This window comes from Monodon monoceros, unplaced genomic scaffold, assembly GCF_005190385.1.
Source record: "Monodon monoceros isolate NGI ecotype Baffin Bay Population unplaced genomic scaffold, NGI_Narwhal_1 Super_Scaffold_6, whole genome shotgun sequence".
Classification (NCBI taxonomy): Eukaryota; Metazoa; Chordata; class Mammalia; order Artiodactyla; family Monodontidae; genus Monodon; species Monodon monoceros.
Window position 1 is genome coordinate 28,536,918 of NW_021703783.1, and position 112,224 is coordinate 28,649,141.

A 112,224-nucleotide genomic window follows, 5' to 3' on the forward strand; every position below is an offset into this window, starting at 1 on the left:
TGGTCATTGGGATTGATAATAATGAGGGTATAAGATCTACGAATTCCTGGGCCTATTCTACCTGACATGAGGGGTGTTGACACCTACCCAGAGAAGTAGAAAGAGGAAGGATATACACTTGTGGGATCTCAGAAAGAAAGAAAACATGCAGCTAGGTGATCCAATTAGACAGTTAATGTGATATCTAATTTCTACTGAATCAGCAAATTATGGGGAACTTTTATAATCAGCATCCTGTTGGGAAGACTGAGACCAGTGTATTACTTCTTAACTTATTCTAGAGAAAAGGAAAGAAGGTGGATGAAGCAAATATATGAAATCCCAATATGCTCAAGTTTTTTCAGCAGAAAAGAAAAAAAATACACATTATAGTTTTACCTAGCAGTATGGGTTTAGTTTATGAGGATATGAAGGAGAGAATGCACTTCTTTTTATATCTCTTCCTCAGTGATTTCACTCATTCTCATTAATATTCTTTCATTCATTCATTTTTGTTCTTTTGCACTATTTTTATTCATTTGTTTACTCATCCATTTATGCACCTATTGAACAAATACTTTTTAAATGTCCTCCAACTGCTATGTATTGTTCTAGGTGCTATAAATATTGCCATAAATAATACAAGCAAATTCCTGGTCCACAGAGTTCACAGTCTACGGAGGGCCAAGGTAGCAGACAGAGAGAAACAACTAAGAAATTCATGAATAAGATAAATAAGTTTCATAAATAAAACTGATGTGATAGAGAGGAACTTGTTGGGGGGTTATTTTAGATTATGTGACAAATGAATAAAATTGAATAAAAGGTAGCATGGGATAAATGTGATGACAGGATTTTAAATAAAGTGCTCTGTAAGCATTAAAAAAGAAAGAGTTTTGTATAACTGGAAAGAATTTAAGACATCCTTAAAGCTAGATAGAGTTTTGGTAGATGAAGTTCGTGGAATAAAGACATTCCTGATTTGAGAAAGAAAATGAATAAGGGAGGAAATAAAAGGGAACACCTGCCATGTACAGCCAAAGGAATGAGGTGCAGAAGGATGGATGAGGGGTAAGGGGAGACAGCTTTTGGAAGCAAAAGAAACAGACTGCAGTCCTAAACATCATGAAACAAGTTTTAATTAAAAAATTCTTCAGGCAAAGGACTTGAATAGACATTTCTCCAAAGAGGATATACAAATGACCAAGAAGCATGTGAAAAAATGCTCAACATTACTAATAATCAGAGAGATGCAAATCAAAACCACAACGACACATAACCTCACATCTGTTAGAATGACTATCATCAAATAGACAAGTGATAACCAACAAGTGTTGGTTAGGATGTGGAGAAAGGGAATGCCTGTGTATTGTTGGAGGGAATGTAAATGGGTACAGCCACCATGGAAAATAGAATGGAGGTTTCTCAAAAATTAAAAACAGAACTACCATATGAACCAACAATTTCATTCCTGGGTATATATCCGAAATAATTGAAAGCAGGGTCTTGAAATATTTGCACACCCATGTTCATAGCAGCACTATACACAATATCCAAGAGGAATAAGCAACCTATTCTTTCAACAGATGAAAACATAAACGAAAGGTGGTAATACATACAATAGAATATTATTCAGCCTTCAAAAGGAAGGAAATCTTTTCACAAGCCACAATATGGATTAAACTTGAGGACGTTATGCTAAATGAAATGAGCCAGTTGAAAAAAGACAAATTCTGTATGATTCTACTTAGATGATGTATCTAACATTGGCAAATTCATGAAAGTAGAATGATGGTTACCACAGGCTGGGAGGAGGGGGAAAGAGGAGTTATTGATAAAGTTTCAGATTTATAAGGTAAAAAAATCCTAGAAATCTGTTTCACAACAATGTGAATGTAGTTAACTCTACTGAAAAATACACTTGAAAATGGTTAAGATGGTAAAGTTTATGTTTTTTATCACAATAAAAAAATTATTCAGTTTCTTTAGTTCTCAAGATCATTATGCTGCTTTTGTATTAAACTATTAAACTTCTAAGGTGTGTGTGTGTGTGTGTGTGTGTGTGTTAGGTTGCAGGAAAATATATGTATCTGTTTGGATCTACAATAACCTCATTTATCTAAACCCCACTTACATGGATCTTGGAAACTTTTCCCATATTGAGCAACAAGCTGTCCTAAACAAGGGGACTTTGATTATTGTTTCAACCGTTTTTATTACTCTTGAATTATCAATATCTGTGTTGCAAAAGTTCCCATTACATTAGTTTCCCAATAAAATGTCATCTGATTATAGGACATCTTTTGCCTCACCCTTTGTGAGTTCTGACACGTTTCTAGCGTAAACTTGTCTAACTTTATACATCTGCATAATGTCTAGACCCAATACTTTTTAAGTATTAAGTTTAACATATTCAATATGTAAAAATTAAATAATATATTTGATATATAAAGTTGTCTCCTCTTTTATACAGATCAAGCTGTAATTAAACGATAGAGCCAAAAGAATATCATTCAGTGTTTAATATTTCATTGCCTCTTTGATGCCTTATCTATTTTATAGGCACTAAATTACATAAAAATACATAAGGTGAATACTTAATCACCATATCACCTACATTAGAACACAAGTACAGAGATAAAGCATATAGTTTTAAATATGCTTAACTCTGGAACCCTTGTCTATTTACTTTTATAATTATTGGGGATTTTTGGGTTGTTTTTGTTTTGCTTTGTGTTTTGCTTTTTAGAACTTTTCTGCTATAGTTATCTTCATTTTGTGTTAACACGAAAGAGATGCTTTTCATTGTACAAAACTGGCTCACTTTACATGATCTGAACTTGAGAAGCTCATATTTCTCAGGTTTCAAGACAACATGCTAAATGTATGGGAGCACCTACTGGTGAAGGATGATATAGTCCTACAGACTGGTTTTATTGGACCTTGTAATTTAGAACAAGTTGGAGGTCATGAGGCTTATGAAGCCCTTAAGTGTATAATCAAGGGAATTCTGCTGCCAAAAAATGCTTATTGCTTAAATATTGCAAGAGAGTGGTCTTAGGCAGGAAATATAAGAACTGAGAAGACACTATAAAACAAATATACCATTTAGATGGGACCACAATATCTAACAGGAATAAAATTGTTTAGTATTGAGGTACTAAAATGTTTCATGAGGGCTGAGAAAAGGTTTGTCTCCTTCACTTCTGAATGCCTAGCATGGTAACTGGTACCTTGAATGTGTCAATAAATATTTACTGAATTAATAAATGTTAACCGATTTGGAATTTCTTCCTCAAAATATCTGAAAATTTGCCTTCTGTTCTCCTTCTCCCATAGGACCATATCCATTGTTTATAATAAAAACAAGGAAAAATATAATTTATGTGACAAATTTCCTTTTTAGATGAAAAAAAGCTTCTTTTTGGTTAACCAGAAACCCTGAGACAGTTAAAAAATATACTACAACTTTAGAGTTAAAAACTGTAATAATGAAAAATGACCTAAACGAATTAAAAGGAAGGTGATGGGGAGTTGCAAAGGCTTTGTAATCAAATATTTCTAGGTTCAAATTTCAGCTCTATAGCTTAGTAGCTACATTAGGTTGGATGAATTGCTTAATTTCTCTGTTCTCACTTTCCTTTTTTATTAGAGTTTTGTGAAGATTTAATGAGTCAATGTATATGCAATGCTTTGTGCCTACTTGGTAAATAATAAATAGCAGCTATTGAATTTTTCTCCGAATGAAGGTACTCATTTTCCTAATTTTCAGGGGACCGTAAGCTTCTTGGGAGAGGGACCATATTTTATTCATTTCTAGAACATAGCACAGTGTCTGGCATAAGTTGGTACTTAATAAATAAATGTGTTGAATTAATAAAGAAAATAAATATTTAAACAACTATTTGGTGACTACTGTGCACAGTACTTGACAAAATTGTGCATCACACAACTTGTAACTGAGGTGTATGTAGACACCCAACAGAATCATTTAAAATATAGAAATAGGATATTTTCTATCACTGGAATAATCTGCAATTGCTTTAATTAATAAGTTTTTTTCATGATGATTTAGGAATTCACAAGTAATGCTGAGTTCAAATAACTGCATACTGGATGGAGACTATATTATAATGTATTCACACCATAACCACATTGTAGCTTAGCCACATAGTGATTTTTACCATTAAGGGCATTTTTCTCATTTGCTTTCATTAATACAACTACTACTCAACCCCTGCTTATAAGTATAGATAATTGGTTTTGAAAATTTCACAATAAAAACTGTAAAGCCGTTTTGTACTTGGTAATCAGGAAAGGCACCAGCAATGAAGAAGGGATGCTTTTAATAAAAATATTTTATACATCCACCTGAAAGTTCTCATGTGGCAAACATTACAACTCTTAATCATACCTAAATGTAAATCATCAGACCTGTAAATACTCTGGGTTATGTGAAAGTACTTTACACTTCTAAATGAAAATAATTTTGCCCATAAAGTAGTTATATCAAAGACATCTCTTTTAATCGATGGTTTAATAACCATTACCATTTTATGCCTATCTCAGAAGTGTGTAACATTCTCTGGATCGGTGTTCCAATGTGTAACAAATTTTTCTAGGCTTATGGAATCAAAAAACTATTGCAAACAGGTTTTAATAAGCTAAAACTACTGCCAAATATGAAATTATATTTGGAAGCAAAGTCTCAAAAAAAACTAACATGTTCATTTATACCTTTACTGGAAGAACAAAATTTGACACAAAAACTAAATTACTATCAAGGGAAAACCATTCCCATTGGAAACAAATGTAAACTCGGGTTGAATTTCAAGATATATCATTCTCCTTGAGATTAATGGAGAAAGATTTTTACACATTATCTTGTCGACGAGAATGCACAGTATTTTAGACTCATGCTTGGCATAACATTACATGAAATGTAACACAACATTTTCATAGAATGCAACTTATTTTCCAAGTTTATAAGTTAACCAAAAAAAGCACATTTAAAAATCAAGCTCTATAAACTTACAGCTCTTTTTGACCAAAACAAAACAAAACAAATGGAAGTCAAAATAATTGGGGAAAATAGATAACATGGTAAAACTTGTTTGAAAATTGAAATATTCTCTCTTTTTCTTTTCCTCATCTATATTCAAAGATGGCTACTTCATTTCTCAATCTTGTCACATTTTTCACAAAATATAACTATAAGGATAGTAAAATATGGTATACTCATTGGACCATTTTGTAAACAGTTAAATGAAACATAAATACAAGTTCAAATTAAAGATTTTTTTCCCCTACAAGTTAGAGGACATTGGTCATGGAAGAAAATTCAGAAAAAAAAAAAAACAGGCACAAAAAAGCGCATGCAAAACACGTTTCTCTCGGGCTTCCCTGGTGGCGCAGTGGTTGAGTCTGCTTGCCGATGCAGGGGACATGGGTTCGTGCCCTGGTCTGGGAAGATCCCACATGCCGCGGAGCGGCTGGGCCCGTGAGCCATGGCCGCTGAGCCTGCGCGTCCGGAGCCTGTGCTCCGCAATTGGAGAGGCCGCAATAGTGAGAGGCCCGCGTACCGCAAAAAAAAAAAACCAAAAAAAAGAAACATGTTTCTCTTAGAACTTTAACATTTAAACTGCAGTGTGTATAGCTTTTAATACAGAATTTTAAACATCCTTGAATCCTGTACATTATAAATAATGAGTTCTTTACTTCAGCCAGTTGGTAGGGTATATTAAATAAGGGCTAATTAAAAATCTAATATTTGTTTTGGCATTCTTTTCAAAGTTTCAAAACACAATATATTGGTTCCTAAAAGCTTTATTTTTCAAATTAAGAAAATTAAGGCATAAAAATTATGTACATGTTTCAAATGAGGACTTTTCATTTTCTTCTTATACCTTTAAAAATTAACTTAAGCTATTTGCCCCAGAATTTTCCCTATAGCCGTATAAACTGAATAACTGCTAATACAGAACTTAGATTAATGAATAATTTTTATCAAGTTTAAGTTTTCGTTCCATGCTTTTTTTTTAAACCTTTGATGTCTGCCTCACTTTTCTAATAGGAAGTAGTAGTAACTGACAAATGAATAAATGAACAGCTAATGATACTAACAGAAAAACTTAGATGTACTGGTTTTGATTTTATATTACATTCCTTCACATAAGGTGGTTACATTTATTGATAATAAAAATGTCTTAGCATGGAAGAATTGAAAATATGAAAATGTCATGATTCTATTACATGTTCTATTACAAGCATCATGAATGACATACAGGTACTCTACCAGCTGAAAAAGTCTGAGAATCACTGACTTAGCATCTATTATGGCTGTGTCTAAATATGCAAATAAAATCCTAAACCACTAATAACAGCATTTCCATTTTTATAAACATGGTGGCATACACAGTAGGAGATTAAAATGGTAGTCCTGGCTCTCATACTTCCAACTCCAAGGCAATCGAATACATAAGATTTATTTCATATGACTATTCCAGATTCTTTCTCATTATGTTCAATAAATATTAAATTGATTTATAACACAATTCCCCTTCTGAGTGGTGACTGTAGGGATACATTAATATTGCGTATGAGTGCATAGGTGCTGAAAGATTTGCTAACTTTCCTGCCCTATTTTATTATTATTATTATTTTGCGGTACACGGGCCTCTCACTGTTGTGGCCTCTCCTGTTTTGGAGCACAGTCTCCGGACGCGCAGGCCCAGCGGCCATGGCTCACGGACCTAGCCGCTCTGCGGCATGTGGGATCCTCCCGGACCGGGGCACGAACCCGTGTCCCCTGCATCGGCAGGAGGACTCCCAACCACTGCGCCACCAGGGAAGCCCTCCTGACCTATTTTAAACCACAGATCAATAACCTTTCCATTTTGTACTTAAATTTCCATACCTTGTAAACAATAATCAAATAACAATAACACTAAAATTACTAAATTTATTCTCTTTTCAACATCTCATCTAACTTTTATTGCTATTATAGCCCAGTTGAATTTCAAGGATAATACTGAAAATAGCACTGAACCAGGGAAACAGGGGAAATTCATTTGACCCCTGGATCTGCCCCTAAATAAACTGCATGATTAGGGCAAATCTGAGTGTCAATTTTCTCAAAAGCAAACTAGGAAGAAAAATATTTGCCTCAAAAGTTTGCCACAGGATTAAAATTAATTGATGTAAGTGAGGATTGTAAATTATAAAGTACTATTCCAATGCATGTTATTACTACTATGATTTTGAAAATCCCTCTATTCTATTATAGCACTGCTATTTTCAAAAAGGGTGGACTCCTCCTTTGGGGACAAAAACAAGCTAAGTATTTCTGGACAGAATTTGCAATATATAATCCTTCCAAGTAAAGTAACAGGCTGAGACAAACATTGTTTGGATACTCCTTTTCTGTATTGGCAATTCTCTTTTTAAAATGAAAGTTTATTAACAAATATGTAAGATTCTCATTAAAATGAATTTATGTGCCCATGAGATGCTCAAAATCTAAAATTAAAAATAGGATATTTTATACATATAAAAGAAGTATAGCCATGCTTCTTTCTTTCAACCACTGCCATTAAAAGAATTTCTTTCGTATTGAAATTATTTATCAAACTGTTAGAGGTTTTGTACACAGGTTTAGTTGACCACTAGCAATAAAGGAACATGAATTCTAGCTGTTAAATCTAAAAACCATAAATGGATAGAAATGTTACTCAAACTTCTAACTTTATCACCTTGTTTCAACCCAAACACTGCTCTTAAGTTATCCATTCTCAAGATATGTCCCATGTTTGTTAAGAATTTCAGACACAACACATACACATTAGCAAATCTAGTATTCATTATGAAGTTACCTAGAAAATCCTGTTTTACATGTGAATTAGGCTTTCACTAGGAATTAGTATAAGCCATAATGACTAATCTTACATAATGCATTCATTTATTTTCTTCTGAAAAGTCAGATCTTATATTTCCTTGATGCTAAAATCTTATAAAACATTTCTTGCTGTCTTTTTTTCCTCTGTGCTTAGCTTAACACAATGCATGCCCTATAAGTGTCTCTGAGCCTTTAACTAAAAATTAACTTTTAAAATATGTCAAAATAAATTAGGATGTCTCATCTTCATTTTTTATTGTTTTCAGCACCGAGTCTTCTCCCAAAATTTTACATAGTTCATTGAGTCTCTGCTGCATTTTGGGAATTCCAGCTAGCTGAGATTCTAGCTTTTGTTTTTCTTCACTTAGTGTTAAACGAATAGCAGTGTCCAATTGTTCAAAGCGCCAACCTCCTTCACCATCAAACTGTAATAAATGAGTGTGGTATTTCCTGCATAATCAAAATGAAATAATATTATTAGCAATAATTACAAAAAGCCATTTTAGTTATAGATTTATCATTCTAATTGATATCCAAAGGCAAATTTTAAGTAAGGTGCCTATTTTACATTTGATTTTCAAGAATCCCTCAAAAGGTAAAATATTGTGAATTTTTTTACTCCAAAAGTCATTAGTCTAGCCTCTAGGAAGTTCTATTGCTTGTATTAAATTTATTTTATATTGTGAATATACATGAATTGCAAAGGAAGACATACTGTTGCATTTATTTATATTCATAGCCCAGTATGAATAAATATCAAAGCATACTTAGAATGGGAATAAGGAAAGGAAGCAGAGGGAAGAAAGTAAAAATTTAAAAGGCTATTAAAAAAAATAACTAAGAAAAATAAAGGAAATACAATACCAATTCATTAGTACACTATCCTTTGGGAATGAGTTAGTCAACATAAGTAAAAATTTCTCAAAAATTAAAGTTTTAAAACATTTAAAAAAATGAACTGATAGAAATCTTCAGCTATCAATACTTCCATGCTTTCATATAATTTAATCTCTTTTCTCATGGCTTAAGTTCATAATTAGGAACTTCAGAGAGGTATAGAGATGACTTTATTGATGAGACAGAAGGCAGTTCACCTTCTCCTAAATGAAGGCTGAGGTCACCAATTTCTGGGAATTGTGGGGTGTGTGTAAAAAGGGTAATCTGGCAGAGCTGTCCTTGCATGGCTGAGCCACTGCATTTTGTCACTGTGCTGAAGAGGCACATGTTCTTATGTGTCCTCAGTTTTTTCTCTTACAGTTTTTCTCACTTCTTGCCCTCTTTTAAGCTCTCATCAGTCATTATTTACTACGATCAGTGGGGGTATATCAAATAGCTTTTACCTCCATTTTTAAACTGAGATATGATTCATATACCATAAATTCATCCTTTTAAAATGTAAAATTCAATGATTTTTGGTATATTTACAAGCTCATGCAACCATCAGCACTATCCAATTCCAGAATATTTTCTTCACCCCAAAAAGAAACCTCATACACATTAGCAGTCCCTCCCAATCTCTCCTTCTGCTCATCCCCTGCCAACCACCAATCTCCTTTATGTCTCTATGGATTTTTCTGTTCTGGACATTTCATATATATGGACTCATACAAAATGTGGCTTTTTGTGACTGACTTCTTCCACCCAACAAAATGATTTCAAAGTTCATCTAGTTGTAGTGTTAGTACTTCATTCATTTTTATGGCTGAATAATATTCCATTGTATACACATTTTATCCATTCACCAATTGATAGAAATTTGGGTTTCATTCCATTTTGTTTGGGTGGTTTCAACATGCTGTAAGATGGGGAAGCTAAACTAAGTTAAACTATGTCTAAAAGAGTAAATATCACTCTCAAGCTGAAGGCTGAAGTTCATATGTTTGATAACATATGACAGAGATTAATCTTTTCCATATGCTTTTGAGTAACTATCTTTAGGGTTTTAAGTTTTCCAAAAATTTGACCTCACAATGGGTGGGACCTGACAAAAATTAAATTGAAAACAATGTATTCCTAAATCAAGGGAAAAAATTTAAATGTGACAAAAGTGCTATTAAAATATGAGAGCTAAAACAAAAGTAATGGAAAAACAAAAGAAGGATGGTGATATAAGAGAAATAATAGTAAAAAAATATTTTGTTTATTACATTCTCAACTTCTCTTGGGCTTTCCTAACCTTTGATCTACAACGAGGAGCAATTTTAGAACACAGTAGTTCAGATCTTGAGCAACTTCCATCTTCAATTTATATTGGAGGTTTGGCTCATCACTCTGGTCCTACAACATTATTTGGTTTTTACATGGGGGAAGAAACTGTATAGGTGTTTCATGACCTGATATTCAAAGGTGTGTTCTATATTATGGGCTAAAATAATATTTCAGAGTTTATCTTAGTCAGAGGAATTTAAAAGAAACTACTATTTTAACAGAGCCTCATTGGAAATAATCTGCAGACATTCTACACAAATAAGATAAACCACTGGATAGTGATAATTATAAAATTGTAATTCTATTCAAGAATCAGATAATTTAATAAGCTTCTATAATTTTTGACCTCTTCTGATACTGGTATTGATTTTCATCTTTACAATCAACAATTACCCATTTGTTGTTATGGAAGAAAATATAATATATATTTTTCCTCTTCTGAAATCTTTTCAGGTAAAATAAGAATTTCATGTAGGAAGAAAGGATAATCAGAAATAATAGATTTCTACAACCTAAAATGACTAAACTAGTTCAAAAAGCAGAACTAATGCACTTTTCAGTTTACAGCGAAATATACTATGGGTAGCTGCAATTAAAAACATGTTTTTCTTGTTAGAAAGTATAAAATTAGATTTTATTATTTGTTTAAAAAATTGTCCACTACCTACCTATTTGAATGGACAAAATCCAGAATACTGACAACACCAAATGTAAAGCTGTGGACCAATAGGAACTCTCTTTCATTGCTGGTGGTAATGAAAAATGATAGAGCTACTTTGGAAGAGAGTTTTGCAGTTTCTTACAAAACTAAACATACTCTTAACAGTATGATCCAGTAACTGAACGCCTTGATATTTACCCAAAGGACTTGAGAGAACTCATGTCCACACAAAAACCTGCATATGAATGTTTATAACAGCTTTATTCATAATTGCTAAAACTTGGAGGCAACCAAATGTCCTTCAGTAGGTGAATGGATAAACAAACTGTGACATCAAAACAGTGGAATATCATTCAGCACTAAAAAGAAATGAGCTAGCAAGCCATGAAAAGACATGGAGGAAAATTAAATGACTATCATCACCAAGTTAAAGAAACCAATTTGAAAAGGCCACATACTGTATGGTTCCAGGTATATGACATTCTGGAAAAGGAAAAACTGTGGAAACATTAAAGATGAGTGGTTTCTAGGTGTTGCGGAGGGAGGGGTAAATAAGCAGAGCACAGAGGATTTTTAGAGCAGTGAAAATATTCTATATAATACTATAATGATAGATACATGTAATTATAAATTTGTCCAAACCCACAGACTGCACAACACTAAGTGAACCCTAATGTAAATTATGGACTTTGGATGATAATGATGTGTCAGTATAGGTTCATCAATTGTAACAATTATACCACTCTGGTGGGGGATGTTGATAATGGGGGAGGCTATGCATGTTTGGGCAGAGAGTATAAGGCATATTTCTGTTCCTTTCAATTTTTTTGTGAACCTAAAACTAAAAAAAAGTCTTAAAAACAACAATACCACCACCAACAACAAAAACCTCTTTGTTCTTAAATTAAGAAAAAAATGGCTGAATATGCTTCCAATGCCTCTTTAGGCTACTTGAATAGGAACTAAATGACAGGAAGGCATAATAAACCCATTGATAAAAGTCAGAAAAACACCAAGACTAAGAGCCAGAAAGGACTCAAGAGTTCATCTGGCCTGGTTCCACAGGCATATGTCATGACTGTCTTAAACCAGTTCCTGTTGGTTTTATCCAAGGGGAAATCAGAGCAATCACACTCATTGACATGGACTCTACCTCATCCTGGACTAGATCCAGACTGCCTCTGGGGAGGCTGGCAAATCAGGGTCCTATCACTCCAGATGCTAATTAATTCTTTAACAACAGAGAGACAAACTACAAAATTCCGTAGAAAGGGTCACTTCATGAAATCCTCTATTTTCAGGTAAACTATCTGAGGAAAGAAAAATATGAAAAATATGAATGTTTAAATAAAGTGTGAAATAGATTATTATCTTCTCTATAGAAGTAGAATTCAGTCAAAGAAGTCTGAACAATTAAAGCCTGATCTGCATGGAATGCTCAGCTTACTCACAATTTTAAAGTAAACATTTCTATAAGGTAAAGGGTCTGGAAAGGCTTCAAAGACCCAAAGGCTTTAACTCAAATAAAGCTTGCTACTTAGTCTAGGTTTGAAGTCGTGTATATAATGACAGATTTGGCATAAATGTGATCAGCCACATGCCAAAGAATGCTCTAGTCAGAGAGAGAGGAAGAATCCTTCCTGTCCCTTGGGAAATAGGAGGCCAAAGCATATAGAGTCCATTATATAGTTACTAACTTGTCAAAGGAAAAGATTTTGATTTATGAAATAGAAATGCAAATGTAGAGAGTAGAACTCAGTGTGAATGAAAAAGTGTTTTTATGATTTATGCATGAGATACATTTTGAGTTCCTTAAATACGTAGAGCAATATAGTAGAGTATAGGGAGTATGATCATAGTAAATTACTTTTCTCATTTTTCTAGCTTTCAGTTTCTTCATCTGTATAATGGGAATAATTAGACTACCTGTACTCTATAGTGTTGTTATTAGGCTTAAATAAAATGAGCCTGGAATAGAATAGGTGCTGAATCGGCATTAGCAACTATTATTATGATGATGAATCAATAAAAAAGTAGGGGAATGATAAAAATGGTATCATAATTTTTTAAAAAGGAAAAATACCATTAGGTTTTTTTTTTCTCCTGCCCATTTTTGGATTGGGTTGTTTGTTTTTTTAATATTGAGCTGCATGAGCTGTTTATATATTTGGAGATTAATCCTTTGTCCATTGATTCGTTTGCAAATTTTTTCTCCCATTCTCAGGGTTGTCTTTTTGTCTTGTTTGTAGTTTCCTTTGGTTTACAAAAACTTTTAAGTTTCATTAGGTCCCATTTGTTAATTTTTCTTTTTATTTCCATTACTCTAAGAGGTGGATCAAAAAAGATCTTGCTGTGATTTATGTCAAACAGTGTTCTTCCTATGTTTTCCTCTAAGAGTTTTACAGTGTCCGGTCTTACATTTAGGTCTCTAATCCATTTTGAGTTTATTTTTGTGTATGGTGTTAGGGAGTGTTCTAATTTCATTCTTTTACATGTAGCTGTCCAGGTTTCCCAGCACCACTTATTAAAGAGACAGTCTTTTCTCTATTGTATATCCTTGCCTCCTTTGCCATAGATTAGTTGACCATAGGTGGGTGGGTTTATCTCTGGGCTTTCTATCCTGTTCTATTGATCTATATTTCTGTTTTTCTGCCAGTACCATATTGTCTTGATTACTGTAGCTTTGAGGTATAACCTGAAGTCAGTGAGTCTGATTCCTACAGCTCTGTTTTTGACCCTCAAGACCGTTTTGGCTATTCCAGGTCTTTTGTGTCTCCATACAAATTTTAAGGTTTTTTTGTTCTAGTTCTGTTAAAAATGCCATTGTTAATTTGATAGGGATTGCATTGAATCTGTAGATTGCTATGGGTAGTAGAGTCATTTTCACAATATTGATTCTTCCACTCCAAGAACATGGTATATCTCTCCATCTGTTTGTAACATCTTTAATTTCTTTACTCAGTGTCTTATAGTTTTCTGCATACAGGTCTTTTGTTTCCCTAGGTAGGTTTATTCTTAGGTCTTTTATTCTTTTTGTTACAATGGTAAATGGGAGTGTTTCCTTAATTTCTCTTTCAGATTTTTCATCATTAGTGTATAGGAATGCAAGAGATTTCTGTGCATTAATTTTGTATCCTGCTACTTCACCAAATTCATTGATTAGCTCTAGTAATTTTCTGGTGGCATCTTTAGGATTCTCTATGTATAGTATCATGTCATCTGCAAACAGTGACAGTTTTACTTCTTCTTTTCCAATTTGTATTCCTTTTATTTCTTTTTCTTCTCTGATTGCTGTGGCTAGGACTTCCAAAACTATTTTGAAAAGTACTGGTGAGAGTGGACATCCTTGTCTTGTTCCTGATCTTACAGGAAATGTTTTCAACTTTTCACCATTGAGAATGATGTTTGCTGTGGGTTTGTCATATATGGCCTTTATTATGTTGAGGTAGGTTCCCTCTATGCCCACTTTCTGGAGAGTTTTTATCATAAATGGGTGTTGAATTTTGTCAAAAGCTTTTTCTGCATCTATTGAGATAATTATATTGTTTTTCTTCTTCAATTTGTTAATATGGTGTATCACATTGATTGATTTGCGTATATTGAAGAATCCTTGCATCCCTGGGATAAATCCCACTTGCTCATGGTGTATGATCCTTTTAATGTGTTGTTGGATTCTGTTTGCTAGTATTTTGTTGAGGATTTTTGCATCTACATTCATCAGTGATATTGGTCTGTAATTTTCTTTTTTTGTAGTATCTTTATCTGGATTTACTATCAGGGTGATGGTGGCCTCATAGAATGAGTTTGGGAGTGTTCCTTCCTCTGCAATTTTTTGGAAGAGTTTGAGAAGGATGGGTGTTAGCTCTTCTCTAAATGTTTGATAGAATTCACCTGTGACACCACCTGGTACTGGGCTTTTGTTTTTTGGAAGATTTTTAATCACAGTCTTAATTTCAGTGCTTGTGATCGGTCTGTTCATATTTTCTATTTCTTCCTTGTTCAGTCTTGGAAGGTTATACCTTTCTAAGGATTTGTCCAGTTCTTCCAGGTTGCCCATTTTATTGGCATAGAGTTGCTTGTAGTAGTCTCTTGGGATGCTTTGTATTTCTGCAGTGTCAGTTGTAACTTCTCCTTTTTCATTTCTAATTTTATTGATTTGAGTCCTCTCCCTCTTTTTCTTGATGAGTCTGGCTAATGGTTTATCAATTTTGTTTATCTTCTCAAAGAACTAGTTTTTAGTTTTATTGATTTTTGCTACTGTCTTCTTTGTTTCTATTTCATTTATTTCTGCTGTGATATTTATGATTTCTTTCCTTCTACTAACTTTGGGGTTTTTTTGTTCTTCTTTCTCTAGTTGCTTTAGATGTAAGGTTAGGTTGTTTATTTGAGATGTTTGTTGTTTCCTGAGGTAGGATTGTATTGCTATAAACTTCCGTCTTAGAACTGCTTTTGCTGCATCCCATAGGTTTTGGATCGTCATGTTTTCATTGTCATTTCGCTCTAGGTATTTTATGATTTCCTCTTTGATTTCTTCAGTGATCTCTTGGTTATTTAGTAACATATTGTTTAGCCTCCATGTGTTTGTGTTTTTTATGGTTTTTTCCCTGTAATTGATTTCTAATCTCATACAATTGTGGTCAGAAAAGATGCGTGATATGATTTCAATTTTCTTAAATTTACTGAGGCTTGATTTGTGACCCAAGATGTGATCTAGTCTGGAGAATGTGCCATGTGCATTTGAGAAGAAAGTGTAATCTGCTGTTTTTGGATGGAATGTCCTATAAATATCAATTAAATCTATCTGGTGTATTGTGTCATATAAAGCTTCTGTTTCCTTATTTATTTTCATTTTGGATGATCTATTCATTAGTGTAAGTGAGGTGTTAAAGTCCCTCACTATTATTGTGTTACTGTCCATTTCCTCTTTTAGAGCTCTTAGCATTTGCCTTATGTATTGAGGTGCTCCTATGTTGGGTGCATATATATTTATAATTGTTATATCTTCTTTGAATTGATCCCTTGATAATTATGTAGTGTCCTTCCTTGTGTCTTGTAACATTCTTTATTTTAAAGTCTATTTTATCTGATATGAGTATAGCTAGTCCAGCTTTCTTTTGATTTCCATTTGCATGGAATATCTTTTTCCATCCCCTCACTTTCAGTCTGTACATGTCCCTTAGTCTGAAGTGGGTCTCTTGTAGACAGCATATATATGGGTCTTGTTTTTGTATCCATTCAGCGAGCCTGTGTCTTTTGGTTGGAGCATTTAATCCATTCATGTTTAAGGTAATTATTGATATATAAGTTCCTATTACCATTTTCTTAATTGTTTTTGGTTGTTTTTGTAGGTCCTTTTCTTCTCTTGTGTTTCCCACTTAGAGAATTTCCTTTAGCATTTGTTGTAGAGCTGGTTTGGTGGTGTTGAATTCTCTTAGCTTTTGCTTGTCTGTAAAGCTTTTGATTTCTCCATCAAATCTGAATAAGATCCTTGCTGGGTAGAGTAATCTTGGTTGTAGGTTATTCCCTTTCATCACTTTAAATATGTCATGCCACTCCCTTCTGGCTTGTAGAGTTTCTGTTGAGAAATCAGCTGTTAAACTTATGGGAGTTCCCCTGTATGTTATTTGTCGTTTTTCCCTTGCTGCTTTCAATACGTTTTCTTTGTCTTTAATTTTTGCCAATTTGATTACTATGTGTCTTGGAGTGTTTCTCATTGGGTTTATCCTGTATGGAACTCTCTCCACTTCCTGGACTTGGGTGGCTATTTCCTTTCCCATGTTATAGAAGTTTTCGACTATAATCTCTTCAAATATTTTCTTGGGTCCTTTCACTCTCTCTTCTCCTACTGGGACCCCTATAATGCGAATATTTTTGCATTTAATGTTGTCCCAGAGGTCTCTTAGGCTGTCTTCATTTCTTTTCATTCTTTTTTCTTTATTCTGTTCTGCAGCAGTGAATTCCACCATTCTGTCTTCCAGGTCACTTATCTGTTCTTCTGCCTCAGTTATTCTGCTATTGATTCCTTCTAGTGTTTTTTTCATTTCAGTTATTGTACTATTCATCTCTGTTTGTTTGTTCTTTAGTTCTTCTAGGTGTTTGTTCTTTAAATCTTCTAGGTCTTTGTTAAACATTTCTTGCATCTTCTCGATCTTTGCCTCCATTCTTTTTCCGAGGTCCTGGATCATCTTCACTATCATTATTCTGAATTCTTTTTCTGTAAGGTTGCCTATCTCCACTTCATTTAGTTGTTTTTCTGGGGTTTTATCTTGTTCCTTCATCTGGTACATAGCCCTCTGCCTTTTCATCTTGTCTATCTGTCCGTGAACATGGTTTTTGTTCCACAGGCTGCAGGACTGTAGTTCTTCTTGCTTCTGCTGTCTGCCCTCTGGTGGATGAGGCTATGTAAGAGGATTGTGCAAGTTTCCTGATGGGAGGGCCCATTAGGTTTTATGAAATATTATTTATAAAACATTTTTGTTCATTTTTCCTTAAAACAAAGCAAGAACAACCATGCTTTATTTTCCTGTGCTTTCTCCAACTTAATCATTTGGAGGGATATCAAGTTGTGGTATTTCTTTTTCCTGGATATTTAAAAAAGAACTAAAAAGATGATGTAAATTATATAATATATTCTTTCCCAGTGTATGCTATGGAATAATGACTGTTTCAGTTTTAAAAAAATCAGTGGATTTTTCTACTTCCTTTCAGAATTATTGGAATGTGATGATAATTTTCAAAAAATTCATTGTTATAATGTTAGGTTTGGGGTACCTTTTGTTCTTCCATTACTTTTATTTTAGCTCTCATATTTTAATAGCAGTATTTTCACATTTCAATTTTTCCCTTGACATAGAAGTACATTGTTTTCAATTTAATTTTGGTAAGGTCCCACCCATTGGGCAGTCAAATTTTTGGAAATCTTAAAAGCCTAAAGATAGTTACTCAGAAGCATACAGAAAAGATCACTAATCTCTGTCATATGTTATCAAATACATGAACTTCATCCTTTAGCTTGAGATTGATTTTACTCTTTTAGACATAGTTTAACGTTAAGAGAAATACAGGCAGAAAATAACTGAAATGTCTTATGCTCTATAGTAAAAACTTTGGCAAAGTTATTCTTTCAGAAATATAAAGAAAAATCATCTATCATAAATGAGCATTGGAAACACTTACCAAAGAGAAGGCCTGTGTGTTATAGAAAGTAAGGAAATTCCAGCCCCTTTCGCAGCCTGAAATATCTTTCCTTCAACATCAATGCTGACAGCGCTGGTGCATTCATCCAGCAATGCATATTTTGGTCTTAAAAATAAGCACAAATACATTAAAATTTTTCATTTTGAATTATAAATCTTTCTTTGGGCAATATGAGCTGCAAGGTTAACAATTTTAAAGGAGCAAAAGAGAAAAATGACAATATTAATGGTGATAAATAATAAAGCAAAAAAGAAGTCATTACCCCTCTTCAGACTAGAATTTCATATTTTCTTAGATTTCACTTTTTTAATTAATTTTTATTGGAGTATAGTTCCTTTACAATGTTGTGTTAGTTTCTACTGTACAGCAAAGTCAATCAGCCATATGTATACATATATCCCCTCTTTTTCGGCACTCCTTCCCATTTAGGTCACTACAGAGCAATGAGCAGTTTCTTGAGCTATACAGTAGGTTCTCATTAGTTATCTATTTTATTATCAATAATGGATATATGTCAATCCCAATCTCCCAATTTATCCCATCCCCCTTTTCCCCCTTGGTGTCCATATATTTGTTCTCTACATCTCTTCTTAGATTTTAAAATAGATTTTTTGATACCTGCTTATAATACAATATGCTTTATTGCAGATGGGTGAATCATGAATATGAGGCAGAGGAAAAATGAGACAGCTTACTGAATGCACTTTCCTGCAGCACGCAGGTTCATTCCTGGTGACAAGGTTCTGACTAATTAACACAGAAAATACATTACACATAGTAGCTAACTATCAAACAGGTCACAATCCTGTTGGCAAACATTTATTGAGAAGATAATTTTATCAACAATGTGAGTACCTAATCACAATTAATGGAATTTCATTGATCGAAGACCCTACAAAAGTAAGTATGCTTAATCTGACAAATTTAGAGTAGGCATTTAACCTAGTAACTTTGAGACCATTTTCTTAAGGAAAAAAATCAGTAAATATTTTTCTGATTATACTCAACAATTTTTTTCCTAGCTCAATTTTTACTCTGGAAATGACTGTTTACTACTATCAGAGGCACCTATCATTTGCCACCATTTCCTCCTGATAACTCTCTCCCTTTCATTTTCACCCCTCAGCTCTTTATCTTTTTTTCCCTTTCTCTGTTTCCTTTCAAGCCTGTCTGGGCTTATTTGGTACTCAGTAGCATGACTTAGTTTTGTTAATGGGACCAAAGGTCAACTCATGCCTGTCATTTATTGTTTATTTCAGGGTTGAAAATCAGTACCAAGTATTTACCAGGACAACTTCATCTGAAGAAATTCCGATATTTTAGAATAAATGCCAATGAAAGTCCAGGACCAGATGGCTTCACAGGAGAATTCTACCAAACATACAAAGAAGAACTTACACTGATCCATCCCAAACTCTTCCAAAAAGTTGAAGAGGAGAGGACACTCCCAAAGACATTCTAACGAAGCCACCATCACTGTGATACCAAAAGCAGACAAAGACACCACCAAAAAAGCAAATTACAGGCCAACAACTTTGGTGAATGTAGACACAAAAATTAGCAAACCAAATCCAACAACACATTAAAAAGTTCATACACCACAACCACGTGGGATTCATCCCAATTCACAAGGATGGTTCAACATAAGCAAATCGATCAATGAAATACACCACATCAGCAAAAGAAAAGATAAAACCACATGATCATCTTGAAAAATGCAGAAAAAGCATTTGACAAAATTCAACATCCATTCATGATAAAATCACCACCAGTATTATTCAACATAGTTTTGGAAGTCCCGGCCACAGCAATCAGAGAAGAGAAAGAAATAAAAGGAACACAAATTGGAAAAGAAGAAGTAAAACTGTCACTGTTTGCAGATGACATGATACTATACATAGAGAATCCTAAAGATGATACCAGAAAACTAGAAGGAGTAATCAGTGAATTTGGTAAAATAGCAGGATACAAATGAATGCACAGAAATCTCTTGCATTCCTATACACTAATGATGAAAAATCTGAAAGAGAAATTAAGGAAACACTCCCATTTACCACTGCAACAAAAAGAATAAAATACCTAGGAATAAACCTACCTAAGGAGACAAAAGACCTGTATGCAGAAAACTATGAGACACTATCTTGATGAAAGGAATTAAAGATGATACAAACAGATGGAGAGATATACCATGTTCTTGGATTGGAAGAATAAACATTGTGAAAATGACTATACTACCTAAAGCAATCTACAGATTCAAGGCAATCCCTATCGAACTACCAATGGCATTTTTCACAGAACTAGAACAAAAAATTTCACAATTTGTATGGAAACACAAAAGACACCAAATAGCCAAAGCAATCTTGAGAAAGAAAAACGAAGCTGGAGGAATCAGGCTCCCTGACTTCAGACTATACTACAAAACTACAGTAATCAAAACAGTATGGTACTGGCACAAAACTAGAACTATAGATCAATGGAACAGGATAGAAAGGCCAGAGATAAACCCATGGTCAGCTTATCTTTGATAAAGGAGGCAAGAATATAAAATGGAGAAAAGACAGCCTCTTCAATAAGTGGTGCTGGGAAAACTGGAAAGCCAAATGTAAAAGAATGAAATTAGAACACTCCCTAACACCATACACAAAAATAAAATCAAAATGGATTAAAGACCTAAATGTAAGGCCAGACACTATAAAACTCTGAGAGGAAAACATAGGCAGAACACTCTATGCCATAAATCACAGCAAGATCCTTTTTGACTCACCACCTAGAGAAATGGAAATAAATACAAAAATAAACAAATGGGACCTAATTAAACTTAAAAGCTGTTGCATAGCAAAGGAAACCATAAACATGACAAAAAGACAGCCCTCAGAATGGGAGAAAATATTTGCAAATGAAGCAACTGACAAAGAATTAATCTCCAAAATATACAAGCAGCTAATATAGCTCAATATTGAAAAAAAAAAACAACCCCATCCACAAATGGGCAGAAGACCTAAATAGACATTTCTCCAAAGAAGATATAAAGATTGCCAACAAACATATGAAAGAATGCTCACCATCACTAATCATTAGGGAAATGCAAAATCAAAATTACAATGATGTATCACCTTACACCAGTCAGAATGGTCATCATCAAAAAATCTACAAACAGTAAGTGCTGCAGAGGGTGTGTAGAAAAGGGAACCCTCTTGCACTGTTGGTGGGAATATAAATTGATACAGCCACTATGGAGAACAGTATGGAGTTCCTTAAAAAACTAAAAATAGAACTACCATACTACCCAGCAATCCCACTACTGGGCATACACCCTGAGAAATCCATAATTCAAAAAGAGTCATGTACCACAATGTTCATTGCAGCACTATTTAGAATAGCCACGACATGGAAGCAATGTCCATTGACAGATGAATGGTTAAAGAAGATGGGCACATATATACAATGGAATATTAGCCATAAAAAGAAATGAAATTGAGTTATATGTAGCAAGGTGGATGGACCTAGAGTCTGTCATACAGAGTGAAGTAGGTCAGAAAGAGAAAAACGAGTACCGTATGCTAACACATATATATGGAATCTGAAAAAAAAAACGGTTCTGAGAAACCTAAGGGCAGGACAGGAATAAAGATGCCGATGTAGAGAATGGACTTGAGGACACAGGGACAGGGAAGGGTAGGCTGGGATGAAGTGCAAGAGTGGTATGGACATATATACACTACCAGCTGTAAAATAGATAGGTAGTGGGAAGCAGCCGCATAGCACAGGGAAATCAGCTCAGTGCTTTGTGTCCACCTAGAGGGGTGGGATAGGGAAGGTGGAAGGAGACGCAAGAGGGAGGGGATATCGGGATATATGTATACATATAACTGATTCACTTTGTTATACAGCAGAAACTAGCACAACATTGTAAAGAATTATACTCCAATAAAGTTGTTAAAAAAAAGGAAAAAGTACCCCCCCAAAATAAAAATAGTAATCCTTTAAAAAAAATTAAAATCCTCTCAAAAAGAGTATACAACTTTGATACTTAATACTCCTTGCGAAAGTTCTCCATTTTAGTTAGCAAGTGTTCCACATTACAACTCAAATCTTGTTATTAACCCTTTGAGAATGAGGGGAGGCACTTTCTCATTATATTTTTCCTTCACTCGATTTTTTAAAAATTTTACTTAAAAAAATTTATTTATTTTATTTATCTATTTTGGGGTGCATTGGGTCTTTGTTGCTATGTGTGGGCTTTCTCATTGCGGTGGCTTCTCTTGTTGTGGAGCACGGGCTCTAGGCGTGCAGGATTCAGTAGTTGTGGCAGGTGGGCTCAGTAGTTGTGGCTTGCAGGCTCTAGAGGGCAGGCTCAGTAGTTGTAGTGCATGGGCTCAGTTGCTCCACGGCATGTGGGATCTTCCCACACCAGGGCTCAAACCCGTGTCCCCTGCATTGGCAGGTGGATTCTTAACCACTGTGCCACCAGGGAAGCCCTATTTTTACTTTTTATTGAAGTATAGTTGATTTACTATGTTGTGTTGATCATTGCTGTACAGCAAAGTGATTCAGAGACACACACACACTTTTTTTTTTCCCCCTCAGCCACGCTGCGTGGCATGTGGGATCTTAGTTCCTTGACCAAGGATCGAACCCGCACCCCCTGCATTGGAAGCATGGAGGCTTAACCACTGGACTGCCAGGGAAGTCCCTATACATTCTTTTTTTTTTTTTTTTTTTTGTGGTACGCGGGCCTCTCCCTGTTGTGGCCTCTCCCGTTGCAGAGCACAGGATCCAGACGTGCAGGCCCAGCAGCCATGGTTCACAGGCCCAGCCACTCCATGGCATGTGGGATCTTCCCGGACAAGGGCACGAACCCACGTCCCCTGCATTGGCAGGCGGATTCTTAACCACTGCACCACCAGGGAATCCCCTATACATTCTTTTTTGATATTCTTTTTCATTATGGTTTATCACAGGATATTGAATATAGTTCTCTGTGCTATATAGTAGGACCTTGTTGTTTATCCATTCTATATATAAAGCTTACATCTGCTAATCCCAACTTCTTACTCCATCCCTCCCCCAGCCCCTCCCCCTTGGCAACTACCAGTCTGTTCTTTCTGTCTGTGAGTCTGTTTCCATTTCATAGAGGAGTTCATTTGTGTGATATTTTAGATTTCACATATAAATGACATCATATGGTATTTGTCTTTCTCTTTCTGACTTACTTCCCTTAGTATGATAATCTCTAGTTGCATCCATGTTGCTGCAAATGGCATTATTTCATTCTTTTTTATGCCTGAGTAGTATTCCACTGTATATATGTACCACATCTTCTTTATCCATTCATCTGTTGATGGACATTTAGGTTGTTTCCATGTCTTGGCTATTGTGAATAGCGCTGCTATCAACACAGGGGTTCATGTATCTTTTTGAATTATAGTTTTGTCCAGATATATGCCCAGGAGTGGGATTGCTGAATCATATGGTAATTCTATTTTTAGTTTTCTGAGGAACCTCCATACTGTTTTCCACAGTGGCTGCACCAACTTACATTCTCACCAACAGTGCAGGTCCTTCACTGGATTTAGCATTTCTATTTCATTTTATTTTTTTCTCAATAAATTCTGCTTTTCAACTTACTCATCTCCCCTCATCTTTCTGTGGAGCACTAAATTCTTTCCACTGTTATAACTTTATTTTTATTCAGTATCACATTATATCCAAAATATTTTAGATACAAAAGTTTCAAGTACTTATTTTTAGTTATAGGTACTTAAAATCTATTTAGATTAGCATCTTTTATTAATGCCTGTTGTTTTTTCTTACAGAGCTTATCTTATTAACACACTGACACAGTGAGAAATTTATGGTCATACCTTACATTCCATCATATTACATTTCACCAATTATGCTGGGGATCATATTAGTGAGTATTTATGGATGAGGCTCAAACAGATTCAGGGTAATAGCTAGTCATAAACGTCACACTGTAAAGTTTACTCTTGAATCTCACCAAATCATCTCAAAATGGTCATTCCAAAATGTACTTCACTAAAAATTCTGAGTTCACAAATTTTGGTTCATCCTTCTTTAGCTTGCCATATTCTTGAACTAACTGTGTCATTATTACAAATACCATGTTATTACACAATATTTTTTCATTAATAAAATCCAGGTATAACACAAAAATAATGCATATTTGTATGATTTAATTTATATGAAATTGTAGAACAGGAGAAGTAATTTATGAGGATAGAAATCAGAACAGAAATTGTCTACGGAGAGATTTGACTGGAAAGGGGCATGAGAGACTTTCTATGGTGATGGAAACATTCTTTATGTTAATTGGGATATTGGTTACATAATGCATATACATTTGTCAAAAGTCATAGAATTGTATACCTAAATACATTTATGTATTTGGTACATAACTGTTATAATAATAATAACACTAATGATAATACTAATAAATAAACCCTGGCTAGCTATTACATAATAGTACACATAATAACATACAAAATAAAAAGAGAGATATAGGGAATTCCCTGGCAGTCCAGTGGTTAGGACTCTGTGCTTTCATTGCCACGGGCCTGGGTTTGATCCTTGGTCAGGGAACTAAGGTCCTTCAAGCCGTGTGGTGTGGCCAAAAAAAAAGAAGAGGGATACAAACTGCAATATACTGTATGAAAGTCGTTACATTAAAAAATAGCAACCAACTTTTGTATACCAAAATAGAGAAAAAACTATACCAAAATATTATGTGTTACAGGTAGTGAGACAACAGATTTTTTCTTATTTTTACTTATCATATTTTCTACTTTTATAAAATAAACATATAATTATATTTAATAAAGTTGTTTAAATTATTTTTTTAATGATAAATATTTTATGTTATATTCTTACCAAAAAGGCTGAACCTAAATATAATCAAGATTTTAGCTCTAATTTCCAGTTTACAAGACAAATAGGAGATTGAGGAAAGAGGTAAAGGGATCTCATGAGGAAGGAATCAGATCAATCTAGAAAGAACAACATTCTTACAGGACAACTGACCCAGTTTCTTTAACAAGTCAATGGCATAAAAGATGGGGGAAGGGGACAGAGGCAGGGAGAAGAAGAAACTCTTTAAATTAAAAAATAATTAAAAGATATATAACAACAAAATTCAGTATATAAAATTTGCTTGGATCTTGGTTTGAACAAACCAAGTATAAAAAGATATTTTTGAGACAATCAGGGAAAATGAATATGAACCAGGTATTAAATGATTTTAAATGATTATTATCAAATTTTTAGTTATGATTATGATATATTATGTAAGAAAATATCCTAATATTTCAGAGATTGATGCCAAAGTATTTAATGAAAAAATTCCATGATTTTGGATTTGCTTTAAAATGCTTCATAAATAAAAAATAGATAAATCAAGTGCTGTATTAAATCAGTGTGATGAGAATATGGGGTTCATCTTATAATTTTCTCTTCTTTGATGAAGTTGTAATGGTTTTTCAATAATAAAAGATTTTTAAAAAATTGGTAGCCAACTTGTTGCTAAGTGTTTAATGAGGCTTACTTGATAATTTTTTTGTGTGTGGTTTTTATCAGCTTTTAAATGTTCCCTATGAAGATACTATTGTTTCCACTGCAGCTTCTTCAAGAGTATGGCATATGCCCCAGCTTATGGTCTATTCAGGCATTCATGTACATAACTCTTGGGCTTTTTTGCCCAAGATATAAGTATTAAAAGTGAGTAACAACTCAGGTTTTCATTGCCAGAGGCCTAATGTAAAAAAAAAAAAAGGGGGAATTTATTTTTCACAGAAGAATAGGACAAAAAAGAGGAATAAATCAGAATAGCTTTAATACTTCTTTTCAATGTCTTATGTTTGGTACCTTGAATTCAAAAGGCTATGAAGCTGGTTGCAAATAGAAAAGTTTTATCAAGAGAAATTTTTTCCTGCATCTCTTTATTTCTGAGTCCATGAAGACTTTGGCTGGTTCCTTTTTCCATTGGATATGCCTCTGATTTTCAAGGAGGAGAGCACTACTAAGTTTTATAGGCTACTGAGTGGTTAGAAAGTTAATTTAGTTTGAATTTAATAGAGAAGTATTACTGAATGTCTACCTCCTGTGTTCACAACAGTATAACAGTGGTTATGTATTCTTCACATTTTAAAATTAGTAATGATCCTACTTTCAAACTTAGGACATATAAAAATTTAATTTTGTCATCTAACATTACTCAACAAAATTTTTTTTAAATACTTGGAGATTTCTGTCACATTAAAAAAATAACAAAGGAAATTAAAAAACTGTAAATTCTAAGCACTAGTTTTTCAGAAAAATATTTTCAGACTAAAGATGAGGGCACGGAATCCTATCCAAACATTTTTTGGTTACAAAAATGGAATAGTCATTACTTGAATATAATATACTTACCTATGATAAAACATGCGAGCCATGCCCATTCTTTGCTTTTCCCCTCCTGACAGGACATCTTTCCAGTCCATAACAGCATCCCATCCTTTAAAATATATATAAGTATATATTTTATAAAGCATCTTTTAACTAAAGAGAGCATCTTTTACAGTTTTCATCTAGACAAGTGATTCCTAGCAAGTTTAAGTTATTAACACAAAGAACCTGATATTTCTCAGAAATGCTTGGATAAGCTAGAGAGCCTTATTTTTAAGCATTTTAATTTAGATTTGATATTTTTTACCAGTAAAAATTACTTACATTGACAAAACGTCTTCTAAGAATTCCAAATACTGACACTTTGAAAATGTGTTTGTTTCTGAATATCTCCAAAGAGTTGATAGACTTATTTTGGAGGGTGGTGGGAGAAAAGATCAACAGATTTGCATAGGCTTACTGCAAAGTCTACAAAGGGTATGACAGGAGCTAACTTAAATGGTTTCCATCTGACTGGCACTGTATATGAGTTTTCTCATTATATATTTCACAACCTTATTAGGTAGCTATTATTAGTTTTATTTTATAGGTCGATAAGCTGAAATTCATGGAGAAGTTGATATATCAAATTTTACACAGCTATATATTAGAGCTAGGATTTATATGCAGGTCTATTTATATGCAGGAGTTTCTGTTGGCTATTTATTCAAAAAGCAAGCCTTCTATTTTTTAAAAAAATAGTTTAGATCAATACATACTGATATAGAAATGTACCTAGAATATTTTTTATATGGAAAACCAAATTGCAGAATTGTGTATGTGTTTGTATACAGTTGACCCTTGAACAACACAGATTGAACTGTGAAATACTTATACAGGTATTTTTTTCAATAGTAAATACTACAGTACTATACAATTTGCAGTTGGTTTAATCCACAAATGCAGAATGGCAGATATGGAGGAAACTTGGTTAGAGACAGCCTACTATAAGTTATATGCAGATTTTTCGATTGCCTGCTAAAACTTTTGAGTTTAGTGGAACAAAGGACATGATTTATATAAATATGTAAAATTAAAGTTTCCTTTGACTCAAATACTTTTCTCTTTTGCCTTCTCAGTTGGCAGGGGGAAAATTTTTTAAGCCCAGAACACTTATCTACTGTATAGCAATCTGAATCTATTTTTCAAATCCTCACTTATGTTTCATAAATGCTATACAATTAAGTCATAGAGAAAATTTTCTTTCTATGATTTTCACTAGAAGAACACATATACATATATAAATTATGATTGCATTTCTGTAAATAAATACACATACACAACCTCTCTGGGAATAGAATTATGAGACTTTTACTTTCTAAGCTATACATTTTTATAATATTTGAAAATTTTATTATTTTAAAATTATTTTTATGGTCTTTCTTAATTTTGTAATAAGAAAAAAATGTTACTTAGAAACAAAACCATGGGGCCTATTAGGAAGACAGCCATAGCAAGTATTTTTCTGAAGTGGGAATATCATAAAATGGAGCAGACTAGGCAAAGCCTGATTTTCAAAGAGGAAAATGTCAAAACTTCACACACACACACACACACACACACACACACACACACACACACGACATTTCCAAATCCCAGAGTATTCAAGGCTTAATTTTTCCATTTGGAAAAAATCCAGGCTCTTTGCTTTCTTTATTCTTCCTCAGCTGAATTTTCATCTTTAATAAAATTTCTAAATAAACTTGGTCAAAGGGAAAGGAAATAAGAAGTAGAGTTTCATTGTTTCTTGTGCCCTGGATTGAAAATAAGACTTTCCCTGTTTCCCAATGATACTCCCCAGTAGGGAACCAGTGTTCATTCTTGGGCAAACTTCCAGGAATTTTCCATCTATTTAAAACCATAATTTTATATTAGGAAAAAAAATCTCTCTAAATGCCATGTGGTTCAAAGTTCTTGCTTCTAGTGAAAACTGTTGAAATAAAATTTTCTCTATGACTTAACTTTATAGCATTTATGAAACATAAGTGAGGATTTGACAAATAGGTTCAGATTGCTACACAGTGGAGAAAAATTCTGGGCTTAAAAAAGTTTCCCCCCTCAACTGAGAATGCACAAGGCAAAAGTATTTGGGTCAAAGGAAGCTTTAATTTTATGTATTTTAAATAAATCATGTCCTTTGTTCCACTAAACCCAAAAGTTTTAGTAGGCAATATTTCATGATCAGAGAACATATAAATCAAAACTCTAAGTCATAATATCATCTTTGATGTTGAAATGGTGAGAATAAGTCAGCTAAGAAGTGAACAGTATTCCTGCTTCCTAAAGATGAACAAACTGCTTTAGTTCACGTCTATTCGTTAACACTTCTACTCCTTTCTATTTTGTAATATCTTTGATGGAAAAAAACATAGTTTTAAAATCCATCTTTTACTAAAGCAAAGAATATCTCTAAGCAAAGTGTTAGCTAATCTTACTAGAACTTCAGCAGGCTTCTTCCAGAGTAAGTGATGTCCTTGCAAATTTAAACGCTTTCCTGCTTTACTTTAAAACACGTTTCATCTTTTAAGAGCTAGGCAAGTAAAGTGGGTTTCCTTAGCATTTGTTTTTTTATGTGTAAGGATATAGCAAGTCTTTTTAGCATCTAAGAACCTAAGATAGCATAGCGCAGTGGCATAGCCTAATATAGAATATTGACTTTCACGTCTCATCGGTGTTTGAATCCCTGTCCCACCACTTGATGAGGGCCCTGGGGAAACTACTAAACTTCTGAATTTCATCTGTAAAAGGGAGTTGGTAAAACCCACATCATGAGACAGTCACAAATATTAAACAAGATGACACTGTAAATTGCTTAATATGTTATATTCTGCAGAGTAAGTACTCAATAAACCATAACAATTACTATTACATTATTAAGGTTGGAAAATTCTTAAAAACAGTTCCAGAATTTCTTTTGACTTCTAAAAGGATAGAATATCTCATGTTTACTATAAATTTCTATTCAGATTGTTCGATTTCAAACTTACCCAAAATAACTTACCCAAAATTAACAGGCAGTTGTTATTCAGCCACAGTGTTTTAAAACTGGGGAAAAGTTGACCATATGAAACAAAAAGACAACCTGCTTTCCATATTTACAGCACTTATGAATTATGATATTATAAACACAATAAAATAAATAGAATAATGCCTCTTTTGCCTAACTTATTTGCTTATTGTAAGGATCAATAAAATAATACATGTGAGCTTTCTATATAAAATATCAAGTACCATCACACAAAGACAAAATATCATGGTATCAATATCAACTAGTTCTATTACCTTTAGCAACTGATTCTTGCACATTTACTATGTGCCACTGTTCTAAATACTTTACATACAGTCTAACTTAATCTTCACAGAATCTTTATAAGGTAGATATTTATCCCCACTTTACAGGTGAGGATACAGAGAACAGAGCTATTTAAGATTTTTTTTCAAAATCTTTATTAGAGTATAATTGCTTTACAATGTGTTAGTTTCTGCTGTATAAGAAAGTGAATCAGCTATACGTATACATACATCTCCATATCTCCTCCCTCTTGCGTCTCCCTCCCAGCCTCCCAATCCCACCCTTCTAGGTGGACAAAAAGCTGCGAGCTGATCTCACTGGGCTATGTGGCTACTTCCCACTAGCTATCTATTTTACATTTGGTAGTGTATATATGTCCCTGCTACTCTCTAACTTCATTCCCAGCTTACTCTTCCCCCTCCCTGTGGCCTCAAGTCCATTCTCTACGTCTGTGTCTTTATTCCTGTCTGGCCCCTATGTTCTTCAGAACCAATTTTTTTTTTTTTGGATTCCATATATATGTGTTAGCATTCGGTATTTGTTTTTCTCTTTCTGACTTACTTCACTATGTATGACAGTTTCTAGGTCTATCCACCTCACTACAAATAACTCAGTTTCGTTTCTTTTTATGGCTGAGTAATATTCCATTGTATATATGTGCCACATCTTCTTAATCCATTCATCTGTCGATGGACACTTAGGTTGCTTCCCTGTCCTGGCTATTGTAAATAGTGATGCAATGAACATTGTGGTACATGATTCTTTTTGAATTATGGCTTTCTCAGGGTATATGCCCAGTAGTGGGATTGCTGGGTCATATGGTAGTTCTATTTGTAGATTTTAAAGGAACTTGCATACTGTTCTCCATAGTGGCTGTAACAAGTTACATTCCCACCAACAGTGCAAGAGGGTTCCCTTTTCTCCACACCCTCTCCAGCATTTACTGTTTATAGATATTTTGATGATGGCCATTCTGACCAGTGTGAGGTGACACCTCATTGGAGTTTTGATTTGCATTTCTCTAATGATTAGTGATGTTGAGCATCTATTCATGTGTTTGTTGGTAAACTGTATGTCTTCTTTGGAGAAATGTCTATTTGGGTATTCTGTCCATTTTTGGATTGGGTTATTTTTGATATTTACTGCATGAGCTGCTTATATATTTTGGAGATTAATCCTTTGTCACTTGCTTCATTTGCAAATATTTTCCCCCATTCTGAGGGTTGTCTTATCGTCATGTTCATGGTTTCCTTTGCTGTGCAAAAGCTTTTATGTTTCATTAGGTTGCATTTGTTTATTTTTGTTTTTATTTCCATTTCTCTAGGAGGTAGGTCAAAAAAACCTTGCTGTGATTTATGTCATAGAGTGTTCTGCCTATGTTTTCCTCTCAGAGTTTCATAGTGTCTGGCCTTACATTTAGGTCTTTAATCCATTTTGATTGTATTTTTGTGTATGGTGTTAGAAGAGTTCTAAATTCATTCTTTTACATGTAACTGTCCAGCATTCCCAGCACCACTTATTGAAGAGGCTGTCTTTTCTCCATTAGATATTCTTGCCTCCTTTATCAAAGATAAGGTGACCATATGAGTGTGGGTTTATCTCTGGGCTTTCTATCCTGTTCCATTAATCTATATTTCTATTTTTCTGCCAGCACCATACTGTATTGATTACTGTAGCTTTGTAGTATAGTCTGAAATCAGGGAGCCTGATTCCTCCAGCTCCATTTTTCTTTCTCAAGATTGCTTTGGCTATTAGGGATCTTTTATGTTTCCATAAAATTGTGAATTTTTTTATTCTAGTTCTGTAAAAAATGCCGTTGGTAATTTGATACGGATTGCAATGAATCTGTAGATTGCTTTGGGTAGTATAGTCATTTTCACAATGTTGACTCTTCCAAACCAAGAACATGGTGTATCTCTCCGCCTGTTTGTATCATCTTTAACTTCTTTCCTTAGTGTCTTATAATTTTCTGCATACAGGTCTTTTGTCTCCTTAGGTAGGTTTATTCCTAGGTATTTTATTCTTTTTGTTGCAATGGTAAATGGGAGTGTTTCCTTAATTTCTCTTTCAGATTTTTCATCATTAGTGTATAGGAATGCAAGAGATTTCTGTGCATTAATTTTGTATCCTGGTACTTTACCAAATTCATTGATTAGCTCTAGTAGTTTTCTGGTAGCATCTTTAGGATTCTCTCTATATAGTATCATGTCATCTGCAAACAGTGACAGCTTTACTTCTTCTTTTCTGATTTGGATTCCTTTTATTTCTTTTTCTTCTCTGATTGCTGTGGCTAAAACTTCCAAAACTATGTTGAATAAGAGTGGTGAGAGGGGGCAACCTTGTCTTGTTCCTGATCTTAGTGCAAATGGTTTCAGTTTTTCACCATTGAGAACAATGTTGGCTGTGGGTCTGTCATATATGGCCTTTATTATGTTGAGGTAAGTTCCCTCTATGTCTACTTTCTGAGGGTTTTTATCATAAAGGGGTGTTGAATTTTGTCAAAAGATTTTTCTGCATCTATTGAGATGACCATATGGTTTTTCTCCTTCAATTTGTTAATATGGTGTATCACATTGATTAACTACATATATTGAAGAATCCTTGCCTTCCTGGGATAAACCCCACTTGATCATGGTGTATGATCCTTTTAATGTGCTGTAGGATTCTGTTTGCTAGTATTTTGCTGAGAATTTTGCATCTATGTTCATCAGTGATATCGGCCTGTAGTTTTCTTTCTTTGTGACATCTTTGTCTGGTTTTGGTATCAGGGTGATGGTGCCCTCCTAGAATGAGTTTCGGAGTGTTCCTCCCTCTGCTATATTCTGGAAAAGTTTGAGAAGGATGGGTGTTAGCTCTTTCATAAATGTTTGATAGAATTCACCTGTAAAGCCATCTGGTCCTGGCCTTTTGTTTGTTGGAAGATTTTTTTAAATTTTATTTTATTTATTTTTTTATACAGCAGGTTCTTATCATTTTTCTATTTTATACATATTAATGTATATATGTCAATCCCAATCTCTCAATTCATCACATCATCCCTACCCACCACTTTCTCCCCGTGGTGTCCATATATGTTGGAAGATATTTAATCACAATTTCAATTTCAGTGCTTGTGATTGGTCTGTTTATATTTTCTATTTCTTTCTAGTTCAGTCTTGAAAGGTTGTGCTTTTCTAAGAATTTGTCCATTACTTTCAGGTTGTCCATTTTATTGGCATATAGTTGCTTGTAGTAATCTCTCCTGATCCTTTGTATTTCTGCAGTGTCAGTTGTTACTTCTCTTTTTTCATTTCCAATTCTGTTGACCTGAGTTTTATCCCTCTTTTTTTTGACGAGTCTGGCTAATGGTTTATCAGTTTTGTTTATCTTCTCCAAGAAACAGCTCTTAGTTCTATTGATCTTTGCTACTGTTCCCTTCATTTCCTTTTCATTTATTTCTGATCTGATGTGTATGATTTCTTTCCTTCTGCTAACTTGGGGTTTTTTTGTTCTTCTTTCTCTAATTTCTTTAGGTGTAAGGTTAGGTTGTTTATTTGAGATGTTTCTTGGTTCTTGAGGTAGGATTGCATTGCTATAAACTTCCCTCTTAGAACTGCTTTTGCTGCAGCCCATAGCTTTCGGGCCATCGTGTTTTCATTGTCATTTGTTTCTCAGTCTTTTTTGATTTCCTCTTTGATTTCTTCAGTGATCTCTTGGTTATTTAGTAGTGCATTGTTTCGCCTCCATATGTTTGTATTTTTGACAGTTTTTTTTCCTGTAACTGATATCTAGTCTCATAGCATTGTGGTCCGAAAAAATATTTGCTATGATTTCAATTTTCTTAAATTTACAAAGGCTTGATTTGTGACCCAAGATATGATCTATCCTGGAGAATGTTCCATAGCACTTGAGAAGAAAGTGTATTCTGTTGTTTGGGATGGAATCCTATAAATATCAATTAAGTCCATCTTCTTTAATGTGTCCTTTAAAGCTTATGTTTCCTTACTTATTTTCATTTTGGATGATCTGTCCAAAGGTGAAAGTGGGGTGTCAAAGTCCCCTACTAGTATTGTGTTACTGTCAATTTCCCCTTTTATCGCTGTTAGCATTTGCCTATATATTGAGGTGCTCCTATGTTGGGTACATTAATATTTACAATCGTTGTATTCTTCCTGGATTGATCCCTTGATCATTATGTAGTGTCCTTCTTTGTCTCGTGTTTATTTTAAAGTCTTTTTTGTCCGTTACGAGAGTTGCTACTCCAGCTTTCTTTCGATTTCCATTTGCATGGAATGTCTCTTTCCATCCCTTCAGTGTCAGTCTGTATGTGTCCCTAGGTCTCAAGTGGGTCTGTTGTACATAGCATATATATGGGTTTTGTTTCTGTTTCCATTCAACCTATCTATGTCTTTTGATTGGAGGATTTAATCCATTTACATTAAGGTAGTTATCGATATGTATGTTCCTATTACCATTTTCTTAATTGTTTTGGGTTGGTTTTTGTAGGTCTTTTCCTTCTTTTGTGTTTCCTGCCTAGAAAATTTCCTTTAGCATTTGTTGCATAGCTGGTTTGGTGGTGCTGAATTCTCTTAGCTTTTGCTTGTCTGTAAAGCTTTTAATTCCTCTGTTGAATCTGAATGAGATCCATGCTGGGTAAAGTAATCTTGGTTGTAGGTTTTTCCCTTTCATCACTTTAAATATGTCCTGCCACTGCCTTCTGGCTTGCAGATTTTCTGCTGAAAGATCAGCTGTTAACCTTATGGGGATTCCCTTGTAATCTGTTGCTTTTCCCTTGCTGCTTTTAATATTTTTTATTTGTATTTAATTTTTGATAGTTTGATTAATATGTATCTTGGCATGTTTCTCATTGGATTTATCCTGTATGGGACTCTCTGCACTTCCTGGACTTGATTGACAATTTCCTTTCCCATATTAGGGAAGTTTTCAACTATAATCTCTTCAAATATTTTCTGTCTCTTTTTCTCTTCTTCTTCTGGGACCCCTATAATTAGAATGTTGGTGTGTTTAACATTGTCCCAGAGGTCTCTTATACTGTCCTCAATTCTTTTCATTCTTTTTCTTTATCCTGGTCAGCAGTCGTTAGTTGCACTATTTTATATTCCAGGTCACTTATCCGTTATTCTGCCTCAATTATTCTGCTATTGATCACTTCTAGAGAATTTTTTATTTCATTTATTGTGTTGTTTGTCATTGTTTGTTCGCTCTTTAGTTCTTCTAGGTCCTTGTTAAACGTTTCTTGTATTTTCTCCATTCTATTTCCAAGATTTTGGATCATCTTTACTGTCATTACTCTGAATTCTTTTTTAGGTACACTCCATATTTCCTCTTCATTTGTTTGTTCTGGTGGGTTTTTTACCTTGCTCCTTCATCTGCTGCATATTTCTCTGTCTTCTCATTTTGCTTAACTTACTGTGTTTGGGGTCTCCTTTCCACAGGCTGCTGGTTCATAGTTCCCATTGCTTTTTATTGTCTGCCCCCAGTGGCTAAGGTTGGTTCAGTGGGTTGTGTAGGCTTCCTGGTGGAGGGGACTGGTGCCTGTGTTCTGGTGGATGAGGCTGCATCTTGTCTTTCTGGTGGGCAGGCCTGCGTCTAGTGGTGTGCTTTGGGGTGCCTGTGAACTTATGATTTTAGGCAGCCTCTCGGCTAATGGGTGGGATTATGTTCCTGTCTTGCTAGTTATTTGGCATGTGGTGTCCAGCACTGGAGCTTGCTGGTCCTTGAGTAGAGTTGGGTCTTAGTGTTTATATGGAGATCTCTGGGAGCGCTTTCACTGACTGATATTACATGGGGCCGGGAGGTCTCTGGTGGTCCAATGTCCTGAACTCGGCTCTCCCACCTCAGAGGCTCAGGCCTGACACCCAAGCGGCACACTGAGACCCTGTCAGCCACACAGCTAGGTACGTGGGGAGTTTCTTGCCTTTTTGGAAGTCTGAGGTCTTCTGCCAGCGTTCAGTAGGTGTTCTGTAGGAGTTGTTCCACATGTAGATGTATTTTTGATGTATTTGTGGGGGAGAAGGTGACCTCCATGTCTTACTCCTCTGCCATCTTGAAGGTCCCCCAGCTATTTAAGACTTGATTCTAGAACTCTGACTTTGAAGCTTACATTCTTAATTACTGTAGTATGCTGCTTCTTTTGATAATGTAAATGGGCTAAAAAATAAAACATAAAACCCATACAAAATTTAACCTAGAATTCTAGCTTGCTACTTCATTAGTTTTTCTAGGCTATCAAATTATATTTTTATCAAGTTATTTGCAAGTAATTCTGTGTTTTTGAAAGTAATTCTTTTTTGAGCTAATATGTATAACTGTTATTCCTACTCTTTCAAAAGTATGTTTTATGTTGAAATACTACAGTAGAGAAGTTTCTATATTTTATCTAATTCTCTGTGTGTTGCTTTAGAGAAAAAAAATGTATTGGTAAGACTGTGGTTCTGAAAATAAATAAGTTTGTGATACCTACTTCTCAAATTATTACATTTAATATAAGCTGAGAGCTTGACAGGAGAATATTTCTGTCATGAACTTTACATACATTTAGATTGACTATGGCCTCAGGGACACATGTACATTAAAATATGACCAAAAAAAAAACTGTTTTCAAATGCTAGCAGCAGACTTAGTAAAAAGCTTAGTGTGCTGCATGAAATATAACATAAGCAGAAAAGAGCATGTCAAGAATGGAAAAGCAACAAAAGCTCTAAACTCCATCTTTACTTGTGTGCTTATGTTCCAACAACAGCATACATTCAAATTAAACCCAAGTTTTCTTTTTAAAAATTAATTTAAATACATGAAAAAAACACAAATTATAGACTTTACCTCCTTCTCTTTGAACTATATGATAGAGGTGAACATTATGTAGAATACAATCTAGATCGTGGTCTGTATAGCCTTTATCATGCATGTCATCCACTGAATCTGGATAAATGACTTGATCCCGAAGACTTCCAAGAGACATGTACGGCCTGTAAAACACCAAGAACACAAGAATCTTAGTAGAAAATCAGTTTAGTTTACTCAATGTGACATCCTGGTGGTCTGAAAACTCCAGAGCAGACTTTAAATACCATATTTCTAGGATTATATTTATTACTTGGTGATGAGTATTTCTCTCTCAGGCGTGGCAGGATAAAACACTGTTATATTCATGTAAAAACATATAGAGACATAGCCACACGAAAAGTTTCTACAAGAAATACTTGGATGTTTTCAGCATAGAAATACATACTTGTTCTGTTGTATTTTATAAATGTTGCTTCTGTATTTCATCTAAAACTATTTGCGTTAAACATAAAATTTGAGGTTTTGACCCAGCAATGTGGACAAACAAAACTGAAAAAGTATCATTCAAAATAAGAGAAATGCAAATTAAAACTATACTGAGTTTCTTACTTATCACATTGGCAGAAGTTCAAAAGTTTGACAACTCACTCAATTGGCAAGTCTATGGAGACACAAGGTATTTTCATACAATGTGAAAATGCAAAATGGTACAACCCTTTGGAGAGGATTCTACAAACCAATATATCATGTGGTCTTTGACCCACTTCTAGGACTTTATTTTAAAGATATACTTCCAAAAATACACCACCATCAACAAAAAAATGTGTAAAGTTATCCATTACAGCATTCTTTGTTATTGCAAAATATTGAGAACAACCTAAATGTGCATACAAAGGAGACTGACTGAATAAACTATAGAACCTGCACTATGCAGCTATAAAATAGGATGTGGAAGATCTCTATGAATTGATATAGGGTGATTTACATAATATATTGTTAAGTTGAAAAGCAAAGTGCAAAGTAGATATATAGTTGGGTTTCTCAACAGTGGTATTATGGAGTTATTAAATCAGATAATTCTTTGTCACTGAGGTATATCCTGTGTATTATAGGATGTTTAGTGGAACACTTGATCTCTACGCACCAGATGCTACTAGCATCCACTGCAGCAGTGGCAAAAAAAAAAAGTCTCCAAATATTATTTTGTCCCTTTAGGGGACAAAACCATCCCCATTTGATAGAACCACTAATATGTAGTATACCACTTCTATGTAAAATGAAAGCAAAATAAGAAAATATACATCTGTCTGCTTATATTTACAAAAGGAAACAGTAAACCAGAAACTAATGAAATCAGTTACCTATAGGAGATGGGAGGAACAAGGCAGAATAGATAAGGGAGGGAAAAGACCTCATTAAGAATACTTTCTATATAGTTTTTACTCTTAGAATCATGTTAAAGTGTTATTTTTTTTTAAATTTAACCAGTAAAATGAAGGAAGAAACCCTAAAATTGAATACAAACAGAAACAAATGAACTGAAAAGTATATCAAATGAATAACATAACCACATAAAACGGGGAGGAGGGACTGATCCAAGTAACTTTCAAATTTGGTTACATAATTTCAGTTGAAAATCAAAAGAACCACAAAGAAACCTTAAAACTAATTGTTCATGTTTCTTGTTGCTATAGGCTAGCAATTCTGAAACTATGTTGTAGGATTGATCAAATAAGTAAACATTTTAATAACGTTAGGAGGTAAGGTTCTCGCTGTGGAAGAAGGAAGATACAAATATGAAATGTGGGAAGGTGAGAAAAATATTCTTTAACATTTAATTTGAATTAGAATATCGGCATGAATTCATAATTTTTTGAACAAAAATCTATTTCCTCGTTCTGTGTACATTTGCTGCATCCTGATACTACCCTTTGAGAAGATCACAACAGCATTTAGGAAGTATACAGGGTTGAATTGTGGACCTCAAAGATATGTCCAAGTCCTAACCCCTATTATTTGTGAATGTGACCTTATTTAGGAAAAGAAAAGGTGTTTGCAGATGTAATTAAGTTAAGGATCTTGAGATAAGATTATCCTGGATTAACCAGATGGGTCTTAAATCCAATAAATACCTTTAAAGAAGAGGAAAAACACAGGGAGGAAAGTCTTGTGAAGACAGAGGCAGAGATTGGAGTTATGCTGTCACAAGCCTGGCACCACTGGAAGCTGGAAGAGGTAAGAAAAAATTCTCCCCTTGAGCTTCCAGAAGGAGGGTGGCCCTGCCAACACCTTGATTTTGGACTCCTGGCCTCTAGATCTGTGAGAAAATAAATTTCTGTTGCTTCAGACCAGCAAGTTTTTGGTTTCAGTAGATCTTGAAAACTAATGCAGGTAGTATTATTGCAAAAAAATGTGTAAACTGTATTGTTTCATTAGGAAGCTATCAGATAAACCCAAATTGTGGGACTTTATGAATATACAACAACATCAACAGTCCTGCACCCATTACAAATATCAATGTCATAAAAAAACAAAGAAAGGCTAAGGAATTCTTTCACATTAAAAGAAACTAGAGCAACATGGCAACTAAAATACAATGTATGATGATGGACTGAGAAAAACAAGTTATTATAAAGAACAGTATTATGACAATTGGCAAAATTTGAACGTGGAAAGTTGTTGGAGGAGGTAATCAAGAGGACTTCACTGCCAGTTGACCTGTGAGCTGGACCCAGGCAATCTGACGCTCCAACCCTCTTCCCTGAACTTGGAATGTATGCTCAACCCACAGTTCCCACAGCTGCCAACTATTTTCAAGGACACAGACTTGAGGGAGCAATGTGGTGTTGAGACCCTATGGATGGTATACATGACCGAACCCCATGAAGGTCTCTATATAAACTTTTAAGATTCTGGTGGATAGAAGTGGAGAGGCTCATCTTGAGGCTGCCCATGACAAGCCTCAAATGTAAATTCCCTTGCTTATTAAACCTGCCATCCACCAATCTGGAGTGGTCTGCCTCTTTTTTCTGTCTCTTCTTGCCCACTGTGTACAAGGGCCGGTTTGAGAACCAACAAAAGTATGTTCAGATAATATTATATCAGTGTTAATTTTCATAAATTTGATCATCATACTATGTCTATATTAGAGACTATTCTTGCTCTCTGAAAATACTGTTCCTCATTGAGCAACATGGGTTTGAACTGCATGGGTCCACTTATACATGGTTTTTTTTAAATAGGAAATATTACAGTACTTTACAATCTGTGGTTGGTTGAATCTGCAGATGTGGAACAGTAGATATAAAGGGCCGACTATAAATTATACATAAAGGGCCGACTATAAATTATACATGGATTTTCAACTGTGCTGGGGTCAGCGCCTCTAACCTCTGCATTGCTCAAGCGTCAACTCTACACCCTAAAGAAGTTAGGGGTGAAGATTTATTTATAGCAACTTAAAAAAAAATGTGTGTGTGTGTGTGTGTGTGTGTGCAGAGAGAGAGAATTAAAGGTTTTAAATACAAACTGTGTTTGTAGATCAATTCTCTACCTATTTTCCCATAACATGTAAATGATTTAGTTGAAGGATAGATAGTACAAAAATTTATTTTATAACAGGTTTAACTAATATTTGAAAATCAAAATATTTATATTTCAATTATACATATATGCATTCATGTAATAAGATTTTCAATGGAGTCTTTGCAAATATAAGGAATCTCTAGTCATATTTTTTAAATTGAGGTATAATTCACATTATAAAATTCACCCTTTTAAAGTGTAAAATTCAATGATTTTCAGTATATTTACAAGCTCATGTAAATATCACCAGTATCTAATTCCAGAACATTTTCTTCACCCCCAAAAGAAACTCCATACCTAAGAGCAGGCACTCCTAGTTCTTCCCTCCTCCCAACAGCTGGCAATCACTAATCTACTTTCTGTATCTGTGGATTTGCCTATTCTGGAAATTTCACATATTTTCATATGTATGGAATCACACAATATGTGGTCTTCTTTCTGTCAGCATAATATCTTCAGGTTCACCCATGTTGTAGCATGTAGCAGTATTTCATTCCTTTTAATATCTGAATTAAATTCCATTGTATGGATACATCATATTTTGTTAATCTGGATATTTCAGTTGTTTCCACTATTTGGCTATTATGAATAGTGGGCATACACCTAGTAGCGGGGCGTATGGTAACTCTGTTTAACTTTTTGAGGAACTGACCAATTGTTTTCCCAAGTGGCTGCACCATTTCTAGTCACTTTTCTTCTACCATATTCCGTATGTCTTCTCCTGCTCTCTGATTTTTTTCCCTCTCCAGTCTAACCATATATTTTTTAAAAACAGAATTAGGACAAAAAGTTATTTGTTTATTTCCATCACTTTAAGCATTTATATAATGTGATATTATCTTAAATTAATATCTGGTAATAATAACAGTAGCATAAAATAGATACTGACCATCAGGGCCAGTGAACAATTTTTTAGTTGGTATCCTGAGACTACTAAGAAGAAATACAAGGAAATATTAGGAGTCAGTACTTTAGCTAACTTACAAAGTGATGCCAGTTCCAACTTAATGTAAATAAGAAGTATAGACACCCTTAGCATAAACCCCAAATATAATTCAATCCACAGAACAGCCATGACACAATACATAACTAAGACTGCAATGATTAAAATACATCTGAACATTCATTTCAATGGTGTTTCTACAGGATTCTACCATAAGACTTGATTAACTGGAAATATTTGATAAAATTATATTTTATATCTACATTTCGGGGAAGACAGTATAGAGTCATGGTTGTGATAATAGGCTTTGGGGAGATGGTTCTGGACTGGAATCCCAATCTCACCATTTACTAGCAATGTGACCCAAATTCTGAGCTATAGTTACGTCATTTGTAAAGTAACTCACTTTATTGCATTTGTTATGAGGGTTAAATGAAGCAGTAGTAGAAGTTTTTATAAAGCAATGTAGAGCACTTAGTACAGTACTACAGGCACATAGTATGCATTCAATAAACCATTATGGAGACAAAAAAGTTCATTTCAACTTAGTTATCTACCTATGTGAAAGGGCAATATCTTAAAAAAGAGCATAAGTTTGTTTTCTATGTCTGTGTCTCTTTGTATTTTGTAAATAAGTTCATTTGAAAACAAACTTATGGTTACCAAAGGGGGAAGGGGAAAGTGAGGGATAAATTAGGAGTTTGGGATTAGCAGATACAAGCTACTATATATAGATAAACAGTAAGGTCCTACCATACAGTACAGGGAGCTGTATTCAACATCTTGTAATAATCTATACTGGAAAAGAATATGCCACGCACCTACAGTCAATTTATCTTTGATGAAGGAGGCAAGAATATACAATGGGAAAAGGACAGTCTTTCAGCAAGTCGTATTGGGAAAGTTGGACAGCCACATGTAAATTAATGAAGTTAGGACACACCCTCTCACTGTACAAAAAAATAAAATCAAAATGGTTTAAAATCAAAATGGTTTAAAGACAATAAAACTCCTAAAAAGGAACATAGGCAAAACATTCTCTGACATAAATTGTACCAATGTTTTCTTAGGTCAGTCTCCCAAGGCAATAAAAATAAAAACAAGAATAAACAAATGGGACCTAATCAAACTTACAAGCTTTTGCATAGCAAAGAAAACAATAAACAAAATGAAAAGACAACCAACAGAATGGCAGAAAATATTTGCAAATGATGTGACTGACAAGGGCTTAATTTCCAAAATATACAAACAGCTCATTGAACTCAAATACAAAACCAAACAAACCCTATCCAAAAATGGCCAGAAGACCTAAATAGACATTTCTCCAAAGAAGACATACAGATGGCCAATAGGCACATGAAAAGATGCTCAAAGTCACTAATTATTAGAGAAATGCAAATCAAAACTACAATGGGGTACCCCCTCACACCAATCAGAATAGCCATCATTGAAATGTCTACAAATAACAAGTGCTGAAGAGGATGTGGAGAAAAGGGAACCCTCCTACGCTGTTGGTGAGAATGTAATTTGGTGCAGCCACTGTGGAAAACAGTATGGATGTTCCTTAAAAAACTAAAAATAGAATTACCATATGACCCAGCAATCCCACTACTGGGCATATACCCAGAGAAAACCATAATTCAAAAAGACACATGCACCCCAATATTCATTGCAGCACTATTTACAATAGCCAGGTCATGGAAGCAACGTAAATGCCCATCGACAGATGAATGGATAAAGAAGATGTGGTACATATATACAATGGAATATTACTCAGCCATAAAAAGGAACAAAATTGGGTCAATAGAGACGTGGATGGATCTAGAGACTGTCATATAGAGTGAAGTAAATTAGAAAGAGAGGAACAAATATCGTATATTAACACATATATGTGGAACCTAGAAAAATGCTACAGATGAACCGGTTTGCAGGGCAGAAATAGAGACACAGATTTAGAGAACAAACGTATGGACACCAATGGGGGAAAGTGGCATGGGGGGGCGTGGTGGTGGTGGTGGTGGTGGTGTGATGAATTGGGAGATTGAGATTGACATATATAGAGGCTTACGGGAAGATGGTGGAAGGGTAAGACGCGGAGATCACCTTCCTCCCCACAGATACACCAGAAATACATCTACACGTGGAACAACTCCTACAGAACACCTACTGAATGCTGGCAGAAGACCTCAGACCTCCCAAAAGGCAAGAAACCCCCCACGTACCTGGGTAGGGCAAAAGAAAAAAGAATAAACAGAGACAAAAGGATAGGGACGGGACCTGCACCAGTGGGAGGCAGCTGTGAAGGAGGAAATGTTTCCACACACTAGGAAGCCCCTTCGCGGGCGGAGACTGCAGGTGGCAGAGGGGGGAAGCTTCGGAGCCGCGGAGGACAGCACAGCAACGGGGTGCGGAGGGCAAAGCGGAGACATGCCCGCAGAGAGGATCGGTGCCGACCGACACTCACCAGCCCGAGAGGCTTGTCTGCACACCCGCCGCGGCGGGCGGGGCTGGGAGTTGAGGCTCAGGCTTCAGTCGGAGCGCCGGGAGAGGACTGGGATTGGCGGCGTGAACACAGCCTGCAGGGGGTTAGTGCACCACGGCTAGCTGGGAGGAAGTCCGGGGAAAAGTCTGGACCTGCCGAAGAGGCAAGAGACTTTTTCTTCCCTCTTTGTTTCCTGGTGCGCGAGGAGAGGGGATTAAGAGTGCTGCTTAAAGGAGCTCCAGAGACGGGCGTGAGCCTCGGCTAAAAGCGCAGACCCCAGAGCCGGGCATGAGATGCTAAGGCTGCTGCTGCCGCCACCAAGAAGCCTGTGTGCAAGCACAGGTTACTATCCACACCCCCCTTCCGGGGAGCCTGTCCAACCTGCCACTGCCAGGGTCCCAGGTTCCAGGAACAACTTCCCCAGGAGAACGCACGGCGCGCCTCAGGCTGGTGCAACGTCACACCGGCCTCTGCCGCCGCAGGCTCGCCCCGCACCCCGTGCCCCCCCCCCCCCCCCCGGCCTGAGTGAGCCAGAGCCCCCGAATCAGCGGCTCCCTTAACCCCGTCCTGTCTGAGCGAAGAACAGACGCCCTCCGGCGACCTACACGCAGAGGCGGGGCCAAATCCAAAGCTGAGCCCCTGGGAGCTGTGAGAACAAAGAACAGAAAGGGAAATCTCTCCCAGCATCCTCAGAAGCAGCGGAGTCAAGCTCCACAATCAACTTGATGTCTGTGCAATACATGAATAGACAGCGAATCATCCCAAATTGAGGAGGTGGACTTTGAGAGCAAGATTTATGCTGTATAGCTTTGCTTCCACCATTTGTCCTAGGGTTCTATCCGTCCGTTTTTGTTTTTTAAAAAAATTTTTTTTCTTAATAATTATTTTTTTATTTTAATAACTTTATTATATTTTATTTTATTTTACTTTATCTTTTTTCCTTCTTTCCCTCCTTCCTTCCTTCCTTCCTCCCTCCCTCCTTTCTTTCTTTCTACTTATACTAATTCTTTCTTTCTACTTTTTCTCCCTTTTATTCTGAGCCGTGTCGATGAAAGCTCTTAGTGCTGCAGCCAGGAGTCAGTGCTGTGCCTCTGAGGTGGGATAGCCAACTTAAGGACACTGGTCCACAAGAGACCTCCCAGCTCCACATAATATCAAATGGCGAAAATCTCCCAGAGATCTCCATCTCAACACCAGCACCCAGCTTCACTCAACGACCAGCAAGCTATAGTGCTGGACATCCTATGCCAAACAACTAGCAAGACAGGAACACAACCCCACCCATTAGCAGAGAGGCTGCCTAAAATCATAATAAGTCCACAGACACCCCAAAACACATCACCAGACGTGGACCTGCCCACCAGAAAGACAAGATCCAGCCTCATCCACCAGAACACAGGCACTAGTCCCCTCCACCAGGAAGCCTACACAACCCACTGAACCAACCTTAGCCACTGGGGACAGACACCAAAAACAATGGGAACTATGAGCCTGCAGCCTGCAAAAAGGAGACCCCAAACACAGTAAGATAAGCAAAATGAGAAGACAGAAAAACACACAGCAGATGAAGGAGCAAGATAAAAACGCACCAGACCTAACAAATGAAGAGGAAATAGGCAGTCTACCTGAAAAAGAATTCAGAATGATAGTAAAGATGATCCAAAATCTTGGAAATAGAATGGACAAAATGCAAGAAACATTTAACAAGGACCTAAAAGGACTAAAGATGAAACAAACAATGATGAACAACACAATAAATGAAATTAAAAATACTCTAGATGGGATCAATAGCAGAATAACTAGGCAGAAGAACAGATAAGTAAGTGACCTGGAAGATGAAATAGTGGAGATTGACATATATAAATTAATATGAATAAAATGGATAACTAATAAGAAACTGCCATATAAAAAAATAAAATAAAATTCAAAAATTCAAAAAAAAAGAAAAAGATACATGAACCCCTATGTTCATAGCAACACTATTCACAATACCCAAGACTTGGAAACACCCTAAATGTCCATTGAAAGATGAATGGATAAAGATGTGGTGTATTTATTCCATGGAATACTACTCAGCCATAAAAAAATAATGAAATAATGCCATTTGCAGCAACATGGATGCAACTAGAGATTATCATACTAAGTGAAGTAAGTCAGAAAGAGAAAGACAAATACCATATGATGTCATTTATATGTGGAATCTAAAATATGACACAAATGAACCCCTGTATGAAATGGAAACAGACTCACAGACATAAAGAACAGGCTGGTGGTTGCCAAGGGGGAGGGGTTTGGGGGAGGGATGGAGTGGGAGGTTGGGATTAGCAGATGTAAGCTTTTACATATAGAATGGATAAACAACAAGGTCCTACTGTATAGCACACAGAACTATATTCAATATCTTATGAAAAACCATAATGGGAAAGAATATAAGAAGAATGCATAGATATGTATGAATGTGTGTGTGTGTATATATATATATATATATATATACGTATATATATATCTGAATCACTTCGATGTACAGCAGTAATTAACATTGTAAATCAACTATAGGTCAATTTAAAAAAGAATATGAAAAAGAATATATATGTAACTGAATCACTTTGCTATACACCAGAAACTAACATAACATTGTAAATCAACTATACTTCAATTTAAAAAAACAAAGAAGATACAAAAGAATTTCTATTTAGCCAGCTAAAAGACATGTGGTTTTATTCCCATAGTAAATTTGGATTATTCTCAGCATGATTAATAAATAATAAATACATAATTACCTAGATTTTAGAGAGTATATTCTGTTAAACGCTTTATCTCATTTACCTAGAAATATTTCTTTTAGTAACTGGAGCACCACTTAGTTCACTGCAGCAATTTCTGGGACGTCAAAGGAACTTAGTTCACTGCAGCAATTTATGGGACCTCAAAGGTATCAATATGCATAAGGCTGCCAAATGTTTTCTTTGTAAAAGGAATTTGAAGAAGCAAAACTTTGTAACTTCTAATTGGGAGATTGGGATTGACACATATACACTATTGATACTATGTATAAAATATACAACTAATGAGAACATACTGTATAGCACAGGGAATTCTATTTAATCCACTGTGGTGACCTAAATGGGAAGGAGATCCAAAAAAGAGGGGATATGTGCATATGTATAGCTGATTCATTTTGCTGTACAGTAGAAACTAACACAACATTGTAAAGCAACTATACTCCAATAAAAATTAATTTTAAAAACTTTGTAACTTCGGGACTTCCCTGGTGGTGCAGTGGTTAAGAATCCGCCTGCCAATGAAGGGGACATGGGTTCCAGCCCTGGTCCGGGAAGATCCCACATGCCGCGGAGCAACTAAGCCCGTGTGCCACAACTACTGAGCCTGCGCTCTACAGACCGCGTGACACAACTACTGAAGCCCGCGCACCTAGAGCTGGTGCTCCGCAACAAGAGAAGCTACCGCACTGAGAAGCCTGCGCACCGCAACGAAGAGTAGCCCCGCTTGCCCCAACTAGAGAAACCCACACACAGTAGCGAAGACCCAACGCAGCCAAAAATAAATAAATAACTAAGTAAATAAACAAATAAAATTTATTTTTAAAACTTTGTAACTTCTTTAAAAGATTCATTTAATATTATTTATGACTTCTGAAATCTGTCAATTCTCTTTGATGAACAGATATGAAAATTTATCTCATAAAAACTCTTAATTATAATTGAGTTTTGCTTTGCAATGCTTAATTTCTTACTGTGTTTATAAGCCTAATAATATGTTGAATATGCATTCTCAAAATCTAAAAAAGTAAAAACAGAACTAAAAAGAAGACACTCTTAGCTACTAAGTTTTAAAAAATTCAATCAGGATGAGATTTAAATTAAATGTCTACATAATTTGTTATTTGATTTACTGTTACTCAAAATGATTTAATAGAATATGAAAATTGCTATTTTGAAAATTTATGTGAACGGAATATTGGTGAAATTATACAAAAATATTTCATAAAAGTATATATTCATTAAGGACCCAAAAAATATTGCTTTATTAAAGTTCCATTTTTTCTCAATTGTTTTATGATCATGTGAAATGGTAAAAATAACACATTCTATATGTGTTTATTGAGGTACATAGCAACTAAGGATACTCTAATAATAGATTTTACTAATATAATTATTTAAAAATGCTACTATAAAGTTACAACTGAATTCTCTGGAAAGGCTACATCAAGGAAATTTGGGTTGATGTTGAATCTATTTGAAAGCACAAAAAAATGAAGGACCCTATATCCCATGTTTATACGATTAGTTTGCATGTGATCCTTTTTCCTGCTCATAGGCCTGGAATTTAACATTTTAAGTTAGCTCAAGTTTCTCTAGTGCTACCACAGTTATACATAATTGATAAGGACTCAAAGTACTCTTTACTAAACTTTCCTTTCTAGATATATAGACCTATTCAGATTATCTTCTAAATATTTCAGGTAGATCAATTACCACGACACTTGCTCTGGCCCATCAGAAAGTATAAACGTAGTCCAAACAAAAGAAATAGATTGCTTACAATTAGTAGATATCAAAAAGAAACATTATCTAGTTTCAATTTACTTTCTCTAAGTAAAATCCAGAATTATCTCTATTTGTTGTGGAAAAGATATTGGTACAGGTATCATACTATAATTTAGATTATCATTATTTGAGCAATTATCAAAATTTCCTTTGTAATCTGAAATTACTTTGAATGCATCTATAGTTAAAACTGTTAATTATAATAGTAAAATTAAAGTAAAATTATTAGAGATCAAATCCACTCTCAGGGATTATGGCTTTTTACAGTTATATTACAATGTCTCAGGGTACTTCTATAATTTGTATTATACTGCCTACTTTTCTATATTAAATATCTGACAATATATGATTCTTGGCAAAATGTATTGACATTTATTAGGGTTTATACTATTTTCTCTTTTTCTCTTTAATGGGACAAAGTAGGAAGAAGACAGCACTGAGAAATGTTAGCTCTGTACTTGAAGTCTTTGGAATGATCACCAAAAATGCTAAATATTTCATAGTCATCTAGAATTTAATTGTGAACAATATTGATAAAAATTTTACAGCAATACTCATGTATTTAAGGCATGAGATGTGTTAAGTTTAAGAATAAGGTACAGCTAAGTACTGCTGTGTTACCATAGTAATAAGTTAGCAATTTGAAAGCCATAAAATCTAGCTATTAATAATTCATATAAATGTACATTCTGGAAGCAATCATGTCATCAGAATTTTTTCATGAACAGCAACAACTAGATTTGAGTCCTCAATGTGTAAGTCACTCATAATAGTCTTAAAATAAATATGTAGCAAAAAAGAAGAAATTCCCAACTGAAAAGATATACTTACCATTACTGAAATTACATTTCTAAGATAAGATATTTCTAGGTACCAAAGGAGATATGTGCACAGCCTTTTAAGAGCAGGGACTGTGTTTATTTCCAAGTAGTAATAAAAATACTGTTAGTGTAATAATCAAAGTACTCCCAAACTGGGAAGAATGCAAACTTTTTAAAAGTCAACTTTGTTGTATTTATCATTATATTAGATTACTGTATGAAATTCCTGATATTTGACCTTTTGACCTACAAAAATTGCAATTCCATTTGGTTTAACCTAATAATTGACTCATAAAATAATGAAAACTTTTATATGCAAAGGAAGATTTTTCCATTATCATTTTTATAAATTAGCCTATAAAAGAGTTAAATATTAAAAAAAATGTATCCTTAACATTTTTCCAAGTGATAAATAGAAATTAAAGCAAAAAAAAAAGCTACGGGAAATCATTTTTATATTTATAGATCTCTAAAAGAGATTTTTAAAAACTGAACTGTACCAATTATTACACAGGAGGTACTAAAATGTATAGTTTATCATTCTGAGCCAAGTGTCCAAAGATATTTATGCAAAGTTTACTTGATTTGAATTTAATAGTCAGAAAGCAAAGGAATAGAAGTGAATTAGCTATAGCAATACTACTGAGCCTTATTCATGGCTAAAATAATTTCTTTTAAAAAAGATATGTTGGGCTTCCCTAGTGGCGCAGTGGTTGAGAGTCCGCCTGCCGATGCAGGCGACGCGGGTTCATGCTCCGGTCCAGGAAGATCCCACATGCCGCAGAGCGGCTGGGCCCGTGAGCCATGGCCGCTGAGCCTGTGCGTCTGGAGCCTGTGCTCCAAAACGGGAGAGACCACAACAGTGAGAGGCCCGCGTACCACACACACACACACAAAAAAATATATGTTAAGTGACAAATATTTATTGCCATCACAAAGAAAATTCTGTGACATATCTAGTGCAAGCAAGAAAATAAATAGTTTGCTTCCTAATTAGTATAAGAAGTCAGACCAATTTGGCAGTAGAAACCAAATCAGTGGAGATGTTCATTCACTCATTTATTAAATCATTCATCGTTCATTGCACAGTTACAGTATGCCAATAGGTATACTACAGACTTAGTAGAATACCCCCAGTGCTGTACAGAGTGCTGTACAGAGACATGCCCTTTCTAGCTTATATTCTATAAAGATTTATTCAACAGTGACTCAAAAAGGGCAAAATCTGTTCCAGTGACAACTCCCTCTCCTCAAGTCCAGATATGTCTAATTTGGGGGCAACAAGATCAGTGTATGTATAACCTTTTAGATATGGGGCTCCATGAGTATGCCTGGATTAAGCCATATTACATTTTTACTTTACTACAGTGCCCTTTCAGACCAACATTCCACTCAGGCTAGCCTGCATCTTACTTAAGTTAATACACTCCTTGTCCTTCAGAGGCTCTCCCTATCTCGTTTTGGCACCTAGAGATTCATCAAAAAGAATCAAAAAGTCTGAAAGCTAGAGACTCAATAGAAAACAGTCATCAAGATATCTAAAGTAGCACGACCCCATATTCTTATGTACGTCCTTTTCCAGATCACACCCTCATTTTTTAATCTGAGATCTTAGGCAAAAAGAAGAAAAGTAAGGATCACACCAAAAATTCTTTACTATGAGGGCACCCTCTCTTCCATGGAGAAAGGAGGCAAATTAGGTCTTCTAACCTCCTTTCTGGTCTCATGTGCTTTCTGGTTCCTTAATAGTCATTATCTAGTTTTAAATGTGTGGATTAAACAATGATGTTGTATAACATAGTTCTCTTATCCCTCCAAAGAGGAAATCCTGGATTTGGAAGGCATTCATAAAGAAACAATTCAAAAGAAAGTTCATATTTTAAAATACCTACAGAACTTATTTGACACAGGCACATCTTAGCATGCAGTACAGTTGTGGCAATGCTGCTGTTACTAGTGTTATTTAAGTATTCTGTCCATTCTGCTGAACTTCCTAACACAAAACACAGTCTTTGTTGCAAAAGATAATCTCTTCTTTTGACAACTTAAAGGGTAAATAATAATTTTTTATGCCATAATGCATCATGTAAATTAAGATTTGCTTATTTTACATTTCTGCAAGAAGTCTGATTTAAAACTATGGGTATATTTTTGAGAGATTATTTTATATTTTATAGAGAAATAGATTTTAGAAGAATAGGAAAGAACAGAGAACATATTCTAATTTGAAAGTGATTTTAACATAGTTTAATTTAAACGAATTTCACTTTTACACAAGAATATAGCTTCTTTCACATTAACATAAATGAATGACAGCCAAGTATCTGTGCTAAACTTTATGCTAAAATTGGCTTGGATTGCCCTATACCCCAAGAATTATAAGGACATCTGCTTCCAAACAATAGCTTGATATTAGTACAGATTCAGCATACCAAGCAAACAACCTTAACTGGTGATACTCACTTTCAAGGGCAGGCAGGAGAGTAGTAATTTTTCAGAAACATGTACCCTGCTGCTAGCAATAAGCAAGACAAAGTGACTTTAGAGTCAGACACACCAAAGTTCAAATGCTGGCTCCAAAATTTATCAGTGGAATGACTTCAACCTCTCCAAGTTTTCTCATCTATAAAATAGGGATACTAACACCAACCTTATGAGTTGTCATACAGAAAAATCAGAAACATGTAATATATGTAAGCAGTGACTAATATATAGTAATTGCTTGTGTTAGTAGTAATAGACCAGAGATGCTCAGCCCTTGCTCAAGATGCCCTAGGATCCACCAATTATCTCAAGAGGTCATAAGATTGTCAAAATAAAAATCAATATTAATTCACTTTATTTAAAAAATACATAACCTATATTATTAAAGGAATGTGTGGAAATGCCATCAAAGAAAACAATGGATTACATGTTGGCACTTCTAAAAGATGAGATTTCATGTCATAAACTCTTCTAAGAGAAACAGTTGAAGAATATAGAAATTTTTGGAAGTGAATGCAAACTATAAAAGAATGATAGTTCGTTATTCCCCATATATTTGGGACAGTGTTAGAGAATCTTTTAATTTTATTAATTAAGACTGTCTGAGAAAATATTTTAAGGTCAAACAGTAGGGCTTTTTTTTTTTCTACCTGAGGTAGATGTTTTTAATAAGATTATTTTATTAACCTGCAATAAGAGGCAGTGAATACAGAGGATTTGTATCCAAAGATTTGGTGAACTCTGACCCTGGCTTTAAACTGGTGTGCAACTCTAAGTACTAAAGTTTATAATCCCTTTGAACTCAAATTTAATCACTTAAAATAATCTATTTAGCATGACATGCAGAGAGTGATCAATAGGTACTGTTCATATGTTAAAAGATAGAAGTAATGTTATCTATATTTAATTCTCTGTACAATCTAATTAGTCATGCTATTATTCCTGTGTACAACCAAATTTAGGATTTTAATGTTGTATTTAATTTAAAACTCTGATTCATAACTACTTTATCTATTAAGCAGCATTTACATTTAGTCTAGAAGATTAAGTAACATGATACTTGAATATAATACCTTGTGAATGAAGTAGTTAGTAAATAAATACTGAGCTGATAATATGTTATTTATAATTTCAGAATATCTTCTGACCAAAAAAAAAAAACATGAGTGTTGTAGAAACAAGTTACTGTCATCTTTTGCTATGTTTTTCAAGAAGCACTAGTAGACTAAAATTTAACCTGTTAAGACTATGTCATTTATTCAAAAAGAGGAGACGAGCTTCTTAGGTGGATACTAGGGAAAGGGCAGACCCACAAAGCACTAGAGAACTTTAAAAAGTATTTCAAAGAAATTCAGCTGAAAGAACATCTTAGGAATGATTAAGGACCTAGGGGATGGATGCTATTATCTTCAGTATGTACCAATGACATAATATTAATAATAAATAATTGCTTTCCTCAGCTTGGTGTATTAGAAGGAGGGTGAATAGAACAGCCCTGCTTAGAAGGAAGTATCCAAAAAACAAAACCAGAAGACTCATGCTTACTTGAATCTGTGGCATTTCTGCTCTACTTAGACATTTGAGAAACATCCAATTTATGACAATTGTTAAAATTCTAACTTTCAAAACCCAGGTCAAGTGACACGCTGTTCTACAATATTTGTTCTCATTTTGAATATTTCTATAGCATTTCTTGTCTTTCTTGAGGCATTTGTTCTGGGTTTTATAGGACATAGTTGCATGTTTTTGTTTATAACCAAATTAGACACAAACACACATTGAGAGTGACTGTGTCTTTACTCACTATCCTCTAAAGCATCTTCTAGCAGGGCATTAATAAACATTGATTTAAAAAAAAAGAGTAGAACATTGACAAAGAATAAAGTACAGTAATTTTCCCAAGATATGAAATAAAATATCCCTACTATTCCACCCCCATTTTTTCTTTTCTTTTGTTTTTCTCTTTCTTTTAAAAAATGTTTAGTCAAATTTAATTCAATCTTTATAATCCTTTCACTTTCTTAACCTTTTACTTCTCATATTTCAAAGTCAAGTATGGGCAGAAATGTGTACAAATTATCTTTTCATGCAAATTTGTGGGAAGTCTGATTCTATTTTAGATCTGTTGGCCTTAGTGTAAGTATTTGGGCATAAAGTTTACAGTAGTAAGGAGATCATGGTTAAAATTTCTGTCCCTAGATATTTCTACCAAGAAAGGATAGTGACAGCAGGAGCTTTGGGAACAGAATTACATGGTGGGTTGTTGCCAAACTGGAGACTGTTGCTGGGGAGAAATATGTGATGTATACAACTGATACCCTGGAGAGTTTTTTTAAAAAGTAGTACAAAGGAACCCAAGATTTTGCTGCCTTTTGTCAGTAAACACCTGTTATCTTCTGTCTTGCTTCCTGCCCTCCCTTCCATCCTCCATCCCTTTCTTCTTTCCTTCCTTCTTCCCTCCTTCCCTTCCTCTCCTTCACGCTCTGTTTCCCCAACCCCCACCAAATGTTTCAATTTCCCATTTTGGTAAGTGTTAGCATACAATAGTATTTTGTTAGCAAGTGAACTAAACAAATTAAAGATTGGGCTTCAGGGATTCCCTGGTGGTCCAGTGGTTAAGAATCCATCTTGCAATGTGGGGGACGCCAGTTTGATCCCTGGTCGGGGAATTAAGATCCCACAAGCCGCGGGACAACTAAGCCCGCAAGCTGCAACTACTGAGCTCACGCACTCTGTAGCCCGCGCACAGCAACAAAGAGCCTGTGTGCCACAACTAAGACCAGACGCAGACCAAAAAAAGGAAAAAAAAAAGAAAAAAAGACTGGGCTTCAGAGTCTTTAATGGCTGAAGACAGAGATGTACTAGGGAATTACTAAATGACTAATGAGCCATAAATTTGTGGATTAGTGAGAGCTAGAGCAGATCATAAATCAACCTTTAAGTGGTTAAGACAAAGTGCACCAAGAACTGACAAAAGAAATTCAGGATCTGTATTCAAGTGTAAGAATTTTCCTGAGGGTCAGATGGCTAATACAGTAGGGAACAATAAGTTTCAACTATCAGTTTAAAGAGTATAGTCACATTGCTCAGGAAATTCAGTCTCAAACAGCCTAAGATTGCCAAAATAGTTTAAGAACTATCTGAGCAAAACTAAGAATTTTACCATCTACCATACCAAATAACTTTTTATTTGTATTCTTGAACCAAGGCCAAGATTTTTTTTTATCTGGTTCTCATTATTAACATTGCTGAAGTATCAGAAGATATTAACTGGGAAAATATTGAGGTGATTTCACAATTTCTCAGGAATTCAGGTTTCCCAACTTGAAACTGAGCCATAGCAACTCTTCAAATTCTCTGCAAATTTCATTAAAAAAATAAGCAGTCCCAATATACTTAATCAGAACATTTTTTCCCTCAGTTTACTTTTTCTTCTCTACACTACATGACATTATTAGAAATCCACTTTAACAAAACCCACTCCTTTTTCCCCATAAAAATAACAACTAATTTACATTTGATCATTGCATAAAGAGACTGATACTCTACCAAGAAGTCTTTCAATCATGAAAAGTGAAAACAGGGGGATTATTATAAAGGTCTGTTTGTGACTTATGAAGTTTATTCTGTAGGTACATAAGACTCAATTCTATATTTAATTTACAGTTTTTTTTCTGCCAAACTAGTACTTAACCTATATTCTATTGCTATAAATTAATGCAATAAGATACTAGATAATATTCATTAATAAGAATATCCTAAAAAGAAAGGTTTACGATTACCTACTGACAAATATTTTGAAATAGGTTGTAGCAGCTTTCTTTCTTTTTTTAAAAAACTTTTTATTTTATATTGGAGTATAGCCAATCAACAATGTTGTGATAGTTTCAGGTGCACAGCAAAGCGACTCAGCCATACATATACATGTATCCATTCTCCCCCAAACTCCCCTCCCGTCTATGTAGCAGCTTTCTTTTAAATCATAAAGACACATAAGATTATTTTCAAACTTTTTTGAGAAAATCAATAGCTTTTAGAATACTAGGTGTAAATACTATATCTAGGCTCTCCTAGTTTACATATACATTTAAATAAATTTTATGCTCTTTTGCAAGATATTGGTCCTATAGGATTTTAAACAAATACAAATTTTCATGTTTCTAGAAGCTTTATAATCAAGATAAAATGACTTTTAACATTATTAAAAAAAATTAAGCCTTAAAAATAGACTTTCATTCTCATTTTTCTTAACTAAGTTGTAGTTGACCTTTTGCCTAGGCAACAGTAAATTTTATAATTAAGAAAAAGTTTCCTAGTGATTTATGTTTGTTGCAAAATAACATAGGTCTCCTGAGGGCAAAGACTAGAATTTTTCCACTTTTTTTTCCACTTTTAAAAACTGTGGTAAAATACATGTAAAATAAAATTTACCATATTAACCATTTTTAAGTGTACAGCTCAGTGATATTTTTTCCAGGTTTACTGAGATAAAATTGACATATAACATGGTGTAAGTTCAAGTTATAAACATGTTGATTTGATATACTTACATACAGCAAAATAATTATCACCATATTGTTACCTGACACTTCTATTACTCACATAATTACCACTTTTTTTGTGTGGTGAGAACATTGGTCTACTCTCTTAACAACTACCAGTATATAATGTGTTATTAACTCTGATCACAATGGTGTGTATTAAATTCCCTGAGTTTATTCAACTTCTTACTGTAAGTTTGTACTCTGGACCAACATCTCCCCATTCCCCCCACTCTCCAGCTCCTGGTCACCACCATTCTACTCTGTTTCTACAAGTTCAGCTTTTTTAGATTCCACATATAGGTGATATCAATACAGTATTTATCTTTCTCTGTCAGACTTATTTCACTTATGTTGTCACAAATGTCAGGATTTCCTTTTTCATGGCTTAAGAATATTCCATTGTATATACATACATACCACATCTCTTTCTATTCATCTGTTGACAGACATTTAGGTTGTTTTCATATTTTGGCTATTGTGAATCATGCCTCAATGAACATGGGAGTTTAGATTGTACAGTAGTTCTATTTTTAATTTTTTGAGGAAACTCCATACTGCTTTCCATAGTGGCTCCATCAACTTACATTCTCACTAGGAGTTCATAGGCGTTCCCTTTTCTCTACATCCTTGCCAATACCTGTTATTTCTTATCTTTTGAGATTAGCCACTCAGACAGGTGATATCTCATTGTGGTCTAACTTGCATTTCCCTGATGATTAGTGACGTTGAGCACCTCTTCATGTACCTGTTGGACAATCTGTATATCTTCTTTGGAAAAATGTCTATTAAGATCCTCTGCCCATTTTTAAACTGTACTGTTTTTTTTTTCCTATTGAGTTGTATGAGCTCCTTATATATTGTGGATATTGACCTCTTATCAGATATAAGACTTGCAAATATTTCCTCCCATTCCATTGGTTGGCTTTTCATTTTGTTGATGGTTTCCTTCACTGTGTAGAAGATTTTTAGTTTGATGTAGTTCCACCTGCTGATTTTTGCTTTTATTGTTTGTGCTTTTGGTGTCATATCCAAAAAATCATTGCCCAGACCAATGTCAAGGAGTTTTTCCTATGTCTTAAGAGTTTTATGGTTTCTGGTCTTACATTTAAGTCTTTAATCCATTTCAAGTTCAGTTTTGCGAGTGGTGTAAGACAGAGGAAGTCCAATTTCATTTTTCTGCATGTGGTTATCCAATTTTGCCAATACCATTTATTGAAGAGATTATCCTTGAGTAGTCTTGACTCTCTTGGCAAATATTAATTGACCATATGCAGGCATTTGTTTGTGGGCCCTCTATTCTCTTCCATTGGTTTATGTCTATTTTTATACTAGTACCATACTGTTTTGATGACTATAGCTTTGTAACAGAGTTTGAAAACAAGAAGTGTGATGCCTCCAACCATGTTCTTCTTTTTCATGATTGCTTTGACTATTCAGGGTCTTTTGTACTTCCACAAAAATTTTAGGATTTTTTTTCTATTTCTGTGGAAAATGCCATTGAATTTTGATAAATATTGCATTGAATCTATAGATGGCTTAGTGCAGTATGGATATTTTAATAATATTAATTATTTCAATCCATGAATATGGGATATCTTTCCAATTGTTTGTGTCTTCTTTAGTTTCTTTCCTCAAAGTCTTTCTTTCCTCAAAGTCTTATAGTTTTCAGTGTATAGGTCTTTCACTTCCTTGGTTAAATTTATTCCTAAGTACTTTATTGTTTTTGATGCTATTGTAAATGGAATAGTTTTTCTTTATTTCTTTTCAGATAGTTTGTTGTTAGTGTATAGAAACACAATTGATTTCTGTATGTTGATTTTGTATCCTTCAACTTGACTGAATTCATTGATTTTTTCTAAATGTTTTTGGTTAAGTCTTTAGGATTTTCTACATGAAAGATCATATTATCTGCAAAGACAATTTTACTTCTTCCCTTCTGGTTTGAATACCTTTATTTCTTTGTCTTGTCTGATTGCTCTATCTAAGATTTCCAGTACTTTGTTGAATGAGAATAGTCAGAGTGGGCACCCTTGTCTTGTTCCTGATCTTAGAGGGAGAGCTTTCATTCTTTCACCATTGAATGCGATATTAACTCTGAGTTTGTCAAATGTGGCCATTATTATGTTGAAGTATGTTCCTTCTAGATCCAGTTTGTTGAGAGTTAATATTATGAAAGGATATTGCATTTTGTCAAATGCTTTTTCTGCATCTATTGAGATGATCATATGATATTTGTTTTTCATTCTATTAATGTGGTGTATCATATTTATTGATTGCAATGTTAAACCATCTTTGCATCCCAGGGATAGGCTAAAGGCTCATCAATATTATCTTTACAAATAATCAGTTCTTAGTTTTATCAATCTTTTCTATTGGTCTTCTGGTTTCTATTTCATTTATTTCTGCTTTTCTCTTTATTATTTCCTTCCTTCTGCAAACTTTGGACTTTATTTGTTCTTCTTTTTCTAGTTCCTTTGAGATGTAAAGTTAGTTACTTGAGCTCTCTTTTTTTCTTAACTTATTGCTATAAATATCCCTTTTAGAACTGCTGTTGCCGCATCAGATAAGTTTTCATATACTGTATTTCCATTTTCATTTCTTTCAAAATATTTTAATTTCTTTTTTGATTTCTTCTTTGATCCACTGGTTGCTCAAGAGCGTGTTGTTTAATTTCCACTATTTGTAAAATTTTCAGCTTTCCTCCTGTTATTGATTGCAAGTTTCATGTTGTTATAATGGGAAAAATACTTGGTATGATTTCAATCTTCTTAAATTTGCTAAGACTTATTTTGTGTCCTATCATATAATATTCCTAGAGAATGTTCCGGGCATGATTGAGAAGAAGTGTATTCTGCTGCCATAGGATGGAATGTCTGTATATGTCTACTAAATCCATTTGGTCTAAATATCGGTTCAAGTCCAATATTTCCCTGTTGATTTTCTGTCTGGATGATCTACCCACTGTTGAAAGTGGGGCACTGAAGTCCCTAACTATTAATTTATTGCTGTCTATCTCCCTTCAGATCTGTTAGTATTTGCTTAATATATTAAGGTGCTCTGATGTTGAGTGTACATATATTACAACTGTTATATCTTCTTGATGAATTGACCCCATTTTTATTATATAATGACCTTCTTTGTCTCTTTTTAGCAATTTTGGCTTAAAATCTAATTTTTCTGATATAAGTATAATTATCCCTGCTCTCTTTTGGTTTCCATTTAGATGGAATAACTTTTTCCATCCCTTCACTTTCAGTCTATGTGTGTCTTTAAAGCTGAAGTGAGTGTCTTATAATGTCTTATAATGCAAATAAGTTGGGTCTTTTTTTCATCCATCCAGCCATTCTATGTCTTTTGATTGGAGAAGTCAATATATTTACATTTAGACTAGTTATTGACAGGTAAGGATTTACTAATGCCATCTTATTGTTTTCTGGTTGTTTTGTCTCTTGTTCCTTTCTTCCTCTCATGTAGCCTTCCTTTGTGAATTGGTGATTTTCTGTAGTGGTATGCTCTGATTTCCTTCTCTTTATCTATTGTGAATCTACTGTAGGTTTTTGCTTTCTGGTTCCTATGAGGCGTATATACAACATCTTGCAAGTTTTACTCTCTCCCTTTTATGTTTTAAATGTCATAATTTTCCTCTTTTTATATTGTGTATTCATTAATAAATTGTACTAGTTATAGTTATTTTAATACTCTTGTCCTTTAACCTTTATACTAAGAGTTAGATGGTTAACACACCACCATAATACAGTATTAGAGTATTATGAATTTGACTATATATTTACATTTACCAGGGTTGTATATTTTCATATGTTTTCCTGTTACTAATTAGCAGCCTTTCATTTCAATTTGAAGAACTCCTTTCAGCATTTCTTGTAAGGCATGTCTAATGAACATGAATTCCCTCAGCTTTTATTTGTCTGGGAAAATATTTCTCCTTCATTTCTGAAGGCTAACTTTGCTGATAATGCCCTTTCTTAAGTCTGAGAAATGTCTTTTATTGCTCAGGGTATAGCTATACTTAAGAACTGTATCTATATTATAAATGAAATCTAAAATAGTGAAAAATATAAAATTTATGTATACAATTTTATCTGCATTAAAAGAGTAGATTCTATGATGTAATAGAATATTTTCCTCATGACTCTATGCTTTAAAACCTAAATAAGAAATTAAAATCGGTCTACTAAATGCATTAATGTCTGAAACTTAAACTTTGGCAGTATTATTTAGTTTTCAGATCCAGAACATTTCCCAAAAGTATTCTAAAGCACAGACAGAAAGAGACAATGATTCTGCTGTCTGTTATCTATTTTGTGTTAAATATAAGTATTCATAGCACTGCTCACATCCAATATTTTTTTACTGCCAATACAGTTCTTCATCCTTCTACACTTCAGATAGCTTCCTACTACTCTGATAGGTCTTACTTTAAAGAAAAAAACCTCACAAAGCCTCATCTGCATAATTACAACATATGATCTAAAAATTAGTCCATTGGGCAGGACTGTACAAACACTTTCTAACAAAGGAAGAAGAGGAAGAGAGATGTGATAGCATCATACTTGATGTAACTTTTATATTTGCTCTTGTAATATAATTTCAGCATAGGTGCTCTACTACGTTCCACAGAATAGTCCTCTAACACAGTAGGAGTACTTTTGTGATGTCGACCTAACCCAGGGTGATGACAGATGGAAAAATTACTGGGTCAGATGAATTTAATTTTATTTAAATTTAATTTTCTCTCACCCACAATGAATATTCCAAATTTTCAAGTATAACTTTCTGTTTAGACATCTGTAAATTGTTATGAAGGAAGATAGTTTAAAACTTCAGAAGAAAAATGTTCCTTTTAAATATTTCTATGCTTACTTTTACACTCATTATTAGAGTAAAATATTTTTAATTAAGGTAGTTTCAAATCATTAATTAACTATATAACAGAATTGTGATAAAGATTATTTCACAGAGGCTCTTAAAACATAATTGAACAATTTTAGAACATATGAACATATGCAGCTTGATGGAAAGACTAGTATACTATCCAAGAACTATTAATTTTTTTGTGAGAAGAGATAATCTGACATCTAAGGCAATATATTTACTCTTTGGACTAGCCTGCTACTCCTTTAGACTAACATCTATAGTCTTTGAGTGTTTATTACAATGATGTGAAAATGAAAAGAATTGTTATTATCCTGGAAACTATTATAATCAAAGCAGTAATAAAACTTTTAGGATAATTTTTATTTCCTTAATTGCATCTCTCAATAAAAACATGCTTAAAGATTACCTACAGAAGAGCTTAAGGAATCAAGATAATTCAAAAGCAAAAGGAAATTTTTCATTGTGATATAAGAAACTTTACCTACCTTTGTGGAATATAGAACATATGTTGTGGAGGTGGTTTATATAGGATTCCTTCATACACAGGCCAGAGCCCACTTAAAATTCTGAAGAGAGAACTTTTCCCACAACCATTGGGACCAGTTATCAAAAGATGCATTCCTTCTTCTACCTAACGTAAGAAATAAAATTAGAAATTACAATATGTAAAAATGGTTTCATTTGGCAGCATTTAAAAGGGATTTGTTTTTAAACTTTCAAACACATGATAACCTAGGATGGGCAAGGAATCAAAGAAAAATATATCGGGACTGAGACCATCAAATCTGGCTTTTGACTATGCTCTGACGCTAAAAGCATCATAAAATAATCCAATTCCAAAGAAATGGATCTTCTTCAAAGGAGCACTGACTTCCCAAAATTTTCATTGAGGTCTTGCCATCACATACTACACAAATACATAGGAACATAACCACGTGGAAATAAGAAATTGGAAAAATTTAATTTAAAATAGATTGAATTTATTTATATTAATATTTGATTAAATTTACTTCAATTAAGATACAACTTTGTTGTATTTGTAAGTTGGAGTTCTACAAGTCAGCTGGGTTGTTTAATTCAGTAGTCTGAAATGTTACAGAAATTACAAAAGCCCATAATGAGAGACATAAAATGATTCTAATTTTGGTTTATTCACAGATGGAGAAAATACGTTTATGAAATTAAGACAGAGACAAGCAAGAAGACTGTAATTTAGTCTTATGTCTAGGGATGAATTAAGCTATTTATTGATTGTTGATTGGATGATTCTCTTAGAATCTTTCAGCTTATTTATCATTTAAACAGTTAAATTTCATGACTTCTTATTTCATCCAATAGGATCAGGAAGTTGTCAATGTACTATCTTAAAGGTATTGTAAGGGTCAAGAAAAAGGAACATTATTTAAAACTCTGATTTACTTCTAAGAACAAATGATATTTTATAATCAGTGACTAAATAATGAATATAGTATGAAAGTACGAAAGGCAGAAATTTACAGTATGCCTGTATATGTAGCTTTGTACCGTATAGATACATGTATCTAAGGTCCATGGTGTAGAATACATTATGTTGAAAACTCAAAGGTGAAAGAGCATTATATTACTTGTATTATGTCAGTATAAGGAACCATATCCATGTATATCCATTACTCATTTGCCGTGTATAACATAAGCTAAAATCTTTTTGCTGAAAGAAGGTGGTAGGGAGAGGAAGGGGGTAAGGGAGGAAGGGAAGGAAAAAAAGGTTGATATGAAGGTTAGATAAAAGAACTAAGAATGTATGTAATAAATATATGTAAAGCAAAAATGGTTCAGATTTATATTCTAAGTAATTAGTCATTTCCTCGGCAAACATTGATTGAATATCTAAATGTGCTTGACATTCTTCTAGGCACAGAAGATACAGTGCTGCTCAAGACAAAGTCCCTGTTCTTATGGAGCTTACATTTCAATGGCAAAGATGGCAATAAACACATGAACAAAAAATTAACTAGTCGTAAATGCTGTTATGATAGCAAAAAAGGAAGATGTGTTAGGGAAAGATGGTGGCATTGTGAGGTTGGCAGGGGAAGGGGGCTTCTTTTGATTAGGTGGTCAGGAAAGTCCTCTTTGAGGAGATATCATTTTGCCTTAGCCTGGTGACAAGAAGCAACAAGTATCATCTGGTGGAAGAGCATTCCAGGCAATAAAGATAGCTACCACAAGGACATAAGACAGGAGCAAGCTTGAGTCTATAAAATCTGACCACAGATATTTTTTCTCCCTAATTGTAGGCAAACTGAAATGCCATTTTAATAGAATAAAGTTAAAAAAAATCCTGGGAAGAACCCAGAAAGGGTTTTGTGATTTGCTCTGCTCTTTCAGTAGAGAGAGGATTAAGAAAGTTTAATTTTATAGAAGCATAAACACTTTTCAAATGATTTTTTAAAGGTATGTGCCATGGAAAAGGTATATAAATAAAATATTTAATAGGGTCATTCTCTACTAGGAATTCTCAGAAATTTAACACATTTTGAGTCATAATAGAAGACTTTTCTACATTCATATTATTTTTTAGCATAAGTTCTCTGATGTTTAGTAAACAGTGAGTGTGAGGCAAAAGAATTCCCACATTTACTGAAATTTTCTTCTCCAAATGGTTTTTTAATTCCAAAAGGCTAACATAAGAATGAGAATGTTTTCCTCTAGAAACCTGTTTATTTATCAATCCATGCAGAGGAAACAAAATTTTGTATTACACTTTGGGGACCTGAGACTTTAAATAAAACTCCCTGTCTGACTCAGAAATAAATAATTATCATAAAAGTACACTATATTAACATATACCTTTGTAGAACCTCAAAATTTATGACACTTTCACTAGATTAAGTATTTTAAAATTCATTTTACATAAAAATATACTGAGCTCTGAATTTTTTCACAGAAAGAGTGTTATGTGTCCACAATAATGTATTTAGTTAGTAGGTGGCAGAATTCAAGACTCTTCCTCTATTTAATAAATGGAGCAACAAGAATTGATATTATGAAACCTAACCTGATGAAAAACCTCTATACAAAATCATACATTAAAAATTGCTAAAGTATTAGCAAATAGTTAAATATCCCATGTAGGCCTCTTCAAAGGCTTTATTTTAAATCTACTTAAGATTATGCTGCATCATTAGCACCTTATTGCTACTCTATAGGTCCATTAATGGAAAAATAGAGCCCAACCAAATTGTAGTTAAAACACAATTTCTCTTACGTTTATTAACACAGAATTTCTCCCTGTTCAGTACTTCTCATCCTCTTCCAGCAGGCTTATGCATTTTCAAATGTATCTTTAATAATTAAACCTAGACTAAGGTCCATATTAAAATCATTAAATGCACATATAGGGTCATGTTTCTAATTCTGTTATCAAGTCCAATCATGTCATTGTTTGAACTAAGCACAGATAACTCCATTATACTTATCAGCAAATTATTTTGTACTTGAATTCCAAAATGTGTGTTTGAATTTTACAATACTTTAAATCAGGGTCTCAGATTTATTAGCTATTTTTGCACCTTAGTTTTTGTAATCAAAACAGAGTATTAAATAACAAATAACTATTATTCTCAACAGAATTAAAAGCTAAATTCCAATTCATGAATCTTCTGATCATTTTTTCCTAATAGAAGATGTGATTACTGAAAATATAAATTAAATTTAGAGAATATAAACTTGCTGATGACTTCTCTCATATTTTAGTAAATATATAACAATATAGGCTTGTATTTTTTGAGTAACTCCTATAAGGAAAAAAAATAAAATGTATTTCCAGATATTAATTTCTGAAGAAATTTCCTATTGTTCCCAAAAGTTACTTTGTACAGGCTCTCCGTGTACTCTAATTTTGATTTTCAACCAGGCCATAAAGCGGTAGAAATCAAATTTTTCTTTCTCTCTGCTTTCTGAGGAAGTAACTGCTTCTGTAATTGAGCCTCTATGCATACCTTTCTCGATTTCCCCTCCTTTCCATATGCTCCTCCAAGTATTTAATATAAAGTACATGAATTCTGAGTTGTTTTGCATTATTGTGTTGGCAACAATCAGAAGATTCTTGAATATCATCTTACTTTGAACTTTAGCTTGGAAGCCACCACTTCTCCCGTTGGTGTAATTATGGGAACATTTTCACAAATAATTCCATGATCCACATCAATAACTTTTCCTATAAGTTAAGGAAGAGTTTAAGTTTCAAAAGCTATCATGTGTTATTGCTAATTAAATAACTTAAAGTATAATATAGCATAACAGATAAATTCACTATAAAGATAATTCACATTAATGAATCATAGAAATAAATGTAAATATAGATAGCTATATCTAAAGAAAGTCTAATGTAAATTTGCACATTTTGACATATCTAATTGGGAAATCTTTCTCAGAAATATTATTTTACTGTAATATGATGTTAATATCATAATGAGAGCAAAGCTAAACTCTATCTTGTATAACCCAGCCACACTGTTTATAACTACTTATTTCTCTCAATTAAACTTTCCTATAGAAAAAAACACAGTTGCAAAAAGGAAATTAAGACATAGAAAACTATAATTTTTAAAACTATAATAACCAAACTAAATGACAGAATGATGGAGAACAGTATGACATTAGCTCTAATTCTGTTATTTGAATTTTAAATGCAAACAATTCATTTTGCCATGTGTGCAGTTTCTAAAAATAATTCTAGACATTTTGTCCTAAATAAAAGTAGCATAATATTTTTTATGGTAACATTAGTCACTACTTCTCAAAATGCAGCACTAACTTTAGGAATAACTGTTTAAATAACTAAATGTTGGTTCCTTACATCTGTTCAAAGCTATCTTCTAAAAAACTTTGGTTCTGTTGATAAACATTTAAATATAGAAAAAATATAAAACCATTTGAGTTTAATACCTTTGATTTCCAATGTCTCACTGAGGGGTAATTCTACGTTAACGCCACTCTTGCTATGGTTTTCAGACTCTTGCAAGACAGCAGTTCTCTTATAAATGCCTCTTTTTACTTCATCAAAGACCCAAAACATGTTGTATACTCGAGCAGTATAGCCTGCTAATTCAGTTATCTAAAACCAACATAGGGAGATAAAACAGTATACTCAAGGCAGACTTTTAAACAAATATGCAATCATATAAGCTTCTTGATTTAATGTTAAAGATCCTATTTTATTATACTTGAAAAGTAGATAGTACATCTGATAACTAAAACCAGTAACACTAAAATACTTACCAAGAAAGCAGCATAGCAAGTTGACAGCTTAAGTTTGATTGGAATTAAAAAACACATAAAAATTATTCATTCAAGTCAGGGTTCAAAGTGAAATGTAAAGACTTCAGAATATTAGTGAGATTTAAAAATCTTTCAATCAATTTTCTGATTTGGCCCCTGTTTGCAAGAAAATTTGATTTCCAGAAATTAGAAGTTTTGTGAAAAGCTTAAATCCATTCAGTGAAATAATGATTTTTTATTTTGATATCTTTTTTCAATTAAAAATAGAAGATTTTAAATAGAAGAAAAATGCATATTTTTCTTATTATGAAATGACATTTCTGAGTCAAACTGATTGTCAAAATTCCTAAGTTTAGCCAGAGAAAATACCCCTGCTAGTGGATACCAATATTGGGCGTGAGCTCAGTGAAAAGCTTTAAATCCTTTTCAGTCCAAATCCCACAAAATTCAGCTTCTTTTCAAGCCAAACATGATTTATATGCCCAAAGAAAAATATTAAATATGACTTTTTTGCTAGATGAGATAAATCTCTGCTTTAGTTCAAAAGGCTCAATAGAGTGGTATATTGCTCCTATTCTGCCAGTCGTCCAATTTAGGTTGAATCTCTGCTGTTTTTCTATTAAAAGAACACCTTGTTATCAAGGTGACTCATCTGAAAGGTGACTCATGGCCTGTCAAGACCATCTTTCTCAGTGAAAAGGAAGCAACAAAAACCATTCCCTTACAGAACTGTTTAGTAGGAAATTGGTATCAATAAGCAAGACATGTCACTAATAAATGTCTCTTAAACAATAAACTATGGACTAATACATTACCAACATTGTGTAAGGTTTTTGTGTGTGCAAAACTTAAACAGTGAATGAGCAGGTATTATTGTTAAAAGCCTTCTACCACATGTCTCTACTGTGTGAGAGGTCTATAATTAGATTAGTATTTCATTTCTATATATTAATGTTATAGCTATTATATAGGATAGTTTCTAAACTGTTATCTAGAAGAATCTCTTGAGTTCCCAAGTAGAGGAAATCAGAACTAAGGATTAACAAAATATGGATCCAAAAGAAACCTAAGTAAATATAGTTGCATTAAAAAAATCTGAAACAAATGTGGAGGTCAATTAAAGAAAGGCAGGGGGCATTGAGTTAGTAGACCAGGATGCAAGGATGAATGGGCAGAGTGTCAAAAAAAAAAAAAGAAATGAGAATGTGACTGTGGACAAATTACTTTGGGATATAAGACAAGGGGGTTTGTCTAAAAAGAAGCCTTGTTCCCTCTAGAAGTAGTGGAGAATCCATGATGCTTTCATGTGCTTTCACAGGAGTAATAAGATTCTTTAGAAGTAAAAGTTCTATTATTCAATGCACATACAGGCAAAATGAATTGAATGTGAGATATATAAAAACTTTGATTTCTCATTTAACTTTAATAATAAGTAATTTATTAGCTGAAAAAGCTATCCCCAAAACTGTGTCTCCAGATTATCAAAATTACTATTTGAAAAAAACATTTTAATTGAGTTGTCTTGCTTTGTGGCCCTAAACAACTGGTTTTACCTTTTTTAAAAAAACCCAATTCAACAAATCAGTTGTTAAATGAGATTGAAAAGTTTTGTCAGCAAATCACAAACTTTGCAACTATCTTATATAATTTATTCAAGGATAATTTAATAGGTAGCTAAATTTATAATGATGCTCTGGCAATTTATATTGATACAAAAGCCACAAGAGTAATTAATAGTGAGAATGACTGTCCATGGGAATATTATTTAATATCTGAATTGAATAAAGTGATTTTTAATCTTAACTCTGTGCTATCTGTAGGTTTTATTACCATTCTCTCAGCAAATATTTACTGACCATATACAATATTCCGAGCATTAAAATAGATATTAGGAATGTAAAGATGAATAAGATAGTTCCTGCTTTCCACTCAGCGTTTTATGCAAAAGACAGATAATTATAATGTGGTAAATAAAGCACCAGATGTACTATGAACACAGAGGAGGAAGACCCAGACTCTGCAGGGAAGTCAGAAAGAAAGTAGAATCACAAAAGGGTTTTTTATACGTGGTTGGTAAGGCTTGACTTGTCCTGAAGTATAAGTAAAAGTTTGCAAGGTATATAAGTAATATTACTGGCTAACACTTAGTAAAGTGCTTACTATCACAACAACTCTACAAAGTCATCACTATCATTATCCCCATTTTACAGATAAAGAAACAGACACAAACAGGTCAAGTTCATATAATTTGTAAATACTGCAGCAAGAATTTAGATTTAGGCACTCTGGCTCCAAAATCCATACCAAAGGACCTTTTAGTAAAATTTAAGAGCAAATATGTCATACTATAGACAGAAAAAGGAGTTGACAATTGAGAGTATAAAAACTGAAAGGTAAGCAGCAATAGACTTGGGAGTTGTTGTCCTTTATCTTGATTATACTCTTAGCAATTTTTGGTAGAGAAAAGATGTTTCCAAAATAATAAGCATATGTGGTAATTTACATTTTTGTTTGATTTCCATATATCTTATTTTAATCAAATTGATAACAAGAAATGCAAGTACCTCTTTGTATGAAGACATAATCCTTTCAATAGCATCAGCTCCAGAGGCCAATAAATTTCGAGCAGTGGTAAAGGCTTCTGTCCGCTCACTAACCATAGCTTGCTTTCGATCATCCTCTAGATCTAAAAGCAAATTACAAAACTGTGGAATTTTTTAAGTAACTAACTGTTTTGTTTTGTACTATGAGACTGTGACTAAAACAACCGCATGAAAAATTTTCATTAGTATCAGCAATTTCCTAGGAATTAATGAATTATTTAAAAAATAGTGTTTGTACCAGATTTTAATTAAATTTTCCTTTGTCTTATTATTGTTCTAGAAGGAGAGTTAGAATAATTAAATCTATAGGAATTAAGACTATTTTCATTTAGCATTCTTTCAACCCTTACCAAAGTCAACGTCCTGCCCTTATTAGAGCTAGGTAATAAAATACTACTGATTCAGTCAATAAAATACCATTAACTAGAATCTAGGCAAATATTTCAAGTGTGATTTCTTTAATAGAAATGCAAAGTAGCTGACCCTCATAATCTAGCTCTGTCTACCTGTTTCAACTTTCACCCTACAGTTTAGCAACACCCCAACCATGCAATATTCTGCTTACCCTCTGGTATTTGCATATATAATATTTTCTGACTTTAATATACTTTCTTTTTTGCCAAGCTCTTTCTTAAAGAGTTAACTCTTTAGTACAGGTTTCCCTGGAAACCCTTGTCTGGCTTTTCCAGTGGACTGTAAGTTCTTTAAGGGGCAAGACTGTATTTTATTCATTATTCCTAGTACTCACCAGAGTGTCTAGAACACAATACTCCTTAATGTGTATTGAATGGATGGATGGATAGATAGATAAATATCCTAAATTACTGTCAATGCAGAATTATGGTTAAAAGCCAGAAGTCAGACTAGGTTAGAGTCCAGACTCTACTACTTATTGGCAAGTAGTAAGGTTAGTAGAGCAAGCCACTAATCTTCTCCATGCTACTTTCTCATGTGTAAATGAGGGAATTAATAGTACTATCTCAAACAATTCTATCTCAGAGGGTTGTTGTGAGATTTAAAGGGGAAATGTAAACAAAGTGCTAGCCTAATCCATAGTTTATAATAATTAATCTTAAATGTTAGGTGTTATTACTTTCTCTAAGTGTTATTATTATTATTGTTATTATTATCTACTCCATTTAGTATTATTCTTAAAAATTATTCTCTCCAGGTCATTACTTTAATCTTGGCATCAGTTTGATTCTCTATCCAGTCTTTCTATGGACTATCACCAAAATTCTAAATTGAAATCTGTAAATTAATGAAGAAATTAGAATAATATAAATAGCCATGAGCCCACTATGCTATTTATTTTGCTTGGATTTATCTCAGTGAAAAGGGTTTTTTTTTTTCTCCATGACATGCAAATATTTAACATGTGCCCTGCTATAACTACTGGATACTTTCACCTTTACTTGCTCATAGACAGCTCAGCTGAGTTTGAAAGAGATCCATGCATAATATAAGGTAAAATTCACTCAGCAGATATTTACTGAACAGCAGGATTTACAAGAAATTAGGCAAGGTGTTACAGGATATGCAAGGATTAAATGTAATTTTCAGATTCTTTCCTTAGGAAGCTTACAGTTTGATAGGAGAAAGAAGACAAGTTCCGAAATAACAATGCAGGGCAGCCTATGAGGAGAGTTAATATGACACATTTGAAGGATGCAAAAATAATTTCTCTGCAAGAGACAAGAAATGCTTCATGGAGGAGTAGACTGGGAGTGAGGCCTTGAAGACTGCATACAATTTTAAAAGATCACAAGTACAGCATAAGCAATGTCTCAAAGAAGGGAAATTTCAAGCAATGCCAATTGAATAATAACCTGGTCAAGTTACAGTATGGGTTGGTGTTAAGCACTGATTTTACTTGCGTATCAGAAAAAACATGAGTTCATGGGGACCTCCCAGCTCTAGAGTTAAGTACTGCTCTAGAAAACTATCTTTAGTTCCCTTGAAGTTAGTCTGTTTCCTTGAAGAATGAAAAAAGAAAGGCTTTGAGTGTTAGTATAAGTGATGAGAGAAAGACCTGAATGGCTAAAATGGCTGGGAACAGAATGTAGATATTCTTAAACACATTTAAATGTGGGATAAAATTTAGATAGCCACAAAAAATTAACAAAGGATTCTTGCAAGCTACCAAAATAGTAACTGCTGTATCAGTTAAAGTGCTAAGAATAGTTTTGGCTCAGAGAATCTGGCTGATGATCTAAAATAATTATGGGATTTTATGAATTTGGGTTAAAAGTAGTTTGAATAATAGCTTTCACTGATAGCCTCTGTTAAGAAGAAATAAAACTAATCAGAAGAAAAGAACTACAATACTGCAGCTTGTGAAACAAAAAACACACTCACAGAAAGACAGACAAAATGAAAAGGCAGACAACTATGTACCAGATGAAGGAACAAGATAAAACGCCAGAAAAACAATTAAATGAAGTGGAGATAGGCAACGTACCAGAAAAAGAATTCAGAATAATGACAGTGAAGATGATCCAGGACCTCGTAAAAAGAATGGAGGCAAAGATTGAGAAGATACAAGAAATGTTTAACAAAGACCTAGAAGATTTAAAGAACAAACACCTAGAAGAACTAAAGAATAAACAAACAGAGATGAATAGTACAATAACTGAAATGAAAAATACACTAGAAGGAATCAATAGCAGAATAACTGAGGCAGAAGAACAGATAAGTGACCTGGAAGACAGAATGGTGGAATTCACCGCCATGGAACAGAATAAAGAAAAAAGAATGAAAAGAAATGAAGACAGCCTAAGAGACCTTTGGGATAGCATTAAACGCAGCAACATTCGCATTACAGGGGTCCGAGAAGGAGAAGAGAGAGAGAAAGGACCCGAGAAAATATTTGAAGAGATTATAGTTGAAAACTTCCCTAACATGGGAAAGGAAATAGCCACCTGAGTCCAGGAAGCACAGAGAGTCTCAGTCAGGATAAACCCAAGGAGAAATATGCTGAACACAAAATCACCAAATTGAAAAAAATTAAAGACAACGAAAAATTATTAAAAGCAACAAGGGAAAAATGACAACTAACATACAAGGGAACTCCCATAAGGTTAACAGCTGATTTCTCAGCAGAAACTCTACAAGCCAGAGGGAGTAGCATGATATATTTAAAGTAATGAAAGGGAAGAACCTACGATCAAGACTACTATACCCGACAAGGATCTCATTCAGATTTAACGGAGAAAGCAAAAGCTTCACAGACAAGCAAAAGCTAAGAGAATTCAGCACCACCAAACCAGCTCTACAACAAATGCTAAAGGAATTTCTCTAAGCAGAAAACACAAGAGAAGAAAAGGACCTACAAAAACAAAACCAATATAATTAAGAAAATGGTAATAGGAACATACATATCGATAATTACCTTAAATGAGAATGGATTAAAAGTTCCAACCAAAGGACACAAGATCACTGAATGGATACAAAAACAACACCCATATATATGCTGTCTACAAGAGACCCACTTCAGACCTAGGGACACATACAGATGGAAAGTGAGGGGATGGAAAAAGATATCCCATGCAAATAGTAATCAAAAGAAAGTTTGAGTACCTATGCTCATATCAGATAAAATAGATTTTAAATTAAAGAGTGTTACAAGAGAAAAGGAAGGACACTACATAATGATCAAGTGATCAATCCAAAAAGAAGATAAAACAATTATAAATATAAATGCACCCAAAATAGGAGCACCTCAATACATAAGGCAAATGCTAATGGCTATAAGAGAGGAAATCAACAGTAACACAATAATAGTGGGGGACTTTAACACCTTACTTACACCAATGGACAGATCATCCATACAGAAAACTGATAAGGAAACAGAAGCTTTAAATGACACAATAGACCAGATAGCTTTAATTGATATTTATGACATTCCATCCGAAAACAGCAGATTACACTTTCTTCTCAAGTGCTCATAGAACATTCTCCAGGATAGATCACTACTTGGGTCACAAATCAAGCCTTGGTAAATCTAAGAAATTTGAAATCATATCAAGCATCTTTTCTGACCACAATGCTATGAGATTAGAAATGAATTACAGGGAAAAAATCATAAAAAAAACACAAACACAAGGAGGCAAAACAATATGTTACTAAATGATCAAGAGATCACTAAAGAAATCAAAGAGGAAATCAAAAACTACCTAGAGACAAAATACAATGGAAATACAATGATCCAAAACCTATGGGATGCAGCAAAAGCAGTTCTAAGAGGGAAGTTTGTAGCTATATAAGCCTACCTCGGGAAACAAGAAAAATCTCAAATCAACAATCAGCTTTACACCTAAAGGAACTAGAGAAAGAACAAACAAAACCCAAAGTTAGGAGAAGGAAAGAAATCATAAAGATCAGATCAGAAATAAATGAAATAGAAACAAAGAAAACAATAGCAAAGATCAATAAAACTAAAAGCTGGTTCTTTGAGAAGATAAACACACTTGATAAATCTTTAGCCAGACTCATCAAGAAAAAGACTGAGAGGACTCAAATCAATAAAATTAGAAATGAAAAAGGAGAAATTACAATGGACACTGCAGAAATACAAAGCATCATAAGAGACTACTACAAGCAACCCTATGCCAATAAAATGGACAACATGGAAGAAATGGACAAATTCCTAGAAAGGTATAACCTTCCAAGACTGAACCACGAAGGAATAGAAAATATGAACAGACCAATCACAAGTAATGAAACTGAAACTATGATTACAAATCTTCCAACAAACGAAAGTCCAGGACCAGATGGCTTCAAATGTGAATTCTATCAAACATTTAGAGAAGTGCTAACAGCCATCCTTCTCAAACTCTTCCAAAAATTACAGAGGAAGGAACACTCCCAAACTCATTCTATGAGGCTACCATCACCCTGATACCAAAACCAGACAGAGATACTTCAAAAAAAGAAAATTACAGACCAATATCACTGATGAATATAGATGCAAAAATCCTCAAAAAAATACTAGCAAACAGAATATAAAAACACATTAAAAGGATCATACACCATAATCAAGTGAGATTTATCCCAGGAATGCAAGGATTCTTAAATATACACAAATCAATCAATGTGATACACCATATTAACAAACTGAAGAATAAAACCAGTATGATCATCTCAATAGATGCAGAAAAAGCTTTTGACATAATTCAACACCGATTTATGATAAAAACTCTCTAGAAACTGGGCATAGAGGGAACCTACCTCAACATAATAAAGGCCGTATATGACAAACCCACAGCAAACATCATTCTCAATGGTGAAAAACTGAAAGCATTTCCACTAAGATCTGGAAAAAGACAAGGATGTCCACCATTATTCAACATAGTTTTGGAAGTCCTAGCCACAGCAATCAGAGAAGAAAAAGAAATACAAATTGGAAAAGAAGAAGTAAAACTGTCACTGTTTGCAGATGATATTATACATACAGAATCCTAAAGATGCCACCAGAAAACTACTAGAGCTTATCAATGAATTTGGTAAAGTAGCAGGATACAAAATTAGCACACAGAAATCTCTTGCATTCCTATACACTAACAATGAAAGATCAGAAAGAGAAATTAAGGAAACAATCCCATTCACCATTGCAACAAAAAGAATAAAATACCTAGGAATAAACCTACCTAAGGAGGTAAAGACCTGTACTCAGAAAACTATAAGACACTGATGAAACAAATCAAACTGGACATATATACACTACCAAATGTAAAATAGCTAGTGGGAAGCAGCCGCATAGCACAGGGAGATTTGTTCCGTGCTTTGTGACCACCTAGAGGGGTGGGATAAGGAGGGTGGGAGGTAGACACAAGAGGGAGGAGATATGGGGATATAAGTATATGTATAGCTGATTCACTTTGTTATAAAGCAGAAACTAACACACCATTGTAAAGAAATTATACTCTAATAAAGGTGTTAAAAAAAAAAGATGACACAAACAGATGGAGAGATATATCATGTTCTTGGATTGGAAGAATCAATATTGTGAAAATGACTATACTACCCAAAGCAACCTACAGATTCAATGCAATCCCTATCAAATTACCAGTGGCATTTTTCACAGAACTGGAACAAAAAATGTCACAATTTGTATGGAAATTCAAAAGATCCCCAATAGTGAAAGCAATCTTCAGAAAGAAAAACAGAGCTGGAGGAATCACGCTCCCTGACATCAGACTACAAAGCTATAGTAATCAAGACAGTATGGTACTGGCACAAAAACAGAAATATAGATCAATGGAACAGGATAGAAAGCCCAGAGATAAAACCACTCACCTATGGTCAACTAATCTATGACAAAGGAGGCAAGGATATACAATGGAGAAAAGACTGTCTCTTTAATAAGTGGTCCTGGAAAACTGGACAGCTACATGTAAAAGAATGAAACTAGAACACTTCCTAACACCATACACAAAAATAAACTCAAAATGGATTAAAGACGTAAATGTAAGACCGGACACTCTAAAACTCTTAGAGGAAAACATAGGAAGAACACTCTTTGACATAAATCGCACAAGATCTTTTTTGACCCACCTCGTAGAGTAATGGATAAAAACCAAAAATAAACAAATGAGACCTACTGAAACTTAAAAGCTTTTGCACAGCAAAGGAAACTATAAACAAGACAAAAAGACAACCCTCAGAATAGGAGAATACACTTGCAAACAAATCAATGGACAAAGGATTAATCTCCAAAATATACAAACAGCTCATGCAGCTCAATATTAAAAAAAGAAACAACCCAATCAAAAAGTGGGCAGAAGACCTAAATAGACATTTCTCTAAACAAGACATACAGATGGCCAAGAGACACATGAAAAGCTGCTCAACATCACTAATTAGAGAAATGCAAATCAAAACTACAATGAGGTATCACCACACACTGGTTAGAACGGCCATCATCAAAAAATCTACAAACAATAAATGCTGGAGAGGGTGTGGAAAAAAGGGAACCCTCTTGCACTGTTGGTGGGAATGTAAATTGATACAGCCACTATGGATAACAGTATGGAGGTTCCTTAAAAAACTAAAAATAGAACTACCATAAGATCCAGCAATCCCACTACTGGGCATATACCCAGAAAAAAACATAATTCAAAAAGACACATGCACCCCAGTGTTCATTGCAGCACTATTTACAATAGCCAGGTCATGGAAGCAACCTAAATGCCCATTGATAGATGAATGGATAAAGAAGATGTGGTACACATATACAATGGAATATTACTCAGTCACACAAAGGAATGAAAATGGGTCATTTGTAGAGATATGGATGGACCTAGAGACTGTCATACACAGTGAAGCAAGTCAAAAAAAGAGAAACAAATATCGTATATTAATGCATGTATGTGGAATCTAGAAAAATGGTACAGACGAACCAGTTTGCAAGGCAGAAATAGAGACACAGGTGTAGAGAACAAATGTATGGACAACATGGGGGGAAAGCCCAGGGGTTGTGGTGGGATGAATTGGGAGATTGGGATTGACATATATACACTAATATGTATAAAACAGATAACTAATAAGAACCTACTGTATAAAAATAAATAAATAAAATAAAATTCAAAAAAGAAATAACACTAGCACAGATGGACTGGTGTTTGGTATGGCATGGTAATTTCTATGTTGCTTTGGCAGACTATTATCTACTGGGTTTTCTCCATGCTTTCAAAATTACAAATTTGTAACAAAATTACAAATAGCTCTGGAAAGACTTCATTTGACTTATTCTACTGGTTTTTCTTTGGCAGGTAGTTTGAGAGCAGTGCAAGAGTATTTTGTCATGTACACATTAGCAAATAACTTCTATGACAAGGCCAGATTCCTTAGTGTCAGAGATATAAATTCATGACCTAAAGCACTCACCTATTTTGTATCCTAGGTAAACATATTTCATTTTCCTCACCAAATATTTAAAATATTTTTTCAAAAGTTCCACATTTAAGGATTTAATAGTTAACATATCTGCTCATTTTACTGCTACTTTTCATCACTGCTAATAAGTATGTACTGAAACATAGTCACATCTGTTGCTATTTCACTGAAAAGATGAGAAAGAATTTTATAACTCAGGTTTAAGTCTATTAATTTTTAAAAGTTAAAAAGTAGGCTATTCTTTTGTACTTTTATCCTTTGCTTTTATAATCTGAGTTTATTTAATTTCATTTACATTTTACCTTTGTCATCTTGACAAATCTCAGCAAAAACTATAGCCTTACCCTACTTCATACCATATATAAATATCAACTCTAAATAGATTGATGATATCAATGTGAAATGAAAAACCAATAAATTTCTAAAAGATAAAATTGGAGAGTACCTTTATGACCTTGGGTTAGACAAATGTTTCTTAAACAGGACATAAAACCAGTTAACCACAAAGAAAATGATTGATAAATTGAACTATATTAAAATGATAACTTCTCTTGGACACTGTTAGGAGACTGAAAAAGGAAGAATCAAGTGGGAAAAGATATTTCAGATTTTGTGTGTGTGTGTCTGACAAAAGACTTATTACAGAATACATAACAGCTTTCACAAATCAATAAAAAAAAACAGATAAGCTAATTTAAAATTAATTTTAAAAATTATCAGCACTTCATAAGAACAGCTATCCAAATGGCCAATAAATGAATAAAAAGTGCTTAATCTTATTAGTCATCAAAGAAGTTAAAACTAAGACCACAGTAAAGTACCACTATACACTCACCATATGCCTAAGCTGAAAAATGCCTAAACAAAAAAGACTGACGTCAAACATTGACAAAGATGTGGAGCGACTAGAATGCTCATGCATACTATACGATACTATTTATAGAAGATTCAAAAACCAGCAAATATTAATGAATGGTCAGTAAAATAATTATCTTTGCTGTGGCATGGCAAGCGCAGGAGTAAGTGGAGTTGGGGTGGGGGGCTAATGATGAGGATAGGACTGGGAAGGGGTATGGAGGCTTCTGGGATGAAGGTAAGGTTCTATTTCTTCTGAGTCGTGATTATGTGTATGTCTTAACTTTGTGACAATTGGTTGAGTGGTACACTAATGATTGTGTCTTGTTGACATATGTGTTATACTTTAAAATCATAACTACATATATGCATAGCTACTTACAGCTAAAAGTATGTCTTTGATATATATTGATAATTACTGTTATTGGTCGACAGGAGAGTAATCATATCTCAACTGACCTATAATATAACATTTTATTCGAATAATTTGACATTGGAATATGAGACATACTAATGCAGCAGGAGCTATGGATAGAATCTTGCTGCAGGTATACATTTTGAGAATACAAACATCACCCATGTTACTAGGGTGATGTAGAATATAGTTCTATTCCTAAGAACAGTATCTCTCAGTTGCTACTTCTGATGTGCCACCTCACACTAGCAGATTACCAACACTGGCAGTGCCAGTGGCTTAGCTGCTCTCTTCCCTACTCGTTAGGTGTCTGTAATAAGGTCTGGCAGGAGAGACCTATAAGTAGCTTTCCCTGGCCTTGCCCAGAACTGCTCTTGATATAAAGAGAAGAAAAGCGGAAGTGGCCTATAACATTAAACAACTGAGATTATAGCTCCCAAGTAACTATTTTCTTCACATAATTTCAGTCTTTCTCTTAATATGAAGCAAATAAAGGGGTAATGTCCTCTATACAGATAATAGAGATGATACAAAATCAACTATTTCAATGCCTTTTTCAACCGTTTGCTCCCATGATTACTTGGTCTCAAATAAGTTAAGTCCCTTATAGAATAAGTTCCAATATAGCTAATATAGAGGCAGCATAGTGAAGGGGAAAAAAGCAATGCACAAGGAACTACATAATGTCTTCTATCCTTAGTGCTTCCACTAACCATTTGTGTGATCTTAGGCATGCCTGGGGCTCCAGACTAGATCACCTGTAAGCTCCGCTTCTGACATGAAAATGACATGATACCATATGCAGTTGTGTAATGTGAAGTTCAATATAAACATAATCCTGTCCTTACCACAAGATTTTACTTAAAGTTGTAGCTAGATGGTGTAACCAATCTACTCCAGAACTGTTTTTCTTTTCTCCTCTCAAACAATTTATGTAGGCTATTCCTCCTATTTGCATCTTTACCTCCAACTTCCTAATCACTTTCAAATGCCTTGCTCTTTTAACAATGATCAGGCCAGCAAACATCTATTGAGCATTTCCTATGATGCAGGCATTGCTCTAAATTTTACACATGGAATCTTCCTTAATCTTCATAGCAACCCTGCTATAATTTCCCCCATCTTGGAAATGGGGAAACTGAAGCACAAAAAGGTTAAATGATTTGTCCAAAGTCACAGTCCAATAAGCAAAAGAGCCAGCATTTGAAACCAGGCAATCTGATACCAGAGCCCGCATAGTAAGAATGTAATAAATATTAACCGTTGCTTCCACCTAAATTCTTACTATTTGCCATGGACTGTTTCAAGGCACATGAAATACATTATTTATAATTTCATAACAATTCTGTAAAATATATATTATTATTCCTATAGTTAAGAAAGGAAAACTGAGGCATATAAAGTTTCTGTAACTTTCTTAAGGATGGATAACTACTAAATAGCAGAGTCAAGATTTGAACAGTGGCCTGTTTCTTCCTTTACTCTTCTCTTTCTTTCCTCTTTTCTGCTTTTTCTCCCTTTCCTCTTTGCCATCCCTCTTATTCATCCATTTTTTCCATCTATCTTTGCATTAAAATATGTACTATCATGTGCTTAATTTATCTCTAATGCAAGAGACAGCTCAGGGCATAAGTATAAATTAATATTGAAGACTAGATTAGGATAGATAGTATTTAATTCCAAGACCTAAAGCCTCAAAGATATTATCATTATCTAAAAAAAACCTTATTTTGTCTGAGTAAAATGATAACTTAGTGTTTTCATGTGGTATGTCATCATAAGTCAAATATATTTCATAAATACATACATATGAACATTATAAGCATACACACAGTAACCTTAGAAATTATAGAAGATATCAAGACACACTCTCTTAATATTATCATATGAATTCATTTTATTCTTCTATGAAATTCTTACATTGCTTTTCTTTTTATAAAATTTTCTTTTGAAAAGAAGCTTTAAGAATTATTTTGTTTCACTTGCATCAATGTGATTATTATCACAATTTCAATCTAAAATTTTAATGCTATTTCTTTAATTTACTATTGTATTTTCAAGATTTGTAGGATTTATTTTAAAATATCTTATTACATCACCTACAGAAGATTGTTAGATTGTTTGCATACATTGTTTACTTCTTACTGGTCTCTGTGGGGTTAATTTGTCACCATTAATAGCTGCATTTTCTCTGTTCTATGTTGAATACTCCAGAGTTTTCTAATAAGACCAGTTCTTCCAAAGGCTAACAGAACAACACCATAATTTTGTCACTGGGGTAGTTTCTAATATACATTATACATGAAACTTTTAAAATATCTATACACTGATGGATAGATATTCACTATGAATATCTGACAATTTTGTTAAATTTCTTAGTAAAACTAATCTTAAGACCATACATTTTTGTCTTTTTTCTCTAATACTCATTTGAAAAAGCAATTTATTTTATTTCATTATGAAAGGATTAAATCTAAAAATACTAACAATGCCTTTTTCAATAGAAGCTTTTAAAAATGATTAAAACGAATTTTGAAAACATTAAACAGATAAAATTCAGTTTTCCTAGTGGTCTAAATACACTATTAGACACTTGAGTTGCACAGTACATTTGGTATATGTATAGCACTTACCACAAGGGATTGACAAATCCTACTTTACCAAAATGAACAATTTTAGGTTAAGAATGACTCAAATTTGACAGGTGTTTTTGTGAGAATTGGTAAAGCATTAAAGCACTGTTTTAAAATATTAAAGCATATGTAATTTTTTACTTGTTTTTATTGGATGACTTCAAACAAATAACTATTAATACTTAGTTCTACACCAAAAATAACTGTAAAATAGTGTGAATTCTGTTACATTTTTCTTAGTGTTGCCTTTTGTTTTCTAGGCAATAATTGTCACCATGTCAATATTCTTGATACATGCTCTTGATACGTTATTCTACTAAATCCTCACCACCCCACTCTGAAGTAGCCTTTCTGATTCTCATTTTACAGATGAGGAAACTGAGGTTTAGACAGTTTAATTAACATGACTAAAAGGACACAGACAGAAAGAGGGAAAGCAAAGACTTGAGCAAAGCTCTGTCTCACCACAAAGTCCATGTTTTTGTCTAGCTCTTTCAACACTAAGACCAGTTTTGGTCAAGTGGTTTTTAAAGAGGAGGGGGAATATTTTACTTTGGAAAAAGAGAGGAAAATGCTGCTTCTTTAATTAATCCCCTTTTGTCCTGCCAATTAAGACCCAAACTCCCATCTCAAGTATTACATAACATTTTAATATTGTCCTCCTTGTCTTTATCTTTCTTAGTTGTTCCAAAGGATGAAAAATGTTGATTAAAAAAAACACTGGGACAGTGGTAGGATAGAATTAGACCCCTGAAACTTGACAATCCCTATCCCCACAATACCACCAAATAGGAGGTTTTCTATATTACCTACAAGTAGAGGAGACCTTGTTCCATGGCATGAAGCTCTCCCTGAAACAGTATTATTAGTTGTCTTATGTAGTCAACCAACTATTCAAATCACAAATCAGGGCAGATCTAGTTATAGAATATTTATAGACTAAATGCATGCTATGTGCAGAACTGAAATTTACAACACATGGGGAGACTTTCTATTATACTCCTTTTGAAGGTATTAATTTGTGTTGAGTTGAACTGTAAACTAGAGAATCATTCTATATTAGGCAGTATAATTAAAATTGCTCAAGATCATCTCCCAAAAACACTACATCAGAGGTTTCTGAAATATCACAGAACTGGAAAGGCCTTTTGAGTCACTTCTTTCATATTGCTGGTCTTATTACGGGATGTTGCAAAGTCTGCCATTGTTTCTGACCATTAAGGACTATAGAATGATGACTACACAATTCACTGACATAACTCCAGCAGTGACACCTTAAAGAGAAATAATCAGAAACATATATTTAATATTAAGCATAAATGCCATTACCACCATCTGCAAAGCCAGTTGCAGTGATAATAGGTAGAGCCACCATAATTAGTCCACTGCTGCTCCAAACATACTTCATCAAGAACTGCTCTATCATAATGTACCATAAACGTTTGGATAAAATGAGGTTCATCTGATTTGCTAAAGCTTTGTAACTTTTCTGGAGTTGCTTCATTTCTACCTATGGAGAGAAAAAGAGATAAGAATTAACCTAGTATGAACTATAAAAATAAATAACGTATGTTTGAGGACTTTCTTTAAAGATAATTACATATTATTTTGTTTTACTTAGTATACTATTATCTGTGATTCTAACAACCAATAAATACAGATTAATGTCAGAATTAGTCATTACTTAGTTGTAATCACACCTGTATTATTTTTTAAATGTCGATATTCAGTAAATATAATGTTAAATATAAATATATACAAGTGATTTATACTTATGTTTTCAAATTTATATGTATAAGATGTTAAAATTAAATGATATTCCATAAGACATGAATAAACAGTTAGAACCTTATCCTTTTTGATTATAGCAAAAATATCTGAAAATAAACACATGACATGTATATGTGTAATTAGACTCCACTTTTGAATTAACTCAATTTACTGGGTTTTGTCTTAAATGCAAGAAGCCTACAACATGCTATAATTTATATCACTGAGCTCAGTGATTCAAGAATGACATAAATATGATTACTACAACATATAAGCCAATTTTCAAGTGGGAATAGAAGTCCTAAATTTGCTTTAAATTTTGTTCTTCAGATTGGTACTACTATAAAATTTCTTTTTTTGTTGTTATTGATGATGTTTCAAAATTAAATAATTCTGCTTTTTAATTATAATACCATTTCAACTTTAGAATAACTTACTATTTCATTTGCCAAGTCATTTGTATTAAGATTTCAGATGCATCACCTTAAAAAGTCTTTAATGTACTGCAAGTTTATGTAATCAGGTTAACTACTTAAGGGACCTGCTTAATGTTGAAAATCTTTAATATTTAAAAATAACATTCTGGAGCTCCTTTTTTCCTCTTCATCTCTAATCTTAGCTTTTCCCTCTAAGCTAGACAAAATTTCATTTCACTACCTTTTTTAATTTGTGTCAAAACATGGTACTGAACATTAAGAGTAATGGAAATGCCATTTGTAAGCCACTCTCCTGCACTTCTTAGAACTGAGGAACTCCATCGTGGACCAGGCATGCAAAACTGTCACACCTGTCTTTCATATGAAAGCACTTTTTTTTTCTCTTGATAAACAAACAAACAATACCATCCTAAATTTTCCATCTCAGTGGAAGTATGTTTACTTAGTTTCTAAACATATATTTTCTTCAATGTTCTAGGACCATCTACTTAGGATTTCAGTTTTAAGAAAATGCTTTAGAGATAATTCTGAGCATATTTGGATAACTGAGACTAAGTAGACTTTTTTAGAATGCTGAAAATATTATTTTCATGAAACTTTAGAAAAGTTTGCACTCTACATATAATTCTTTAACAGCTTGTGATTAAAAAGGGTAATGAAGCATATATTTTAATACAGGTTTGAATGTCATAAGAATCTAAAACCCTAAAGAAGTGGGTCCATCAACAGTACAACAGATGGTATCTAGCACTGCAGTGGCAGCTTGAACAGTCTCACATTTCACCCGTCACCTTAATTTCTTTCTTACCTTATGTCCTCTGTAGAAGGCAATTTCTTCAACATTGGCTATAATTCTGGAGTGCACATACCGCAAATAGCCTTTCCTATGAGCTTCTTCAGCCACCAATTTACCAAATTTGGGAGAGCAGGCTTTTAACACTTTAGCAGTGGCATATACCACAAGCCCTGCTAAAAGGGTGGGCCCAATTGGGCTTGCTCCTCTGGATGTAGCAGTCTTGATGAGCGTATAGGAAGTCAGGATTACATCTAAAATAGGTTTGGTCAGATTGGAATACAAGTGAGCCACAGATTGAGAGAACATCATAATATCCTCAGTAAGAGACTGGTCAGGGTTTGCCAGCCTCCCATCCATATTGATCACCTTATAATAAGTCTGATTTGTAAAATAGGTTTCATAGGCATGGTCGACTAGGCGAGTTCTGAAGGCCAAGGCCAGTTTGCCCTCTAGGTACCTTATTGCACTGTTGACAAAGGTGGCAGGGATGGCAATCATAAGCCACTTGATTAATTTGATGATGAAAGTCCGAGGCTTCTTTTCCACAATGCTTTTCACGATTTTTCCATCCAAACCAGCTACATAGATAGACAGAAAGGTTCTTGAGATTAGAGCTACCGAGTGGAGGCAGAGCCATCCTGTCTCAGTAGTCACAAGTTTAGGGAAGAGAATTTTCCGAAGTTCTAGTAGCTGTTTGAAAAAATCTGCATTCACTCCAGGCGAAGGTTTTTTACAAGTGGCCTCGGTGCAATGCAGTATTTCTCTATTCTCTGCAGCCGGGTAAGCTTCTTTTTTCTTCCAGTGGCCAGATTGCTTTAAACGCTTGCCAATGATGGGACAGAGGGTTTTCAGAGCATATGCTGCAGCCACCACGCAGGCAGCCCTTTTAGCAGTCCTCGATCTGGTCCATTTCACTCGATCAGCTGCTGCATTTAGCATATGTATCATTTTCCCAGTTACCCAAACCGGCTTCAGAAAGAATTGGTTTTAAAAGATCATGCTCCCCGGGAATCCCAAGCAAATGTTTCAGAAAGTTCTATAGCGTTCCATACTCTGCAGCGTTTCTCCTCTTCTGTTTTTTGTTTTTATTTTTTAAGATTTTGTTCTGTGACATGCAGCACAGCTCAGACTCCACTGCGTCTAGTGGGGATGATTCCCTCAGAAGCTCAAGCTGCACCAAGCAGCCCCAAGCTCCTCCCTCTCAGGCCCCTCATTGGCTGTAGGGGCGACGGGACCCCTGGAATCCTCGCCGCTTTCCTTTGAACCTTGAAAATGAAGAGAGAGCAAAACGAATTACATCCTTAAACAGTTCAGAGTTAAATGTCTATTTTTGGAGAGGTCGAATCAGGGCAGCTGCTGGCAACAAAACCTGCCCTAGCGACTGAGCATGCTCAGCGTCACTTAGAAACCCACAGAAGTTTCAGAAAATACATCACTTCTCTAAGGTTTCAGCAGATACCACAGAGGAAGAGCAAAAAGAAAGGGAGATTTCTAAGAGCTTAAAAACGAATGAGGGAGGAGGAACTGGGGAGATGAGGGAAGAGAGACAAGAGGATCAACATATAATGAAAAGAGTATGGAATGAATCTGAAAGGGAGAGAGATGAAAGTGACAAATGGGAGGGGCACTGGAAAAAAACAAAGTATCAAGTACTTGGATCTGTTTTTCTGCACTCCTCCCTCCCCCATTAAATTTTTTTTCCGTCTCTGTAATTTCACATGAAGTCCCAGAACCTATCAGACAAGTCGAGCCTATTTTTTGGTAAATAAATAGGAGATAAGTCTTCTGTATAATAGAAAATAATTCTTTGCTATGCGTCCATTCCAAAGTTTACTTGTCCTTATAATGAAAATCTTCCAGCCCCATAACTGCTATTTTTAGCAATACAGATCTGATGCATTGGTGATTATTTACAAGGTGACTATTAAATAAATGAGAGCAGTGTTTCACTTCTACCACCCCCTTGTGTCCTTTAGAGTTGTTACTTAGAGGTATGTTACTTTATAATCAAAAGTTAACCATTTGGGAATCAAACAGGAGTTAGATGGTAGAAATAGCTTCTCCAGGATCTTACCTCATTTTGCAAGAGTTTTTGTCTTTTGTAAGCTTTTGCTTTGTTTAGGTTTACAGATAATCTACTGGCCACTTCCCATTTCCATTTTGATTATTTGATAAAAATCAAAAGTGTTTTAAAAAATTCTCTACATCCCTAATGGAGAACTTAGCTGCTAAACAGTCAAGCAAAGTTTTGATATTTTTAAAAATGTAAAAGGCATGTTTTTAGGCAAAGATGAGTGATTCTCAAAAATGCAAAAACATTTTTGTTTCTCCACTGCCCCTGTTCCCCCATACACAACATACACACACATTTCTAGTCAGTTGGAAGCCTGGGAAGATATGCATTAAACTAGAACAGAGGTTGGCAAATTACAACCCAACCAGTGGGCCACATTTGTCCCACCACCTATTTTTATATAGCCCATGAGCTAAGAATAGTTTTTATATTTAAAAAATGGCTGAAAATATATCAAAAGAAAAATAATATTTTGTGACATGTGAAAATTATATGAAATTTTTATACCAGGGTCCATAAATGAAGTTTTATTGGAACATAGCCATACCCACTTATTTACTTATTGTTTTTCAAGCCACGCCCATTTATTTACTTCTTGGCTTTCAAGTCACAGTGGCAGAACTGGGTAGATGAAATAGAGCCCAGAGTATTCATTATCTGGCCCTCTAGAGAAGTTTGCCAAACCCTGTGCTAGAATATAAAACTTGCCTCAGTGTTGTGATCTTCATTATTCAGTTTATGGTGAATAAAGAACTATCCTCACTTTTATTAGTAACCGTATTCTTAAACTTTCCAAACTCCTCCTTTTCCAGGTACTTATATGAGTTCCAAGAATCATCACAGATCTCTTTTCATTTGTTTGCATTCAATTCAGCAGATTTACTAATACATGAGTAGCAAATTCATGCAAGATTCTTTGATAGCTGGCCATATTAGCACAGTAATCTATCTTTCCATTAAGACTTTCTAAGTCTGTACATAGAGATCATAGTGTCATAGTGATTATTTTCAAAAAATTTTTTGTTCCTAATCTCATGCTTTTCATGTGTCAAAATAAGGCTGCCTTACATTTATAAATTTTAATTCTTTATGTCACATCTCCTGACTATGATAGGACATGTGGAGGGTCAGGATAAACTTAACTGGGGGTGATAGGAGGATGTTCAGCTGGCAGAACATGATACACAGAGGGTGCATGGGTCAGAAAGCAGCTGGCAGTCAAGGGAAGTGGCCTGCATCACTGGCATAGGACAACAAGATCAGGGGAGGAGCAGGGCAGTGGGAAATCTAGAAGCAAAGAAAATTAGAGACCTAAATATGCAGGCCTAAATATGTAGGCAGGTCAGTTTACCAACTGGTAATGAAGCTAGGGTACAGGAAAAAGCTTTTAAAGCCTGGAGTGAAAGCCTTGTTAGACTGAGGAACTGGGTATAAAGAAAATGATCAAGAAGAGAAATTTGGTTGCCAGAAATGTGGTACAAGGAAGGTTGAAGTCCAGTTACTAGAACAAGGGAAAAGGTCAATATAAGATTTAACTTGTTGTTAAGCCACTAAAGTACAGGCCTAACTATCACCACTTAAATTCCACTCCCACCCTTTATCCCACCCTGCCCCCAAAGGCCAGGATTGATTTGAGCATCTGAGACTAGGCTCAAGCCTTCAGGAAAGGCAGAGATGATAGAAAACCAGGTAGGTAATTCCATTTGGAAATATATGCCATTTAAATAAGAAACTACGAATGTCAAAGTACTTCTTTCATTTTTTTATACTGGCATGATGCAATTAAAGCAGCGATAATGTTAATTTAATTTGAGTTCCAAACTAGAGAAAAGGGAGGTGGAAAAAAAATCACTGCTTACTATAGTAAACATAGTTCAGTCTAATTTCCACTCAAGCTTGTCAAGTTTACATGTTTTTATATGGGGAAGTATTAAAATTTTCTTAAGAGGGGAGAAATAATCTTAGACAAAGATATTGAAAGTAATAAAAATTAAAAATAGGGCTTCCCTGGTGGCGCAGTGGTTGAGAGTCCGCCTGCCGATGCAGGTGACACAGGTTCGTGCCCCGGTCCGGGAAGATCCCACATGCCGCAGAGCGCCTGGGCCCGTGAGCCATGGCTGTTGAGCCTGGGCATCCGGAGCCTGTGCTCCACAACGGGAGAGGCCGCAACAGTGAGAGGCCCGCGTACCGCAAAAAAAAAAAAATAAATAAATAATAATAATAATAATAAAATTAAGCAATAATTATTAAATTACTCTGTTCTCAAGTGAGATACTCTCAATGTCCGTGTCAAAGTGGATACTACCAATGTCCACGGAAGAGCAGGATTAAATACATTTTATATATGTTAGAGAACATATACACATATTTACATATATTAGGAAAACTATATGATTTATAAACTGTAAAATGTAAGTAATTTTTTATAATAAAGAGATCTACATATACAGGTATGTAAATAAAAATATATATCATGTAGATAATATATGCTTATGTGTTTAGATAGTAAATCATCAGAAAGTAAATAATTTTTAGTAATAAAGACAAATTAAGGTTTAAGAATTTTGGATGAATTTCCTTTTCAACAAATGCTAAATATTTTATAAGTGCTGTATTTCTTTCTTGAACAGTTTCCTGACCCAAGAGGTTACCTAACTGCCCTCTGGCCCTAAAACAGCTCAGTCTTTGATTCTTATTATCTATCAGTCATGCTAGCCTTATTCATGTGAGGCATAACACTGATGATATCTTAAGTCAACATTTCAGCTGTTACAAATAACTACCTAATAACTAATCTAATTTTTTAGTAGTTCACTGAATTTTTGTTATAAAAATCAGTATTTATATGATTACACAAGATGTATATCCTGGGATATAATCCTATTTTAGGTACTATTTCCTAAGGACAACAGAAAACGTATTATATTTGAAATTATGAGATATTCCCCAGGTTAAAATGTGGAAAACAATCATGACAATTGGGGAAAAAAAAAGTATTTTGTGCATTTGTTTGGGATAAGAGATTCCTAGTTTCTAACCAAAATATCATAGAACACTTTGTAAGATAAATTTTTGTAAGGATATACAAACATAACACAGATATGAACAGCAAAACCCAATTTTTGTTTTGAGGTTTTTTTCAGTAAGGAGTTTAAAGTCTTTGGGCCTTTACAGCTAAATTAAGTTTTGATGAAGTTCTCTCAAAAAATAACAAAATATACAGAATAATCAATTACTATGGTGCAATGTTTCTAACAGACAACTGTTTACTGAATATTAAAACTACAAGTGAAAGATTTTAAAGGATTTGGAGAAAGAGTGGTAAGTGGGAAAGGAAATATTATCTTTAGGATTATGGATCTATAACTTTGTCCTCTCTTTTTCTCCACCAAGTCTGGTCTTTGACCTGAAAGAAAAGTCTGAAACCAACACAGAACTAAATAAAATTATGGTGCAGGTGGTTTGAAACACTAACCCTGTGGCCACAATCCAATATTTCATTTACTTAGGTTCCCCTTGCCTGAGCTGTTAAATCTGTGTTCTTCCTCCTTGAGGCGGGCTGACTGCTTTCCCAGAGCTTCGCTTGCGGCTCTGTCAGGATACGTTCTCCGCAGAAACCGCAGAGGCTGTCGGGAGGCCCGGAAGCAACCTACCCGAGGCCACAGAGGCTGTTGGGAGGCTGCGCCATACTCCCTGGAGCCGAGAAGGGGCCATCTGAGGCCTAAGAACGTGTCGCTCATCGCAAGACGAAGAAGTCAGAGCAACAGCCTGTCGCGACCCCGGTGTCTTCTTGCTCCGAAGTTCTGAGGAGATGAATTGGGTCGGGGGGTCCCGGTGAGTTGTGCTACTGGAGCCTGAGACTGTAGCATTTGAGTCCCATTCCCATAATGGCGCCTCTTCCGTTAGCCCTGGTGGGGAGTACAGAGACTTAGCTGGAAAGAACTTGTCAGGAGTGCGTCTTTCAATCGTTATCTGAGATGGGAGATCCTAGCACCAAGTCTCTATTCCTAAACCAGAAGATATCCAGCTTTTCCCCGCTGTGTTTCCAAAGGCTTCACGGGTGGGGCTACTTTCCATGCGGTTCTCTGCTCACCTAGTGTCCCGCGTCCTCCTCTAATGAGGCCTCTGAGCACCTAAGCCCTTTTCTGCCTTCTTCCCGCCCTGCCCCTCTTTCTTGGGAGCGGTTTCTTTTAGGTCAATATATAATCTTTGCATGAATTTGCAAAGTATTGTGGAAGAGGACATTCCTTGCGGCCCTTAAATATATTGATGGGGGGGGCACTATCAACCATAAAAATCCAATATAGTTTGTTTTAAAGTGAGATAAAATAAATAGTTTTTACTTTAATAACTTACAGAGAATTTACAATGTACTTTGTATTTAGGAGTAATCACATAAAACATAATGGGTTGACAATTTAGTTTTATATAACCTATTCATTGCTATTGACCTTGAAGTCCACTAGGATGGAAATCATGTGGGTCTATAATTTCATTTGATCAAATTCCTTGATGAAAAAAATTGTTTTGATTGAAACGCTAAGCCATTAAATACAGTTTTTTTCACAAGTAGACCCAGGAGAGTGGTATATGGTTAGAATATAACACATTTAAATTCTAACGAATTTGTAAGAGGAAAGACAGTTTTTGTATTCACCAAATATTGTAACTGTGCCCAATAATTTTAGCAGGCATATTTATCCTGTTGAAGAATATGTTAGCATTTTATTTTAGAAATTTATCTTGATTATTCCTGGCTAGTGTTCTACCATCAAACTTCCACTTTGGAGAAAAGTGAAAATTCATTTACAGGCTTCACAAGATTTAGTTGATATATGATTATAATTCATACAATTTGATTATAATATTTTCTAAAATGTGAATATTAAATGAGATATGAAGTCATTTTACAAATCTTAAGCATTTAATGTGTTACTTTTTTTTTTTTTTTTGCGGTACGCGGGCTTCTCACTGTTGTGGCCCCTCCCGTTGTGGAGCACAGGCTCCGGACGCGCAGACTCAGTGGCCATGGCTCACGGGCCCAGCCGCTCCGTGGCATGTGGGATCCTCCCGGACCGGGGCGCGAACCCGTGTCCCCTGCATCGGCAGGCGGACTCTCAACCACTGCGCCACCAGGGAAGCCCAAGTGTGTTACATTTTAAGCATGAAAATGTAAAAGTGCTATTCTTATTCTGTTATATATCTCAAACTTCTGGTTATTCAGGGAGTAATATTTTAGTTGCTATTGGGAGGATGTAAAAGCAGTAAACTACAGGAAACGTGTAGTCAAAGACTGTGTTTCTCAAAGTGAGGTAGTGAGGAGGTATTAGGTACCAGGGGGCTTAAGAAACCACAGAAGGAACATGACAGAAGAAACATGACACATCTCCTTGGAGCATCAGATCTCCTCGGAGATCAGAGAAAAATATATTTTAAATTTTAAACTAACATGGATACATTATAGAGCAAAATACAAAACTCCTGTGAAATTTTAAGGTACAATATGTAATTTAAAATAAATTTTCTTGTGCATGGTGGGGGTGCAGGGAGGTGAAGGGGCTCCTTAGGGTCAAACTGCAGATTTGTAATGAAAAGATGAGTACCTCCACTTTCTACTATAACAGTTGACAAGATTAGTTGATCATGGCATCTGATCATGAGACCCTAAAGGGCCTCAGAATCCCAGACAATGCTTAGTAATCACTAGCAGCTTATTGGAGCTACTATAGAATAGAAATTTTAATTCTTATCCCAGACCATCCTGGAGTACTTGTGTCTTCCCCTCTGATGTTAGGATGGTTTTGTGGTTGAAAATTTTGGGAACTGTTAGGAATTTAAAATATAGACAAGTGAAATAACTGGAGAATATTTACAGAGTCCCCTCAGAACAACTGCTCCCTTATAACATTCAACATTAAGTATTCAACAAGTATATTTTTACATGCCTACATGTTTAGGACATTGTTAAGCTGTATGGGGGTGTTAAGCTGTAAGGGCTCAGAAGTGAAAAGATATAATTTTGGCCCACAAAAAGAATATATGGTAGAATGGTGAGATTAGAATTAGGTAAATGACTATAATACTAGATACATAGCACTTAATATATAACAAGCACTGTTCTAAGTGCTTTTTGTATATTAGCTCATTTACTCTTAACAAGAACCCTATGAGGTACGTACAGATGTTATCCCCATTTTACTGATGGGGAAACCATTAACGTTAAGTGACTCACCCAAGATCACCTAGCTAATCAGTGACAGAGTTAGGATTAGAGAACAATGTGCTTAACCACTACACAGTGCTATATAGAAACATGTGTATTGTAAAAGTGGCCTGTGGATAAATAAAGGGCTGCGGATATTTAGAGAATTGAGAAACAGGAAATTATGTTAAGCCTTGAAGGATAGCAGAACAAACACCACAGAGAAGCAATGAAATACAGGTTCTTAAAAGTTGAAAAGGATGTGAGATAAATAATTGATCAAGTTGGAGACCTAATCTTTAGCAAGAGTTCTTAGAAGAGATGGATTGGGAGGGGAGGTATTAAAGAACTTGAAAGGATTATTTTGCAGTGTGTGTGTGGGGGGGGTCTGCATAAGGACAGGAAAACACTTAAGGGACTATACATTTTTGTCAAGGGAATGAATGAAGCAGGCTATAGCAAGTTTATGTTTTGGTCATAACAACTTGATTGTATACATTAAACTGAGGGAGAGTATTCTTGTATATTAGAGGAATCTGATATATGTTAAGTGTAATTACAGAATCATCTAATAGGAGCATCTTTATAGTTGCAAAGGTCTTTACAGTTTTTCTTGGCATTTGACTTTTTGCTGCTCTTCAGTTAGGGACTCTACCAGTTATACATAAAATGTCTTCTTTTGTGAGGGAAAGGGCTAAGCTTCCCTTATTTTCCTTTTTAAATTACTTAACTTGGTTTGCCTTTAGTGTTATGGTTTGTGGACATCTTTGCAAGATGTCATAACATTTCATTTCAAACAAAGTCTCATTTAAGGTAAAGATATTTGATCTAAGCTGAAACTAATTTTTACATCTCTGATAGCAGTTCCCAATCTACTGTCCCTGAAACTTGCTAATCAGTGATAATGTCAGGTTTTTCAATTTAAGGACTGTTCTAAAATTATATTCCTCTTACTTTTTTTTTCTCTTACTTTTTTTGATTTTAAAGTACCTCTCCCCCTTTAAGTCCTCTCTTGACAAAATTAAAATATCAGTAATTTGTCAGTCTTACCAATTAAAAAAAATTATTTTTATTTGGGAATCATTGACCTAGAACTCTAATTTTTGTTTTATACTTTTTACAAGTCACCGCTGAGACCCTGTATTTTCCTAGTCAGGTTAAGGTATAAATTTGAGAGAGGTCAGATATAAGCAACTGATTTTTTTTAATTTGGAAAAGTTTCTCTTTTATTTTCCTTATTTATTGATTGGTGACTTGTTTCACCAAATTCATAGTCACCTCAGAAATGAGGGTGGTAGGATAGAGGAGAGGAAGTAGAATATAAAGATGTAACCAGTCTTTGGGCCAGAATATGCTATTCAGAATGAGATCACCTTTTTATAACTTAGATTGAAGAATGTGACCAGTGTCATAAGAAAAACACAGATTAAAATCTTGTTTAAATTTAGGTGAGGTAGAGGTTTGCCTTTGTAAATGTAGGCCTAAAATGTTCACCTGTTCAAAACATTTGTTGAATGCTATGCACCAGGTGCTGTGCCAGGTTGGGGTACAAAATAACCGAAATTTAGTCTCTTTCTGATAGATTTATAGTTTATCGGGGGGAGGGGGAATATGACATGCTATTAAGCTTGAAAATGTTTAAGGTCAGAGGCCAAAATATGTGGTTTAAAAAATAGATACTGTGAATAATAGTAGAACATAGCGTAGTTTTAGATAGGGCTTGGCAAATCAGAAACAAGGATGAAAGAAAGTTCAGTTGGAGAAAGACAAAGAAGAAAATAAACATTAAATAACTAATTGGAGATAAGATTATATATTTAAATATTTTACAGTGTGTGTGGTATTTGCTTGACAGGTTGAAAGACAGACTGAGAAGTTGAAATTTGATCTGTTATTGAAGACTCATTCAAATTCAGAAGTAACACAATGAAAGTGGTATTTTATGACTCTTTGTGATGTTAGTGGTGTGTAGGTTGGAATATAGCAGGGAAAGACTCCAGGATAGGAATACTAGTTAGGATTCTGCTTGGGGGGGAAAAAAACAACTAATACTATTTTTTCATTTTCTGATATGACTGTATATTCTCCAAATCAAATCAATACCAGTGCTAACTCCTTTTTAGGTACTGTGGGCTATGTGAATTTGGGTTAATTATTAAACCTCTGTACAGGGGCAGATCCAGGTTGTAAGGAGCCCTCTTTATGGAAAAAGAATACAAAATTGTGACTACAAAATTATGTACAGGGCTTGGAAAGGGCATGCATATTCAGGTGAAGTGCCCTGAAGCTTAAGCTTTACAATAAATTGTCTTCACAATAAATTAACCTCTGTCTCTATACATCTCTTTCTTCATCTGTTAAATGGGGATAATACTTAAATGTACAGTGGACATCATCTCAGTTGCTTGGGACAGTCATGGTTTATGCCTGTGGTCCTAGTGGCATGCCCAGTTCAGCTTTGTTCTTGGAGGTTTTTTATTTTGTTTTTATTTTTAATTGAAGTATAGTTAATTTACAATGTTGTGTTAGTTTCTGGTATACAGCAAAGTGATGATTCAGTTGCACACATATATACACACACGCACATATTCTTTTTCATATTCTTTTCCATTGTGGTTTATTATAGGATATTGAATATAGTTCCCTGTGCTATATAGTAGGACCTTGCTGTTTATTTTATCAGCACTTGCTGATAAAATTAAGTGTGCTGGGACATGAGCAGCTTGGGGCAACTAACTTGCTGCATTGGGTGGGAAGTATTTAATGCTGCTATCCTTGCTGGCCGCTTGTTGTACCAGCTAGTTGTACCATTGCATGCTAAGGTCAGAGAGATTTGTCCAGCCACCATGGCTGGGGTTGGGAAATTTTATATTAGGTGTCAGTGAAATATCTATAAGGAATTGGGGCCTTTCAGTCCTGTGATAGAACATACAAAGAGTAGTAGGACTGTTGCTGCTGTAGTGGTTTTGCCAACAATTATTTTCTTTTTTATATTTTTTGGTAATGCTTTTGTAATCTTTTTTGCAGCCTGGAGCTCAAATAAAGAAGAATAAATACTTAATGATAAATTAAGTTCTGATATTTTGTTTTTCAGTCAAGTTGATGTGAATCTGTAACTTGTGTACAAGATGTGTGCCAACATTTATCATCTCTCATGGTTATGTCGTTGACCACATGACAATCTGAAGTCACAAACCTACTGAAAAGCATCAGGATTTACTTTCAGATATAGTAGTTATTTTAAGGCGATTATAGCTGCAGACAGTAATTTGACACATGGAACTGAAGAACATTAAAGGTAAAATTACTTCTGCAATAATAATATGAATACAAATTTGATGGATCATAGCATCATGGGTAAAACAGGGTTCTTACTAAATTATGTACCTATGTAACCAAGATATACCTGGAATTGGTTGTGGTTTACATATATTTCATAGTTGCATCCAAAGAGGCTTTATATTTTACCAGACAGAAGCTGTACTTGTCACAGTTTCAAACAATTTTATATATGCACAGTTAATGTAACTGAATTACAGTGTTTTTGAGACAATACTAATATTGAATACAAAAAGAATACTTTGGCATGTCATTAAAAGCTTTTTCTCTTTGCTGCCTTTCCTTAATTGAATTTCATGAACGTTTGAGTCCTTTAAGAATTACTTTATAAATCAGTCTGTTTGTCCTACATTGTTTTTGAACATTTTTATAAGCAAGTCCTCTAAATTTTGATGACATTTTGTTCAAACAGTTGGAAATTTTTATTCAAAGTAGTGCCTAAATGGAGGGAAAAAACTTCAACTTTTGAAGGTTTTAGTGAATTATAATTATTGAAAATAATGTTTTTAAAACTTAATTGTGAAATACACACCTATGTTGGGGTATCATTCACATTCTAAAATCTCTTCCACTGTGTGACTCAAGAGATGGCGGCTCATGTTTATCATTACAGCCTGTAACTGTGAAACATTGTTTTCTGTGTGAAAATACTATAAGAATTCAGTCTCTTAAGAACTTACTTTTAATTAGCCTCTGTATTCTGAGTATTAGATGGATTTCTGCCTATTGATTTGCCAAATTTTTTTCACAGTACTTTACCTTTTGTAATTCATACATCTAAAAACTTTTTTCTTGTATTACAAGAGAAGAATTTATTTAAAGCTATAATATTCTAAAATATATCATTACTATTCTTAACGCATCAGGTAGACCTGCTTTAGTTTTGTGGAAAGCCAATGTAAGTACTTTTTCTAGGCTAGTTACTGCCCTGAATCTTAATAAGTCTGCTAGCTAACAGTGCTAGATTATGATGTTTTAGGTTAATATTAATTTCGGTGTAACACGAACCATAAAATATTATTTTTCATTTTTAGTTATTGCTCTATTTTATTTACATTTTCCTCTTTTAATTATACGTAAGGTGTTATAAAATTTTAACAATCTAGAACAGTTTCTCTTGCATGATATCATGCCACTGAAAAAAATAAGCAGCAAACTAAAAAGCAAAACAAAATAAAAGAAACAAAAAAGAACAATTTAAGACTAACTGACAATTAAGGCATAAGACACCCATAGTTTTTAATCCCTAATGTAGTTTCAATATATCCTGCATATTCCATGTAAAATGTACTTCAGTATTCTTTTTGATATTACTTTGACAACCTTATTACTTTTGTCTTTTTTTTTTTAAAGAAAGTATTTCTTTAACATTTCCTTTAAAGCTTTTCCTGTTAGAAAGAATAGCAAGGGGCAGAATGCCTTGATACATTTCTGTAGTCAGCATGGTTCACTTTTTTTTTTTAACATCTTTATTGGGGTATAATTGCTTTACAATGGTATGTTAGTTTCCGCTGTATAACAAAGTGAATCAGCTATACATATACATATATTCCCATATCTCCTCCCTCTTGTGTCTACCTCCCACCCTCCCTATCCCACCCCTCCCTGTGCTATGCAGCTGCTTCCCACTAGCTATCTGTTTTACATGGTAGTGTATATATGTCCATGCCACTCTCTCACTTCAACCCATCTTACCCTTTCCCTCCCCATGTACTCAAGTCCATTCTCTGTGTCTGCATCTTTATTCCTGTCCTGCGCCTAGGTTCTCCAGAACATTTTTTTTTCTTACATTCTATACATATGTGTCAGCATGTGGTATTTGTTTTTCTCTTTCTGACTTCACTCTGTATGACAGTCTCTAGGTCCATCCACCTCACTACAAATAACTCATTTTTGTTTCTTTTTATGGCTGAGTAATATTCCATTGTATATATGTGCTACATCTTCTTTATCCATTCATCTGTTGATGGACACTTAGGTTGCTTCCATGTCCTAGCTATTGAAAATAGAGCTACAATGAATATTGAGGTACATGACACTTTTTGAATTATGGTTCTCTTAGAGTGTATGCCCAGTAGTGGGATTGCTGGGTTGTATGGTAGTTCTATTTTTAGTTTTTTAAGGAACCTCCATACTGTTCTCCATAGTGGTTGTATCAATTTACATTCCCACCAACAGTGCAAGAGGGTTCCATTTTCTCCACACTCTCTCCAGCATTTGTTGTTTGTGGATTTTTTGTTGATGGCCATTCTGACTGGTGTGAGGTGATACCTCATTGCAGTTTTGATTTGTATTTCTCTAATGATTAGTGATGTTGAACATTCTTTCATGTGTTTGTTGGCAATCTGTATATCTTCTTTGGAGAAATGTCTGTTTAGGTCTTCTGCCCATTTTTGGATTGGGTTGTTTCTTTTTTTAATATTGAGCTGCATGAGCTGATTGTAAATTTAGGAGATTAATCCTTTGTCAGTTGCTTCATTTGCAAATATTTTCTCCCATTCTGAGGGTTGTCTTTTCATCTTATGGTTTCCTTTGCTGTGCAAAAGCTTTTAAGTTTCATTAGGTTCCATTTGTTTATTTTTGTTTTTATTTCCATTTCTCTAGGAGGTGGGTCAAAAAGGATCTTGCTGTGATTGATTTATGTCATAGAGTGTTCTGCCTATGTTTTCCTCTAAGAGTTTTATAGTGTCTGGCCTTACATTTAGGTCTTTAATCCATTTTGAGTTTATTTCTGTGTATCGTGTTAGGGAGTGTTCTGATTTCATTCTTTTACATGTAGTTGTCCAGTTTTCCCAGTACCACTTATTGAAGAGGCTGTCTTTTCTCCATTGTATATTCTTGCCTCCTTTATCAAAGATAAGGTGACCATATGTGCGTGTGTTCATCTCTGGACTTTCTATCCTATTCCATTGATCTGTATTTCTGTTTTTGTGCCAGTACCATACTGTCTTGATTACTGTAGCTTTGTAGTATTGTCTGAAGTCAGGGAGTATGATTTTTCCAGCTCTGTTTTTCTTTCTCAAGATTGCTTTCGCTATTGGGGATGTTTCATGTTTCCATACAAATTGTGAAATTTTTTGTTCTAGTTCTGTGAAAAATGCCATTGATAGTTAGAGATGGATTGCATTGAATCTGTAGATTGCTTTGGATAGTATAGTCATTTTCACAATGTTGATTCTTCCAATCCAAGAACATGGTATATCTCTCCATCTTTTGTATCATCTTTAATTATTTTCATTAGTGTCATAGTTTTCTGCATACAGGTTTTTTGTCTCCTTAGGTAGGTTTATTCCTAGGTATTTTATTCTTTTTGTTGCAGTGGTAAATGGGAGTGTTTCCTTAATTTCTCTTTCAGATTTTTCATCATGAGTGTATAGGAATGTGAGAGATTTCTGTGGATTAATTTTGTATCCTGCTACTTTGCCAAATTCACTGATTAGTCCTAGTAGTTTTCTGGTAGCATCATTAGGATTCTCTGTGCAGAGTATCATGTCATCTGCAAACAGTGACAGTTTTACTTCTTTTCTGATTTGGATTCCTTTTATTTCTTTTTCTTCTCTGACTGCTGTGGCTAACACTTCCAAAACTATGTTGAATAATAGTGGTGAGAGTGTGCAACCTTGTCTTGTTCCTGATCTTAGTGGAAATGGTTTCAGTTTTTCACCATTGAGAATGGTGTTGGCTGTGGGTTTGTCATATATGGCCTTTATTACATTGAGGTAAGTTCCCTTATGCCTACGTTCCGGAGGGTTTTTATCATAAATGGGTGTTGAATTTTGTCGAAAGCTTTATCTGCATCTATTGAGATGATCATACGGTTTTTCTGCTTCAATTTGTTAATATTGTGTATCACATTGATTGATTGCATATATTGAAGAATCCTTTCATTCCTGGGATAAACCCCACTTGATCATGGTCTATGATCCTTTTAATGTGCTGTTGGATTCTGTTTGCTAGTATTTTGTCAAGGATTTTTGCATCTATGTTTATCAGTGATACTGTAGTTTTCTTTTTATGTGACATCTTTTTCTGGTTTTGGTATCAGGGTGAGGTGGCCTCATAGAATGAGTTCGGGAGTGTTCCTCCCTCTGCTGTATTTTGAAAGAGTTTTGAGATGGATCAGTGTTAGCTCTTTTGTAAATGTTTGATAGAATTTGCCTGTGAATCCGTCTGGTCCTGGGCTTTTGTTCATTGGAAAATCTTTAATCACAGTTTCAATTATGTTACTTGTGGTTGGTCTGTTTATATTTTGTATTTTTCCTGGTTCAGGTTGTGCTTTTCTAAGAATTTCTCCATTTTTTCCAGGTTGTCCATTTTACTGGCATATAGTTGCTTATAGTAATCTCTCATGATCCTTTGTATTTCTGCAGTGTCAGTTGTTACTTCTCCTTTTTGATTTCCAATTCTGTTGATTTGAGTCTTATCCCTTTTTTTCTTGATGAGTCTGGCTATGGTTTATCAATTTTGTTTACCTTCTCCAAGAACCAGCTTTCAGTTTTATTTATTGATCTTTGCTATTGTTTCCATCATTTCTTTTTCATTTATTTCTAATCTGATTTTTATGATTTGTTTCCTTCTGCTAACTTTGGGGTTTTTTTGTTCTTCTTTCTCTGATTGCTTTAGGTGTAAGGTTAGGTTGTTTATTTGAGATGTTTCTTGTTTCTTGAGGTAGGATTGTATTGCTATAAACCTTTCTCTTAGAACTGCTTTTGCTGCATCCCATAGGTTTTGGGCCATCGTGTTTTCATTGTCATTTGTTTCTAGGTATTTTTTGATTTCCTCTTTGATTTCTTTGGTGAACTCTTGTTTATTTAGTAGTGTATTGTTTAGCCTCCATGTGTATGTATATTTTACTGTTTTTTTCCTGTAATTGATATCTGCTCTCATAGTGTTGTGGTCGGAAAAGATACTTGATACGATTTCAATTTTATTAAATTTACCAAGGTTAGATTTGTCACCCAGGATATGATCTATCCTGGAGAAAGTTCCATGTGCCCTTGAGAAGAAAGTGTATTCTGTTGGTTTTGGGGGGAATGTCCTGTAAATATCAATTAAGTCCATCTTGTTTAATCTCTCATTTAAAGCTTTTGTTTACTTATTTATTTTCATTTTGGATGATCTGTCCATAGGTGAAAGTGGGGTGTCAAAGTCCCCTACTATTATTGTGTTACTGTTGATTTCCCGTTTTATGGCTGTTAGCATTTGCCTTATGTATTGAGGTGCTCCTATATTGGGTGCATAAATATTTAAAATTGTTATATCTTCTTCTTGGATTGATCCCTTGATCATTATGTAGTGTCCTTCTTTGTCTCTTGTAATAGTCTTTTTTTTTTAATTTTATTTTTAAAAAAATCTATATTGGAATATAATTGCTTTACAATGGTGTGTTAGTTTCTGCTTTATAACATAGTGAATCAGCTCTCTATATACATGTATCCCCATATCTTCTCCCTCTTATGTTTCCCTCCCACCCTCCCCATCCCATCTCTTGTAATAGTCTTTATTTTAAAGTCTACTTTGTCTGATATGAGAATTGCTACTCCAGCTTTCTTTTGATTTCCATTTGCATGGAATATATCTTTCCATCCTCTCACTTTCAGTCTGTATGTGTCCCTAGGTCTGAAGTGGGTCTGTTGTACACAGCATACATATGGGGTTTGTTTTTGTATTCATTCTACCAGTCTATGTCTTTTGGTTGGAGCATTTAATACATTTACATTTAAGGTAGTTACTGATATGTATGTTCCTATTACCATTTTCTTAATTGTTTTGGGTTTGTTCTTATAGGTCTTTTCCTTCTCTTGTGTTTCCTGCCTAGAGAAGCTCCTTTAGCATTTGTTGTAAAGCTGGTTTGGTGGTGCTGAATTCTCTTAGCTTTTGCTTGTCTGTAAATCTTTTAATTTCTGCTTTGAATCTGAATGAGATCCTTGCTGGGTAGAATAATGTTGGTTGTAGGTTTTCCTCTTTCATCACTTTAAATATGTCCTTCCACTCCCTTCTGGCTTGCAGAGTTTCTGCTGAAAGATCAGCTGTTAGCCTTATGGGGATTCCCTTGTATATTATTTGTTGCTTTTCCCCTACTGCTTTTAATATTTTTTCTTTGTTTTAATTTTTGATAGTTTGTTTAAAATATGTCTTGGCATGTTTCTCCTTGGATTTATCCTGTTGGGACTCTCTGCACTTCCTGACTTGATTGACAATTTCCTTTCCCATATTAGGGAAGTTTTCAACTATAATCTCTTCAAATATTTTCTCAGTCCCTTTTTTTTTCTCTTCTTCTTCTGGGACCCCTATAATTTGAATGTTGGTGTGTTTAATGTTGTCCCAGAGGTCTCTGAGACTGTCCTCAATTCTTTTCATTCTTTTTTCTTTATTCTGCTCTGCAGTAGTTATTTCTACTATTTTATCTTCTAGATCACTTGTACATTCCTCTGCCTCAGTTATTCCGCTATTGATTTCTTCTAGAGAATTTTTGATTTCATTTATTGTGGTGTTCATCATTGTTTGTGTGCTCTTTAGTTCTTCTCGGTCCTTGTTAAACGTGTCTTGTATTTTCTCCATTCTATTTCCAGGATTTTGGATCATCTTTACTATATTACTCTGAATTCTTTTTCAGGTAGACTGCCTATTTCCTCTTCATTTGTTTGTTCTGGTGGGTTATTACCTTGCTTTTTCATCTGCTGTGTATTTCTCTGTTTTCTCATTTTGCTTAACTTACTGTGCTTGGGGTCTCCTTTTCGCAGGCTGAAGGTTCATAGTTCCCGTTATTTTTGGTGTCTGCCTCCAGTGGGTAATGTTTTTTCATTGTGTTGCATAGGCTTCCTGGTGGAGGGGACTGGTGCCTGTGTTCTGGGAGATGAGGCTGGATCTTTTCTCTCTGGTGGGCAGGACCACATCCAGTGGTGTGTTATGGGGTGTTTGTGAACTTACTATGATTTTAGGCAGCCTCTCTGCTACTGGGTGGGGTTGTGTTGCTGTCTTCCTAGTTGTTTGACATAGGGTGTCCAGCACTGTAGCTTGCTGGTCATTGAGTGGAGCTGGGTCTTAGCATTGAGATGGAGATCTCTGGGATAGCTTTCGCCATTTGATATTATGTGGGGCTGGGAGGTCTCTGGTGGACCAATGTCCTGAACTTGGGTCTCCCACCTCAGAGGCTCAGGCCTGACACCCGGCCGGAGCACCAAGACCCTGTCAGCCACACAGCTCAGAAGAAAAAGGAGAAAAAAAAAAAGAAAGAAAAAAATAAATAAAATAACATAATTTAAAAATATATGTTATTGAAGATTAAAAGAAATAGAAAAGTAATTAAAAAAAGAAAGAAAAAAGAAGAGAGCAACTGAACCAAAAAACAAATCCACCAATGATAACAAGCGCTAAAAACTATACTAAAAAACAAAACAAAACGGATAGACAGAGCCCTAGGACAAATGGTAAAAGCAAAGCTATACAGACAAAATCACACAAAGAAGCATACGCATACACACTCACAAAAAGAGGAAAAGGAAAAAATATATATACATTTATATATATAAGAAAAAAAGGAAGAGAACAACCAAATCAATAAACGAATCTACCAATGATAAGCTCTAAATACTAAATTAAGATAAATATAAAACCAGAAACAAATTAGATGCAGAAAGCAAACCCCAAGTCTACAGTTGCTCCCAAAGTTCACCGCCTCAATTTTGGGATGATTCGTTATGTATTCAGGTATTCCGCAGATGCAGGGTACATCAAGTTGATTGTGGAGATTTAATCCACTGCTACTGAGGCTCCTGGGAGAAATTTCCCTTTCTCTTCTTTGTTCTCACAGCTCTTGGGGTTCAGGTTTGGTATTGGCTCTGCCTCTGTGTGTAGGTTGCTTGAGGGCATCTGTTCCCTGCCCAGACAGGATGGGGTTAAAGTAGCAGCTGATTAGGGGTCTCTGGCTCATTCAGGCTGGGGAAAGGGTGGGGTACGGAATGCGGGGTGAGCCTGCAGCAGGCAGAGGCTGTCGTAATGTTGCAACAGCCTGAGGCGCACTGTGTGTTCTCCTGAGGATGTTGTCCCTGGATAACAGGAGCCTGGCAGTGGCGAGCCGCACAGGTTCCCAGGAGGGGAGGTCTGGATAGTGACCTGTGCTTGCACACAGGCTTCTTGGTGGCTACAGCAGTACCGTTAGTGTTTCATGCCTATCCCTGGTGTCTGCGCTGATAACCGTGCCTCACGCCTGTCTCGGGAGCTTGTTTAGGTGGTACTCTGAATCCCCCCTCCTTGCGCACCCTGAAACAATGGTCTCTTGCCTCTTAGGCAGGTCCAGATTTTTTCCCGGGCTCCCTCCTGGCTAGCTGTGGCGCACTAGCCCCCTTCAGGCTGTGTTCACGCAGCCAACCCCAGTCCTTTCCCTGGGATCTGACCTCTGAAGCCCGAGCCTCATCTCCCAGCCCCCACCCGCCCTGGCAGGTGAGCAGACAAGCCTCTCAGGTTGGTGAGTGCTGGTTGGCACCGATCCTCTGTGCGGGAATCTCTGCACTTTGCCCTCTGCACTCCTGTTGCTGCGCTCTCCTCTCTGGCTCCGAAGCTTCCCCCCGTCCACTCGCCCCCTGTCTCCACCAGTGAAGGGGCTTTCTAGTGTGTGGAAACTTTTCCTACTTCACAGCTCCCTCCCAGAGGTGTAGGTCCCGTACCTATTCTTTTGTTTCTGTTTTTTCTTTTTTCTTTTGCCCTGCCCAGGTACGTGGGGAGTCTCTTGCCTTTTGGGAAGTCTGACGTCTTCTGCCAGCATTCAGTAGGTGTTCTGTAGGAGTTATTCCGCATGTAGATGTATTTCTGATGTATTTGTGGGGAGGAAGCTGATCTCCATGTCTCACTCCTCTACCATCTTGAAGGTCCCTCCCAGCATGGTTTTATTTCTTTCTGTATCTGTCTCTCTCTGCACCTCCCTCACTCTCTCCCTTACTATTTTCCCTTTTTTTCCCTACCTTCCCTCAATTAACCTTTTTTACACCTCTCTGTTTTACTTTATTCTTTTTGCTTAACAAAAAATAATGTAACAAATATCTATATTCTTTCTTCATATAATTGATAACTTGTAGTGTTTTATGAAGAGGTTATGACCTACTGATTTTCTTTTTAGTATGTAGCTATAATGGCAACTAATAGTGTTCATTCAGACTTTTATTGAAAGAGATGGTTGCGGTATGTGACTTTAAAAATCCATTTTCTAGAATGAAATAATTGTTAAAAGGATGAGCCTCATTCCCATTTCCCCACTCCCAATTCTCTGGTAGTTAAAATTTCAAGGCAATATTAGAAAAACTCTTAAAGTTATTTTTTATAAAGTACGTATAAATTTCATGAAGAAACTGGCTTTTGAATGGGGTCTTGAAGGTACTGAAAGTTCTGAATAAAAAAATGTGGTGGAAGAAGTATCTATATATGAAGAAGAGTAGCATATATTTTATTTTTTTAAACATCTTTACTGGAGTATAATTACTTTACAGTGTGTTAATTTCTGCTGTATAACAAAGTGAATCAGCTATATGTATACATATATCCCCATATCCCCTCCCTCTTGCTTCTCCCTCCTACCCTCTCTATCCCACCCCTCTAGGTGGTCACAAAGCGCCAAGCTGATCTCCCTGTGCTATGCAGCTGCTTCCCACTAGCTACCTATTTTACATTTGGTAGTGTATATATGTCAGTGCTACTCTCTCACTTCGTCCCAGCTTACCCTTCCCCACCGAGTCCTCAAGTCCATTCTATGCATCTGTGTCTTTATTCTTTCTTGTCCCTAGGTTCTTCAGAGCCATTTTTTTTTTAGATTCCATATATATGTGTTAGCATACGGCATTTGTTTTTCCCTTTCTGACTTAGAGAAGCATATATCTTAATTTGGTTGGGTGTTGGAACACGTGAAGTGGAAGAATGGAAAACAAGGTTGAACTCTAAGTGATGGACAGGCTATGGAAGTCCTGTCCCTAAGTAATAATCAGTGCTGCATTTTATTGTGCTTACCATTATAGTAAAATATATTGGAGAATATTTGCATGAAATCCAGGAGACTTCAAAATATAAATCTGGTAGTTAGGTATATATTTAATATTGCAGTAGACAAAGTAGCTAATGACTTCTGGGGATTCATATTTTATATATGGCAAGGTGTTTTAATTATGTGGACTTTTTCTTTTTTGTTAGACATAAAATTCCACATAGTTTCCCACATTATATAGGGGTATTGTTCTCCCATTGTTACTATCTTTATTTTTCTCTAGCTTTATTGAGTTAATAATTGACAAATAAAAAATATAAGATATTTAAAGTGTATAACATGATGATTTCATATATGTGTACATTGTGAAAGTAATCCCCTCATCAAGTTAATAACTATATCCATCACCTCACAGAATTTATTTTTGAATTTTATTATATTTATTTTTTATACAGCAGGTTCTTATTAGTTATCTATTTTGTACATGTTAGTGTGTATATGTCAATCGTCAATCCCAATCGCCCAATTCATCCCACTACCACCAACCCCCCCACCACCTTCCCCCCTTGGTATCCATACGTTTGTTCTCTACATCTGTGTATCTATTTCTGCCCTGCACACTGGTTCATCTGTACCATTTTTCTATGTTCCACATATATGCATTAATATATGATATTTGTTTTTTATATTTTTGCCTTAATTCACTCTTTATGACAGTCTCTAGATCCATCCACGCCTCTACAAATGACCCAATTTGATTCCTTATTATGGTTGAATAGTATTCCATTGTATATATGTACCACATCTTCTTTATCCATTCATCTGTCAGTGGGCATTTAGGTTATTTCCATGACCTGGCTATTGTAAATAGTGCTGCAGTGAACGTTCGGTGCATGTGTCTTTCTGAATTATGGTTTTTATTGGGTATATGCCCAGTAGTGGGATTGCTGGGTCACATGGTAGTTCTATTTTTAGTTTTCTAAGGAAACTCCATACTGCTCTCCATAGTAGCTGTATCAACTTATATTCCCACCAACAGTGCAGAAGGGTTCCCTTTTCTCCACACCCTCTCCAGCATTTGTTGTTTATAGATTTTCTGGTGATGCCCATTCTAACTGGTGTGATGTGATTCCTCATTGTAGTTTTGATTTGCATTTCTTTAATAATTAGTGACGTTGAGCAGCTTTTCATGTGCCAGTTGGCCATCTGTATGTCTTCTTTGGAAAAATATCTGTTTAGGTCTTCTTCCCATTTTTTGATTGGGTTGTTTCTTTTTTTAATATTGAGCTGCATGAGCTATTTATATATTTTGGAGATTAATTCTTTGTCCGTTGCTTCATTTGCAAATATTTTCTCCCATTCTGAGGGTTGTCTTATCGTCATGTTTATGGTTTCCTTTGCTGTGCAAAAGCTTTTAAGTTTTATTAGGTCCCATTTGTTTATTTTTGTTTTTATTTCCATTACTCTAGGGGGTGGATCAAAAAAGATATTGCTGTGATTTTTGTCAAAGAGTGTTCTTCCTATGTTTTCCTCTAAGAGTTTTATACTGGCGGGTCTTTCATTTAGGTCTTTAATCCATTTTGAGTTTATTTTTGTGTATGGTGTTAGGGAGTGTTCTAATTTCATTCTCTTACGTGTAGCTGTCCAGTTTTCCCAGCACCACTTACTTAAGAGGCTGTCTTTTCTCCATTGCATATCCTTGCCTCCTTTGTCATAGATTAGTTGACCATAGGTGTGTGGGTTTATCTCTGGGCTTTCTATCCTGTTCCATTGATCTATATTTCTTCTTTTGTGCCAGTACAATATTGGCCTGATTACTGTAGCTTTGTAGTATAGTCTGATCAGGGAGTCTGATTCCTCCAGCTCCATTTTTTTTTTTACCTCAAGACTTCATTAGCTATTTGGGTCTTTTGTGTCTCCATACAAATTTTAAGATTTTTTGTTCCAGTTCTGTAAAAAATGCCACTGGTAATTTGATAGGGATTGCATTGAATTTGTAGATTGCTTTGGGTAGTATAGTCATTTTCACAATATTGATTCTTCCAATCCAAGAACATGGTATATCTCTCCATCTGTTTGTGTCATCTTTGGTTTCTTTCATTAGTGTCTTATAGTTTTCTGAATACAGGTCTTTTACCTCCTTAGGTAGGTTTATTCCTAGGTATTTTAATCTTTTTGTTGCAATGGTAAATGGGATTGTTTCCTTAATTTCTCTTTCTGATCTTTCATTGTTAGTGTATAGGAATTCAAATGTTTTCTCTGCATTAATTTTGTACCCTGCAAATTTACCAAATCCATTGATTAGCTCTAGAAGTTTTCTGGTGACATCTTTGGGATTCTCTATGTATAGAATCATGTCATGTACAAACAGTGACAGTTTTACTTCTTTTCCAATTTGTATTCCTTTTATTTCTTTTCTTCTCTGATTGCCATGGCTAAGACTTCCAAAACTGTGTTGAATAATAGTGGGCATCCTTGGGCTTCCCTGGTGGCACAGTGGTTGAGAGTCCGCCTGCCGATGCAGGGGGCACGGGTTCGTGCCCCGGTCCGGGAAGATCCCACATGCCGCAGAGCGGCTGGGCCCATGAGCCATGGCCGCTGAGCCTGCGTGTCCGGAGCCTGTGCTCCCCAACGGGAGAGGCCACAACAGTGAGAGGCCCACGTACCACACACACACACACACACACACACACACACACACACACACACAAATACTGGACATCCTTGTCTTGTTCCAGATCTTAGTGGAAATGCTTTCAGTTTTTCACCTTTTTTTGTTTTTTGCAGTACGCGTACCTCTCACTGTTGTGGTCTCTCCCGTTGTGGAGCACAGGCTCCTGATGCGCAGGCTCAGCAGCCATGGCTCATGGGCCTAGCTGCTCCGTGGCATGTGGGATCTTCCCAGACCGGGGCACGAACCCGTTTCCCCTGCATCGGCAGGCAGACTCTCAACCACTGCACCACCAGGGAAGCCCCAGTTTTTCACCTTTGAGAATGATGTTTGCTGTTGGCTTGTGGTATATGACCTTTATTATGTTGAGGTAGGTTCCCTCTCTGCCCACTTTCTGTAGAGTTTTTATCATAAATGGGTGTTGAATTATGTCAAAAGCTTTTTCTGCATCTATTGAGATGATCATACTGGTTTTATTCTTCAATTTGTTAATATGGTGTATCACATTGATTGATTTGCATATATTTAAGAGTCCTTGCATCCCTGTGATAAATCCCACTTGATCATGGTGTATGATCCTTTTAATGAGCTGTTGTATTGTTTGCTAGTATTTTGTTGCAGATTTTTGCATCTATATACATCAGTGATATTGGCCTGTAATTTTCTTTTTTTGTAGTATCTCTGTCTGGTTTTGGTGTCAGGGTGATGGTGACCTCATAGAATGAGTTTGGGAGTGTTCCTTCCTCTGCAATTTTTGGAAGAGTTTGAGAAGCATGGGTGCTAGCTATTCTCTAAAAGTTTGATAGAATTCACATTTGAAGCCACCTGGTCCTGGACTTTTGTTTGTTGGAAGATTTGTAATCACAGTTTCAATTTCATTACTTGTGGTTGGTCTGTTCACATTTTCTATTTCTTCCTCATTCAGTCTTGGAAGGTTATACCTTTCTAAGAACTTGTCCATTTCTTCCAGGTTGTCCATTTTATTGGCATAGAGTTACTTGTAGCAGTCTCTTATGATGCTTTGTATTTCTGTGATGTCCATTGTAACTTCTCCTTTTTCATTTCTAATTTTATTGATTTGAGTCCTCTCAGTCTTTTTCTTGATGGGTCTGGTTAAAGGTTTATCAAGTTTATCTTCTCAAAGAACCAACTTTTAGTTTTATTGATGTTTGCTTTTGTTTACTTTCTTTCTATTTCATTTATTTCTGATCTGATATTTATTATTTCTTTCCTTCTACTAAATTTGGGTTTTGTTTGTTCTTTCTCTAGTTCCTTTAGGTGTAAGGTTAGATTGTTTACTTGAGATTTTTCTTTTTTCTTGAGGTAATCTTCTATTACTATAAACTTCCCTCTTAGGACTGCTTTTGCTGCATCCCATAGGTTTTGGATCGTCATATTTCTGTTGTAATTTGTCTCTAGGTATCTTCTGATGTCCTCTTTGATTTCTTCAGTGATCTCTTGGTTATTTAGTAATGTATTGTTTAGCCTCCATGTGTTTGTGTTTTTTACGGGTTTTTTCCCTGTAATTGATTTCTAATCTCATAGCGTTGTGGTCAGAAAAGATGCTTGATATGATTTCAGTTTTCTTAAATTTACTGAGGCTTGATTTGTGACCCAAGATGTGATCTATTCTGGAGAATGTTCTGTGCGCACTTGAGAAGAAAGTGTAATCAGTTGTTTTTGGATGGAATGTCCTATAAATATCAATTAAATCTATCTAGTGTATTGTGTCATTTAAAGCTTCTGTTTCCTTATTTATTTTCATTTTGGATGATATGTCCATTGGTGTAAGGAAGGTGTTAAAGTCCCCTACTATTATTGTGTTCCTGTCGATTTCCTCTTTTATAGCTCTTAGCATTTGCCTTATGTATTGAGGTGCTCCTATGTTGGGTACATATATGTTTATAATTGTTTTATCTTCTTCTTGGATTGATCCCTTGATCATTATGTAGTGTCCTTCCTTGTCTCTTGTAACATTCTTTATTTTAAAGTCTATTTTATCTGATATGAGTATTGCTACTCCAGATTTCTTTTGATTTCCGTTTGCATGGAATATCTTTTTCCATCCCCTCACTTTCAGTCTGTATGTGTCCCTAGGTCTGAAGTGGATCTCTTGTATACAGCATATATATGGGTCTTGTTTTTGTATCCATTCAGTGAGCCTGTGTCTTTTGGTTGGAGCATTTAATCCATTCATGTTTAAGGTAATTATTGATATGTATGTTCCTATGACCATTTTCTTAATTTTGGGGGGTTCATTTTTGTAGGTCCTTTTCTTCTCTTGTGTTTCCCGCTTATAGAAGTTCCTTTTGCATTTGTTTTAGAGCTGGTTTGATGTTGCTGAATTCTCTTAGCTTTTGCTTGTCTGTAAAGCTTTTAATTTCTCCTTTGAATCTGAATGAGATCCTTGCTGGGTAGAATAATGTTGGTTGTAGTTTTTTCCCTTTCATCACTTTAAATGTATCATGCCACTCCCTTCTGACTTGTAGAGTTTCTGCTGAGAAATCAGCTGTTAACCTTATGGGAGTTCCCTTGTATGTTATTTGTCCTTTTTCCCTTGCTCCTTTCAATAATTTTTCTTTGTCTTTAATTTTTGTCAATTTGATTACTATGTGTCTCAGCATGTTTTTCCTGGGTTTATCCTGCCTGGGACTCTCTGCACTTCCTGGACTTGGTTGGCTATTTCCTTTCCCATGTTCGGAAAGTTTTCGACTATAATCTTTTCAAATATTTTCTCAGGTCCTTTCTCTCTCTCTTCTCTTTCTGGGACCTCTATAATGTGAATGTTGTTATGTTTAATGTTGTCCCAGAGGTCTCCTAGGCTGCCTTCATTTCTTTTCATTCTTTTTTTTTTTATTCTGTTCCTCAGCAGTGAATTCCACCATTCTGTCTTCCAGGTCACTTATCTGTTCTTCTGCCTCAGTTATTCTGCTATTGATTCCTTCTACTGTATTTTTCATTTCAATTATTGTATTCATTTCTGTTTGTTAATTCTTTAAGTCTTCTATGTGTTTGTTCTTTAATTCTTCTAGGTCTTTGTTAAACATTTATAGCATCTTCTCAATCTTTGCCTCCATACTTTTTTTTTTTTTTTTTTCGGTACGTGGGGCTCTCACTGTTGTGGGCTCTCCCGTTGTGGAGCACAGGCTCCGGATGCACAGGCTCAGCAGCCATGGCTCACGGGCCCAGCCGCTCTGCGGCTTGTGGGATCTTCCTGGACCAGGGCACGAACCCATGTCCCCTGCATCAGTGGTAGACTCTCAACCACTGCACCACCAGGGAAGCCCTGCCTGCATTCTTTTTCCGAGGTCCTGGATCATCTTCACGATCATTATTCTGAATTCTTTTTCTCGAAGGGTGCCTATCTCCACTTCTTTTAGTTATTTTTCTGGGGTTTTATCTTGTTCCTTTATTTCGTACATAGTCCTCCACATTTTCATTTTTTCTCTCTTTCTGTGAATGTGGTTTTCCTTCCACAGCCTGCAGAATTGTAATTCTTCTTGCTTCTGCTATCTGCCCTCTGGTGGATGAGGCTATGTAAGAGGCTTGTGCAAGCTTCCTGATGGGAGGGACTGGTGGTGGGTAGAGCTGGGTGTTGCTCTGGTGAGCAGAGCTCAGTAAACAATCTGCTTGTCTGCTGATGGGTGGGGTTGGGTTCCTTCCCTGTTGGTTGTTTGGCCTGAGGCAACCCAGCAATGGAGCCTACCTGCTCTTTGGTGGGGTTAATTGCAGACTCTGGGAGGGCTCATGCTAAGGAGTACTTCCCAGAACTTCTGCTGCCAGTGTCCTTGTCCCCACGGAGAGCCACAGTCACCCCCCGCCTCTGCATAAGACCCTCCTACACTAGCAGGTAGGTCTGGTTCAGTCTCCCATGGGGCCACTGTTCCTTCTCCTGGGTCCCAATGCACACACTACTTTGTGTGTGCCCTCCAAGAGTGGAATCTCTGTTTCCCCCAGTCCTGTCGAAGTCATACAGTCAAATCCTGCTAGCCTTCAAAGTCTGATTCTCTAGGAATTCCTCCTCCTGTTGCTGGACCCCCAGGTTGGGAAGCCTGACATGCGGCTCAGAACCTTCACTCCAGTTGGTGAACTTCTGTGGTATAAGTGTTCTCCAGTTTGTGAGTCGCCCACGCAGCAGTTATGCGATTCAATTTTATTGTGATTGCGCCCCTCCTACCATCTCATTGCAGCTTCTTCTTTGTCTTTGGATGTGGGGTATCTTTTTTGGTGAGTTCCAGTGTCTTCCTGTCAATGATTGTTCAGCAGCTAGTTGTTCTTCTGGTGTTCTCGCAAGAAGGAGTGAGCACATGTCCTTCTAATCCACCATCTTGAACCAATCTTTTTTTTTTTTTTTTGGTGAAAGCATTTAAGTTCTCCTCTCTTAGCAAATTTCAGTTATACAGTACAATGTTATCAACTATAGTTACCATGGTATACATTATATCCTCAGACTGTAGTCATCTTGTAACTGAAAATCTGTACCATTTTTACAGAGCTTTCCCTATTTCCGCCACCCTTCAGC

General features: G+C 35.0%; 1 protein-coding gene across 2 annotated transcripts; it reads right to left on the minus strand.

The window, feature by feature from the left end:
* Nucleotides 1-6,926: 6,926 nt before the first annotated feature.
* On the minus strand, nt 6,927-84,825 carry ABCD2 (ATP binding cassette subfamily D member 2). Of its 2 annotated transcripts, none has more exons than XM_029206240.1 (10): nt 83,459-84,825; nt 81,773-81,953; nt 68,606-68,721; nt 65,709-65,877; nt 64,883-64,977; nt 61,268-61,413; nt 36,496-36,641; nt 26,367-26,451; nt 17,919-18,044; nt 6,927-8,323 (listed from the first exon to the last, which is right to left on the minus strand). In XM_029206240.1, the coding sequence occupies exons 1-10, from the start codon at nt 84,392-84,394 to the stop codon at nt 8,104-8,106; spliced, it is 2,220 nt and encodes a 739-aa protein (XP_029062073.1). In that variant the 5' UTR covers nt 84,395-84,825; the 3' UTR covers nt 6,927-8,103. The 2 variants fall into 2 exon arrangements, with proteins under 2 accessions (XP_029062073.1, XP_029062072.1); XM_029206239.1 differs by having other exon boundaries at nt 8,104-8,323; nt 68,606-68,727; nt 83,459-84,394.
* Nucleotides 84,826-112,224: the final 27,399 nt, after the last annotated feature.

Coding starts and splice junctions, on each gene's coding strand:
- ABCD2 (XM_029206239.1), bottom strand. CDS start 84,394: ATGATACATATGCTAAATGCAGCAGCTGATCGAGTGAAATGGACCAGA. Junction 81,954..83,458: donor CCTTCTACAGAGGACATAAG/GTAAGAAAGAAA, acceptor TTCTCTCCATAG/GTAGAAATGAAGCAACTCCA. Junction 68,728..81,772: donor AACTGGCTTTGCAGATGGTG/GTAATGGCATTT, acceptor ATTTGCTTTTAG/ATCTAGAGGATGATCGAAAG.